At 38.1% G+C, this 144,179-nt stretch overlaps 1 protein-coding gene across 7 annotated transcripts; it reads right to left on the reverse strand.

Moving 5' to 3' along the window:
* Positions 1 to 14,116: 14,116 nt before the first annotated feature.
* LOC113943232 (transducin-like enhancer protein 1) lies at positions 14,117 to 98,557 on the reverse strand. Of its 7 annotated transcripts, XR_003526247.1 has the most exons (21): positions 98,233 to 98,557; positions 97,518 to 97,618; positions 95,868 to 95,931; positions 95,730 to 95,774; positions 76,936 to 76,998; positions 75,929 to 76,033; positions 56,520 to 56,724; positions 55,766 to 55,782; positions 48,036 to 48,152; positions 45,221 to 45,274; positions 43,480 to 43,632; positions 42,516 to 42,660; positions 41,607 to 41,797; positions 40,100 to 40,176; positions 31,144 to 31,393; positions 29,228 to 29,475; positions 27,446 to 27,593; positions 26,878 to 27,028; positions 26,363 to 26,439; positions 22,997 to 26,219; positions 14,117 to 14,750 (listed from the first exon to the last, which is right to left on the reverse strand). XR_003526247.1 is itself a non-coding variant. In XM_027634738.1 (20 exons), the coding sequence occupies exons 1-20, from the start codon at positions 98,254 to 98,256 to the stop codon at positions 26,112 to 26,114; spliced, it is 2,313 nt and encodes a 770-aa protein (XP_027490539.1). In that variant the 5' UTR covers positions 98,257 to 98,557; the 3' UTR covers positions 14,780 to 26,111. The 7 variants fall into 7 exon arrangements, 6 of the variants coding, with proteins under 6 accessions (XP_027490539.1, XP_027490537.1, XP_027490541.1 ...); XM_027634738.1 differs by lacking the exon at positions 14,117 to 14,750 and having other exon boundaries at positions 14,780 to 26,219; positions 75,959 to 76,033; XM_027634736.1 differs by lacking the exon at positions 14,117 to 14,750 and having other exon boundaries at positions 14,780 to 26,219.
* Positions 98,558 to 144,179: the final 45,622 nt, after the last annotated feature.

Consider the following 144,179-nt stretch of genomic DNA (forward strand, 5'->3'; position numbering starts at 1 on the left):
CAATTCCACTGTTCAGGAGGTTCTGCAGTACCTGCAGAAATACATGCCCAGGTGATGTAACTTACACATCCCCAGTATAACCTTCCTTCTTTTCCTGTGTGAAAGAGCTTTCTTTGCACTTTATTCCAGCTGTAATGCCCTAACTATATTTTTATCTCAAAATCCATAACAGTATAGCTCAGAGTCTGCCTTGTGGTTTGCAGGCTGCTCACACATCTCTTTATCTTTCTCTTTTCTCTCATTGTCCTGTGTTGGTTCTGCAGCTGTATGATATTACCACCATCCCAAGCATCTTCTACTGTCTGTCCTACAAGCACGTTTCACCTTCTTGGTCACCAGCACTAGCAAGTACTTGTTTGCTCAGTTATTCAGTAGTGGTTGACATCTTGCACTTTCTTCTAATTTGACATCAGGCATTTCATTATTTTCCCATCTTCCATGCAGAAATCCCATGGGTAAAAGTCAGTTGAGAGTGATGCAGTTTCTCTTTTTCTCTCTGTCTCTCTCTTTTTTAAATCAGAATTCAAAAATCCTGGCAAATGCCATTGTTTTCACTGGACAATGAGGGGGCCATCTTTCAGCACTGTTTGTACAGAACTTTCCACTCAAGCCACAAAAGGATATCACTTACTTCATTTTGATAACACATCAACTGAAGAACAGTTTTCTCTGCCTACCTCAGATTGGCCTCCTTCTCACATGGGCACCTCTCATGTCCGTGACACAGACTCATCAGGAAAATCTCATGGAACGAGACTCTCAAAACTGAAGTTGTTCTAACGCACAAGTCTTGGTGCTTGGGTATTAGCTTATTCCTTTTCCCATGGAGAGTTCAACATATTCTTACTCTATAGTTCCCTTCACTTTGTCCAGAGAATACAAAGTGTTTGTAGATCTCAAACACATGCATAGCATTTCTTCCCTAACCCTTTTTAAAACAAGTATTTGTCTTAATCGTGGATCTTTAATGTAACATTTTCATTTTTCAGGTAAAAGCATCATGAGTTGCTGTAATGATAGACCTCAGATGTCCTCAGGAAATTCAAAGTGCTTTAGCTAAGATGTTCTCGGTTTCAATAACGTGGGTGTTTTGAATTAGCACTTGTCACATTTATCTTATGTTAAGACTGGTTACAAATGCATCACTGAAACCATCACACTTTAACAAGCTGCCAGAACAGATTAGCGCTACCTAGCTTTTACATGCCATTTTAGATGTGAATCTAAAAGCACACTACAGAAAATGGTAAGTAACATGTCATTTAGCAGACAAAACAAGAGTGAGAGACAGTGTGGTTAAAAAGCCTGCAAGAGGAAAGCAAAGCAGTTCCTCGCAGGGTGAGTAACATCCAGAGCAAGGATGCTCTCTGCCTGCCTGCCTGCCAGCAAAGATTCAGAAACAACTTGGAGCCATGTGTCCAAAGAGCAAGGTTTCCATGCCATGTTGTGGGTGTTGAACTCTTATTGCTGAAAAAGATTAAAGGCAAGGCACAAGGCTCCCTACAAGAACTCATTTCCACAGATTGGCCTTTCCCTAAAACGTTTTCTCAGTTGCTTTTTCACTAGCTTTTTCCATTCTAGCACATTCCAAAGTCATACTTTGAGATCCTGTTCAAACTGAATGCTACTGCTGAAACCACTTGAAACCTTCCCAATTTATATCTGAAAACTAAAGAATGACTCTAACCAAAACATGCTTTCATATGAAAATGTCAGTAACCATCCAAAACCGCAATGTATTTCTTTAGCAGATGATTAAAAACAAACTGGCTTTTAGCCAGTCAGTCTGCTGTGATCTACTCTATCTTCTTTCACTAGAGCGTATTAAAGCCTTTTTTACTAATCATGCAGTCTCTAGCATTGATAAAATACAGGTTAAGCAGCAGACAGAAAAAAGCACATTCAAACATCCTTTTGATAGAATACAACAAAGGTAGTTTATGCCAGCTTAGAAGGTGGCAAAAAGTAGCAAAACCTCAGTTTTTGGAAGTAAAAAGCTTTTAAAAATATTTATTTTAAAACATCCTTGTGAGAAGACTGTGACTTGAAGAAACAAAATTCCAACTGCATTTTTCAAGTAAGAGAAATCTGTGAAGCAGAGCTGGATATTCAAAACTGAATTTCTTGGCTACTTACAGTAGGTAGGAGGAAATGCATAACATGCATAGAGGACCATGCTTAAGCATCTTTAAATTTCTATATGTCTCACACGTTTGACGACTACTCAAAAGGCATCTCAGAGAGGACCACAGCACTGCCTAACTTTACATCTAACATCTTGCCTCAGCACCACCTCCTCTGTCTCAGCGACACCTAAATATTTGCTAAGGTTGGAGAAGGGATTGATGGGACAAGCACAGGTTTTCTGTTGCCTATCCTGAAGTCTTTTTCAACACTTTGAAGAGTGGATTCATTCTTCTTCAGCCATATAACATGGTTTAGAAGTAACTCGAATGGGAATTAAAATTGTAATTTGCTCTTTAGGGTACAGTGCCCAAAACATAGGGTGAAAAACATTTTGAGATCTACTTTTGAATTGTTGGGCTTTCATGGCAATGGTAGAATTCAAAACAAAACATATTTGCCACTTAAAATTACTCAAAGTATTATGAAGAAAGGAGCAAGAGAGAGATAAATTTTCAAAGGACTACAAAAAGTTTTTAAAACATATCTCATAATGATATTACATGGGGCTTCTAGTTTGAAGATTCTCCTTGTAGGTAAGTCTTCCCAGTTAGCTCATGTTCCCCTGTGATGCATCCTTTGTACTCAAGATGGTTGTATTCCCTCCTGGCTTCTCCATAGTGAAACCCAGTCAGGAAATGTGAGCACTAGGAAGAAAAGGAACCTGAGGACACAGAAGATTGCAGATCTGAGAATATTCTCAATAATAGATTTTCAGTGGAAAAGATTACAAGTGTTTTTTTTAAAAAATTCAGATTTTCAAGTAGCCTTAGTTACAGACAGCAACTTCCTTTTTATTGGTAGACGGTCCCAGATATTCTAAGAAAATTTCTAAAATTAATCATTACAACAACAAATAACAAATTATCTAATTAGATAGTGATACAGAAGAAATATACACTTCTAAAGGAATTACTTTGCAAGTGAGCATATTAATATATTTCTTATACTGCAATTTTCAATTTGCCAACCTGACAAATAATACACACTGAGATAAAATTATGGATTTTGGTGTCCAATTAAGGTTCTGTCCCAATCTTGATGTTTACTATATATACACACAAGGGCATGGAATAAGTGGAATCATTCAAAAAAATCACACTTACATTCATAGCCAGAGTATTCAGCATGTTATATTAAGAAATAGCTATCAAAGCAGTAGTAAAGATAGCTATTGATATTTCTATCTGTGTATTGGTTGGTGTATTCATTTGTTGCTGGGTGAAGGGTTTTTTGTTTTGAGTTACATAATGTAATTTAGTTTTTACAACACTGAGAAACTGGAAATAATGCCGTCATTTTTGGCTAAGAAAGGAACTCTCTGTATTGTCTAGAGAAAGAGCTGAAAAAGATAAAAGCAAGAATGTGATATTCAAAAGATTTAATGGCACATAAGAGGGTACTCAAACCATCCCACTGAACTTTTTTTTTTTCTTGTTAAAGTGAATGGAAAAAACAACAAAAGTGTTCACAAGGACAGTGCAAGATTATTTATTTCAGCAGACACAAGAGTTCACAGCCATCTTATTCCCTGAGCTAATATTTGGGAAATAGTGTATTCTAGAAGCAATTCCTAAAGCCCTCTAAATCTTTGCAAGACAGAAGAGGGTAGGGAAATTTCAGTGACCCATATAAAAGAAATACAGTAAGTAAAATTACTAAAATGATACTCTAGGGATTATTATACTGAACAGATGTTAGATTTTTTTTTCTTAGAGGATGAGGGTTAAGAAAAAGTGGTTTCAGGCTCACAGGATAACATTGATGTTACTTACTGAGTTACAAGCTTCATTTTCCTTTCTCTCCCCTAAGTCTAGAAATATCCAACTTTTCATTCCTAGTTTCATTCCTCATACTCTCCAGGCTGCTCATTTTTTTTCCTTATCAGTTTCTTGAAATCCTATTTGAAATTATTAGAAAGACATTATTTTTCAGTTGAACTAGAAGTTGGAAGCATTATTCCATAGAGAAATGACAAATTTACTCTCTACCACAAAGGAAAAAAAAAAAAAAGGAAATTAAAAGATAATTATGTGCACTTTGTCAAAAATACCTTTTCCTCTGCTTTCTTTAAAAAAATGTTCAGTGCATGCTTTCCACTGAAGAGTAGCACTTCAAACAACAAAAAATTCAATCAGTTACTACCAATTCTAAAAGTCTCAATGCATAGGAGACTAAAAAAAAAGGTTAACACAAATCCCACAAAAAATATCATGAATTAAAAAAACTTGCCTTCACAGGAATGTAACCATCTAAAACAGCCAAGTAGCCGACAACAATCACTCTTCTTCAGTTTCTCCTCTCTGCTTGCATAAAGAAACCCAGCCCTTTACCAACTGCCCTCTTTTCTTCTCCGGCTCTCTTCCCATTGCCTTTCTTTTCAAGAGCCATTTAGTTCTAGTTCAAACCTGTTTAAGCATAGCTTGGGGTATGCTGCTGAGGCTCACTGCCTCCAGATACACAGCTAGGACAAGGTGAGCCTCTTTCTTGTTCAAAATTATTTTCAAAGCTGTAACTTCTAGCAGAAAATTAGGCAACAATAAGGGTGAGCCTTTATTTATATTTTCCCCTTTTTTAAGCTCTTCCACACCTTGGTGAAAGGATACATATGGGGAAGGAATCACAGAATATGTTGAGTTGGAAGGGACCCACAAGGATCATTGAAGTCTAACCCTTAGCCCTGCATGGGACCATCCCTAAGAGTCACACCATGTGTCTGAGAGTATCACCCAAACAGTTGAACTGTCAGGCTTGGTGCTGTGACCACTTCCCTGGGGAGCCTATTCCAGCACCCAGCCAGCCACCTTCTGGGTGAAGAATCCTTTTCTGGTATCCAACCTAAACCTTCTCTGACACGACTTCAGGCCATTCCTTCTGGTCCTGTCACTGGTCACCACAGAGAAGAGATCAGTGCCTGCCCCTCCTCTTCCCCTCACGAGGAAGTTGTAACTGCAATGAGGTCTCCCTGCAGTCTCCTCTTCTCCAGGCTGAACACATCAAGTGACCTCAGCCACTCCTCACACAGCTTCCTCTAAAGGCTCTTCCCCGTCTTCACTGCCCTCCTTTGGACACTCTCTAAAAGTCTTTCTTACATTTTGGTGCCCAAAACTGCACACAATATTCAAGGTGAGCCCCCCCTCAGTGCAGAGCAGAGTGGGACAATCCCCTCCCTCGACTGGCTGGTGATGCTTTGCCTGATGCCCCCCAGGACAAGGTTGGCCCTCCTGGCTGCCAGGGCACTGTTGACTCATATTCAACTTGCCTTCAACCAGGATCCCCAGGTCATGCTTTCCCCCATCTCATTCCCCAGTCTCTACATACATCCAGGATTGCCCCACCCAAGGTGCCCCATCCCAGGTGCAAAATCCAGCACTTTCTCTTGTTGAACTTCATTTGGTCGGTGATTGCCCAGTCCTCTAATTTGTTGAGGTTTCCGTAGGGCCTCCTTGAGGGAAATTTGATGCCACATGCCTATGCTCCCTGGGTAGACAGTGGCTCAAAGCCAAAGCAATCACCAAAAATGGCAGACACTGGATTTTGGCTTTCTGGCATCTGGGTTTGGCAGCACTCCGGTCATTTCCATGTCCCCTGCTCCTTAGCAATTTTAAGGCAAGTTCTTCCCATTTGTGGAAGAGCAGCTTCTAGATTCCAGAACTTCCTTATGTTCCTTCATGTCTCATGTGAGGCAACAGCAGTCACATAATGAGTATATTAAAAACAATTTTAAGATTAGGAAGAGTTAATTGAAGTATTTAAACAGTTCACACTCCTGTTGATCCTGCTTTCAGATATTAAACACAACCCATGCAGGTCATTTCCACACTGAATGTAACAATGAAATTTTAATATGTATTTCCATTATACATAAATATGTATATCACATATATATGTGATATACATATCACATATATTTCTGGCATTACTTAGTGTTGGTTTTGTCAAATGCAGCTAAATAACATCATCAATCACTATCATATCCTTGTTCCCCAGTTATTACATATTTACTGCACAATAAACGTTCTTGCCTTTTGTCTTATGTTATCTTCAATGAGAAGTACAGTTGCAATTAGCAAAAAACTTGTGAAAGCAGAGCCAAATGCATCAAGCTTTGGAAAAAAAAAGAGCTAAAGTAGTACTGATGCTATTCAGTTTCCATTCTAGGAGCTGACAGCTGTGTAAGACTGCCTTTCAACACAGGCAAATAAGTATTTCCCCTCCTCACTTGCACTGAGTAACCCACAGATGTAATTTATGATGGATTCACAAACAAACTGGTCAGTGGTTCAGTACAAACTAAACATAAGCAGACACATTTCTAAACCCATCCGTCACGCTGCTTACACAATCTGTTGATCCATTGAACAAATATATGTTGAAAGATTAGGTGGGAGTTGACTGCCAATCAGTAAAATAAATGTATACTAGACTCATTTTCTGCCTGACTTAACACTTAAGGATTTGTATTATAGGGGAGGGGGAGGGAATTCCAGCCACCTAGATCTTTGGAATGAGATTACCCTTCCAAGGACCTCACACAGAGGTCCCTACCACCCCTCTTTCATGTACCAAACCATCTGTTTTCTGAACAAAATTGCTAGGCAAGTGAACTGGTATTCAAGGAGCACTAATTCTAGTTATTCAGGTGTTTTTTTTTCCTTGTCAGAAGACAAAAAAAGAAGAAGGATGAAGTTGTATGGGGTAGAGTTGTAAGTTAAAAGAGTTAGATGTGCTGTCATGGTCTTTGTAATACTGTTGTTTCACAACAGAGTTGCAGGCTACCAAGCCAGAGAGAAAACTGAAGATCGTTAAGTGGGGAAAAGCACTTATGCTGCCTAGTGCCATCCCCTAGCATACAGTAAACCTAGTCTTTATTCAGCTGCTTTTTGGTGACAGTCCCTCTGAAAGCAGCAGCTTTCCTACAGGAAGGCTCTTTGGGTTTTGTCAGAAAAATCCTTCACCAAAAGGATTTTGGTTTCTGGAAGCTGTGTCCAACAACTGTACTTGAAGCATAATTTTTTGAGATTAGAAATAGTACCTAGAGGGAAATGATCTTTTTTTATGAATTGTGCTTCCCATAATACCTGGGAAATACTGGCATCCCCTGCAAAAAGGGTTCCTGAAAGTTTAGGTGGCTGAGCTGACAAGAGCTTCAACAGATTTAAACCATCTCAGGTAATTCAGCATCACAAAGCATTCTTTTCTAACAAATAAAAAAAAATTCCAACATAAGAAGAAAGTTTCTCATGTATTTTTACAACACTCTGAGGTGCAATTCCGATTATTTCAGGCAGATCTGCAACACACCCCTGAAGAAATTTTGAAAATAAAATAGATACAGCTATTTTGTCAGGAAGACCTGGCTTTCAGAAATATGGCATAGAAAATGTGATAAAATTCCAGATTCACTTAAGTCAGTGACAACATTTCTGCAAATTTCAATGTATCCATGTTTTCACAAGCTTACAAAAACCCCCCTGTCTTTCCATGGTGTGTCCAAAGCTTGAATCCCATATGCTTCTGGGGATGTGCCTTACTGTAATGATTACAGCAACCTATACCAGATGTCTATCTTGTGCTCCTAGGTCTACTTGCAGTATCTCAGAGCCTTCCATCCCTGAAATACCTGAAATGTTCTTGTAAAGATTTTGGGGCAAGTGACAATTTTCTAAGTGTCTTGATTCTAACCTCCAACTCTTGCTCCATTTCTCACGCAAGAGAAAAATTCTCAGGTTGGACATGAATATCATTACACAACCCCTTTTCCTGCAATATTCTCTTGGACCAACACTGGCATGTTCCTTTGAGTGTTTTGCTACCTCACAAATAAGAACAAAAACCTTGGAAGCATCAGTGCCTATTTCCCTTGTATTATAGGAAAGCTACTCTTTCAATTTATTTTTTTTCTCCAAGCAAAAAAGCATTTATAGTGCTTACCTAGACTATGTCTTCACCTTTCTGGCAGTTTGTTTAATTTACGTTTTCTAAAGAAGATCCATCCTATAGTCTTTAGCACAGGATGTCTTTTTGTGTGGATCCTATGGAGTGCTGATTCCTACTGGACACTACTGCAATACTGAAAGCAGCACCTCAGAAAAGTAAGTAAGCCCATTGCACCAGGTGCAGTAAACACTGTTCAAACACTACTATGGTTGATTGCATCTCTCTGTCTCATGTGCAAACACTAGTCTCTGAATATTTAAGTTCAAATTCATTGTAGAAATGGAAGCATCTTAGAAAACAGAAAAGGTTTTGCTTAATAATCACCTAATACATATGATAGCAAACCCAAGCATACTCATTTGGTGGCTTGGTGTTTTCTTGGGTTTTTTCTTTTATACAGATGGAACTTTCTTCCTTCACTAGTAGTAGGTATTAAATTTTCTTTAAAGATCTAATTCTATCAGAACCAACTCACATAAAAACATTTCATTTAGGTTCTCAGAATTGCTTCAGCTTTAGCCTACTTTTATTAAACAACCAAATAAGAACATCTGTCCCAAATTTTGCATACTTTTGGCAAATCCTTGAAGTAAGTTAAAAGGAAAATTCAAAACAACAAAAAGGTACAGGAAGAGAGCCTGGAGACATGGGTAGATAAAGACATCTAGCATACTTAGGATGAATAATTCTTATTGAATAAGTGACCCATCTATGACAGGAAGAAGGTAGATATTCTGGCTGAATATATTACAGTTACAGCTCCATGTTATTCAAACATCTAGATTAATCCCAGACAAAACACAATGTATTAGTTATCTCTAGATACCCTAACCCTAATTCACACTGTTGTACATTTGTGTAAATAAAAAAAAAAGAAAAGAAAAAGAGAAAGAAAAATTAGAGGAGAAAAATAGAATGGGGGAAAAAAAGAAAGAATTGTTCAGTAGTTTAAATCCTTCAAAAATTAAATAATCAGGCACTTGAGATCTGTTTGGCAGTCCCAGGCTTTTTAACCTAGCTGCTAAAATTATACTATAAAGAAAGCTACAATATGGGGTTCTAATAAATTCACTGGAGACAGTTTGCATCTTAAAGAAAACATAAACTTGACTGTCTGGATGAAGTTACGGCAGATTGCTGAGTATTTTTCTTCCTTTAGTCCCATGTATATGAGTAGCAACATCATATTTGGCACAGCAGTAACCTGTGATAAGCTCCATGGCTCTTTTGAAAGCTTGCTCCAAACTTGTGTAATTGAATGGTAATCATCATGACAAATGACAGACAAGGAAAGCCTTATTTTGTAGTTTCCTTTGCTTAAGATAGCCTCTACTATTGTTCTTTCTTTTCATGATGCCATAACATACTCAGCAAGTAGCATTCACCAACAGCTAAGTCAGTATGTCTGACTAGTTAGTGTCTAAAATGAGTATTTGACATAAAAAAAAACCAAACAACAACCCAAGGCAAAAAAAGTACCTGCCCATAAGACCAATGTTATTGATGAGCAACTAGGAATGCAAAATATGCATAGTTCCGTTCTCCTCAAGATAGATGGGTGTTTCAGTTTTTATTCCTACTCAACTGAAAGGAGGAACACACAAGCTATATTTTTTATATTAGACTTAACAAACGGCAACACAGAAACCAACAATTAAAAGTGCTGAGCAGGAAGGAAAGGTTCAACAGCTACTGAAGTAGCCCAGTTCTCCATTCAGCAAAAGGTGTTTCCTCTTCACAAAGCACATCAAATTTACATACAACTTATATGCAGGTCAGGCATATAAAATCCTTTAGATTTTCTGCCCTGCTTGCAGATGAATTTGCCAGCTGCTAAAACCAAGAATTTTACCATCTGTTCCTTACAGTGTGCAACACAAAGACTTTGAAGCTTCAAACACAATTAAATTAAACTTTTCTATGATAACAAAAAGAAATCCTGTTTGAAATACAGGAAACTGAGAATCCAAGTTTTTCCCAGAGAGTGAATGTTGTAGCATATTAAAATACCCGACTCATCAGAAGGTAAGCAATAGCAAGAAGAATGTATTATGTCTTGAGAATGCACAACAGATCACCCTTGATTTCTGTTTACACTGCAGTGAGCCTTGAAGCTCCTGGAGCAATTTGTTCAGCTGTGCCTACAAGCCACATTATGTGCCACATTTTATCTGGTAGGCCACATTTTATCTTACCATTGATATCCTCACATAGTTTTTGTTCTGTAGTCATCACACTGGAAAAATAATGTTTTTCAATTGCCTTACACTTGATAACTAGCAAACATAATCTGTGCATCTCATTGCCATGGTAGAGTACATGGTGTCTAATTGGACAAGAACACAGTGGATTTTACAATAGCTGAAGCTACAAATTGCTGCATAAGGAGCAAGAAGAGTAGCTCTATTAGGATCTCCACTGATTCATCACACTGAATTTGGACACGTGCATATCTGACAGCACCAAGAGTAGAGTTGAGTACTCCCAGGTTTTCACAGTAAGGCTGCCCAGAGGAAGACGGCCATGAAAAAATTGCTATCCTGTGATTCATGTTTTGTATTATCACTAGCCAAACTCATTCTAGTGTTCCAAGTTCATTCCAATGTTCCTGTGACTGACTGTTCAAGTTATACAAAGAGCTCTTAGGATAACTTGGACACAATAAGAGCATATGAGAGTTTTTTAGTGCTTTGCAGTTCACTTGAAAATAAGTCCTTCTCCATACAGTGCTGCATGCAAGTTCTGTGCTTAAAGTTAAGGAGAAATCATCTCAGCTACTGCATGGGAGGGTCGATCTATATACAGAAGAGCTTCAATCATTCTCAAGGATGGAAATCACAATGGCATTTTAAAGGTAAAAATTTCTTCTTCGTATAATGTAAGGGCAAATAAAATGACATGATTTTACAGGCCATTCAAGAGTGAGCCATAATCATGGAGAAGTTAAAATAACCACTTCTTTTTTCCCCACTAGGGAGAAAGAACAGTCCACAAATTGTTTTGCCCCATTAAACTATTTCTGCCAGACAGGACAATGCACAGCTCTCTAGATTGCACAGCCAAAGGAGAAGAGGCAGCAGTCCTAAAGAAGAAGAGGCAACAGACCTTAAACTGACTGCATTAAAAAAAAAAAAAAAGTCATAATGCAAAAGATTAGGCACTGAAACATGTTGACCAGTATCTCCATTCTTAGAGTTAAGCAAAACCCAATTGGGCAGGTCCTAAGCAACTCAACTTAACTTTTGAAAAGGAGATAGCAGGAGGCAAGAAGACTTTACGATAAAAATCAGCATAAGGATTATGTTTCCTCCTTGTTTTTACTAAAGTGGCCATGAATAGAGACTAGGAAGCAAGAACAAGAAAATATGAAAGTAGAGGCCTACACTAAATAAATGAGATAGTTTTATGGCATGAATAAAAGAGAACTGGCTGAAAATTGACTAGATTTTAGCAAAGACTGACATAGGTGTATGTCAGTATTGAGGAGACCTATAGTGGGTGTGCATGTGCCATGTTCCCCTTGGTGGAGCAAGTAGGTCTAAAGAGAAAGCTTTTTTCCAGCCAATTGTTTTGACTGTGGTGCTTTGTTCTGGTTTTGTGGTGTTTTGGGTTTTTTTTTGATTGGTTGGTTTTTTCCCCAATAAATCTCCTGCTGGATATGCCTGAATTGGTAGTTATGAGATGACCTCCCTCGATCCGCAGCAGGAAATCAAGCACATATTTATTGCACAAATTGACATTCATTGCAAAGCTAACAGAAATAACAAAAAAGCTCCTTCTTCCAGTACAACTAGATACTAACCACTGTAGCCTCCTAAGCTGCAAACACCCAGCAGACTGGGATTTAGGACCATTTCTAACAAGTTTCATCTGAAAAGATCAGTACTGATTTACCCAACCCACACACCACACAGGTTCCTCGGGACTGGATAAGAGAGAAATGGATATTTTGCTTGTGTGGAATTCCAAGACAAACAAAAAATGAAGGAAGAAAAAAAAAGAGTAGAAGAGTTAAAGATGTTAGGAAGGTCTTTCAAATCCTCCCCATCTCCAATTAGAGATATTTAAAAAGGAAATGCTTCCTTTAAAAAGCTCAAAACTGCAACAGAAAATAAATCAGTGAAAGTAAGATCAAATTAAAGCTGTTCCTCTGGACGGGGAAAGTTGATTGCTGTGGGATACTCAGACAATTGCTCAGAACTGAAGCTGCTCTTACTGTTTAATTTCTGTTTTCTTTCATTTTGCTTTTGTAATGTTTCTTCACATTGGCGTAGCAGCAAGCTACCTCCCAAGGAGCTAGATAAACAGTCAAATAACTGCCAAAGTTTTACTTTTGATTGAATGTCTTGCTTGAGGCATATTTTCAGGCTTTGGATGAAAGCATGGGAAATTGCTGTTGTAAGCGTTAGAATTTTAAAAGTAGTGTAGTGGTGAAGATACTTTGCTACAGCACATATTGTGGAACATTTCAAAGCAACATGGCAGAACACTATCCTGCCATTATATATGAGAAAAACAAGACTCACATAAACCCCACTTTTAAGGATTTCTATAATAGCAGACCTAGAAAAGCAACAGTGATTTTGAATGATACTTGCAGTTTTCTGTATTATTTAAAAAATTTAGAGAGCAAAGAATTTTCAGTAAGATTGACAAAGGATTTTATATTTCTTTTGGCGATTGAAATTGTAAATGCCATACAGTGCTCAGCACTTTGTGACACTGGCCCGTATTAGTTCCAAAACAGGAGCTAGTAATGTCACACTGTAGTTGCCCACGTTGAAAAAGGCAGAGGCTTCATCTGGGCAAACACCTCATCTGTTTCCTGTGTTATATGCACGTTCCAAAGTCTTCAGCTTGACTGATCAGGAGTTAATAATCAACATACTTGTACTGGGTATTTTCAGTCTTTTCTAGGTATTGTGTTCCTGAACAGGAAGATAAAATTCCCTACAAGTAAGATGATTTCTTTGGAACAGAGAAGAGGACCTCTGACGGTACTTACATACATCCTACTTTCATTGGAACACTTGCCAGCAAGCTGTCTCAAACGAGAATGATGAAGGCTTTGCCAAAGGCACATTATATCTTAACCACGGTTCTTAGCCATTTCTCAGGAACTTATCAAACATGCAGATAAATATTTACTTGGTTATTTGCTCCTCCACTGCCTTATTTCCTAAGGATACTGAGAAAAACTCAAAACAACCAACAGTGTGTCCTGGCTTAGCTATATTTGGTTGAACACAAATGCAATAATTCCACCCAGCTATCTTCAATCAAGTAAAAAGTCTTACCTCTTTGACGTTACATCTTCATTAGTGCTCAAGTGTGCTGTTTCTAATGTATCTCCATTTCTTCTGCAAATGGAAAAGTCTTCCTTGCTGGCAGAAAAACAATGTTCTTTTTCAATCCAATCCATAGCCATCTTCCTTTCCAGTAAATAAGCCTCAGATAAACCAGTCCTTCTCCCTGGATGGAGAGAGGCAGCAGAGCCAGGGTGTACAATTCCTTCCCCTCAGATGCTTCGAACCCACTGCAGGGTTTGAAGACTGCTGCAGGGAGGTGAGGGAGATGAGAAGTTCACTGTTAAATTAGTGGACACCCCACAAGTGGAAGCAACCACAACAGACCAAAGACTTTATGTCACCCCGCAAACTCCTTTGTTTGAGGTCTTTTTCTTCACTTCTCCCTGGACCATCTTGGACAACCCCAGACCGCAAACAACATTTAGTGATGAGCCTGCAAATTATTTATTCAGAATTTTTTCGGCTCCTCCTCATCCACAAGAGATTTATTTATGCTGCATCTTTTGATCCTGATTTCCCACTTCTCACACTCTCCTCCCTTGAATTTCTCCTGGTGACCATTGTCCCAGCAGGCCACACACATCAGACCCCCTCCCTCACCTCCCCATCCCTCAGCTCCTTGCCCAGTGCCCCAATCCAAGCCCTTTCCCAAGCACCACTGGGGATGCCTGGGTAAGCCAGAGGACAAACTACAGCTACCACCTTGTATGCACACTGTTGCTCACAATCCACTGCCACAAATTTAATGGAGGTCCACCAGGATGTGGCACCTGTGCCCCTCCAAACCCTTGCTGGCCCTTTCTTGAAGGCCAGTGGCCTCTCTCAGCTCACAGTCCAGCATGAAATAAAAACTGGTCAAAAGGGAGGCTTTGCTCTTCATCTTCCTCCCCTCCTCTCTATTTCAAGCTGTACCCACACTGTCCCAGTACTAAAAGCCTCTAGAAGGGCTGTGGTCATGTTATATGCCTTCTTAGTGCCTTTTTATAAGCAGGAAGATGTCTTTATTAGAGTAAAATAAAAACTTTGGGGTATTTCTTAGAAAAAAAGGCTTCTTTGCTAAATGGGCCAAGCATTATTTGGATTTTGTTTCAGTGTTAAGTTCTTCAGCTGAGTGGGGACTTGGCTGGTTTACTCTCAGCTAGAGTATCAGAAAGGTATGACATAGGAGAAAAGATATTTTCACTGAGCCCAGTAATGCTCCAATCAACTATTTCATAAAAATGAAACACTCAGTGGAAGCCATTGATTGAGAACTTGAAAAAAAATTGTGAATTGCTCCGATGAATGACTGAATACAATCTTGTGTACAATGAATAGCTAAAAAAAAAAATCATAGTTAAAAAAATTTTGCTGAGGCTAGAAAAAATGACACCAGCAAAAAAATCACTACGTATCGCAGTAAATTAGAACCATCTTATGACAGCTGAAATACTGGAATTTTGAATAGAGATGAGCAAAAAACCCTGCATCTTCCCTAGTGTGGAAAGTGAGAAGTGTTAAACAGGAAGACACAATTGAAAACAAAATCAAGTCAGGCTGACTAAAAGAATTCAGATCTTGTTTTTCTGATGTATTATTGGTTGTATCTATGCATTATGAAAAACATGGTCTGACCAAACTCAGACTGACCAAGCTCTCTTTCAACTAACTACAGAAAAAGAAAGCAAGCACAGTTTACTGTGCTGTCATTTGCTGGAGTTCATCAATTCTTATTGGATGAAGGGTGCTACTTAACAGTTTGTACATCTTTTCCAGTCATTAAGTGTTGGCCAAAAACTGGTTTGTCAGGAGGTTTTTTTCCCAACACCCCCCCCCCCCCCCCCCAATCCTCTCTTAAACCATTCAACTATCCAGAGCAGCATTTGGAGCACTCCAAATCCCTCACAGCCCAGTCTGGATTTTGGTTCTTTCCATAACAAAGCAAGAGCTTTCAGCTTTGAATTTATGGCAAGTTTCTGCTTTTCATACAGAATGATTTGTTACCTCCTTGCTCTGTGTAGAATAATAGGATTGGCCTCATTAAAGTCAGAGTATGCCTGCAGGTAACAGTGTTCACAGTCTCATCAGCCAGAAGAAATGAAATTCTGCATACTCTATTACTCAGTTTAGTTTGTCTGCTTGTTACAAGAGAAGGCAAATCCAGTGATCAGCTGGGGCAGATTTTCTGTATCCTCTAAATGGGGCAGATTTTCTGTGTTCTCTAAATGTTCTTTGCTCATCCAATACACGTATTGCACTATACAAAAAACCCACATTAGTTACTAAATGGCAAGATTTATTTTGAGAATGCAATTAGTATGTAATACCTTGGAAAATGAACAGCTATTGTAAATACAGAATAAAGGCTGAAGCACCATAGCTCTTCTGTTCCTGCATTTGTTTTACACACAGCACTAAACTGCATAACTTCCAAAAAAGGTGCTATAACTAATTTAGAAAGACAATGCCTCACCAAATTACCATTACACGTTGACATATATGTGCATTCATCATCACAAGAATTCAAAACAGGGATCCAGATAGCCATATAACATGAAATTCTTCTAATCCCCTTCAGCTGGGCTTTGAACTACAAGCAATACCTGTTTTGCCATACTGCCCTATACTCCGCTCTTCTGCCTCAGCTGCATAAGGCAGGCCACTAATTTTCTCTAATCAGCTGTGTGAGTGTTCATAAGCCTTGTCAGCCCATTTACAACAGTGGACACCACTACAATAGGAAATGAGCATATTGATTTCACTCAGATCACTGGGCAGCTACCAGTTACCAACAGATCTCAGCTGAGTTTGAAAACAGCAATTGCAAAATGACTTTTTCCCTCTCGCTGCCCTCCTCATACTTGCTTCTGATCAATACATCATTCTGATTCACAAACACATCTTCCTCAGGAGGTTTTGAACCAACGAAGTACAAGTGCAAGATCAAAGAAAATGCTGGCATTTATTTTTATGTTGCAAATTAATTCTACATATCCCCTCTCTCAGGATTCAAGGAAAAGTCAACTTTTTTTATTAAAAGGCCCTATAAAAACTGAGGTAAAGTACAAGATTAGAAAGGTAGCTCCAGTAGAAATGACAGAGGGTGAAATTCATTGCATATCACACCATAAAAAGCACAGGGGAATTTGTTTAAACAAGACAGAGGTGAGCCTCATAGCAGCAAGAAATTTAATGCTAAAATCTATCACAACTAATGTCTGTTCCACAAATTTTTACACTCAACAGTTACAGTATAAATAAGTTCCATTTCACTGTAACTGCTCCAAAATCAAATGTATATACACATAGAATGAAATAGTCAAAAACCTGTTTCTAATCTGACCAAGGCTCAACCAAGCAGAGGCAATTACCAATTTTTTTGAGATAATCTTCATAAATTATCTTTCAGCTTTGTCACTTATCCTTTGAATTTCACATATACTAACATCATTTAAATATATAGTGGGTTTTGCCCATCTGTACAATGAAATTTCTGTATAAGGCTCTAACATCCCATCTCGCATCTTGCAATGGGAATGAGCTGGGGGGCAGCAAAACCTACCACTCATGCTTAAGCTCCCTGGAACAGGCTGACTATAAGCATAGCTAGGATAATAATTTGTTCCCTCCTTCAACCACACATAATACAGTCTTTATTCAGCAAAGTTGTTTCACACCATGCCAAACGTCAGCTTTTGCTGTGTTAATAGCTGCTCTGGGAGGATGAGTGTTGTGCTATCCTACATTTTTTCCAGGGCCTGGAGATGCAATTTCCTACAATCTGCAGGCAATTTCCCACCGATTTTCTTGGGGACCTAATAGGCTGTGACAGGAGATGGAGCTAGCAAGCAGCAGGTGGCTTCAGAAAAGACAAATTGCATCTCTGCCACCTAACTGGGCAATCTAAAAAGACAGAGTTTATAGCTTTGTAGTGTTATTGGGCCCCATGCTAACAGCAAACCGTTCAAGCTGCTATCTGAATTTCATATTCTTTTCCTTCTGAATTGCTATCACCAAACATCACTTTGTTGCACTTTTTCTGTGAACGACAGTTAGACACAGATCACGTATGATTACTAGTTTAACTGTCTTTTAACTAGACAAGCCCTGCTAAATGCTATTCACACTCAGAAACATGCAGTCTCTCTGTCAAACACAAAATATTTTGATTATTTTCATACTTGTTAAGGTACAAAGCAGATGCCTATGGAAAGGAATTTATTTAAAAACTAAATTCAAATGAGTGAGACAGTGTAAAGTATGGGAACACTAAAAAAATCAACAGTGAGCACAGTTATTGTGCTAAGAAAGTCCCACTGATTATATATAGCACAATATGAAAGCATAAAAAAAAGCCGAATATGACTGGTAAGTTCTCCCTCTACTCTGGCAGTTTTTGAAACCTAAAAAGTTAACCTGAGCAGTTAAAACAGTTCAAAACCACTCATGCTACCATTTACCTTGCAGATTGAAAATTATTTAAAGTAAGACTAGTAAAGCTGTAAGAATGTATCATCATATCCACTTTGATAGAAATGAAACTGATTTAAAGCTGCTAACCCCCACCTAAGATACAAAAAAAAAATAAATTAATGAACTAAAGAAAGTGATTCAAAGGCACATAATACTAGCAACTACTGCAAGTTATATCTGTCACTGTACTTCCCCTTACTGTTACAAATAACCCAGGGGATAAACACTGCAAACACATTCTATTACAAAACCCTGTATATCTGTAAGTTTTTCTTCAAAATATAGAAGAATAAGTTTCCAAAGGCATGGAGATTATTAAAAACAACCAACAATAGTAAGGAAATTATAATTAGCAAATTTGCAAGGTTAATATTTTTCTCCTCCCCCCCACCCCCAAGAATAAATTAGGTAAAACCAATCCCATCTAAATTATTGCTGTCTGTTGGGAGACGAAATTAGTACTGAGATGTATAAAATTTTACTATAATTCAACCCTAAGGACTTTTTTAATTACTTAAGTAATAAAAAAAACGTAAAATTACATTGAACAAAGTGTTGAAATATTCTAACATGCATTTTGAAACTCTCACATTTAAACCACTTGTCATTAATATCCCCATTTCATATTTGTGGTTTTTAATAAGTTACAGCTTGATAAAATACTGAAGAACCACTCAGAATTATAAATAAGAGTACCAGGTCAATAACTTGCACTCAACAAAACAGAGTGTCTACATAAACAAATAAAAAAGCTATGAAAACCATTCAAAATCCAGAATTATTTCCTTTTACAAACTCACTGATAAAAACACAAGAGAGTATCAGGATTTGAAAATCTTGAATCTGACAAATGAAAACTAATGATTTATCTATACAAGTTGATAAACTTCTTGAAGTACACATTCAAAAATTCAATTATATCATAGATTTGTGAATATTTACTCAACTGTTGTTAGAAATACATATGTCACATAATTAACAATTAGAAAGACAGAGAAAGGTAGAAGCATTATGTATGAATAACTTATTAAAACATCTCTAGAGGTCTAATATATATTTAGGAAGAAACACAGGGGAGCACGGTAGTAAACTGGTCCCTGCATGAAAAAGGAAACTTATTGCAGGAAGTAAATTTAATGTGGCCACAAAAGCTGAATCACTCCAAAGTTTTGTTGCATGCATGGTATGCTGAGCAAATACCAAACTGACATTTAGAACATTTACATATTTAACAGCAGTGTTTGGCTGATTCATCAACGATTAAAAATATTTCAAATTTGTAAAGCTGTCAGATTGTATATTTACTTGAAAACAAATTAAAAAAATAGTCAGGCCCAATTGCAAAAAAAACCTCAATAGCTGACTATTTTTTAAGAATAAAGGGAATCTTCACAGCTCTGCAAAATATCTTGCTACAGCAAACCACAAAATAAGAGTTATTAGCTTATCATAATTGTAGCCAATTTTTTAAATAACGGGGATTGCTGAAGGAAGTGTGACAAAGACTATGAAATGAATAGATGAATTTTATTTTAAACTAATGAGGCTCACTACCAGGAAAGTAACAAGTGATTTCTAAGTTTCCCAATGCTATAGGTTAACTTGCATTTATGACCCCTTCAGTCTGCTTATTAACTCCTTTAGACTGCCATTAAAATCAGTGCTTGAAGGAAAAACAACATTTATTGTTTGCATTTACACGCTATCATCTCCATTTTCTATGCTAATGACAGAGGATACAAAAGCGATAATGATAACCATATGTTTGATTACTTAATCTCTTAATCTCTGTTGTCTTTGCCTCTATCTCGTTTTTGGCAGAAAACAGATAGAAACAGGGTTTGAGAGATATTATATCTTTGTGCTGTGAACACAGCAAAGGCAATCCTTGCACACAACAAAATTGTTTAGCATTCCTTGAAGCATCCCTTCTATGAATCAACCTTACTGTGGGCAAAAAATCACAGGTGAAATTTTATGAAAGAAAGAAAAGATCTCAAAATTTTAAGCTTTACCTCAGAAGCCACCACAGAATTTTTCTATGGAGAGTCAACTACAATGACCTGCAATTTCACAAACAATAAAAGTATGAGTATGGAACAATGCAGCTATTTTATCTCTGGGTGCTTGCTTTAAGAGAAATTATTACAACATACACTAACTGCTATAATCTATGCAGCTATCCACCTAAATATTCAATCAGATTTTTCTGTAGTCTATGTATCACTCACAGGCTTATAAGCCACAAAATTCTTACTAAGGCATAGTAGAGACCTTAGAGCCAGAAAGGACACAGACTGTTGTTCAGCTTCCAGGAGTGAACTGGGGAACCCCCCAAAAAGAAACATGGGGAAAAAAAAACAAACGAGATTAAGATTTGAAAATGTTCAGATTTGAAAATGAAACCTGCTCAGATCTGAAAAAAATTAACATTTGTCCCCACGATACAAATTTTTTGGTATTCAGTTTTCTGAACATCAAGGAAACACAAACCCATTTCTCTCAAGAACTAATATATCATAGAAGCAATAGGTTCTTTGAGATACAGCATCTTCAAGAATATTCCACCCTTTAACATTCCACTCATTCATTTTTCTAATTTCCCTTCATGTTTTCTTGTTGTATTCATTTTACAGTTTTTAATGTAAGATGAAAAAAGAAATAAATCAACACAAAATAGTAAAAAACCAAGCCAAAACATAAAACCAACTAAGCCCATCCATTTATACTTAAAGTATGCTTGAAACAGGTTTTGCTGCTTTAAAAAACATCTAAGTGATTGTTTGAGCTCTCCTAGCTGAACAGAAATTCTGAGTAAATTCCTCAGAAATGTCAGTAAGCTAGAACCATAGGGCAGATTTTTCAAGCACCCAGGTCCTACATATCTGGTTTCCCTAGCAAAATCTACCACATTGCACTAAGCCCTTAAGCTGCAATGGGACACATTTTCAGCATGCTGAAAATGGGATTACCAATTGCTTAGAAGTGGATCTTGAGCTACGAAAATATAACGTAATTGGAAATATTGAGAACTGACTGTGATTTAATTCCCCTTCCTCTTAGGATTAAATGATTGCTTATGGATGTCAAAGAAATGTCCATTTACAGTTCCAATACACAGCCCAGATGTCCTTGAATTACTATGCAGAAACATTTGAACAACCTTACAGACAAATTAGAATCTCATTCTATGTGAATTTTGTAGATTACATGTTAGATTACTCTTAAAAATGTATGTGTGTTTAAGTTCCCATTTTCTCTTGTCCAGCAATGTGTCCAGGTGGCCAAGAAGGCCAATGGCACCTGGCTCGTGTTAGCAATGGTATGACCAGCAAGACTAGGAAAGAGATCTTCCCTGTCCTTGGCACAGGTAAGGGAGCACGTCAGATCCTCTGTTCAGTTTTCGCCCTGCACCACAAGAAAGACATTAAGAAGTGTTCAGAAAGGAGCAATGGAGCTGGTGAAGGGTCTGGAGCATAAGCCTTTTAAGGAATGGCTGAGGGAGCTAGGGTTGTTTAGGCTGGCGAAACAGTGGCTATGGGGTGACCTTACTGCTCTTTACAGATACTTGAAAGGCGGGTGCAGCCAGGCAGGTGTTGATCTCTTTTACCAGGTAACTAGTTATGAGACAAGAGGATATAGCTTCAAGCTGTGCCAGGAGAGGTTTACGTTGGATATTAGAAAGAATTTTCTCATAGGAAGGGTTGTCAAGCATTGGAATGGGCTGCCTAGGGAGGTGGTGGAGTCACCATCCATGCAGGTGTTCAAGAAATGACTGGATGCAGCACATAGCACTAGGGTTTAGTTGACATGGTCATGTTTGGTCACAGATGGGACTCGATGATTTGGAGATCTTTTCCAACCTACATGATTCTGTAATTCTGTCTCTCCACTTATTCCCTGCCATGAACACCTTCTTTCATTCTGGTGTTCATAAGGTTCTATTCTGAGTTGCTTCCCCTCTGGGAAAGATGCCATGACTGAAGTCTTTCATAGACCTACATTCTCATATTTTTCCTACATACTTGCGGTAGAGGGGAAAAAAAAATGCTTCAAGGAGACAACAGAGTTGGAGCAAGTCCAGCTTCTCCAGTGAAGTGATTAAAGGGGTAAACACTTTTTCAGTAGTATGAAATCTGAAGTCAGTACTCTTCCTTATCCTGAAAACATCAAAATCCACCTTATTATTAGAATGGTGGAATTTCCCCATCAACTCAAAATTGCAACAATATAATAGAAAATATGAAGGACAATTCTAAATATGTTACATAATCCCTCAGGTTCATAAGTGGGCCAGTCTTTCCACGAAAACAAAAAACAAACAAAAACCAAAAAACCCTACCAAAAACCCAAACCAAAAATCAATTTGTCAGTCTGAGTTTATGTTGTTTAAGTAACTTAAACACTTCAGAAAATTCTGCTTGTATCACTTGTGTCACAAAAGCGTGACAGAAAAATTATGGTCAACCGTTCATAAATACAAGCATGTTTAAGACTAGATGTCTAACATGTATAAGACATATGTAAACATGTATAAGACAGACTCTGTATTGATGTTTACATTAAAAAATAACACTACTGTTAACAGTCTAAGAAATTAATATTTTATACTTTTAAAGGAACAAAAGCTTTTGAAATGCCAAATGAGATAAAAAGAACTAATGCTGATGAAAACTCTCTCTCAGGTACCAGAGGCTTGTCAAGTAACATGGGGAACTATCTTTGTTTGGAATTATAATCAAAAAGAGATAGTCTTACACACTGATAAATGCACTGTGTGGAATAATATCATGACTTTCTGCACAATTGATTTATACAGGGTTATGCCAAGTGCACATATACAAAATATACATATTAGAGCTGACTAAGGATTTTGTTCAGTTGAATTGATATTACCACAAATCCCCTCTTCATCAGTTACTGTTTGCACTGACATCCAAAACATCTTTTGTAAGGACTTCCTACTTCTATGCAGCACTAGCATTTGCCAGAGTAGCATTCAGACATCTCTGAATACTGAGGGCCACTCAGCAAACAAAGACTGTCCCAAAAAGGGGCTAACCAAAGGAATCTATTATGACTGTAATTAAAATGACAAACAAATTAATTACCTACACCATAGTTACTGGTGTACTTCTTTTTTCCATATGGCTTTTCCAGTGCCTTTGCTGCCACTGCTTATCTTAGTTCATCTGTTTCTTCATTCAATATGCAATTATTTCCACCCACTACTTTACACAGGTCTGTAAGAACTTACAGAAGCTAAAAGCTTGACATGTTTTAAATCTTGTAGGTTGTTGTGTAGACAGATGCCAAGATTTCACTGAATCTATCTTTTCATTAAAAATTACATCTGCACGTGGAATAGGCTTTACTGCCTGACAAATGAAAAAACCCACAATGTTTCATAAACCAAAAGTGAAATCTGAAACAACAAATTGAGAGAACTACTTTATGATGCATGTGCAAGTTTTTAGACTCAAGGTTTGAAGTAGATCTGATGGGGGAAAAAGGAATTAATTTCTTAATTACAATCAAGAAACATATGGTACAAATATGATTAAATTCATTCACATGCATAAATAACGTCCAATTCCATAACTGCTCTGACACAATGTGCCTTCTAAAAGCGAAGAAGACGAGGTATTTTATGATTTTCCTAATACTATTATTTTAAACCTCCTGATTGCCAAGAATATGGTCTTACTAGCAAGCATTATGTTGCAACATATAGCACATCCATTATACTGGTGTTATTTTTCTTTAGTTTATATGGATGTGTTAGAACACTTGCATTCTCGGTTCCTCTTGTATCAAGTTCAGAAAACGGCAAGAGAAGAGCCATAAAGTAAAAGCCAAGGTGATAGCAATTTGGAAAAAATCCAAATGTTCCTAACTGCAGCAAATTTGCCAGTACTGCTAAAGTCAATGATCATTTGCAGAGTCAGATGTTCAGAGAAACTTCAATATGAAAAGTGTAAAAATCAAGTAAAATCTAGTAAACACTCTTTTTAAAAATTTTCCCTTTTAAAAATGACACAGCATTTCACAGTATTTCCATGTTGCAAATTCTCTGAAAATTAATTCTTTGAAAAGCCTGATGATTCTGCTTTTTGTGTGAAAGCAACACGGCCAGCACCTAAGCTGACCTGTCGTTTTCATACAGATACATATTGACAACACAGCAATTGACAAAGATATAGATACATATGGATAGAACACTAATTTTAAATGTCTAGGAGACCAGATTAACCTGAATGGTTAACATTTTACATTCCAAATGCAAAGTTAATACATTAAGGCCATTACAATTCTAGATGCTATAAAACGGTTTCAGTAGAATAGTCATGTAAATTGAAAAGAAAACCAGCGTCTCTTCAGACTGGAAACTAAGATAAATTTTGCCCCCAGATGAGAAATTCCTTATCTAGCCAATGCCATCTGTCAAACTAGTTTCTTCTTAGATGCCTGTCATTGAAAGAGCAGGGATATGGGTCATTGTAAAATGCTAGCAAAATGAGAAAGCAGTTCTTTACAGATAAGTCTTAACCTGTCTGCCAGTTTGTGTAATCTGAATTGTTCTGTTCATCTGTATTCTCCATTAGCAACAGAAATTCTAATTAAATTACAGAATGCAGGAAATGTATGGCCCTCACTGGTGCAATAGCTAGGTTTGTCTAGCACACAGTGCTAGAACTCATTTATCTGAAAAAACACAAAATAAAATTAACATGTTCTCCCCTGATCCACTGCTCTTGAGTACATCAAGAAAACTTGAAGATGTGTAGCTTTGGTAACTGGATGCTTAGCATGGCTCTTCACAGATGTATCTCACTCATGCCACAGTGGAAAGGACTCAAAGATTTCTCCTTATGAATACATAGAGTCTATAGGCCTGTGTAACATTGGACACTCAGGAAAATTAATTCTAATTAATTTGTAGAGTGAATTAGTTAAAAATCAAAATATTCCTTTGTCAATATTCTCACAAGAAATTAAGAAGCAAATTTAACTTAGTTTAGATTAATTCACTTCACTTGCAGCCCTGCAAGTATTTAACATCTTTAAGTGATCCCCTGTAAAACTCACACTTTTGGTAATTTAGTTAAATTTACCTGAGTATCTAAGTATAGACAAGACTTTAAAAAGGAAACAGTCATTAACTACCACTTCTCTGTAAAATACGAAGCAACTTATCTAGCTTTTCTCATCACAGACATCCTCAGTTAATGAATAAAGGCTCTGATGTACTTAGTTGAAATGCAGTCTCACACGAATTCTGTTCAACTGTGGGAAAAAGGAGAGGGAAGTCCCTATTTTTCTAGAGAAATGAATGAATGAGTTATGATCAGGCACATATTTCTGTTTCTGTCAAAAAAATTATACATAGGACATCAGAATAAACTTCAACAGCACAGCTTTATGAAATGTTCAATTTTTATATTTACACTATAATTAGTACAAAATTGCCTTTTAAGTTTTCTGTAGCACAAGACAGTATCTACCGGACTTGATACCCTAATATGTCAAAACAACTACTTTGAAGTATGATAAAAGAATCTAGGAATAGTTATAAAGAATAAGACACCATTTTCAAACTATACATAGTGTTTGCTTTTGATTCTAAAAAGGTACTTATATCCCCAAAAGGTTTTTAATTTTAAATAAGCAGGGCAGGCAGGGAGGGGGCAAGGGGGAAGACTGGTTGTTGATACTAAAGCCTTTACTGTAGTAAACTAAATATATTTACAATTTATACAAATGTTTGACCTTCAAAGAAAATATAAAAACATATCACAAGATGCAAAACCATGAAGCAAGTTCATCTGAGACACTGCTGCTCTACACAGGACAGAATGCAACTTGAACTGCAAGGAACAGAAAGGTATTTATCCCCCATATTCAGGCAATGAGAACAATTTGTGTGAGGTCATAAATGAAAAAATAAAAGGCTGCAACATTCTTCAGTAGACTTGGCTTTTAAAAACTATGTCAAACACCTAGGCTAAATCTGTCCATCTTGCCTCTGTGTTCCATCTGGTCCATGTAGCCAGAACTTAGTTGCTGGATGTTGTTCTTCTATTTTGAAAAATCGAAGCAGTTTCATGGCAAGGTCTGGAACCTCAACACTTTTGTACCTTATAAAAGTCAAAACCTTTCTACTTCTACATTTAAGAACAATTTGGGCCAGTTCAACTTCTAAAAGTTATATCCCCATCATATTTTTCAGTAGATAACTTCATAGACTGTAGCTTTTTTGTCTCCAGAGCCAGTGACTATGTACTTATCATCCACAGAGATGTCACAACTAAGCACTGATGAAGATTCTTTTGACTAGAAGAAAAATAGAAATATATTACATCATTAAAAAAAGTCTGTTATCCATTTTGGATAGATCACATAAATTAAGATATCTGAGACCACTCTTGGGACTCTAGGTATTCTAACTTTTTCTTTAAAAGCAACATCACCCTCACCTGGAAGATACTGGCTCCGTAAGGAGTTCTCCATGCATTAAGAAGGTTATCTTTCCCAGTACTCACAAACCATTTACCTAGAATATAAACCAGAAGGACTATTGAAACATGAAATAGAACATCTGACAAATTTTGTGTTTTGAATTCTTACCAATGAAATCTGTTAACTAACTACCATTATAAAAGCTCTCACCACTAATCAAAATAGTACTTTTGCTTGCAGTCAGTGTGGACACTCATGCTTTTGCAGTGCATTACATACTAGGAAATCCCTAGACTCTGTAAACAGAAATAGCTTTTTACACATGAATCAATCCTCACAGCAGCCTTTAGACAAACGGATGGTTGTTTGTAGATAAGTGCATGTGAATTCATAAAGCAGAGATATTAATTCATTACTTAAACTGAGATACTAAATAAATTTTGATGATCAAATGAGCCATGGCTATATAATAATTAATCAGCAAAACACAAATAGAGCTCCTATCTCCAGTTCTGTGTTCAGGGCAACTTACCACAGTAAGCAAACTTGAGTGACAATACACAACTCTCATGAAGGTGCAGCTGATATTTGTCCGGTTTATTTACATGTAGCACTTCTACATTGCTGCTCTCCATTCCCACAGCTAGCCATTCACCAGTAGGGCAATAACCAAGGGAAAATATCTGAAAATTACACCACATTTACACCTTTTATTAGAGAACTAAAGATAGTTATAGAAAACTATCTTTAGAGAACTAAAGATAGTATATAGAAGTAAAGATAGTTCTTTCTTCTGCAGTTAAAATTAATTTGGAGAGGGAGAGAGAGAAATAAGGGCAAAGCAAGACTGCAGTTCAAAATTCAAGTAACTAAATAACTCCTGGTCTTACCTATTAACTTAGGAAAAAAGAGTAGTGTCAGGCTATCATTTTGTTCTGGATTCTAAGCATATAAGAAAGCTTCAAAATACTCTGTTGTGAGCAGCCAAAAGGAAGAGAGGGAATAATGTGCCAGTTGCACTGGGCTCAATTTCACCTCTCATCCTAAGTGTTTCCTGCCCACAGCACACAGTCCCCCAAGCTGTAGGAAAATCCTGTTACCTGTGATGTGAAGTCATGCTGTTGTAGCTGCCTCCCCTCTCTCAAGTCCCAGGATCTGACAGTGTTATCCAAACCACCTGTCCAGAGCTTAGTACCATCATTAGAAATGTCAATACAGCTGGCTCCATCTGTGTGGCCCTGGAATTGCCTGATAAAAAAACCAGACTGAATAACTATTTCCTGCCAGAGCTCAAGGTAAACACTGTTGTAGTGTTAGTTTTGGACTCTGCACATGTGTGTTATCTCTTCTGTGTCTGCTGATGAGCAAGAATTAGCCCCTCCTTTTTACTGAGCATTAAATACCAGTATTACAAAAACATTTTCCAGGTGCTAGAGGAATGAACTGCGTCATGGCTAGCTGAATAAATCAAATCTTTCCTATCAGGTTTTGAATAGCAAAAAAACCCCACCTGTGAGAATACTAAAGCACAGTAACTATAGTTAAAACCACTAAGGACAACTCAGATTAAATCAAGTGCTCAGGGAACAAAACTTCCAATTTCAGAAAACAGCTTCTGTATTCTTCTTTGTCTGCAAGTCAAGAAGATAAATAAAAGGCAGATATTAATAGAAGAGGATCCAGACAGAGATCCAGACAGTTAAATTCTGGCATTGTTGAGTCACAAAGTTGCATTCTCTGTGGCAGATTAGAAAAATCTAAATGGTGCAGTCCTTCTCATTAGCAACGCCCAGCTTTCAGCAACCAGAAGGTCATCTCAAGTTTTTCTTAACCCTTTGGCAAAATCCTATGCCTCAGTGTGAAAGGTGGAGGGCAGGTGGGGAAAAGACAACTAGCTTAGGAACAAAGGGTATGAATCACTAAGAGCTGCCATGGAAAGGTCATGAGGCACATTTTGTTTTGTAGCTCTGATCTCAAAATTCCATGTGTCAGCAAGATCAGCCAGCCAGCAAGTGGTGGGAACACCTACAGTAAACATTTAAAAAAAAAGACAGTTATAGATGGAGAAAGTGCACCTTTACAGGGACTAAGCATGTACAGGGCAAATGGAAGATTTTATATGAATAAAATTGTATTTATTGGCTCAGAAGTTCAACAGAAAGCAAAATTTGCATGGATGTTAACATGATTATTTGCATATAATTTTAAGCTAATTACTGATATACAGGAACTTTAACTGAAACACAGCAGACTAAGCATATTCCTCAGTGTTTGTGTTCAGAACTTTTAAGGTAACATGGCCTTTCCCAAATTAGACTATCTCTTCTCAAAGTATTCTAAGCCACCACTACTTTGGTAAGCATAAATTTATAAAATTTATATTCTAGTTAACCCCTGTGCTATCCTAAAGAACTGAGGTTCCACACTTTCGTTACTTCTATAAGATTAATTTTCCTACTTAACATCATTAAATAAGAATTGAAAATTCTTTTTATGACTTAACAAGGCTTAAGACATAGGAAAAGAACAAACCTCAGAGTTCCCTAAAAGTCTGTGTTCAGTCTATACTGATCACAAACCAGCAGAAATGCTGCTTGTAGAAACCTGCAGACCAATCCCAACTATTTGAAACGCACAGGAACATTTACACTGACTGCAGTAGGTTATGGACCAAACCATTAGGCCCTGAAAGCACATCTTCCAAGACTAGGCTGAAGATACCAACACTAGTTTCTGCCTAACTTGGGTGCAAGCCATATTCTTTGAATAAAGAGATACTATTTACTTTGCTGTCAGGAACCCTATTTGGGGAGATAAATATTTATGTAGCAGTCCAAAGAATAAATTCTACAAAAATCTTCTGTAAACAAGTAATGACTCACCTGACCAATGTCTGATTGTGCAGATCCCACACTGCAATGTTCCCATCACTGCAGCATGAAAAACACACCTTGGAATCAGGGCTGATAGCCAGTGCATAGCAGGCAGGTGCTGAGGATGTCAGCTCTGCTTTTATACGAGGAGTTGGTGCTGCCAGGTCCCATATAGATAATGTGCTGGCTTCCCCGCCAACTATAAGGGTGCATCCATCAGGCAGCAATTTACAAGATCGGATGTAGTTATCTCTATTCTGTACAACACAAATCACCTCAGTTATATTAATACATGCTTGCCAGTAATGACCACTAATATGACTCTAACTACATCAAAGTTTTAAAGAGTTTGCTATTTTTTCCATTACCAAAGTACTGAAGAGGAACCAGTATATTCTAAAAGGTTTCAAACACCTTTTAGAATCACTAATTAGAGACTGCAACTGCAGAAATTAAAAGTGCAGACTCCTGTTGCCACAGACTACACTGTTGCAAACCTGATGAATAGCAAGTTTTCTATCTCATCACACAAAAACAGAGACAAAATAAGCTTGCATTTCTGCAAATGCACTCTATAAGTGAAGGTCATCAACAGTAGAAATATTAAAGCAAATGATCTTTCATTGGGCATTTAGACAACCCTACAGGAAAATATAGTTCAAGTCTCATGCCCTTCAGGTTTTGGAATTTTTCTTTCAAATCCTATTTTGCATTCACAGTATTAAAGTTAAAAGATTAGGTATTCCCATACTGGTCTTATGTTTATGTTGGTCCTTTGCTGTTCAACTTGATTCTTTTCGTACTTATCAATTTTGCGTTTGTGATACTATTGCTGATTGCGAGGTACTACAGGAGAGTTAGCGACAGAAGACACTTCTTCCTTCACTTATTACAAGTTTGCTTGACTGGCAGCAGTTCTTTAGTAAATGGATGGTTAAGATGCATAACTCAAAACCACAAAAAAAACCACTTGAAAAATGTAGTTAATAGCATTACTACTCCTATTTTTTTTTTCTTAATTCATGGCAAAGGAGCAGAAAGCAGTGCAGTGGAAATGTTGGCTTAATCATTCATTACTGCTCTGTAACTAAAATTAAGGCTCTGTATCCAGACACATACCTGAAAAGAATACCTATTCAATTGCACTTTTACTGCTAGGCAATTAACAAAAGGATAGCAATAAATAAAGGGTAAAGAGTGAAAAAGTCAAAATCAAAACAAAAAACTCAGCCCATTTACTGAATTATTTTCATTCAGAATACATATTGCTGCGCTTTACGACATTAAGTCTTTCCAATTAACATTTCACAAACACCTACACTGCTTCTGAAGAGAAGAATATTTTAGTGAGGCGTGAGTGAACCTTTTTTGAGTTAGCTTTTCAGCTACCTATACTACTGCACCCAGTCCCTTTTGTATCCTGCACATGTGAAAACAACCAACCTATATGTATAACTTGTGGATCATGAACAAAAGCATAGAAAGATTTAAAGTGACCTTGGTACCTTATCGCATTATTTCATCGTGGTTGTTACCATCTTATAAAATATGAGATTGTCACTCATCATGTGAGTGAAAGAACTAGGAAGATTCTGAGTAGTCCTGCATAAGCCGAGCTGCATTCCTTTTAAACTTACGCATAAAAATCATCAGCATAATGGGTGGAGGAGGGTGGAAGAGAGAGAAAAAAAATCATTCTACTCAGAAATCTGATCTGTATTTGACCCTTAGTGATGATATTTGTCCCTAAACAAACCAGCAATATTCTCTGTAACCTGTTATGTGCTAAATAAAAACCCACCAGGAAACAGATCTGCCTGCTATTTCCTTGTCATACGAACAAAATCCAGTCAAGGACAGCTACTTCCATACTGAGTCTCTAAGGAGACTTGTCCACCTGTGTGGACAAGTTCCTGTTCACCTACCAGGCAGTCCAGCTGAGAGACAGGGCTCTTGTTGCCAGGCTGGCTGATGTCCCAGACTTTGACGCACCCCTTCCCACCCGTGTACACGTGTCTTGTGGGGTTGCTGATGGTAACTGCACACACAACTTCCCCATGGTTCAGAGTGTTGATCTGACGGGCATGGCGAGGGATTCCTGGACCGATGAGGGCATCAGGAGGGAAAGGAACTGGCTGCATCTGACCATCTGCAGTAACGTGAAAGGAGTAGGCTCTTTTGGGGAAGAGAAGAAAAGAGAAAACAAAACAAACACAAAAATCAGCCATTACAGTACTATGATGCAAGAAAACCACAATATTTTTAATTTTAATTCTTTGCCAATCATCTTTTTCATAAAAATAAGAGCTATAGTGCCAAGTAATACAGGCACATGAAACCTCAGAGGGAGATAAGGATTCACAAAAGAAATTTTCAGCTTGCCTCAACTTAAGTGTTTGTGTAGTGGGGAAGCAGGTTAAATTCTACCCTTAAACCAACATCCCAAGGTCATGGCTGCTGTCCCTCAATCACCTGGATAATCAAAAGAACTTTCAGCCCCTGGTTTCTAGCCAGCAGTTTCAAGTCTCTACACCACAAGTCCTACAGCAGCAGTCTCTCACCTGGCACTGCTGTCTCATCCTTCTTCCAGGAGGTTTGCACCTGTTGCCTTGCAGTAGCACTAGCCAAAGATAAAGTTTTGCTTGATTTCTGCATCTTAGTTTTAACATCACCACTAGCTGTGCTCACATGCCCCTCTTTCTACCTCGCAACTAGTGCTTTAAAGAGAAAATGGAAACACGTAGGGTGGTTGTTCACACCTTTCCTCAGAAAGTTGATACCATCATATCATAATTGTTTTCCTGAATAAGTATACTGGAAAAGCTGAAAGGCTCAGTTTTTCAGATAAGTCTTGGCTCTTCTGAAACACCCTTTATTTGTATTCAGTGCATGATTTCAAGCTCATGGAACTGAGGGCTGAGGAAGTGAAATACCAGTACTGAATAAAAACACTCCTCCTTAGGGGAAGTACCATGAAGAAATTATTTCTTCATGGTCACTCAAATGCTGAGTCAGCTCTACTCAAGGACAAGGGCACAAACACCAGCTAATAAAGGTTTCAGGTACAGGGGTTTCTTCATTTGTTTTAAATAATAATGAAAATACTACTGCAAAAGGCTGGGTTTTGTTACACTAGTGAGCTCCTTTTTTGCTCCTTGTGGTTTAAGCACATCCATATCTCATGCTTTTGATGCTGCTGTTACATTAACAGCATTCTTCAAGAGGTCAAAATGGACAAAAAATGGTGAGATACGAGTATTCTTTTCTCTTTTTACTAATGATCTGCCATCTCTCTCTAGTGATACCTTTATTTTTCTAATATATTCTTGTGTTCAGAATTGTCCTTTCTTTTCCAAATCTACTTTCTTCCTCAAAAAACTTCACTGTAGCTCAACTATTAGTATTGCATCCATCTTCCAAGAACCCAACAACAGATATTTCTATTTAATCTTCCGTTCTGAGCAATAAGCTAGTATTTTTAAAGTATTTTATTACATGTTCTCAAGTACCACACAGTTTGAAATGAAGGAACAAGCAAGACGTCTGGATCTGTAACAGACATCACAAAGCAACTGAACACACCCAGAAGCAGAGCAGAAGATATTGCTTTGAAAAAGAGTGAGAAGAGGAGAGATGAAAGAACTGTTCTTTCATACAGAAGATAACAGTGGAAATAGTCACCCCATGAAATATCACAGTTTTCTTGGAGGGGAAGGGTAAAACCTGGTGAACAGTAACTGGTTTAAGACAGAGAAGAAATTAATAGTGCATATACATGCAATTCCTGTACTTCATTTATGTTTCATGGTAGGACATATGAGTGGAAAGCCTGCTCAGAGAATATAGAGAAACAGAGGATGAGCAAGTGCAAAAGATGACAAATCTTTTATGTCATAGAAATGTCAGGAACAGGAAATGTAAGGTAAGAAAGGAAGTGCAAAGTTCACTCACTTACATGTATACAAGGCACAGAGTATATCAAATGTATTTTGTCCCACGGCACCCTTGCTCTTTTTTGTATGAAAAATTACAGTAATAATAAAGACTTATCTAGAAATTTGTATCCAAGAGAAACAGAGACAAGACTGTCCCAAAGCACCTATTCACTAAACTGATCAGACACAGGATGACAGAGGAAACAGAACAGAAGTTGCAACAAGACTGCCTGAGGCTGAACAACTGCTCAGGTTCATCTATAGAATCCAACTAAAGAGTCATAGCACTTAAGACACTGAAAAGCTGCACCCCATCCTGGGGTCCAAATCTAACTCAGTTGCAGAATATTTGTTAGCAGTAAGAGTACACAGAACTACACAACTTTGAAGTCTCAGCCTACCCTTGCTTTTATCATGGACTGAAGTAAGACAATTAAGCAAGTATTAGGCAATTTCTTCCACCATGTTCAAGATGACTAATTTACTTGTTTGTGACTTTTTTTTTTAATGGAAGGTTACAGCTCAAATGTTCTGTTCAATTCAAAATAGCTAAATAATTGGTGTTTTGAAATGCTTAGATGCATACACAGAGATTCTCAGTTCTTGATGACATGGGGTGTCAGGAAGAGAAGAGAACACTTTTCAAGTACACAATTTCATGTGTACTGTAGAATTGTGATGACTGTCCTGCTCTGAAACATGAGAGACCTACCCCAGTGTATTTTTCATTATGTAAAATTTTACCAGTATGCCTGTGTTTAAAGTGTGGTTATAACCAATCATAGAAACAGTCTATCTTTATCATCATTAGCTGGCATTTGCTTCTAATACTAGTTGATCAGGACCCAGGATGACTGAGTTTGATGGCCCAACAAACAGACGAGGGATAGTTTAGCACAAGCCAAAAGAGATTTTTCTACAATGCAAGTTATCTGCAATTCACTGTAGAAAGAAATGGCTACACTTTGCCAAATCCCTCTGTCAAGACAAGTAAACAAAAAAGTAAATGCTCCTGTTTGCTTGAAGATATGCGGTATGTAATGCTAATATCACCACTGCCAGCATACTTATGGGTATAGTGGTCTAGTGACTTGTATCTGCTAAGTATTATTGTATAACTTTTTGTTACACATACCTTGTAACTTTGACAAAATTTGCATGGTTTGCCAGACTGACTCTCTCTAGACAAGGAAAGCTTCTGTCCCCAGAAGAACACAGTACTGGAGACAGCAGTGCAAGTGACTCTGCAGCTGAATCGCTGTTGTCCTTGGCTTCCTCTCCACAGGTCACCATGGTAAGAGGGTCTACTCTGCTAATTCTGGTAAGGATTGTACTTACAGTGCTACACTAACAGAAAATTTCATTTTTAATCCACTAGACATATTCACAGGCCTGAATTCTCAAAATTGACAAGCATTTTTCATTGTCCACCCTCAAAAGAGTCAATAGTTAGTTCTCTAAAGCTCAAGATATTTCTTAACAGGCACCAATTGACCACTGTAGTGGTTTGAACCTTGTTTTCCCCCAGAGGCTGAAAAGTGGTAACCCCCAGGGGTGGAAACCCCTGAAGTTTTGAAGTTCTGTCCAATGAGCGCTCCTGCAGAAATGTAAACATATCACAAGCACCGGAAGAGAAGAGTTGTAGTTTGGGTTAGTAGAAGAAGTAGCCATGTTGTAGCAAGCCACGAGGAAGGGGTTCTGAGCCCTTCGGGGGCCTCTGGGCCCCCCAGCCCCAGTTGGGGGCTACAGAGACTTGGAACAGTGTTAAGCTGGACTATGTGTCTGTAGCTGTGAGCTGGGAGATGTTTTCCATCTTGAGTGAGCAGAGACAGAGCAGAAGCGGTGGCAGCGTCCAGAGGTTATGGCTAAGAGCCAGGACAGATAAGAACTGAACCGGAGGAAGCAGCAGAAGCTAGCAGCAGAGCTATGGAGTTCTGGGGGTAAGAACTGATATTAGACCCCCCAAAACTCCTTTGAGACCTCCTGGAAGGAGGAAGATGATGGACTCTTACTTGAAAGAGCCTTGAAGTGCAACATGCACTGTAGAGAGGAGCTGAGAAGCTCAGTCGTCCTGAGAGCTGAGCCAGGACGGTGTGGGAGGTTGGCCTTGGGGGCCCTCCCTTGCTGCAAGCTACAAAGAAGCTCGCAGCCTGAGACAGGGCACAGAGGCTCTGCAAGGAGCTTGAATCTCCTGGAGACACCAGACCGTCACGAAGACCCCCTGCATCTCGTGATATGACGTGGTGAAACGACCTTTGTCTGGGGTAACGAAGCCCACGGAAGACCCCTTTGCCTGCGTCAAGGGGCCGAGGGGGATACCCCCCTCGTGAGTGCTGGCAGAGATCCAGCTATCAGCTGCTGCATGAGATGAGGAGAACCTGCTACCTTAGAAGAAGCTGCTGCCCTGAGAGACTGGAAGGGATCTGTCCTTCTTTCCCTCCTGGACTTTTATTTGGAGGGGAGAAGAGATCTGATCCATTGTAAATACTATATGTCATGGTAGAGATAGTTGTGATTTTGTGTATAATGTATTAGGATATTTATTTGTACAGTCATTGTAATATATTCCCTTTCCCCCATTCTGAGTCTGGTTGTGTTTTGTCTGGAAAAACCCATCTCACATTAGGTTGAAATGTGGGAGGGGGAATGGAGCTAGGGAATTGGATTTTGGGGCTTTCTCAAACCATGACAACCACCATCTTTTTTTAGAACTGACAGGGTAGGTCAGAAAGTGTTGTTCAGCCTCATGACTAGCACAGATTTTTATCTCACTCCAAACATTCTGCCTATATGATAGATAGCTATCCAATCATGGATTCCATGAATATCCATCTTTGGCCAAATGACAGTTAGCATTAAGAGATCCCTTCTTTGTATTGGGCTAACAACAACAGCAAACAACAAAAACTGTCTTATACAAATGCACTTACAATTTAATATAAAACAAGCGAAGTATATATCAACTAATATGTAAATATATACTTGTACTTAAATAAATATTATTAAAAGAACAACTACAAGACAAACTTGTGAGAAACAGTATACTGTCACTTATATTATTTCTGAAAAACAGAAATATTCTTCTCTCTACTGCATCCAAAGACTTTTCTTCATCTGTGTCAAAGCAGCACGGAGAACCTGCAGAGTTCTTATACACAGCAACACAGTAAGTTTTATCCATACAACCCAGTTTCTCAGTTTAAACCTCCAATTTCCAAATAAGTATATAGCAAATATCATCTGACATGCTGAGGAGAGTTCAGAATAATTAATTCACTATTCAAGAATGTAGCAAATAAACTAAACTATCTGCCAGCTACTCCAAGTATTCAAATTGATAAAATGCATACAATTCCTGCCTAATTAAAGTACGATGTCTTAAAAAAACCAAAAAAAACACCCCAAAAATACATAAAACCTTCTACTTCATTCCTCCAATTCAAATAGAGTTCTTCAGCTAGCACAAAAATACCTCCAACAGCAAAACACAAAAGCAGAAAGTTCCTTCTACTCATGAGTGCATTTTACTTTCAGTATTTCTTTGCATTTCAGCTCATTTTTAATTCTAGTTACCACAAGGAACAGTGAATATCTGAGTGTGATGTTTCATCATATACAATAAAATACCAAACTGTTAAGCATAGAGGTATTTGTACAGTATTTGTACAATGTTTAACTTCATACATGTCATCAAATAATTCTATCCAGAGATATGTGGCAGGGACACACACTGTCCTTACTCTCCTTCAATACAATAAAATTAGCCTTCCTTTACAATATCTCTCATTGTACATTCACTGAACAAGTGTAAAGATTGGTAGAACTGAAATCAAACAATTCCAAAACAGCACACTACACCACTCCAAAACCACTAGTCAGCTTATAACTAGATGCTGGAAGAGTTAACATTTACCACATGAAATTTCCCTTTCCTACTAAAATGAGAATCATGTATTTTCAGCTCTTTCCAGTGTCTGGGAAAAAAATACTGAGAAATATATTTATCCTCAATGCTACCGCTAAGTCACAATTTTAGACACCAGGGAAGCAATACTGTGGATATAAACCTTAGTACTAATCTTGAAAATCTGTGTTCAGTCCACAGTCCAACTATTAGAAGGCATAATTCACATCAACTAGTACCTTGCTAGAAATACCATGAAAAGCAAAAAAAAAAAAGTTACAGTGACACACCACAAACTTATAATGCAGTGTATAGTTAGATGCATCAAAACAACGGAGCGCAGGACTTAGACGCCACATGTCTATGTTCAAGTGGGTTTTTAACACTACTAATTTTTCTAACAAGCTAGTCATTAACATTTCTCAGAACACACAGGGGTTAAAAAAAACCTGTGTGCTACCAGGAATGTCTGTCTTTTAGAAAGAAGGGAATTTAATTTTCTCTTGGAAGGAGGACTGGGTGAAAAAAACAGTACCAGCATAACTACTGATAAAAATGTGCAGCCTTGAGCATATGGGTGGGGATTCAGTAGTTCAATTTGAAAATTCTCTTTACCATTTGCAACAAAACTCACTAGAATTCCATATCTAATAAACGAAATTCAATGTGACACCTTGACTGCACTCTAGGAAAAGAATGACTCAGAAAATAAACGAGGTGTACTCCACCAGTTTGCATGATTATATCACCCATGTACTCCATACAGAAAATACAGGAGACAAATCATAAGTGAGATACTCAAAGATGCTGCAGGTAGTAGAAGGCATCTAGCTAGCTGCAGCCAATCAAGCCTAAACATGAGATCATTCTAAAGCTGTCAATGGAAAGAGAACAAATGAGTTTATGGAATTTCAGGCTTGCCTCACTAAGATAAGCAAAGAAGTAATTTTAGAGGAAATGTACAAGTAACAAGACCACAAAAAAGCCCAAACATTCTAGAACACATTAAATCAAGTGGACAGTAGGGAGTATGTAGCAAAGTAGGCAGTATATGAAACGGTGTTAATAAAGTGCTAAAAACATTAAAAACAAAAAAACCACACCGCCCCCTCTCCCCCAAAAAAAGAAAAAAAACCTCAAACCAAAAAAACAACAAAACTCCACAGATAGTCACTTAACTATGAAATACCAGGATACAAAGTGGAGCAGCAGACATCCACTGTCCTTTTGTCTTGAACAGTGTAACAACCAGAACTCAGCTACAGAAAAATAAAATATTTCCAGGCATTAATAATGAAAAAAGTCACTGAAAGCTTATGAATATACTTACTTAAAAGTAAAAACTTACAGCCATTGGATTATGCCATCTTCAAAAGCATTTTATGTAACTATGCCAAATTCCATTAAAGCCAGCAAGAATGAGTCTGACACTTAATGAAAGAATGTTTTGAGAACAAAGCCTTCTCCTTACTGCATTGAATTTAAAACCACCACCATCTGATATATAACACCAACTCACTGAGCCCTCACCCCAGTATTCTTGTCAACATACCACCAACTTTAAGTAAAACCAAGATTTAACAGGTTTTTCACACTGCCAACAGATTGATGAGCCTGTTCTAAGAAGCATGGTGGGTAACAACAAAAACACATTCAGGATGGCTTTCCAAATAAAGTCTGCTGCTTTCCTACTGTTATAAGAAAAGATCAGAAGAAAATACAGCTTTTTGCCTGTAATCTGGTGCACTTTTAAGAATGTTTGCAAGACTGACATTAAAACATATCCCTAGTTAATAATAGGAGTTTAAAATGAAAGCAAACAAAAACATGTGAGTATAGAACTTTCACCACAGCCTGTCTTGGAACTCAGACAGTATCCTACTGTCTGAGTAGTAATAATTTTTTAATTTTTCCTGAAACAGCAAAAGGAAAAATTAAACCAAGACAGATTGGTATATAAGACATTAGAAACATGTAACATGAACATTGAGCACAGAAAGTGCAAACTATGAGTTTCAAAATTATATAAGTACCCAGCTAGAGGAAAACTACTCTAACTGCAACTTCCTGTTAAAAGAGAAGACACGAATGACCGCCAAACATGAGGAGACAAAGAAGATGTTCTAACACAGCGTTGAAAAACCTGTTATAATTCTCTCTGCCTCATTCTGTCCAGATAAACAGCTGAGTCAAATTTGCTCTGTTAGTACCTACACAGACTACTTATCCAGAAATACCTAAAAAATAATCACATATTTTAACAGGTCATACATGCTCATGAGTCTACTGCATATGGTAGGTTCAGTTTCAATGGTACATCAAAGCCACGTTACCTAAAAATTTAGTGTACGCTGGTGAATTTATTTTACTGCAACATCAATAACCCACAGCATTGCAGAAGTATTTTATTTAACAACTGCTTCATCAATAACTAAAATTTTTAAATAAAAAGAATGTGTTGTCAAAGGTATTCTACATCTATGCGCCACCTGTTCACAACTGCTTCATCATTCTTTTGCTCTCCAGCTGTACATTCATACAAAAGTTCTAAATAGCTTGCTCCATTATGTAAGGTGTGTGTAATCTGTTGCTTAAATAACTGCTTCAGATAGCCACTGTCATCAGTTCCAGACTCTCTTGCCTGATAAAACAGGTGCCAGACAAGAAAGTTTGCAAGCTTGCACTACACGTTTATCCTCAGTGTAGTGTAAAATTTAGTTTCAATATGTTTTTATCTAACACATTTTACAAGCATCTACCAGTTTGTAGTCCCCCTAACTTCCCCCAGAAAGGATGAAATAAAAAACCCTTAAAAGTATACCTTCAGCAACTCCTTCTTGGAAATAGGTATATGCATACCTGTTCTGGGATACGACAAGTACCATTTGAGAATCTTTAAGCTTCTTTTACCAGGAAAAGACTAAAATAACCTCTTGAGAACAACCAGACACTATCCCCTTTGAAATTCTTATTCTGTGACACAATATAATTTTATTCTCTCTAGATATTGTAGATGTTACCAAAATCTTAAAAGTTACTTACGGTTTTCCCCCAGGAATCCCTGCTAGATTTGGAGGAATTCCAGGTACTCTCATGTGAGGAGGAGGATCAAACCCAACCTGACAATGGAAAGCGAATTAATCTCATACTCGCAATTTCTCATTCACCAAGACATTTTTCTTTATTCCCAAGATATTATGCATTTAACCAAAAGGTGCCTTTTACCCACAGTATTAAAGAAGTGCATGACCCTTCATTGGGGGGCAAAACGAAGATACTTTTCCTGGGCATGCTTCTGAGAAGCATTCATTTGCAAAGAGAAAACCAGTAACATATATCATGCATTCACACCACTGAGCATAACACAAGCAGCTCTGTGCTAGTAGGGAATCAAAGTCCTGTGTTAACCCTGGAATTAGAGTCCATGGTATGTCAGCATGAAGCCACCTAGTGCTCTTTACCTCTGGGAGAGCTAGCATGTACCCAGGCTGGCACAGTGAAGTGCTGGAAAGCAGCTCTAGGCCCCAGCTAGGATCTGTGCATGGCTGCACACTGTTCTGCGTGGGCACATTAGCTGAGAGATCTCTCCCACTGTAGCATGTAAACAAATTTTCTACAGCTTAAATAGACTATGCTCTGTTTACATACTGCAATTCCACCACATTTTTATACCCTGAGTAAGTACACACATTAAATAATCCGAGCAGAAATTCTGGATGAAAAATACTTCAATTTTTCTTCTGAATGTTATACCTGAGTAAAAACCGTTATTGCTTTAAAAGGAGGGTGTCTGCTAATTAGAATTTCCACATTTTCACATAAAAGCCCTGTTTACTAGTTTGAAAATAATAGTCATACTTACAATAATGAGATGACAAGCTTAAATCCAATTTTGCAAATTTACAAGTAGGTAAGTTCGTCTATGCATAAAACTGCCATCAAACTCATGTTTGCAGAATCAGGTCCCTAGATTATTCTGTGTGACAGCAGGTATAACTACTATGCTCCATTTACTTAGTACATCCACAACAGCAACTATTCTTAACACACCTCAGCAAAGAGCTCCAAGATAGGTATCGATCAACTTCATAGGTTGATTTCCACAAAAAAAAGAATAAAATACTGGGACAGAGGCATAGATAAAAAAACCTTTTGCATGCTTCAAGATAAATTTGTTATGTCTGTATGGAATACAAGTGTGGTTTGTCAAAAAAAAGGCACAGCTAAGTGTAGTACACAATTACAATGAAATACTTTGTGGCTAGCAAAACTATCTTTTCATTTACAGCACAAAATAACTTTTTGGCATTACTCATCAGTTAAATCACTGATGAAGATGAATAAGAAAAGGAAATACACATTAATGCACAGAGATTCTTTGTTTTCAAGGTGCAAATTTCTTTCTGCAGTCACACAGAAAAGTGAAACACAGTGAAGCTGTAAAGCCTCTGGTGCTGTTACAACTTGGGAATTTAGCAGTGCTAAATGAAGCATTTTCTCAGTGAACTACAATTCACATGACGGAGATTGCATGCAACATATGGCTTACCATAGGAGATCTTCCATAGGCAACCACAGCAGCTGCAGCAGCAGCAGCACTCATCTGCGGTGACATATTGTGCAGACTGGCATAGGCTGCCCCTGGACTAGTTAACTCCCCATTTATGCCAGCATGAGGTACCATTCCAAATGGAGCAGGGTATGGTCCTGGTACTGCCAACGGTGTCCGCAAACCTGCAGCTAGAGAATAATGAAATTAAGTACATTTATTTATATATGGCAGCATACCGAGAAGAAAACAGTCCTTTTCTTCCCCTACAATACCTAACCTTCCCCTCTTACATACACACACTGTCAAGACACATTGCCATAGTAATAACCACCAGCTCTTTTTACTCAGTGTAAGATCTACTGAAGTTTGAACTTGCTGATTATTTCTAGCAATCTCTTCTAGCATTACCTATTTCCATTCCTGTAATATTCCCCTGTTTACATTAATCTCTTCTTTGATAAATTAAGCAGTAAAGCTGACAGACACGGTTTACAAAGCCCATGTCTGAAGCCAACTTTGTGTACCAGCCTGAATAGCAAAAGTAAACTTCGCCCAGCATTTGTCAAGCTGTGCACTGCAGTAAATACTAGTAGACGCAGACAAAGACTGTAGAAGGGATTGCACACAGAACAACTACCAGAAACTTCTGAGAAGTCTTTTTATTTTGCATTCATTCCAATAATCCAGACATTATTTGCGAAAAAGATAAAGATGAAAGTAAACAAAGAAGAATAAAAGACAGAAACATATTCAAAGTCTTGATAATCCAAACATCTGCTTCTCATTAAGCCCTCTCTTGATATCAAGAATAATGCAATACATTTGCATTATAACAGTCGCAAAGAACGATGTATGTAAAAACTGACTAATTTTGGAACCATAAAAACACATGAGGTAATGCATTACCAGCTTGGTTAACCAGAGGGTCCATTGTTGGAGGTTTGCCAAGGCCTGGACGAAGTCCTGGAGTTGCACTAGTGCCTGGGGTTGGCACATCACCCCGAGGAGTTGGCGTGTTGGATTTCAGAACAGGCGTACTGGCTTTTTCATGCTGGTATCATTAAACAAATTAAAAGAGTATTATTTTTAATCTAGGCCATATTACACAATTTATCACAACAGGGACTGGAATGCTGGGCACCGACTACCTAGTCCCTCAGCCAATTTTCATATATCCACGTAATGATGACAACATTAACTTGTGAGAGAGAAATGCTTAACCTTTTTGATTCCTGCCAAAACTAAAATAAGAAATGTAGAAAGATATCTTTCCTCTTCCACTAACATAAAAAAATAGATGTCTGAGCTAAATTTTTCAGGACAACACCATATGCATTACCAAACTATTTTAGCTTGAAATCATTAATCTCAATTATTATTGGGCACAGCAAATCTAAGTACAAAAACAAAATACCACCTCGATTGATAGTATCAAAAAAACATGACACAAAAGGTACAGATAATCTGAACAAATTATTAGTGATACTGCAGGAAAAAGTTTTCAGAGAATAACTGCTTATTTAGAAGAGTTTAAGAAAAATTTGGAGCACTTCTTAGTGACTATATACAGGCTATGTTAAACCATAAGCTACTGCTCCAGAAAAAAAATAAACGATGCTTAAGCAACCCTTGTATTTTGTAATAAATTTGCAACTCATTTGACAGAAATGTAGCAAATGCAAGAAACCAAAACAAAGCAGAAAATTATGAGAAGGGAAACTAAGTAATACTATAAAGGTCTGGAAAAACAATGGTCGATTTCAGCTTCAAATGTTTAATGCCCGGTACTTTGTGTCACAAGCAGTTGCAAGAGAACAGGGTTAGATTTTACAAGAAAGAATATTTATCTGGACAACAGACAGCTACCTACCAGACCCATTTCTTTGGATTTGAGGGAAGTGGAACTTCCAGAAGAGGCTGTAGATGCTGGACTGCTTGAGGCATCCTTCTTTAGTAAGCGGGTTTTATCTACACCATTTTCACGGGGTGAATGAGTGGGACTTGCCCTTGGGGAAGAAGGATCCTAAGACAATGGGAATGGAAGAACAGTACAGAACCCTGTCACACCTTGGTACACAAACACCACTAACGAGTCTATGACAAAAAAATCCTAAGAGAATTTAAGCAGCAAGTTCAATTAACAAAACATTTTGTTATCTTTATAGAAAAAAAGCTGAAATCTCTTCATCAATTTAGAGACATAAGTAAAATCATATAGCAAACAATCTGTTTTTATTTTACACTACATGTAATCATAAATTGTTCCCTAGCACAGAGCTTGCAATCTAAGTATACCTAAGAACAAACTAAAGCAAGTGCACAAAATGTATCGTAAGCACAAGGGAGACCAAAAGTAACTGCAGTAAGTAGATACCATTTGTCTGCATATATTCTCTACATTTTGCTAGTGACAAATATTTTGATAATCTCTTTCAGGTAATACAGACCTTGCTAAGCTTCACCTTCAGAAGAAGAGATAAAGATGCATGCTTTCGCAGATTTCACAGAATATTCCAAGTTGGAAGAGACCCACAAGGATCATCAAGTCCAACTCTTAACTGAATGGCCCATACGAGGATTTTTATATGCCACCATATCAGCCACTTTTTTCCTAAACACCAACTACAGTTGCCTTGCTACTTAAATCTACAGGAAAAACTGAAATTACCTCTCGGGTGATTATTTTTCTCTGTTCCAGAAGTACTCTCTGCATTTATTCTAACCTGAAATACCCAGCCCCACAAGCTGAAATGCTATCAGAGCCCTGCAGGTTCTCCATGCTCCTTTGGCTCACGAAATTAGTATTAGGTAGGAAGCACACCTCACAAGAGGGCACTAAGTCTACTGAGCAATTATTGAGAAGCTTCATTGTAAGCAGGGCTTCTGAAAGGATTACTAAAATCGCTAGTTTGATACCTATTTTTCCAGTTGGCTGTAATTTGGGCACTTGGAGCTGCTAAAGACACTTCTCTACCAGCTTCTCTCCCTGTGCTTTTCACAGAGCTGAAGAACCTCACTACCATATTCTGACTTCCTACATCACTTTGTTGTATAAAATAAAAGATGACGAAAAGGGAACACCCATCCCCTCAACTTGATGCCATTGCCAAATCTCTGCCCTGAAGAAAAGAAAGTGTCTAAAATCTCTGGAAGATCTTGTGAATGGACTGACTTCATTCTAAAAAAACGCTTCTGGAAAATGCTGTCTTTAACAGAGGATGTTAAAATACAAACAATTTTTAAGGCAATCTTTTTAATAACAGTCCTACTATTTAATACAACATCAGATGTCTTCCTTTTACATTTGAAGACAGTAGTTTTGAAAACCTCAGCCTTCCACACATATCTTACACAACTCTCTACATTACAGAGCAGCTGTGAAGCCTCAGAACATTAACTGCAGAGTGAACAGACCTGGACAAAGCAGCAGAAGGAAAAGCAGAGAAGGCAACCAGACAAAGCTCAGAGGAAGACACAGTAACTGCAGGAAAGCAGATATTGTGAATATTTTAACATATCCACACAGAAGATTGTTTTTCTTCTAGCATCTAAACTCACTTTTCCTTTAACTGTTGGGCAAACATCAAGACTACGAAAAAGAAAAAAGTTACCTCATTGGATACATCTACAACCAAGTTATCGTCACTCTTGTCCCCATCACTGTCCTATTAAAAATAAATAGTGTTCATTTCAATTAGTACAATAAGAGCCCAGAGAGAAAGATTATGCATCTATTCAGACATTTTTTGTTTTTCCTAAATAAAAAATAACCAGCCTTTCATTAATTTATTAGTAATAGGGAGAACCATGAAAACAGAAACACAATGCCTTATTTCTGCTTCAAAAATAAATCCCAAATAAAGTAGTACTAATTGAAAGATGACGATCTCACCATCAGTTCAAGTTGCAGATGATCCAAAACTCCTCCTCATTACCATCATAAACAGTGTTACCACTGCTCATAAAAGAGAAAGGCACTCTGTTCATACACTCATGTGTTAATCTTTGAGAAATTACTGCTTGTGCATTCCTAAAAAAGTCTCAGAAAAGGGGAGCTTTTTGGCATGTTTGATGGATCATCCTTCCCCAAGTGATAGGACCATTTTCCCCCCTTTTCCAGAAAGGTAAGTTTTGAAATGGAAAGTCCTGGGAAAGAAAAAGCTTCAGAAATGCTAAGGCATTTCAACACTTCTGCCTAAGAAAACAAAAATACCTGGACATTCCTAAATAGAAATGTTCTATTGCAGCATTTTGACTGTTTCACTTAGATCTATGTTCATCTGAGCTGCTCTAGTGCCACATGATTGCTGTTACTCAAGGACCTCCTATCTCCAATATAGGCTGGAATGCCCCAGTAGACGCATTCTGCGATACACAGTGCTCTAGTGTATCACCAGAGTGCAATAGGGTGGTTCAATCAGAAGGTGAATCTTGACTCAAAACCAAAGAAAGAAAGAAGCCAAGTGATGTCAAAACTTTAAATTTTTGTGGAGGCAAGTTTGACATTTCTAATAAAAGTACTTCTAGTAAAAAAGTTTCTAGGCAAACAAATCAGACATACAAGATTGCTCAACTGTCCCCCCATCTCTTCCTTTCAAAAGAACCCCAAACCAACAGGTAAATTCAACCCTACCCTTCTATTTTAACAGAATCTTGCTCCAAGAAATACCACAAACATATTAGGGATCCCAGAGTGCCAGTGGAGACAGAATTACTGCTCTATTTGCTACTCAGGCACCTCTCCAACTAAGAGATGCAGAAGAAGGAAATGAAAGCTTTAGCTCCAACTATCCAACACCTCTTGAGAAGTATGAAGCACCCAGAGTGCTAGAATAGGTAAGAACACATTTGAGAGTGTGGGAGAACAGTAGATGGGACAGTTGTTCACCAAAAATATCATTCTGAAGGAGGGCAAAATTAGCTACCAAGCAATGTTTAAGTGAACTCCGCTGACTTCATCATCTTGATAAACAGAAATTTACTGGGATAATCAAAGGCATATCTTAAAAATGTTATTAATATCAGAAAATTCTCCTAACTAATAAACCCATACATTGAAACTACACAGATCCTAACATGAAAATTAGTCAGAAGTCAAAAAGAGGAAAAAAAATGAATTTTACATCCTTTTCCAAAAGCAACAATTCCTACAACTCATTTATGTCCCCTTTGACATTGTCCTTACAAGGGTTTCATATAAAATGAGCTCAAAATCAGCAGCTTTTTATTTGCAAAATTAGGGAACCCTCAAAAAAAAAAAAAAATAAAAACATCTTCAAGATTAGAATCTGGAATTTTCAAATTGTTCAATTTTTATTTTGAAGCTGACTTCATTCGTAAAATCCATTTCAAACAAGCAGCAGGCAGAAACACATCTAAAATATGGGTTAAAAAAAACTACTTCTACAGTGCAGTAAATGAAAAATGCCAATAGAATATCAAACCCTCAAAGTTGAGGGAGTAAAATGGGGAAGTTTGCCAAACCCATCAAAACAGTATTATTAGAAAGTAGTGCAAACACAACTTGCAAGATTACAACAGCACTAACATACCCAATAGCTGCTCAAAGATATTCTCCAAGTGGAGAGAAATTACCAAATACTGAGGAAATAAAGTTTCTAATTTTCTCTTGGGTTTCACTGACCAAGAAGTGGTTATCTGAATCAAAAAACCCAGAAAAATTGCCACATTATTGCTATGTCAAAGTACAGTATGTTCTGTTAGATTTAAGTTCTACTTTTCAGAACTCTCTCACACCAGTCCTAGTCTCTTAAACTTGTTCAATTATCATCCTGTGATTTGGCTCAACTTTAGACTTGAAACTGAAAGCCTATGTGACCCTTCTGAGGCTCACATATCTTACACTGTTGTACCGAAGCGCCTCTTTGAAACCAAGCAACGAGCAAGTTCATCAAAAATATAGAACACAAAACTGTGAACTTTTAATTTCAATTTGCTTTCTGCTGAAACTACCATATCAGCCAAAAGCAAACATTAGTAACTTGGTAGAGCCTCATAACATATGCAATTTGCAAGGGTAATTATTACTCAATGTGGTAATAGCTAGTTACCAGAAAAATTTGCTAAAACCCCGTCAAATGCAAAATCCTCCACTTCAAACAAACCTTCAGGTTTTTGAGCAGTTTAAAAAGGAACTCAAACTCTAAGACAAGTTTCAAAACACTTGTGAATCCCAAACAACTACTCCTGGTTCAGTTTTCCCTGTTGAGGAGCATCACTTAACAATATCCCAAACTACTGAGTCTACTTTTCCCACAACACAAATAATATCTCTCTGGTCCATATATTCATGTACTACTTCTGCCATAAGAAATACATTTCCACACTTCCTTGTTCTTCACAGCTCTTTTACAAGCACAGTATATGCAAATAAATTAATCATTTCTTTGACACAGATTTGCTTACATAGTGGCTGGAATCCTTATCATCCACCTTTCTCTTTTTGATGTCATTGGCATATTCAGGCCCATTCCTGCGTTTATCTGTGCTTCGTAGACTGTCAGGGACCAACAGAGAATTACTCTGTAAAGACAAAAAACAAGATCAATTAAAAATTCCTTTTAAGATTCCTTCACATATACTTAAAAACTCAAACTGAACGTGATAGATGCTTTAGAAATGTGATACTCACAGAAGTCTTTCATTCAATTTAATTCAAATCAAAGTCCTCCAGGCAAACATACAGACCTTCACACATTTTAAGAAGCTTGGATTTTCATTGTTCACCTTATCAAAAGTTTAGTTCACTTGTCACTCATCACCTAGTTAACTAATTAATTCAACTGAATTTACTGTTTAGGAGAAGTGGGCTTGCTGTTTATTCATGAGCAAGTAACAATGATTTTATATTTTTTTAATATTCAGATTCCATTTAATAAAGGATATTACTAAATATAATCTGATTGACTCACTTCTAGACCATCATAAATTGATGAGGCTTTGGTATTTCTGCACTGCAGGTACAGACAATAAATGGCAGCTTGCCTTTAACGCTTAAAATAACAAATATTTGCTGAATAAGGTTATGCAGTAATCAATTATTAGCCGTGGTGAACTCCAATTGGATTCCTTCAACAAATGTATTCCAAACAAAGATCAAATATTTTTACTTCCAGCATAACATTCACTAGTAGTGTGAAATTAAGGCTAAAGTGTTGTTTAATCAGACTTGATTGAAAAACTGAGGCCAACACACACACAAAAGACAAAGGAAAGGACTAATCTTTTCCACAAACTACATGGATTGCTTTCTTTCATGCTAAGTTTGCTAAGTACAAACTGTTGACCCAAAGAGCATTTTAGACATTTTTCAGTCACATGACAATTTGACATGCCTTCCATTCCCATCTCCATCTCTGTTCCAGCTAAAGCATTAAAACGTGTTACAATGAGTTCTTTTAAGTGCAGGATTAGCATATGCAAGAGGGCAATTTGTTCACTGATGTGTTAATGCTGTGAACAATACTGAATGAATTGAGAAAAAAATCTCCTTTCACAAAGACCTGGCAAGCCTAGATCCTAAAAGCCAAGTACATGCTTAGATAAATAAAGATATGCTCACATAAATATATAATATTTACATACACACACGTAACTCTAACTCTCTCAAGAGAAAAGCCTAATACTGATATATACTTCGGTATAGTATATCCTGATACACTATATATCGATATATAGATAAGCCCTCAAAGGAAATATTAAGATCTACTCAAGAGCCAGAGATATTTACCCTTAATATAGCATAAACATATACTAATTGCCAGTGAACTGTGCACTGAATAGCTTCTCCTTTAAACCTGAAGACACCAGGGTAGTTTCGTGCAGACACAAACGTTTAGCCCCAAGGAGAAGGAAACTGAATCAGGGTACATAAGGCAATCTGAATCCTCTTTTTCTCCTAATTCAGACGCTGAACTTTAAAGCCAACTCTAAGCTCTTTTATTCATGACCATTCAACCTAAACAAATGCCAAAGGGCTTACATAAAGCATAGAGGAGAGTCTATTGAAATTCAGTATCAAGAAGCTCAAAATAATGTCTTTACAAATTGTTTTGCAGCTAAAAGGTGGGCTTGTTTGATCATTGCACTAATTGCCTTGACAAATACGCTCGGAATTTAACCCCTTATCTCCTCCCAGGTGCACACAAACTCAGGGATTCACTACTTTGAAAAACTTTAAAACCCATTTTCAATATTACAATATTGAATCCATCATGTTTATAGCAGTAGAAACACCTTAAGAAGCAATCTGATCATTCAACCTTGACCAGAGATGTTTTTTCTCTTAAGGAGAAAAGTCCGTTACTTAAGGATGCTTTCCCTAACAAAAATAATTGAAAATACCTACTTTGCTACTGAAGAGTTTAGAATACATGATCAAGAGAAACGTAGTAAAGTGAATAAACTCAGTTCCTTGCTTTAATTTGCCAAAATAAGGTGTGAATAGCAGAAAGGTAGTAAAGGGACAGCAGCTGGGAAAAATTTAGCTGCCTATTTGGGAGTTATGGCTTGCAAATTTTGACAACCAACATGTGTAACTACAATGGCTAATTTTTCTTTGTGTTTTATTGTAAAGTCTACCTAGACAATACTGACAATATTTTGCACTGTTCATCTTGTAGAATTTCAAAATTGTGAAATGTACCTAGGAACTCTCACCTCCCACTGTGTCCTAAATGCAAAGATTATTAGGTTTGGTTTTTCTTCAAAAGACTGATGGTGTCTCACATGAATATGTAATTATATCACAAGCCTATTTAGCAAAACATATCCCCTATGGTCATATTTACACTGTCTTTCTATAACTTACTACATTAATTTAAAGCACTGTTCTCGTAATAAGAGCATCCATGCTAGAAGCTGTTGTAGAGCAGCTTCTTTCACAATAGCTATACCTGAAATTGCAAATATGGTTGTGCTGTTGTTCTGACAAAATTTACCAGTAAAATCAAAAATTAAAAAGTTCCTGTTTTGTTTCCCATAGGAATTCAAGGAAGTTCTAACAATTGTGACTAAAATCAGGTAAAGTATAACACTGGATGAAAAAATAGCTTGCTACTGTAACCTATTACCATTATTCAAATCACCAACTACGCAACATTTCATTCAACAATGTAAAAATATGAATCTTTTTAATTAGTGCATATGGTAGATCCAGAACACTGAGGAAAGGAAGTGAATGAAAATACAAATAAGAACTGAGAAAGAGGAGATCATACAAACCTTGGGCTATTGATATCTCCTACACGTGTAATGATATGGTTCAGGGAACAGTATACTAAAAGCCACATTTCTTCATTTCAGCTCTGGTAGAGATTATATTTGCTGTATGTCCACTACAAAACATAGAGCCAGCCAGAAGACAGCAGCAACGGTCTCACAATATTAGAGCCTCCTTATCTTCTCTTTAAAAAATAATAATCTGTTAAGTTCTTCTATCAGGTCTACTAATAACTAACTTTGCTTTTTAAAAGTAGGATAAGAATTTTTATTTTGGCTATAATGAGCTTTTTTGAATACCACTACAGAAATTTTCAGTTGAGATCTATCTTCAGTAAAAATCAGTTTGTACAAAGAGGGCAAAAAAATACATACATAGTTAATTTCCTAAAGAGAAATTGCATGGCACCAGTTTTTGTCTTGTCTTAATTTCAACCGAGTAGATGCATAACTGAGAACAATCCTTGCTTTCATACTAGAAATTTGATTTATTAGGGATTATCAATGCAACATCTGCAAATTGTAAACCTCAGATCAGAACAAGTGGTCAAAATAGTTTTAAGTGTTTTCCTTTTCATGTGTATAATTCACTTTATACACATGAAGCCCTCCTTTTCAAGTAAGTCCTGAAAGAAGAAAAAAAGTCTAATGTAGCACGGCTTCCTGTCAGTTACCAGACTGCATAAGGGACACACAGCAATATAATGCACATTATTCAGAATGTACTTCTTTGACTGCCACACTGTTCCCTATTGGAACCACTTCCAAACCACAAGTCTATGTGCCAGAGGTACAGCCTGAGAGTCCATAGTAACTCATTTAGCCCCAGCTATAATACAGCACAGATAATTCACTAGTACATACAGAACTGACAATTTACTTTATGCTGATCATTACAGACAATAAATAACAGTATTTGCATTACATTTCTGCGCATAGTTCAACTGCACCTGGTCCCAATTACGATCTTCTCTTGTGCTGGCTCAACTCTCATAATCCTTTCCCCCAAAGACAATGCACAGACACAGGCTTGCTTTGTGCTTGGTCATTCCGTGACCCACTGCACATCCAAGTAAAAGGCAGCCACCTGCCATCGCAGTCAGTTACTCAGGTGACAATTTGGGCTTGCCCATATTGCTGAGAAAAGCCTCTGCATTTATTTAACCATTGCAATGGATCTCTGCTGCTGCCACCCACAGAAGTGTTATCTACAGAAATGTATATATAGACAGTAACAGGTAAAATCCTGTGCTGCGTAGGGAAAACAGGACCAAGTCTAACACCTACACTGACCTAAATGTCAGTTGCTTATTGCCAGGACTCACTGATAAGAATAGAGTAGATGGTGGAAGACGGACTTAACTGGTCCCCAGCAAGGCACAAGAAGATTATGCTCAAAGTTATTCTACTACAGAATCATGTACTTTGACTTGTTGAATATGCTTATAGCAAACACACATGTCAACAACCCAAAAGTTGACTTATAAAGTTATGAGATTTTGTTGTAAATTAGTGATGAAGGAAAGCTACTGACTTCACTTTCTTTTTGACCATCATTTTATGTCATATTTAGACTAGTATGTTCATATTAGGAACAATGAATTTTAGAAGCCTAAATGGATTTGAGTCACTCTCCACATTGATTTTACAATCGGAAGATGTTAACAGGGAGTAAGACTTCTGTTGATTTCAGTATTTTTTAGCTAATGTTTGTTAGAATTAGGGTATCCAAAAAATTTATACCAGATACCCCCCAAATCCCTTGGTCCTTTGTCATGAGACTCATGCTGCTTTCAATCAGCTACAAACTAAACTGCAACAGAGCAACCCATAGCTCTTATGTAGGATCAACCTCTGTTGAAGTTAATCTGTGGTTTGAATCTATACTTTCTTCACAAAGGCCAAGAAGCATATTTGAGCTATGCTATGAGTAACCTACATTTCCATATAGCAACTTTTATGATTTTCCCCCCCCATTTAAAAGAAATAAAACACAAAACAGCTTGCACATAATATCATCCAAAAAGTAGTATTCAATTTTTTATGTCCCTGTTCTCCAGGACTGGGAGAGGAAGAACAGGACAGAGAGTTTAGTGCACAGAATATTTTTCTACTCTAAGAAAAGAGTGTTTGCTTTACAAAACAATAGCAACAATGCTCAACAGTGAAGGAAAAGAAGGTCTTGAAAAATTTATGAATACTTCCTAAGTCTTAGAAAACAAGCTCAAAGTTTTCCATGAGAGAAAAAGATAAGCACAAACTTCATATAAATCCCAAGCACACAATGAGATAAGATTTCAATGTCTACAAATTATTACTGATACCGCTGATGGTATCAGAACATTTGCATTTCTGTGCTGTCCAAAAGGATACTAAACCAGTGGGAAGACAAGGGATAAATGAACATCTATGATGAGTTTGGAAAATATTGCCAGTATGTTTCCTAAAGAAAAAAATGTGGACATCAAAATTCTTTTGTTTTGATGTCTTTTAAAACTTCAAGCTTCAGTTGCAAAAATTGCTTACTTTGCCTGGCTTCGTTACCTGCAGCCAGACAAGAGGACTTAAAAAAATAAACCCAAATCTAATTTAAAAATTAATATGTCATAATATGCTTCAACTCAGTTATGTCACAAAAACTCAATTTAAAAACAAGTAAGTGTGTGTTAAATTGCAATTTTTCAAACTTGTGCATTTAAAGCTGTCAGCTTCTACTGATGGTACTAAAACATCACGTTAGACATATCTGATAGAAATCATACTGTAAAACTGCACAGTAATACCAAATATCATGGTAAATTTAGGTAACTTACAAACAGCATGGGTTTTGGTGTCTTGGATGATGAAAGTATGCCTTTGTCAGGATTTCTGGCAGCACCATTACTCTTACAATGTTACTCTGAAAATCAAATTGGTTTTATCTTGATGACCCAGATGTTATAAAGTGATTTGAAACATAAAAGCCTACTGCTAGTTGGAACCACACATAATAACCAAACAGACCTGCTGGTATGCCTTGTGGACTTGAGCCCAATTTCATATCATCATTAAAAATATATTTCAAAAAGAAATCCATTAAAAATACAAGAGAATTAGAGAAGTTTGAAGATCAAATAATTCCCAGCTCATCATTTTAGCCACAGACTTGAACTTAACCATCTTTTAAATTATGATTCTTTCATTGAAGATATCATTCATTGTTAAGCCAAGATTTTAATGTAATATCGTATTTAAACAATTTTAAGTTCAAGTTCACCTGTACTCAGTTATGTCACAAAAACTCAATTTAAAAACAAGTAGGCATGTGCTAAATTGCAATTTTTCAAACTTGTGCATTTAAAGCTGTCAGCTTCTACTGATGGTACTAAAACATCACGTTAGACATATCTGATAGAAATCATACTGTAAAACTGCATAGCAATACCAAATATCATGGTTAAGTCTCAGATTGTTTAAAGGTTACTTAGTGGTAAACCCAGCATAAAACCCGCCTACTTCAGATAATAACCAAGCAATCATGAGTTACACATATGGAGACAGAAGTAACTACATTGACAAATTTACATAGTTTAATTAAATAAAATTTACATCTATAGTCAATTAAGCAATTCTCCCACAAACAAAAGCCAGATTAAATTTTTGACAGTTTTCCTTCCACATGCAAGAACTATTCTCAGATATAAGAAGAATTCAGAGTCCAAACTTCACTACACTGAAACATCTGATTTTAAACTTAAAAAACAAATTACATGATGGACATGACAGGGAACAGGGCAAGCACAGGAAATGTAACAACCAAATCAAAACACAAAGCCATCACTACCACATGTGCATATATATGCACAGATTCACACTGCAACATCCTTAGCTCCTAACAATAGTTAATGAGATTCTGCAGTCAACTAACCCGATTCAAAGAAGTATGCCCCACACAGAGGAATATGTCCTTAATAAGTCTGAGACTTCATGAAAACCCAGTTAAAATTATTTCTGGGGTTATGTTGTCTTTAATAACATCAAGCAAGCTGAAATGAATGCTTCTTGCTTAGTAATCTAAAACCAAAAGACTGCCACAAAGGATATGCAGATAGTTTCCAGTAAATAACTGTCAAACAAGCCTAGTATATATATTAAAAAAGCAGCAATAAAAATAAGCCTAACACTGGCAGATAACTTTTCCTACTTCTTGTCTTTTCTAATTTAGAAAAGGGACAAAATAGAGCCCAAATTCACCTATGACATAAACAAGCAGAATTAGCTTTGTAACTTCAAATGACATGGAAGTTGCACATGCTCAGGTTCAACAGACTAGTACAGCAATATCAGTCAAAGCAAAACGGTACGAAAAGCTGTAACAAAATAGTTCTTTAGAGGGTTTTTCATATAACACTGTCTTAGACCAATTCTATTACAGGGAAAAAAGTATTGCTATAGAAGTTGTATATTTGTACCTGAAGCACAAAATAAGCAGTAAAGACATTAGTATGGCTTAAACTGATGCAGTAAAAGAAACTCCTAGGGCCAAACACCATGACACATTTAAAATCCTCACATTTAAATTTCTCACCTTTTCTGTAACTCTAATTCCTTAAAATCCTAGAGGAAATATCTTAACTCTGACTAATGCTATATTTGCAATTTTTGATTTGCATCTTTCCCCTCCCCTGCCATCTGCCCATAAGCAAACTAAAGTTCAAGCTTGCCTAAAATCATTCTGCTCAAAAATAAAACTCATCCATATGGTCCATCTAACAAATGACTTGGTGTTCTGCACAAACTGAGAGAGATCTTAACAGAAAACACATACGTCTAGTATCATGAAAATTACTAAAAGGAAAATAAAACAGACAAACAGTGCAACATCTGATTATTACATTCCTAGATGTGGAAACATTAGCACGAATGTTGGTACTTACTGTGCCTGGCTCTCTGTCTGCTCCCGCAGTAACCAAGAAATGGACAGACATGCCCGTTCAGACACAGAGGCAAGAACAGAAATAAAAAAGGGGGAAAAAAATTAGAACACAAGCCGCAAACAGTTTTAAAATGGCTTTTATTTATAAGTCATTGCACATTCCTAATACAGTGATTTCCTGAAAATTACAGTATTTTGTAAACATGAATTACAGTTTAACCATACACAAAGCCTAGTTTTATTTCATGACAGAATAAATTATTTTCTTTTCAAAAATTAGTCAAGTGCAATTTTGCCCAGTATTTAACTGAATACTAGAATTTAAGCCTATGAAACTAAAGTAACAGATGTAATTATCTAAGTATTTAGTTTGAATACATTCACTTCAAAATTTAACTTCTTGTTCCCCCTACCTTCCCACCCACACATTTGACAATATTATATTCCTTGAAAAAATTACCCATTATGCAGTTTAACACTTTTTCACAATATGGTGCAGGCCACTGCTATTACAACTAAGCATTTACCAGGATGTCAAAATGCCCTGCAAAGTATAGAGCAGGTGACCCCTAGTGATCCCCTTTTAAAATACTGAAAAATTCCAAGCTGAATTTCGCTTCAGTGGTATATATGCAGACATTTTAAAGTTTGCCAGCAGTTTTTTCTCATTCTATATAACTTGAATTCTTTAGAGATGCTCATAATTTGCAGCAATGTGCTGACAATGTCCTAATCAGGCCTGCCATGCCTCTCACCTCTGTGGTGGTCTGCATCATGATGCTTCTTGTCATCTTTTATTGCCAAGTGAGACTGCCCACCCAAAGCACTAGAAAGGGCAAGAAGGCCAGCACTGCTTCCAAGTGGAGGGATTCCTGGAGGCTGAAGTCCGGATGGATGCGGCGTTAGAGGCACCGGAGGTCCGTGGCCATGGGAGAGATGCTGAGCCTGCAACTGCTGCTGCTGTTCCCAGTGGTATCATCATCCCCAGAAGAATAACGTAAAGCACATAGTTTGGGAAGGATAAGGCAGAAGTTTGGTTAATTATTGAGAATCAATAATGGATTTTGATATTTTTTTAGCCTCTTCCCTCTGTCCCACCACATTATATATACTTCATTACATCATGCTGTCTGTGGAAAACTCTGTTCATGTCCCATTACCCAAAAAGGCTATCAGGGTACGTATTTAGCAGCCTGAGGAATAAGTTCAACTACTGTGGGTTGTTTTGGGCAGCTACTGCCTGCCACACTGTCGCTGGTGACAAAGAGCAGCAGCAGAAGGCCCAAATATTTTTCCCTTTCAATAGAAAGGCATATCACTGCTCTGGAAAATGATGAAGAAAGTTTCACTGGCAACAGTGATTCAAACTCACAACCTTCTCTTCCTGCAATTTGGAAACAGCAAGTATGTTTCTGTTTTGAATATTAAAAAGCATAAAAGATACTGCTTAATTTCATATTTAATGAAGTTAAATTTGCCTTTTATTCTAGCCAAGGTTTTTGGAGGAAAGTGGGGGAGGGAATTACTCATGACCTAACATTGTGTTTAGGAACCAGATTTGAGCTCAAAATCCAGGTATTCCAGAGAGCATCAATGAAGTCACGGAATTCTCAACAAGAAATATGGTATTCCTGAATTAAAATACCTCCATCTGTTTCAAAAGCACCTCGCAAGATCAATATCATAATGAAAGGACATACAATCCTACAACCAATCTGGTAAAATAACCTGTAAGCAATTTTAGAAACAGAGTTCCTATAATAGAATGTCTTCCACATAGTTCAAATATTAATGTATTTTCCAGTTAAAACTGTTACAGTTTTATTAATGTTTTCCAAGTTCAGCTATCATTTAATTTGTCCAAAATGCTCAGCACAATTTTTTTTAGAAAGTGAAGCTTCAAAACCATCCTTAGCTTAGTCATAGCTCCTGTTTACTCTGCTACAGGTAAACAGATTTTCTGCCTCTTTCCTGTTTCCTTGTGTGTCGGCATATGAACAGAAGACAGGACAAACCTCTACAACTTGGTCACTCTCCACTATCCCTCTGCTGAAGGTAAACACCAGGAAAAAGCTAGATCCCACACAATTAATGGGATCAAAAAGAAGACATATAAACACATGTTTCAACAGGATGAACTCAGACAGACATCAAGTTTGACCAGTTAAATGTAAGTGATCCTGTAAGAGCTGGCAAAATTGTTACAGTACTGCTGACAGCTACCGACAGCACACCTAGACTACAGTTCACAATATTTCACAAGTTACCACAAAAAACCTCAACTCAAAACAACGTAGAAATATTTTATCTGCTTCTATATGTCCAAAGACTCTTCAAGACCAACTGTCAACAACACCTGCACAACATCTACTGGCATATGAATGAACTTACTTATTACTATTTAGATTACTGCACTCCTACACTTTTATTTCTCATGACCCCATCCCAAGATGTGCCTTGGGCTGCTTGTAAAATTATGAAGACACAGGGGTTGACATTCAAGAACTATGGACTGGACCTGCTTATCTTTCACTCTTCTGCTGTCCCAACTGTCATGCAGCCATCATTTACTTATTTTGACATATAAGACAAATCTTAAAATATACTACAATCTGTTTAGTCAATTTTATAAAGCCACATGTTTAGCAAATCTCTCACACATCACATATCAGAAATTTATTTTCATGTGCTGCATAAAAATCCTTGCTAATCTTCACCGCAATACAAACATTTGACCACCACTCGACAGCTTTTTAGTATGTTTAAAAAAAAAGGTAAAAGAGAGGTAGTTCTTATTCTTCTATTTTAATGTGTTTACAACAACCCAAAAATAACATTTTGAAGGAATTTTTGAGAATTATATTTGTTTTAAGCAGTTAACGCAGTAGATCTTCAACAATATCAAGCAGCTATTGCTAATGAAGTTTCATTTAACTGAAGAGTCATCAGTAAAAAGCATGTAAAGTCTGACAGGACTGCAGGGGTTTGGGTTTTTTCATTTTGTTTTTCTGATCCAGTATCTAAAGAACAAGAAGATATCGCTCTTCTCACAAACTTATCAAGACTTTAGTAGTTTCTAGCACATTTCCTCAGTAACCTGATAACCTGGTGTTTTGGTAGGCTCTCTCAGAGATGGTATATCTTACTCATCCCCTTTCTCATTGTCCTCTTCAACCAGGTCAGTCATCTGCACTTAGCTATAAGACAACATGAATCAGCAGTGCTGTGCAGCATTGATGGCACTGGTCTCACTTGTCCCCAGCTGCACTAAGACCCTGAATTACCTAGTTGTAGCGCACCAATTGCCTGAGAATAAAAAGTGATTTATTCCTTCAAATTGGTTTTGTGGAGAAAAGCCTCTTCCCTTCTCCAACAGTGAGCTCAAATTAGCTTCTCTTGCTAGTGTGAGGACGGGAAGGTTGAAACAGAGAAGAGAAGTTAAATTGCTTCCATTCTTGTTTCTACTGTTCAAGAAATGTATGAAGATTCCTCTTAGCTGAGCATCTCTTACTTGGTTTAATTAGCAAACAAGTCACTCCACTTGATTTCACGAAGCATAGGTTTAACAGTTTAAGAAATACTTACAGGCACATTACCTATAATTTCTCTGGCTCTGCTTGGTAGCCTACACACCCCACATTTTGAAAGTCCAAAAAACGAGGAACAGATTAATCCCCTGTAAGATGTTTTTAAGCTGAAAGCACATCCTGAGGAGGGCTGTCCTGTGTTTTCACAGTACTGCACAGGGATAGTGGGGAGCACTGTCCAGTGTAAGGCATAGAACAGAGTATGAGAGCTGCAAGTGCATCGCAAAGCTGCTCTACACACCTTTGTAGCTTTGCAAATGGTTACTTAGGGACATGGTACACAAAGATCCTTAAATATGGCACTAAATTAAACCGACTTAAGACTGAAATTCTGATCATGGTCTTTTAAGCCACCAAAGATATATTAGGACTTTATTATCTGAGGTGCTGTTTAAGACTTTAGTATATTGATTTGCTGCTTATATATTATCTATTCACAACAGGTTTAAAGTTCGCCCTAACACATAAAGATGATCCTTTCCAGAAGTTCATACTCTTTTTATTTAGAAAACTTGAATTGTTAAAAGTATATTGTATTCTCTTTCTAGAAGGAGTAAAAGGAATATGTGCCACACACAAAGGAAGAAACTAAAGACCAGGGAGATGGCTAACAGCAGCATTCACCAGATATATCTAGTAACTAAACATTTGCAATCGTGGATTCTAGAAACAATTGTTATGCGTATATTCACTTTCCCATCACTTCAAAGACACTAATGCCTGCTCTGTAACCTTTTAAGAGCCAAGCAGCAGTGTGATATAAAACGGAGTAAGTTGGCAGCAGTATCATGGTCTACTAGACATGTTCATTATCAGTTAATTAAAAACTAGACATCTGCCATAAGAAATGTGCTCAAAAAAGGATGAGTAGCAGGTCTGTCTTACTACCAATTATTATCATTACTTGCAGAGCAAAGGCTGTGTCCACTTTCAGAGGGAAGTGGGAAGGTAGAGAAGAGTGCAATGATGCATACTTAAATAACTGCACTGAGATAATTAGCCACAGTAGTGATTTTAAAAACATCAGGAGTTCACCCATCATATTGCTGCAAAGCCAGAAGTTCTTCATATTTGCAAAGGGAGAAAAGGAATTACAAACTCATATTACTATACTGTCTAGATGTAGGTTTTATTGCCTCAGATTTTTTCCCAGTATCCCCATAACCAAACCATAAAGACCCAAAAATCAACATCTAAAACCCACAGCATTTGCTTCTCTGAGCAAGCACCTCTTAACAATTTCAAAGATAGTACAGCTTTTCACTTCTAACATTCTAGGCAAAGTCCAGCTATAAAGAGATATTTAATCAGGACTTAAAATTTGGAATTATGTTTTCAATCTCTGGCAAAGACTTGCAGAGATAAAGAGTTAGTATGTCTTTATGAAACACAGTTCCTATAATTAAACAATGACAGGTCTCCTTTAGGCTCCTTGCTTCTCAAGATAAAGCAGTAGTTTCTACAATCCCACTCCCCACATTAGAGTAGCTCTGTTGAGGTCACAAACACCTAATTTTACTTAAACATCTTTTTTACTTAAAAAGACGGTTTTGAATTCCTATGATTAAACAGTTAGAGCATTGTTCTGTTCTTGAAGAGATGTGTGATGTACTATTCAGTATCTGCTGAAAATCACTGAATCAAAAATTCAGATGTGATTGAAAATGAACAGTGGAAAAACTATTATGCATATTCCCAAACTACAATAGCTGTCTTCTCTTGCATCCTTTTAAATAAACACCTGAGAGAAGAAAAAGTTTCCAAAATCTTATCAGCACTAGCACCAGTAATACAATCAACAGATTTCCTCAAGCTCCATATATGTGTTCTGAAAAAATATCTTGCAAGTACAGAAGTCATTCAGAGACCTAAAATTTAAAAGACACTATTTCATGTCACCTTCTGTAAAATTGAAGAAATGTGATTTCATGAAACTCAAGCAGGCGGAAAGACATGAGAGCAAAACATGTATTACTGTGTTCAGTTTCATTGCCATATTCTCTTCCTTTCCAAAGGGAAATCTTCAGGGTTTTAATTTGCCTGCTTAAATAGCAGAAGTAAGTGAGAGCCTGCACCAAATATCTATAGCCAACAAATATAAGAAGGTCACTCTCTGAGCATACACAGGTAGTTGATCAAGGAATAACCTTTTCCCTCACTATTTAGAAATCTTCTTAAAACCAACATTGCAAACATAACCTTCCAAAAAAGGAAATAACTCAACACTATACTTCTGTTGCATCTAGTTTTCTGTCTCATCCTAGAAAAACAAAAACCCTGCACACACAACCCACACTACCAACAGTCAAATATGGTAAGAGGAAACTCATTAAACAGTCTAAGCCATTAATTAATACTTGCATTTAAATTTCTGTACATACTTTCCAAAGAGTATTTCAGCTACAGGGAAGAACATATTGCAGCAAAACAAGCAATCTCGCTTAAGAATATATTCACATTCTTCTATAATAGAGTGATTGTATGCATGAACATGGAAACAGCAACAGATACTGCCTACTCATTACTTCTGGAATGCCTTTGATATAATCCCTCACAAAATTCTTGATGCTAAATTGGAGAGATACAGTACTGAGGGATGGACATATGAATGAAGAACTGGCTGGATGACTGCATCTGAAGAGTCAATGAGACTCAATCCAAAGAGTCAATGGCTCCATGTCTCTGTGGAAACCAGTAACTAATGGTGTCCCTCAGGGAGTCCATAATGTGACCAACACTATTCATCAGTGACACAGTTAATGGGACTCAGTGCGTCCTCTGCAAATTTGCAGACGACATCAAGCTGTGTGGTACAATTGATTCACTTAAGGGAAGGAGTACCATCCAGGTGAACTTTGACAGGCCGGAGAAGTGGGCCCATGTGAATCTCAGAGGTTCGACAAGACCAAGTGCAAAGTCCTGCATCTGAGTTGGGGCAATTCCCAGCATCAGTACAGACTGGGGGATGAAGAGGTTGAGCGTAGCCCTGCTGAGAAGGACTTTGGTGGTGCTAGTAGATAAACCATTGGACACATATCAGTAGCGTGCACCTGCAGCCCAGAAAGCCAACTGTATCTTGGGCTGCATGAGAAACATTGTGGTCAGTGGGTGATTCTTCCACTCCCCTGTCATGAGATGCCTATCCAGAGCACCATGCTTAGCTCTAGGATCCACAGTGCAAGAACGACACTGACCTGCTAGAGGCTCACAAAAATAATCTGAGAGGGTTGGAACACCTTTCCTAAGAAAAAAAGACAGAGAGTTGGGGTTGTTCAGCCTGAAGGCTCCAGGGACACCTTACTGTGATCTTTCAATATACAAAGTGAGTCTATAAGAAAATGGAAAGAGACTACCAGGGTGTGTAGTGGCAGGACAAGGGGTAATGGTTTTACACTGCAACATGGTAAGTTTAGATTGGACATAAGGACAAAAATTTTTACCATGTGGGTGGTGAGACTGGATGCCCCGTCAAAGCCAGGCTGGATGGCGTTTTGAGCAACTTGGTCTAGTGGAACCTGTCCCTGCCCATGGTAGGGGGTTACACTTCATCTTTAAAGGTTTCTTCCAATCCAAACCATTCTATGATAGGTGTTACCATTCAAAGAGGGCGGAAGAATGGACTCACAGGAATCTCATGAAGTTCAACAAGGGGAAGTGCAAAACCCTGCACCAGCCAGAACAATCCCATACATAAATACTGTCCACCCAGCTAGAAAGCAGCTTTGCAGAAAAGGTTCTGGCAGACCAACTTGCTCATGAGCCAGTAATGTGCCCTTCTGGTCAAGCAGGTGAATGACATCCTGGGTTGCATTACACAAAGTACTGCCAGTGGGTCAAGGAAGGGGATCCTTCCCCTCTACTCATCACTGTTGAGGCCACATCTGGATTACGGTGTGCAGTTCTGGGCCTCCCAGTACAAGATGCGTGGACAAAATGGAGAGCATGCAACAATGAGCATAGAGATGGCTAAATAGACTCAGCTCTCTGAGCCTGTCCTCGTATGCAAGATGCTCCAGTCCCTTATCTTTATGGTCCATCACTGGATGGCCAAATGACAAGACAAGAGGCAATGGGCACAGACTGGAAACATGGGAGGTTCCTCCTAAACATCAGAATACACTTGCACAGGCTGCCCAGGGAGGTTGTGAAGTTTCCATCCTTGAAGGTACTTAAAAGCCATATGGACATGGTCCTGCACAACTGGCTCTAGGTGGTCCTGTTTAAGCAGGGGCAAGGGAATCAGATGACCTCCAGTGGTCCCTTCTAACCTCAAGCATTCTGTGATTGTGCCGTTTCAGAATCACACAGAGGGTCAGGTTGGAAGGGACCACAGTGGGACATCACGATTCAACCTCCCTGCTCAAGCAGGGCCACCCTAGAACACATTGCACAGGATTGCATCCAGAGTTCTTGAACATCTCCGGTGAGAGACAATCTGTTCCAGTGCTTGCTCACCCACACAGCAAAGAAGTTCCTCCACATGTTCAGGCAGAACTTTCTGTGCATCAGTTTCTGCCTGTTTCCTCTAGACCTATTGTTTGGCACCACCAAAAACAGCCTGGCTCAATTCTGTTGACATCTTCCCTTCAGATACTTACAGATATAGATGAGATCCTCTCAGTCATGTCTTTTCAAACAGGCCCAAGGCTGTCAGCCTTTCCTCATAGGAGAAATAGTCCAATTCCTGAACCATCTTTGTAGCCCTCCACTGGTGTCACCCCTAGTGACAGATCTTCCACTAGACCTTGTATCAAGTCTTGTTCCTTACTGTTTTCTTCCTGTTTAAACGTGTTCTAGAAAAATGAGAATCAGATACTACTATAATTTCTTTATTTTCTACCTAATTCCTTTCAAATATCTGTTTATTTTCGTTGATTTGATTTCCTTGCTTCCTCTTCTTCTAAATCCTTTATTCTAATAGATAGAAAGCTACACTGGACCACAGTAAACAAACTTTAAAGTGCCCACCACTGCATCTCTAGCTAATGAGCCAAAAATGTGGTTTTGTATAAGCTGTTTGGAAACTATCCTTATGTGAACAAGCCACAGTGCCTAATGTGGGAAGAGAATATATTCCCTTCAGAAACAAAGAACAGTATCTTCAGCATGTCTCTTCCATCTATATAAACCACAAGAAATGTCGCTGTACTACAGAAATTTAAGTCCATAAAAGGAAAATACCGGCCAAAGCTATTCAAAGCTATATATGTCACACATACAGAATTTGTGTGACGTTAGCATGATAATTTAAAGGCCTAACTGTCTCATGGGAAAAATGTTTCTTTTTTCAAGCTTTGTTAGAGAAGACACAAAGGGCAGTATCTTTGGGTCTTAACACTGATTTTTCTACTCCTACCAAAAAAAAAAAAACAACAAAAAAACCAATAACCAACCAAACAAAAACCCATAACTTTTCGGGGAAGAGAATTTATGCCAGAAAGCAAATATCCAAGTCAAAAATATGTAAGTTACCTTTATTTTGCTAGATTTCTGAACAGAAGGCTCTTCAAAGTTTTTCACATTTCCTGTTTTCATTTGTTCAGACAACACAACATTAAGAAGGCTGAGAAGTTGTATTTCACTGCTCTGCTGATACAGTGATTATTAGGACACTAACTAAGTCCTTCTGTTACTTAAACTATGAAAAAGAAATCCGATATAGGACATCCAGCAGCACACATCCTAAGTAATCCATGAAGTTATTTCAGAATAACATGAAGTTTATGGTTCCCAACTAGTCTTTTATGTTCTTTCCTTTCTTAAATCCTTTTTTACTCGGTCACTAAATTCCTTTCTCAGAATTCATTTTCAGTCCTCTGCTATGGGATCCTCCCTTAGGAATCAAGTCTTTTCTCACTGTTATTCAGAAAAAAAAGAAGGAAAAGCAATGCTGATGAAGATTAAAAAGATCCCTTCATGCTTTGGTGCTCTCACTATACTTTTACACTCATGAATTCCTCTCTCCCTGTAAAATGCATTTCTTTTACACAGTTTTGCCATAGAATACTATACCTGTCCAGTTCTAGCGTTTTTCTCCTTACTTTAGCAAGATTAAGTTACATTCTTTAAATATCACTAAAGTAAGGAAAGTTAGCACACTTACAAGCATAATTCTAATTATCTATACCCTTGCTCTACCCCTTATCCTTACCCTTTATCTAAAGAAAGAAACTAAAAGTTAGTGGGAGTCATGAAGCTGCCACACTAACTTACCTGAAAAAAAGCTATATATTTATTGATTGGTGTAGTTCAAGAGAAATGCTATTCCACAATTAAGACAGGAAGAGAATACAGATCCCAATACAAGGCCAGCAAACAACTGGTCACCCACAGAGGACCCAAAGTAGGCAACCAAGACAGTCAACAAGGGTCAAAGCAGTTAACCCTTATTGCATCTACCTAGTAAAACTCTAAATTCAATTTTCAATTACTACAACAGGAAAATTTTTTGAAAGTGCCTTTTATAAGACATACAGATACTAAATTTCTTGTAACATCCTCATAAGCAAACACATAAAGCGTGGTCTGGATGAGTGGGCAGTGGGGTGGATTAGGAAACAGCTGAACGGCAGATCCCAGAGGGCCATAATCAGTGGCACAAGATCTAGTTGGAGGCCTGGCACTGGTGGTATTCCCCAAGGTTCAATACTAAGCCCAAGCTTTCCATGAGGCAGCAGTGTGCCCTGGTGGCCAAGAAGAACAATGGTATCCTCAGGTGCATTAAAAAGAGCTTTGCCAGAAGGTTAAGGGAGGTGATCCTGCCCCTTTACGCAGCCCTGTGAGGCCACATATGGAGTGCTGTGTCCAGTTCTGGGCTTTTCAGGACAAGAGAGACATGGAGCTCCTTAGTCCAGCAGACAGTTACAAAGGTGATTAGGGGGCAGGAACACCTCATTTATGAGGAAAGGCTGAGAGAGTTGGGCCTATTCAGCCTTGAAAAGACATGACTGAGAGGAGACCCCTGAAGGGAGGGTGCCAAGAGGATGCAGCCAGGCTCTTCTCATTGGTGCCAAGCAAGAGGACAACAGGCAGAAACAAGTGCACAGAAAGTTCCACCTGAACATGAGGAAGAACTTGTTTACTGTGCAGGTGATTATGCACTGGAACAGATTGTCCAGAGAGGTCATGGAGTCTCTCTCACTGGAGATACTCAAAATGCACCTGAATGGAATCCTGTGCCATGTGCTCTAGAATGACTCTGCTTGAGTAGGGAGGTTGACCAGATCTCCCACTGTGGTCTTTTCCAACCTTATCCATTCTGTGATTCTGAATGTGTAAATATATTCCTTAGCTTGTATTCTAAAATACTTTCTGTTTTCATGAGAAATTTCAGGTTTTTTAAATGAAGGGAAAACCAGAAAATTCTTCCAACGTGAGAAAGGCTTCAGCTGCTATCATTACATGGCCAGTACCAGTACACACATAGTACTTTTGCTGAATTACAAAAATCTCATTTTCAAATTTTATGTACTGTAAATTTTATTACTTTACACTTACAGAACTAAGAAACAGGTCTTCAGTGTTTCCCAATATAACTCAAAGAGCAAATTAAAACTCATTTTCAAGGGTAGCTTATTAACCATTGATTAGTTCCCACATTACCACTATATATCACAGACATATAGAATGCAGAAGAGAAAGGACTCTCTCTTTCCCTTAGCACAAATCTGAGCAGCAACTCTGCCTTTGCTGTGCCTTTCTGTCTTGCTGCAAACAGCTAACTTGCACTGCCCTTCCTTCTGGTATTTTCAAGCCCAGGCACCACAATTAGAAAGATAAGAGATAATACATTTCAGACCACTTTTGTAAACAGTAAATGACAGATGTGGGTTGACCCCACCCAAACGATTTGTCACCGCACCCAGTGAATAAGCGCATCAGCTGTTTTTCTACTACAGTGATCAGCAATTAACTATTTAACAAATTTTTAGCTATAATTCTTTAATGTCAGGATTTCTAACATCCCATTGACATAGAGGGACTAATTATATAGTGCTGCCAGCACTACTGGTGCTTTCACCAGAGCAGATCTGCACCAGCAGCCTAGCTTCTCTTTGAAGCCTCTGCAAATCATTCCATCCCATGCAGGCAGAGCCCTGCAGCGAGGATGCAGGGCATTACCAGCAGATGGAATTCTTCCAGTTCAGTGACATCTTCTCCCCAAGGTGCATTAGCACTCCACTGGTGTAGCTGCATTCACATAAGGGCTTTTGCCAACAGAAAAGGGCTTTCTTTCCTCCTCTGTGCTTTAAGGCACTGCAAATCAGCCTAAAACTGTAGGTTGTACCACATGCAGACCCACTGAATCATGAGTAAAGCTTGTATCAGCAGCTATACTGGCAACACAACAAGCAGCCCACAAACTAAAGAAGCCCTCATGCTAGCATAAGCTTATATATCTACACCCCCCACACACATATTATATATTACATATGAATATACAGAATAGTATGTATAATACATAGCATATGTTACATATAGACTGACTGTTTATATTTTTATGTAAAAACATAAAAGATCTTTTGTGTGTTTGTACATATGGTTATTCTTCTAAAAATATGTATTTCAGGGAAACAGTTTCTGTCTCAAATATTTTATAGCAAAAGAAAAAAATAGAAATGAGTCAGAAGACCAAGTTTTTAACGGTTCTTGTATTAATCATGTAATTCAGCTTTTTTCTTGCTTTCCTTAGATTAAATTATGTTGGAGGGTTTTCTTTCCTTATGCTAAATTCGGAAGAAATACAGGATGAACAGCAAAGCTGAAGGCAACCAGAGGAAAAAGACCGCAACAATGGAGGAGCCAGAGAAGCCTTTGTACAGGACAGATGCCACAGGGCAGAAGGGGTAGTGAGTCACTGGAGAAAAAATTATCCTTGTTCAGGAAAACATGGCTTCATCAAAGGCCTTCCCAGGCTCTAAACGAAAGTAACAAATTCAAAACCACTGTCTACAAGTCACAGAAGATGACCTAAGTTCTCTTGGTCCGGACAAGACAAAGGCTGGTTATCTGAAACCACTCACATTCCTCTGATCACTGCCAGTGTAAGTCAGTTCAAGAACAAATCTTTTCTTTAATTTTAAAACAGTACATATTGCTTTCTCTGAAGACTCAGATGCAAGCCGCAAGTCTCTGGAAGGAAGCTGTCAGCATACATTGCTTCAGGTCTGCAGAAACTGCCAGCATATTTCTTTTCTGCAGCAACTATAAATTCCTCCTACTGCTTACCTTCTAACCTCAAATCTATGTATTTGCCTTTTTAGCTACTGTTAGCATACTGCCATCATCCAACAACATTCCAAAAGCATGCTCCGGCAGCACAGCAGCCAGAAACAAGTAGTTCAAGCATGCAACAATTTGGAAATGGCTTACAGATATTACTCTAGGGGGTTTTATTACTGACATATGATTATCTTAAAAAGTATCTATTTTCCTTCCAGGCTCTTTTAGTCTCCAGAAATTTTACTCTTGCTGAACTTGAAAACAGTAATGCCTTGAGTAGCAAGGCTTTTTGGTAAATTAAAATCCAGAAGTTAAATACATTGAAATTGAACTCATCACCCTTTTGTCCAAGCCACTACTAACTACAAAAACATTTCAGAGTCAAAAACTGAAAAATATGACAGTTATAAAACAAGCATTACACCAGTTTTTATTTACTGTCCCAAGCCACAGGTTAGATCCTTGTAAGTTTCCTCTAAATTCCATAACAACTTCAACATGCCAAATGATTATCACTTCTGAACATGCATTTGAGCAATACACTTTTGCTAATTCTTGCTTTTATTTCCTCAATACTACCGCTTGTCAGTATTTGATTTGAAGAGCTAGTTAGCCAGTACCCTTATAAACACCACTGAATATTCTCAGGGAATTAAGTATTATATAAAACAGCAACCTTGGTAGTTCAGCAAGTACTCTGAAAAATTAAATAACTCAGTTACTAGATAACAGGAATTCTATAACTGATACAAACTTTTAAGCATATTGAAGAATTACCACTAATTCTGTAAAAACTGTCTCTTTGCCCTGTCTTTAATGTTTTCTAAAGTTATCCTAAATGCCTACGGTAGCCTCACTCTGTGCAAGAATAAGGAAAGTAAGCTTCTTGTCTAATCCTCCCACACAGTCCCTATGTTTTGTCTTGCTCTTCCCCTGTGAAAAACATAGCCATTTTCTGTTCGTAACTTGCTGTTTTCTTGCTCATTTCCGATGTTTACTACTTTTAATACTTGTGTTCCCCTGTATGTTACTCCAGTCCCTCTGCACCTTCCTACTCCCATTGACTCCATCTTTGTCACTGTCATCCAGTTAGAAGTTATTTTGCCTGAGAAGCCCACATCACTCTTATCTGCACAGTGACAATTAGTTCACTTCAGTGTATCAGCGTTTGCTTCTCAAAATCTGTATGGTTCATCCTTTGCACCTCTCTCCTACTGCTAAGTAGGCCAACTTAGAGCCCTACATCACTCAATAAATAAACTCCCAACACCTTTCTCGGCTCCTACTCACATTGGGATGAGACAACTCCATGAACATAACCACACTTCATCCTTATTCAGCTAACTTCTTTGCATTTGATTTCTCCTTATATGCCATCCAAGTTGAATTTCTCTTCTGTGTCGGCCAACCAATTCACTCTTCCTGTCCAGCTCCTTCCTCTTCCAAATCTACTGTATTTCACACTACTTTCAAGATGAGAATGGCAGGTCACATAATACTTTTATCTTAGCCTACTGACTCTTCACCTGCTACAATTTCCCCCCTTATCTTACTTGAAATATGAACACAAAGCAGACATTTGTGTGAGAGAAGAAATTATGTTCATCTTTTCAGTGTGTCTCCTTTCACTTATTTAATAATTTAGGTTTTGTGAATATTATCTACTTTATCCGTATCTTCAAACATGGAAAGCTATTCTGCCTGCATACACTTTAATCAAGAGAGGTGGATTGAATCACTCTCTAGAGGAAGTAATCCTTTCCTCTAGGATTAAATAATTACCCTCTGGTCAATTACATATACAAATATACACATACACTCTGCTCCAACCACATTCAAAAGCAAACCCATCCCTAACATGCATTTTGTCTTTCAAGTAGCCCTTCTATATTGTCTGTATTAAAGCTCACTGAACACATCTGCTGAAAATTTTTGCCTTGAAATGTACTATTCCAGCATTTTGACCCAACTTTAATCCCTACCATTCCACCAAAACTATTCTTTCCAAACCAGTCTAACAGAATCATTTGGAGCCAAGTTCACAAAATGAATCAATCTCCCCAGCTTCTATCTACCTAACTCTTCCTGAAATCGCATGTTCCATTGACATGCCTTCTTTTTTTGTTCACTATTACTACATACACAATTTTCTAATTTTACCAGTCCCTCTGCACCTCTATCCTGCTGCAAAACAGACCTGCTCAGAGCTCTACATCATTCAGTGCCACATCCCCAACACCTGCTCAGTAGAAAGTAATTTAGGAAGTGGTACCAGCTCACAGTTGGTACATCACCTGCTACCTCTTCAGAATCTACCTGCCTTCTGCATTCACAGTTGTAGCTGCATATCTTCAGATTTAAGCTCTAGCTAACGGTATTTCTGTCCAACCATCGTCCTCTCACTCCTTTCCTGAAAGCTGTTAAGCTTCACAAATTTGTAACTATATACTCGGATTCACCTTTGACTTGAAGCTTAGATACTAGATTTAAATGAGAGAGCCACCTAAAGATCTTTTGGTTTTCTTTTTGGACAAGATCCAAGATGCAGCCTTTTCTATCCACCCGACAGGAAAGCTTGCAAGACAAGGGAGGTCTGGCATGTAATTCAATTCTGTTTAACTTTTGGATGCGATTTTGCCCTCTCCAGAATGACTGAGAATACCTTCTTCTGCAGAATCTTGTCTCATTTAGACACTACCCTCCTCTATATTGCTGCTCCAAGGTTCTCTGTTTCCCCATCAGTCTCTAGTGCACAGGGGGTGGGGGCTGGTGGTGTGGAAGGAGCATGTGTCAAATAGAAAACAAGTTTGGTTAACACTATTTGTTCATTCACATTTTACACACCCCCTCTCAGATTTTCTCTTTTGAGTAGGTCAAGCTACCAATACACATCAATAATGCTTTCTTACTTTTCCTCAAAACTTAGTGGCACTAACGATAAAAAACTGACCATTTTTCAGGGATTGATATTTTGAGAATACTAACTGTCATGCTGACAAATACATTCCTCAGTTGCTTTGGTCTGGAGCCTTTGTATTCTAAAAGCAGCTACCATGACAGAATCCTAGGATACAATTAAGATTTCTATGTGTTTTAAAATATGAAGGATAACCCAGGATGTTACCAGGCAATAGAGTTCCTATTCCCAGAGTTTAGCAATTTAGACTTGCTATTAGTTTACGTTAAAAGCAAGAAAAGTGTCTTGTGCTCACTAGATCTCATTTTATTTAATTTAAAAGAACTAGGCAATTACCCCTCCCTCAGCACATAATGCAGATCAAGGCTGAGAAGGATCTAAAGTAATGCTACAGCTGCTTAGCTCTTCCCTTGCACTAAGTTCTGCATTCATTTCTGCTCTAGTCTGTATTTCTGTTTTATAATGAAACATACAGCCTAGTTATTTATAGGCTTTCTAAGGATTAACTACACACTCATAAGAATAAACCCTCAAGAGGTTAACCTCATCCTCTTAAGCTTCACACACTACAATCCCACAGATAGCTGGCAACCACAGCCAAGAGAGAAAAAAAAGTCCCACATCTTGCTAATCCTTTAGCCAACCATCTCATGCAACAGTGGAGAGGCCTCTCAGAGGCCAACAACTCAATCTATCTCAGGAACACTGTCAATCCAAAAGATACATATTTCACTGAATCATTAGCAACCCATCTCAAAAGGCAAAATAAGGCATACCTGGCTTCTAAGTGGTATGCTGAAATCATGCATCAAAAATGCAATGCTAAAGAAAGTTTCCAGTTTGCTGCTTGCATTTCTCATTCAGATGTTAGTATATTCTACTATTATACAGTATATTCTACTAATTAAACTAGTTCATTGAGTAGAAAGTAAATGTAATAAATTTTGCATTCACACCTAGACACACCAATTTAACTTTCCCTTACAGTTGCTAACATGAACTTGGAGTACTTGTGATCTTCTAGACAGGGTCTATCTCAAGAAAACAAGTCACCCCTCAAAAAAACCCCAAACTAAACAAACAAACAAGAAAAAAAAATCCACAAAGGAACAAAAAAACCCATAAGTTAAACCATAATAATCTACCTAATGATTTCATACCACGATCTGGATTTTTCCTTAACCCCAGAAGAGGACACTGCCCAGCTGCAGCAATGCCAAGGATTTAGTGGGTGCACTTATCTTTTTAGTCAAAGGTTTCTGCTTTATTATTTATCTAGTGAAATTGCTACTTTATTCTAATATAAATGCCATTTTAAAAAACTGAAAAGGAGGTTGTTTAGCCACACTGCTACCCCATGGCTGAAAGCTAAAGCCTTATACTTATCCATGCAGGATAAGTATAAGGCCAGTGGTATGACTCTTAATAATCCAATATCATCCATGTTTTTTTCCTCAAGTAAAAATTTTTAATCAACACATAGGATTAGCACTGCTTGCAAGCTCACTGAGTTCAACTATGTCACTTTTTTTTAAAGGTGTTAATTTATTCATTCTGTTTTGTATGTGCTTAATATACACCAATTCCAAAGTCTGGCTTTGGACTTCACAGGCAAATTCTCTGAAAAATCTCAGTCTTGTGAGACTGTAAGTGTCTACCCTCACAATCTGTCCTCTAATAGGCCTCCATCTTTTTAACTGGAAAAAAAGTATAAAATAAATATTATTCAAAACCATTTTGTATTTCAAAACATTATTCCCAGTAATTAAAGTCTTTGTTCCCTTCCAAAATTCACACACAGCACAGCAGAAACAAAATTGCTCTAACTCAAGTAAGCCAATTGCAAAATTCTTGATTTATCTAGTTTCAGGAAATACTGGCCTATACGGACAGAAAGGAAAGAGGGGGAAAGAAGCAAAATCCTGACAAAAATTCAGAATTTTATTTAGTCAAGAGAAACTATATAAGTGAACACAAGCTACGAAAATTAAAAACTTTCCTTTTATTCTCAAAATTTATCATACATAAGTATCCTCAGTAGCATGACACCAGAGGCTACTCGATTGCATCCTCTACTGTTACAGATTGGTCCAGCCTATTTGCATTCTAAAAAGAAGTTTCATGATCTTTCATGCTCATAATAGGTATCTAAACTGTTAAATTACTGTATCTTTTCTCATCTTGAAAGGCCTTGGCAGCATGGCCCTTCCACAGTTCTTCACACTAATTTGGGTCCCTGAACAATACTGACAGCTGCTATCAAACTGCGCCGTGCTCAGCCTCACGGCAGCTGCTGCTTATAGGAACAGACACGCTTCTGATGTGTCCTCCCCTCTGGGGAAAGGGCTTGACACCCTTAGTACTCAGTGAGGGGGAGAAAAGGTCCACTGAATTGTCAACCTGATTTTATGCTATTCAGATTTTCCAGGACACACATTGTCCCTTTAAAAGAAAACCAAGCACATGTCAGAGTATGAAACTTATTGTGCAGCACAAGATAACTATTGATTAATAAGACTGCAAAAGATCACTGGGATGTACATCTAATTTCAGCATTATGTATACGCGCCATCTACATGGTGAAACAAACTTTGTGCCCAATGTGTTAATTTCCTCATTCACAGTTTTGGATTTGTATCACATCATGCGGAAGTCTTTCACAAGACACAGGAAAGTATCTCTTCAGGTGAAATATTAGACAATTAAAAAACAAAAAAGGTGGAGGTTTCTATTCCTGCTTCCAAAGAATGTCCTTCCATTCTCAAAAAAAAAAAAAAGAAATTAATTGTATGTGATACTTGTAGATGCTATGGCTTTTAAAAGACTACATTGTGCAGACATAAAAAGAAGTAAATTACATGCCTGAGAGAGCAAAATTTGGTTTGTCTAAGTAGCACTATCCTAAGTGGAGCAAGAATGTTTTTAAATACATTTTAATACATATTTCCTTTTACTGTATTAACTCTTCTTTAGAATTAGTTCATTAAGAAGGGTTTCCATTCCATTCTCATCCTAAATAAGTCATTTTTTTTTAAAAAATACAAGAAAGTACAGTTCAATACTACAAGTGTACATGTGCTTGTATTCCAAAGATCAAATCAGGTATTCATAAAGTAATTCATTACACAAGCAAAGCATAGAGGAAAGTCTGACAAATACAGATGTAATTGTGTTGGGTTCCTAAGATGTGATTAGCAAATCAACTAAGTAACAGTCAAAATTTGATACGAAGGAAAAACAGCACAGATTTGAAAGGGGGGATATGTTTATGCAAAGCTAATCTGTCAAGTGTAATAAAGCAGCTTGAACAAAATTTAAGCTGAAAATCCACTGAAGCTCCCCATTTCAGGGAGGAAAAGCTATTAAAAGGAAATGAAGGTCACCCTCCCAGTTTATTTCACCTAATTGACTGCCAATAGCTTACCACAGGCAAACCGACTGCAGATCTGCAATTGAGAAACTGATGAAAGGAGCGTTTTCAAGCTGAGGCTCATTCTTTTAATCCTCCCTCACTCCTATTTTTTTTTCCATCTCCAGTTGGGATGTAATTTTAAGCACAGATGGATTAACCGGTTCCATTGTCTGTAAACGTCATTGGACTATGGCAGTGTTAATCCATTCAGCAGCATGTCTAATTATCATTACAAAGTGTCTGAGGGAACTATAAAGACCAGCAGGGCATCTTTTCACAAGCAATTAACATAAATTGATAAATGAGTAATTTGAATCCACTCAAGGCAGATGAATTTTATGAATAAAATCAGAAAGGACAGGTTCTTGTTTCAGCTATTTCTTTCACTTAGTCTGGAAGGGCACAAAACATGAGAAATATTCTACACTTAATGGCAGGGGAAATGAACTCATACAGTGGAAGGAATGTATGGTTCAAAAAGTTCATTAATACAAAGCCAGTGACTTGTGATTGACAACCAGTCACAAGCAAGCAGTATTAACTTTTTCAGCATATTTAAAAGCACATTCTTGGTGAAAGGCTATTAGAACACTGTGTCAGACAATTAATACTACTTCAAAAGCAAGTGAAGTTTCTATTCAGTAGCTTGCTAATTTAAAATTCATGAAAGATTCACAAGAAAGGGAAAAAAAGAAGAATGAATAGTTGTACAGGCTCCAAGAACTCAAGTGTCACAAAAAGCAAGAGGTAAAAGTAACTAGATCAACTGACATTCAAAACCTATAAATAAACAAGCAACTCTCCTAATAATTATATTTCTTGAAGGAAAAGTTTTGTTATATGCAGCATTGCTGAACAAAATGATGTTCTGACAAAGTAAACTTTTTTTTTTTTACTCCTGCTGAAATCTGTGTGAAGCATAAACACTTCAGCAACACTGGACATCAAAACAGTGTTAGATATCAAGACATTAAGTTTATTTTAAAAATAGCAAAGCTGTAAGATATGAAAGCAAGTTATACACACTGTAGGAGGTAGACCTGGAAGGCCACGTACCCCGATGATGGCATTCAGTTCAGCCATGGTCACTTGTTTGGCACGTTCTACAGCTTGGGCCACTTGTTGCTGATGCTATTAAAAGAAGAAAGGGCATGGGGAGGAATTTTTGTTAAAGTATTGACCACACCAAATCAAACCAGGATCACAAACACTTGAATAACCGGTCTGAATGCAGAAGCCCAGATTACCTATTGCAAGACATCTTATGCAGGTAAAAAAGGTAATAGGGCCCTATTTATCACCTGCTTACAAGGAAACAAGAGCCCTGAAGGCAGATAGTTTATCTCTTACCCCATGTCATTTCATTATTAATTTCCTGGCAACTGAATAATCATTTTAACTGAGCTGACAGGACAATAATGTCAACTTCGCACTAGTGTCAATTTTAACATTTCTGTGCCCACACAACAGAATTTACCGAAATTTCAAACATGGAAAAGTGCTTTGCTGAACTCAAAAATAACAAACACTCTCTATCAACTGCAGAGTTTGAAAATAACAAGCTTCAAAACGTAACAGCAGCTGCCCACAATACACTAAAAGCATAGTCATTCAGATCATATGTAGGTTTATAACCCTAAACAGTGTTTTGCATCTTAGCTAAATACTCACCCTAACACTACAGTTTGATACAAATTGTACAGAGAAGATAAGCATGTTTATTTCAGTAGGCAAACGTTTGACAACTGAATATCTAATAAGCAATCACCATGATTAGAAATGAAAGCATTTTCTCGTATTGGTACTATTTTACAGACTCCCACTCTCCCTCAGGCAATGAATGAGGCTGAGCCATTCTCATCAGTTTGAACACAGATTTGTTAGACCAAATTAGCAGGGGGTTTGCACACTTCAGCTCTAACAGATGTTCCTTACACTTGTGTATTGTGATGAAATTAACATCTTAAAACTAGCTAATTTGCAAACAGAAAAACAACATAATTGCACTTTAACAGCTGAACAGTTTTACTTACTTCCTGAGACAAAAATGGGATGACTTGTGCACAAATTGTATTCAATCTCTTGGCGATTTCTGTCTACAGAGGAAAAGTATTTTGATTAAAAACTGTGGTTTAGGGGTTTTGACATACATTAGCTGGTATGCAGGACTATATTAAGTTCAGACAGCGAAAAAAGTAACAAAAAAATACCCATTTTTCATACTACTGCAAATGTACATACTTAATATATAAGACTAGATGAGAAAAGAGATTTAGTTAGCTACTCTAGGACATCTGCCATGTCTAAAGCACCTAATCTGTATACACGTTTGGGCACAAATCTGGTCCTTGTATAAAGTTCATTAACAAGCAGAGTATTTTTGAAATCCATTAAGTCCCAGTAAAAGGCTTTAAAAAGTAAATTTATTATTACTCAAATTATCAAACAGCATAACATGAAGGCGACAGGCATGGAAGAAAAATACTCCTTTCCTGATCAATTTTATCTGCCTATTAGAAGGTAAAATTATTTTTACTGACAGAAACACACCATCAGGCATATGAAAGAAATACCAAAACAGAACTAAGGAAGAACGGAGACAGAAAGTACAGACCTCAAAAATCCATATTAAAAGAGAATTAAAATATTGCAGACAAGAAAAAAAATTAAATCAGAAAGTGTGATAGTCAATAATAGCATTAATCCATAAAGATATTTCTTGGTTTGCCAGGGGTTAGACAAGAGGTCACTACTGCGAATCATTAGGCCTTCCATGAAATGACAAGTATTAAACCTGAGCAAAGATAAACTCATTTAAAGAAGTCAGACTAAAATGTTGCTAAATCTTCTGCCAAGCCTTCTCCTGAACTTTCCCATCATCCTGAGTTTTTTTAGAAGATACTGATGTGTTGATCCTTATAGATCAGTCACACAATATGTAGGATACAAAAGCCACCCTCTCCTTTTATGTCTCAGCATACAGGTGATTTAGGATCTAAGTCAGCAAGCTTTAACACCTCTTGCCCGACCTCTGACAGACACTGGGAAAATACAGGATAGCATCTAGCATCCAGACTCATGAGACTTGTAAAACACCACTACTTTCTGACATGAACCACTCCACCTGACCAAAGACTGGTATTTGACACAAATACTGAAGTTTTGCAGTTCTGGGATAGTTTCTTCCTAGAATAAACAGGTTTTTCTTAACTAAGGACAGTGACGCAACAGTTACTTTAGAGTAAATCTTTTCCTCCCTGCAACAAAGGGAACACACATATATTATCAACTTAAACATCTATAATTTCACAGAGTACCACAGTGGTCTGTTTCTATTCTGCTTCATGACCATAAAATATCCATAATTCCATATTTAACCTTTTGTACTAGTACTACATACCTACTAGCAAAGTCAATACTAGGAAGTTACCAGTTTAACTATTATCAGTTATCAGATTTAACTATTACTAAATCTGTTGGTGCTTCTCTATTAACAAGAAAAAAAAAAGCACACATACTAAAGGGTATTTTTCCACATACCTACTATATCTCTCCAGAAAGCAGGGTAAATCAGCTATGGAAAACAATTCTGTTACATAGCAATCTGTTTGGCTGATGTTTAGCTAAGATGTTTAGGATCCAAGGGGTTAATTGCCCTAGACCAACCGGATTACCTTTGTTTTTCAGGACAGAAGCCATGATAATCATAGCAGATGACAGACAGGAAAGAAAAAGAATAAAGAAAGAAACTAGTGAGTGGTGTCTACTGAAAAGTTCTTTGGCCTGTACGGCATACACAAAAGTCTTCCTATTCTGAGATAAGTATCCTTATTGTCGCTGTAAGGAAAAATCATCATCATCATCATGGCTAGGCTTTGAAAACAAAGATTTAGGAAGGGCTCTAGCCAGTTTGTTACAAGCACGTTGGTGGCTAAAAAGGTCCCCAGCCTTTTTAGATAGGCAGGTCCGACTGCAAAAGGCACAGCAGAAAGACTCCTTAGGTGGTATATTCTGCAAGACACGATTCGTTCTGCATTGTCTTTTCTCCTCAAGAGTGATCCTGTGTGCGTTCTCAAAAGCATCAGCAGCATTAAAGATAGTGTGTCTCCAGACCTCCCAATTGGAGACCAGAGGAAAAAACTCTAATCCTATAAAAACATGGAAGTTGTCCACATTATTGGGTTTTTCTCCCCAAATATCTGAGCTTCACTATAATAACACTGCAATAACATAGCACACACGTCACAGAGTAAGCAAAAGAATGCAGTATCATGTGATAATTACCAGTCCCAACACAGCTCAATTAGATTTTATTTATTTATTTTCTAAAACAGAGGGCATAATCAACCCTTTCCATGTCACTCTTACTTTAAAGTTATTGTCTCAGTACTATCATGCCTGACTTCATATCAGAACAGGAAAAAAAAAGTATCCTTCTTAGTTTGTCTTTACCAAAGCTGGACATCATTGATGATCATATACAAACAGCAACCTTAATTCACCCACAGTGCTACATAAATTTGTATGAACATGCCATAAAATTAGTTTATTTTGAGATTTCTTGACACTGTTACAGGTGCCAGCTAAGAGACATCCACACTGAAGAGGCTATTCTAAACATCATAACAAAAGTTTGCTTACATTAGAAGGCAGTCTGCCTGCTAGAATTATTTCACACATGTAAATAAGGTACTTGAAATTATTTATCCATTATGGAATTTCATACATCTGTTTCCTGCCATCAAATGTTTAGTAAGAACTATTCTTATTCACTAACATCTTAAAAAATTTTTTTTGTCTAGTAAGTTGTGAAAGTGAGGGTTTAATGCACAATTCACCTCATCTTGCCAATCAAGAGTTGCAAGAGATTGTTTTCAGAATTGAGAAAAAGGAATATTTGTTACTTTGAATATAAATCTAACTGTTCAAAAAGCATTCACCTTTTAAGATTAAATACCTTTGAGTACACAGGCGTAAGCATGTGTGTGTCTACACTCATTCTTGAAAGCAAAACTCCTTTCTGAAAGAGTCAAGGAGTTTTGTTAATCAAGACGACATCAGTAACTCGTGTCATTAGAGTAAGTCCCCAGATTTGGGGCTCATGAATCTGAGTCTTAAAATAAAGGTACTTATCGCCTATTCCTAGAGGCCTCCCAATATAATAAAACTATTATCTAACTACTGATCTCCAGACATGTAGAGAAGTCAGAAGAATGAATAAACAAAGGAAATTTTGCAGAAAGCTGCTCAAACATAGACAAACATGACTAATCACCCATGTTCTTTGGCTCCTCGGTAAAGCAAACTACAGAAGCCTGCATCTCTCATGAAAGTCCTCAGAGCTCTATGGCAGCTCTTAGTAAAGCATCTGAAGTGCCCTTAATTGTTTGTGTTCTTAATGCAGAACCTCTTGAATACATTCATTTTTAATAGAGAACTTGAGTGTGAAGCCCATCAAAGAATAACAAAACTATATCATTCACTGGTTCTTGCTGTTGTAATGACTATCTTTTGATTTATTTGCAAATGACAAGCTTGTCAGACCCCTGACTGAAGCACTACCCTCCTTTCTGAAGTATCATTAAAAATTAACATGAAGGAATTCAGCTGCATTTTGTAAAATTAAGTTGAGCTGATGGATTTTTTTTCTCTTCACTCATGTAATTTTTTTTGTCTCTGTTCCATTTAGTTAAGGGCTTAAATGTTTTAACCTAACCATTGCCAAACTCAAGTGTTTGTACTTAAGTTTGTCTCTTGCTAAAGTGAATTCTTAACGTAATGACAAAGAACCAAGCAGCCGGACTAGTTACTAAATGTACTTATTTAAATAAGGCATTTTACTAAGCAGTTAAGAAAGCTTTTATATATATCTGCAAATTTTTTCCTTCGGCATTGTTAGAAAAAGTATAGAAGTGTTTTCCTTTACAATAGTCTATTCCAGATAATTGTGCATTTTGATAGCCTGTACTTTCCAAAGCACCACATAAGATATACTTAAATCAACATGATTCCTTGGAACACACAGATTTTTGCACTGGAATGAAAAGAAGGAAGTATAATACAGGTATCCAAACTATTTCACACCATAATAAATACCCATGTGTATGTAAGTATTAACGCTGGAAGCCCTAGCTTATGGGAACCAGCATTCTCACTTCTGAGTGAAGAATGCAGACTTTCTCTGAGGAAAATTAGTTAATCACCTTTCAGCTTCAGAGGTTTCGACAGTAATAATTTTGGTTTTGCTCCAAATACATGTCCCAGTAGTAATACACCATAACAATACACGTCCCAGTAGTAATTTTAGCTATAGCATCCACGGTGATTTAAGGCAAAAATTAAGTCTTAGAACATATTAGTTTCAGCAATCAGTTTTGCTGCAACAGCTGCTATATTATTAGTGCTGAGACTCCTCAAAGGTGTCCAGACCTTATTTTACAAAGCAATGCTCAGCTAAAAATGTCCATTGTATGTCAAAAGCTTGTTATTCTTTCTTGCACTGAAGTTCCATTAACACAAAGTTAGATCAGATTTCAAAGCACTCTATCACCAGTTCTTAAGGATGGGTTTCTGCATTCTCATTTACTACATTTGTATTTACTTTATTATTTTGACCAATTTTTAGAATCAAATTTGTAATTAAATGAAGAAAAATATAGCTTAGGAGCAACACTATTAGCGTAAAGCAAGAAAACCCAAAGTTCTGATGATACCAAAAAAGTATAACCTAATTCATTCTTTTCATGTAAAAGAATCAAGAGAATCAGTCTCTAATACACAGAAATTAATATACTGTCAAATCATACTCACAAAAGATTTAGAAGGTAATTCCTAAGCACTCTGCTTCTGCTTACACTTTCAACACATAGAAAGCCAAGTACAACACTGAACTCCTTCTGGAGAGACAAAAAGGACTTCCTGCCATTTACAGCATGTAACAGCAATCCACTGGAGAGTAAAGGTCAATGTTGCACTTTTGGTCATTACTGAATCATTTGAGATTATCTGTGGTGGGATGGAAAGAAAAATCGAAGTCTATGAGAATGCTGCAAATGGCTTGACCTCAGACCAATTTTCATCTAATAGACATGTGGATAAAGCCCTCTTTATGGGACATGTTTGACAATTTTTTTTTAATCCCTATTCCAAGGCAGAAATCATTCAAATACCCAAAGACTTTTGAAATGCAGTAAGAAACTGCATCTGTGTTTTTTAATCTTGTGCTAAAGTTTACTACCTATCTAGTATTTTCATTTTTCTGGCAAAATCACTGAAACAAGCAGTACACTTAAACGATGAAGCCTTTATTCTTTCTGTGATCGATGTCTTTGAACACAACAAAAAGCACACATATCCACAGAGCAATTGGAGAAAAAGAAACATTTCATGTAGTTAGCTCTCTGCATCCTTTGTTAGAACTTGCTACAAAGACTGTAGCACTTCCAAAAATTCATCACTAAGAACTGGGATGAAGTGATGTTGGAGTTATAATTAAATCTCAAAATTTAAACACTCAAAAGCTTCAAATGATTAAAGCTAGTATTCTGTGAACTTTGCTGTTCATGAGTTATTGAATCCAAGGTGAGCACTGAGATATGCATATATTATGAATGCCCTTTATTTAAAATTAATACACTACATTCCATTTTGGCAATGGTTGCAAAAGAAAAAAAAAAGGCAACATGCCATTTAAAAGTTTAAGCCCCCACAGTACATCAATGTCAAACAACAGTTGTGTCAACCTAAGACACAATTCAGGTTAGTGCCATTGCCAAATTTTCTTGTTCCCAGACGTGCTTTAAGATTATTTTATTGCTTGAAATTTAATTTGTTCCAACTTGCGTCTCCATGACAACGTTGGCTAACCCTGCAAATCATTTGGGTAATCGGATATCTTATCTTTCTATTGCTCTCAAATCCAATGATTCTAGAAGAACTGCAGCAGCCAATGAAATTTACAGGCCTCCTGAGTAACAGACTACTCACACAAGTAGACACATTCATCTCCCCTGTACCACCATATTAACCATCCTGCAACACACTGTGGAAGTTGGCCTTCAAACTATATTTTAAATTATAAACTGTTATCACTAATATTCTCACCCATAGGAAGGAATGGGAAGGTTTATTCTCAACAGATACTTAATATTCAATCTGACAAGCAGCAATGGGTAGCATTCATTTCAGTGACAGGAACAATCTCTCTATTTCAGGCATAAACTCCCAGTTTAGCATGACGTATCATTAACAAACACAGCTTTTTCTCTGCTCCACATTTGTTCTATTCATTTTAATTGTGAGATCTGTCACCCACAACATGATGATATTACAATCCCAGAAGACTGACATGAAAAATCTTTAGCAATGAAAAAAAAAAAAAAACCACAAACAAAACCACCACCATACTGCAAGTGGAAATGGCGAGAGGAAGAAGTAGCAGAAATATTAACAGAATAAAACCTCAAAACAATAAAGCCAAAGAATGCTAGATAGTTTCCAAAGTGAAATTAGTGGGTTTTAATTCAGTTCCTAAACTGCAGAATCTTCTTAGATATTAGTTTAAATTACAAAAAGGTCACATTCATTTAAACATAAGCTACATATGATGCACAAGAAAGACAACAGCTACACTTGCCAAATAACTACTACAGGTTTTGACCTCATTCATCCGTAAAGGGACTGGGTATATTTCAGATGTCTAATTTCAATGCTCTACAATAATAGAGAGAGGCTGTGTGTAACTCTTAATGAACCACTGTACACAACTGCCCATCCCATTTGCAGCTGTCAATCCTGTTGAAACCAAGCCAACAGGCAACAAAGAAGCTGTTGTCAGGATGTCAAAGTGCTCCTTTCACGTATCTTGACTATATCAAGTGTCTTCTCAAACTTTGCTAAACAGGACAGTTACCACATTTCTCCTTTAACCCAACTTTACCCCATCTTGCTCAAACACTCACAACTACAAATGTGTCTTTATCCAAATTTTAGTTCCACTGTTTAGTTTCCATGCTAATCTAGCTTTCAATACACACAGAACTATTTAAATCTCTGAAATGAGCACACAGCTTTGTGTTACCTTCAAGCTGTTTTCCAGCACATGCAGTTCCCACTTTTATTTAGATTCCATGAGATACTGAGCAAGTCGGAGACTGACTCCAATCCAGAAGAGGTCTTTCCCACCCTTGCTTCCAGAGGCACACCTTCTCTGAACCACACTGGAGACATTTGGAGACTTATCCAACAACTTAACAACTAGTCAGGCAGAAAACTAATTACTATAAAAAGGTGGGAAAGGGCCAGTTTAATAGACCACTATATCAGTGAGTTAAAGAGACTTGCAGAAGGCATCTATCCAGCAGGAGAGGAGCCTAAAGTACAGGAGAACCAAGATGAGAGAAGAGGTTTTTGGGAGAAATAATAAGCTCTCACGTGAGTTCTCCTCACAGGATTACATTCCCATGTGCTGTTATGATGCTCTAGAGTATAGTCTCCAAAATTATCTCTTTAGAGCATAGTCTCCAAAATTATCCAGCACGCTTTGCACTACTATCCTTGAGGACATTAAGGACTTCATTTACTCTGGACAACTGAGCAACAGCCCACTACACAATAACAGTGAGGAGACAAAGAGAACGGAAAGTGAAAGGAGACATAAAAAGCAATATATCTGTAACTGCTACACTCCTATCAGAAAAGAGTCCTGTTGACTCTTCATTCAGTTTAGGACATTATTTTAAAACTACTTCCTATTTTGCTCTCCCTCCCACAAGCCACATTCCAAATTCTGCCTATATCCTTTTAGCACTTGCCATACTGAGTCATTTTACTGGGATGGCACTAGAAAGTCAGAGCTTTTAGATAGCTGGAGAAGCACCTGGATTCACAGACTTTCTAAAAATTAGAGCATAAAGTTCCTCAAATCAAGTACATATATTTACAGTATTCAAGTCAATAACAAAACTCCCAGTCTTTATCAACATTCAACTAAGACTATAGTAGTGGTAGAATTGGGACTTTACTAGAGCAGTAAGCACGTCAGCCAACAAAAGAGACACTTAAGAACAAAGGCCTGGAATGTGGGGAAAAAAATCAATACGCTATAACCAGTACTTTATGTATAACTACCAAACTACACTTAGTACACTCATATGTACTATTATATCTTAATGTAATTTCACCATTTTACAATGCTTAGCATATTCACTGCTCAGTTTCAAAAATCTATCAATTCAGAAAAAACTATTAAAGGTTTTAAAATAGTATTCACATAAATGCTTCAGATACCATCAGGTGAATAACAAGGATTAACAAGGTAAGAGGATTGAAAACTCCTTTGATAGCAACTAGCAGAACTATCCATCACACAGGATTTGGAAGGAAGGTGAAAATATTGGATATTTTCACCATGTAGGAAAAAGATTCACAAATCTTCCAGCAAAACTTTAGGAACATGACAGTTAAGTTTCTCCCCATTTCATTATTTTTTATATATAGTCTGTTGCTTACAGAATAGAAAAAATAGTAAAGACATCCTCTAAATTGCATTCTAATACATAAGAGCTAATTGAAACTGTCCAAATATAAAAAAAAATTATGCAGACTGCAATCAATGCTGAGTTTATAATGATCATAAAAGGAAGAAAGAATGAGAAAGCTAGTAGAACTTGAGAAAAGCAAATGCCAACTGGTAAGATCGGCTTTATAGGATCTGGAGAAAAGACATCTTTTTGAAACAATATTAAGGACATGAATGACAGTTAATAGATCTGAAAACAGAAAAGGGACAGAGGAAAAATGGGAGGCATGGAATTGTACCAAGAGACTAAATCCCAAATTCTTCACTGACTTCAGACAAACAGGAAAGCATACATGAAATGGAAACTAGGTCCAGCAAGGTATATACAGGTTTGTAGATATACAGCACAAGCACATATATGCCCCTAGTAAAGAAACAGCTTAAGTAATGCTCCTGCCCTACACATTGAAATAGTCAGATGTTTGATACCCTCAATCAGAAAATGAAAGATATGGTCAAGGAACACCAAGAAGGCCAGAAGTCAGTACTTTTCTGCATGGATATTAACTATGTAAGATTCATTACAAACCGCTTAATATATATTATTAGTTATGGAAGTTCAACATTGCAGCTTAAACAGCAAAGTAACAGGTGAGAGTGTTCCAAGTAAAACATCTTCATATGGGCTAGGTCTGATGAAATACAAAAAGCACATTAGTGAAGACTGAGCACCTAGTGGACACCTTCTGGAACCTCAGAAGTCAAGAGGACAGGAATCTATGGCAAAGCCTAGCTGTGACTAGCAGGCAGAAAATGGCAAATGGAAGAGCAAAGACACTCGAGTTTAATTACTATTCATCAAATCAGAGGTTAAAAAGCCTCTTATTCATAAAGATTTAAGCAAAAGAGAGATAAACCACAGCTCAGAAGTAATTTTCAACAGTAAACATCAGAATTATGCAAAGTCAAAAAAGGTAAAGTAATTATGGCTAAGAGGCAGATGATGTCAACATCTTCAATACGAATTTGACATTCATAGCACTATTAGGAGCAACACTAATAACACAGTCCATCTAAAACTTCATAGGAACAGGGACAAAACTGCTTAACTATTAAACCGTGTACGGAGAAATTCTTTTCTTCAAATTAAGAAGTTCTGCATGCATGATAGGTCCAGTATTCTTCAGTATTTCCCACTAACAGGCATAAAGATCTCTTCATTTACCCTAATCCTTAATTTGCAGAGAGTTTCAAGCTGAGAAAGACAGAATACGCTGGAGAATAGCTTCAGAACGCACTTTACAGTGAATGGAAAAATGGACTGCAAAGTAAAAAGAAGGACAGGGATAAAGGCCCATAGCATGTCTAGACAGGAACATAAAGGAAAACGAAATAATGGGCCTTAGGAAGGAATCTCTCTGTCACAGCGCATCAGAAGTTGAACATAAGTCAATAGTATGCTGTTGCAAAAAAGGCTGCCACCACAGTAAGCCATACACTAAGTAAACCTTCTGCACTATTCAGCACTGCACATCCTTCCCCTGGAATATTGCGCTGTGCTTCAGCTGGGCAACAACATTCAGCGAATGAACCCCCAACTTTCAAGGTATGGAACACAGTTCCGGAAGGTAGGGGAATGATTTGTGCTCCTTATTCAGGGTGAAGAAAACACATAGTAAAGAGCTGAAGCTGCAATAGAAAAGACTGAAGTTGTAACTGAAGAAGCACTTCAAAGCAAGGACATAAAAGCAATCTGTTACCTAAAGAGCTTGCAAGTTGCCACTACTGTTAAGACTTTGCTAACAGATAAGACAAGCACCCTATCAGCAATGACAGTGGTACAGCTGATCCTGCTAGGAGGACACAGAGGTACTAGTGATGTGATTCTACAGTACATATTTCAGTTTAAAGAAACAACCTAAAAGCTTCCCATAGGTCTTGTTAAAGATATTGGATTTGCTTAACTGGAAATTTATGTTCATCATTTCAGGCCACAGCTAGCTGTCTGCAAAGTAATGGGTGGACACCTTATAACCAGTAACAAAAATAGAAATTCTGCATGACTTTACACTCAAACTCACACTTGAACAGCAATAAATGTTTTAGCTTTTTTAAAAAAAAATTAAACTAAATTTTGTTGTAAATGGAAACTATTGTGACAACAGTACAAAAGAATGATCTTTCTCTAAGTTATTTTTCCTAAGAAATTTTGAGGTTTTCATCCCTTTCCTGCAGGGACTTAATTCAAACTTCTATACTTAAAAAAGCTGAGATGATCATACCATGAAGCAGAGAGCACAGCAATTAAGGGGTTTAGAACACTTGAAAAACAAATTCATAAATAGGCAGATTTCCACAGATCATAAAACCTACCCAGTTTCAGATGTCCTTTCTTTTTCTTGAGCTAACAAAAGCAGGTTCTCTCATAGACTTAATAACTAATCAAGATGCAGCTGAACAAGCATATCCATTCTTGCTCCCCTTCTCCAAAACCAAAAGCTATCTTTTGTTTTTGCTTGCTAATCCATTGAAGGCTTTAAAATGGCACAAATAGAGATGACAGCATTTTGTTCTCTAAATCAATTTTATCCTCAGCCATAAACTAGATGTTCCAGCACACAGAAAGAACAGTCCTTCCCTTTTAATTCAAAAATCCATACTACCATTGCCCTTGCAAACTGCTAAACAAGCAGTATTGGCAATTCACTTGTGTTCTCTAATATATTTACTGCAAATCCCAATGGCTTACCTCCTAATGTAGTTTTCTATTGTGTCTGTTCTTGTCAATACACTGACTGGTCGCCTTACAAGTAAGTTGCTTTGACTGACTGTTTACACAAACATCAAAAAGATTGAACAAAAATTTCAAGATAAAAAAGACTGAACTGAAAAAAAAGAACATCCATGCTGCTAGGAGAGAGGAACAAAAAAAAAAAAAAATCTAAAACCCCAAACCAACTAAGTCTTACACCAAAACACAAACTAACCTCAGTTTGTCAGTTTGTTATCACATAGTTAAAAAGGATAGTTAGCTCTTTGAATCATGTAAAAAGCACAGAATATTTTCAGTTAAGCAGCCCTGACACAAAGCTTATCCAACACTTAAAAGAATTTTAATCTTTAATCATCACTGCCAATTTGTTCATGCATCTAAAGAACATAAAGAAAAGGTGGGAGCAACTTAGCCAATTCCCAATTAGTGATTAGACTCTTCTTAAAAATTCTGCAGTTTCTCATTAGCCACAGAATACTATCACTATAAAAAGTTCAGTGAAACTTACCAAGTGGATTAATTTTCTGAACTGACTTCCTCATACTAGAAAGTGCATTTTATAACTAGGCTTTCTAACAACTGAAATAATATTTAACACTTAAAAATCAAAAAAATCCAAACAGCCTACTCTGATGCTGTGTCAAGACTCATACAAGCCTATGGAAACAATACTGAATTCTCTAGGTTGGAAATACAATCACAATACTTTGAATTGAAACTGGAATGGAAAAAGGTTTATAGCAGTATTTCATAAGGTAGTAGTATTTTAAATCTTTCTTTTGTTGGGATTTTTTGTTTGGTTGTTTTTCTAATACCCAAACCAGTGCAGCACTAGGCCTTCTTTTTTAAAGAGACAACCTCAGGAGATAACTGGTTTTTAAGCCTAACATGATTTAAACCAGAGTTTGGTTAAGATTAAACTCAATTTCAGCAAGCTCTAATCTACTTTTCAATCACCTCCGGCACTATACCAGAAACAGTTTACTGGTGGAGTTTCATGGGGGCCTTTGCTGCAAACTTTTTTATGAATATGACCAGCAGCGCAGCCTGGAAAAGACAGTAAGCAGTGAGTAAGAAAACTTGCTCCATAAAAGAATTAGAAAGAAAATAAATATGAAGGCTGTAAGGAAATGGAAATACAGCACTCTATTCTATAAGAAAGTAAAAGCAATAACTGAAGAACTGCAAAGAGACCTTTTATATCTAAGCGGGCAATGAAAAGAATTGTATCTAAATTTACACCCACTGGGAGGAGACATCCCTAGCCATGTAAAATGATGGCTCCTGAGCTTACAATTATCATTCATGAGCAAGAACTCAAATGTGAAAGGCAACTCCAGCAGTTCAGCGTTTCATGGCACCAAAAGCAAAAACTTGGAAACCTAACTGAAAAAGACATAAAAATAAAAATTAAGAAAACAAAAAACATCCAGAAAACAGAAGTTTGTGATAATATAAATCTCTGGTTCACCTGCACCCAGAGAACTGCATGTAGTTCTAGTCCCCTCATTTCAAAAGACTAACTTAAAAATTAAAAAGGTTGAGGTAAAAAACAAGGAAGATGATCAAAGAAAGCCATAGAACTGTTAGGTTGGGACTGCCCAATCTGAAAAGGAGTCAACTTAGATGGGTTGCAACAGGTATAACACTTCGACTCCATTGCAAATGCAGCTAGGCATCAACAGCTTCTGTTCTGGGAACCAGGGCCATCAAATAAAGATAGCAAAAACCAGGTTTAAAGCAAACAAAGGTTGGAGTTTGTACTACATCTTGGACAAACTCTTCCCCACACCAGCACAGCAAGGGTAGAAACACATTAGAAAGCAGTCTTGCAGAAGAGGGCACAGGAGTACTGAAGAACAAGTTGAATACACATCAGCCCCACACCCTGGTGCTGCTGAAGGCTACACCTCACATTAGGAAGCAGTAGTATGACTGTAACCAACTGGCTAATTGAAATAATTCCCTTTCTGTTCCTGTTTTTTTGGCAAGAAGACAGATGTTGCTAAACTGGAATAAGTCACTAAGTGACACCAGGAAGATCATCAGGCAACCAGAGCACATATCACACTAGGAAGAAGTTAGATTTTATTAGCTTCAAGAGGAGGATTAAGGGGAGAGATCTCATTGCTGACAAAAGTGATTATGGAGAAGACTAAGTCAGCTAGCTTCTTCTTAGAAGTGCACAGTAGAAGAATAAAAGGCAGGCAATGGTCACCAGTGCAGAAAGGCAAACTCCTAGTTGGTGAAGGATAAAATTCTTCATGGTAAGGGCACTAGAAAGTGTTGCCCTGAGATGTCACACAACATTACCTCTACAAAAACTTTAAAGGTAGAAATTCACCAGAACATGGGTTGCAAGTTCAGGTTAAACATAGGACGAACTTGCAAAAACTTTAAAAGCCATGGCCTACAAGCAATCACAAGGACTAATCTGTTTAACTAGCTGTTCTGACAAACAAAAGCTGAAATAATCTTGAATTCTCCCTGTCCACCTTTCTTTTTCCCCTTTTGGCAAGGAACTATGTGAGCAACTACTACTGTTCAAATACCAACGGAGTCCAAATAACAAGTGTGATGCAGAAGATGAAAATAGTAGCGTTTGACATAATTGCTATTAGATATCCCTAAATTTTACCCTAAATGGAAATATAATTTCATTAGTTCTATTCAAAATCATTATCTTTTTTAAAGTAACAGGTACTATGCAGTCTTCTTATAAATGCCAGTAAACCTAAAATTATTTTTAAAGGCTTTTACTGTGTGTCAATGGTGATCTATCATATCTAAAATATCGTATCTTCTATTTCGCATTAGAGATGCTACAATTTTACCACTTTGTTATAAACATTTAAGTAGAGAGGAAGAAAAGCAATTCAAATGCTCAGCTTGATCTGGTGTAACAACTAGCACAAGAAGGAAAACTGTTAAGCTTTCCCCATAGATTCTGTTGTGACGGAAGGCTACTGCACATTCACACAGCATCTTCCCTCTTACTCTTCTTCTTACCCCAAAAATTACCAGGGCTTTTTTTTTTTTCTTCCCTCCACTTAAATAGATGCACAAAGTACATCAACAAGACATGCAGCAATGCAAGTTCCAGCAATGCAATAGAAGTTTAACAATGTAGCTGGTAGGAATACATTTCCTCTCTCCCTCTAGGGCTCTCTGAGGAACCTGAAATCTGGCAGACCAAGTCTAAAATGAGAGATGATCAGGTAGTATTTAATATATGTACAGTGTTTATACTGTGATACACTTTTGAATTAAGTTGTATATGGAGTTGACATACTAGATGGTGTCTGACAACATGGTTATCTAAAAGCTGCATGGAGACGTATTTCACAGTGCCCTGAAACTGTCAGATAATTCCTTCAAAATAATGCTAGCCTTGAGCTTGAAACATGGTTCAAAAGTCATGAAAGTTGAGGTCACCACTCTAGTCTTTTCTCCCCTTTCAAACTGGAAACTCTAGTTGTAGTTGAAATGGTTACACTTCCGACACAACTGTACTCATTTAGAAAACAAATATTTGTAGAATAAGTACAATTTTTTGAGCGAAAAATACTGTGTAACAATCAACCCTACTATTATCTCTTTTAAATAAAACCAGCTTTTGCATGTCTTATGGTGCCAACTGCAAAGTGCTCTTGAAACATTCTCTGCACACCACCAAAACCTTAAGGAATTTTTCATTCCAATTAAACCATAGCAGAAAAAAAAAACTTATCTTTAAATCCCTTTCAACAGCATAGCCATCCTACTCAGAAGCTGTATAGAGATAACTAAGCTCCTTAATTCCCTCCTTTTAACCCACTCCTGAAGACTGATGTTCTAATGAGATATCATTAGAAGATTCCGTCCTTTGATGTAAAGTGTTAGAAATGATTACGCAAAACAGTCCAGGCTAAAACAGACATTTAACTCTTGTACAACTGGTTAACACAATGCAGCTTTGGAGTTTGTGTACTTTTCTACAACGGACAAGGTACTGAATGACAGGTCTGCCTCCAGGTAGGTCAGAGAGATCAAAATAACCCACCCAAAGAGCAGGAAACCTTTCTGCAACTGTTGGGATAGCAGAAACCCAGACACCATAAAGTTTCTAAGTCTGTCAGTTGGTTCAGCACTGATGAATTATTTTTTCTTTGGTTGCCTGGCAGTAAACAAAAGATAATCTTGCACCTAAACAATCCAGGCACTAAATGAACAGGAAAATTTATCTCCTGACTTAGGACATAAGATGACAGGCAGAGCTGGTGAAAATAAAGATGTACTGCCTTAAGAGCCAAGGGTAGCAACTCTAAGTGCAGCAGGATTTTTAACACCCAAGCAACTCTACCTCTTGGCGCTAGCAGTTGATTTACCTGCTTTGCCAGACACAGATGTCATAGCGGGGAAAAAATCTCCCTTGGACAGTATAACACTGAAAAGAAACTTAAGACCACACCAAACACTCTTATTCATTTTGTCTTCTTGACATATATGAAAACAATATCTAAATCAACTTACATCTAATTAAACAAATCCTCAGGTGCCTGTTTCTGTAACTGTTCACCTTAAAATAATTTCTAAGAAAACAGTGGAAGTGTCCGCACACAACATCCTCTAAGAACTAATCTTTGAAATTCTTTAATAAGTTTAAAAACCCACACAGAAACAAGATGAAAACAAGACAAGCAAACAAACAAATCCAAATACAAACCAGCCACGAATATGTCAAAAGACTATTTCCTGGTCACCATTCAGCCAGCGGGTTGAAATGCAGCAGCACCTTCATTTAAGCACTGAGTTTTGCAATTAAACACCACAAAGTGCCAAAGCTAAAAGTTGGGAGGGAAGCCTTACCATGGTCATTTCTGAACCTAAATGAAACATATTCAAGTGGAAAGCTCTGCCACTACAGCTGCTTGTGGAAAGTTCACCTCAGTTAGGTCTGTTTATAACAACATTCAAGTCCTGACTAACTCCGTTTTAGTCAAATGATAATAGATAACTACATTAAATGAAGAGGGAACTGCTGACACAACTGTATCAATACAAGAACTTAACCTTTTCATTTATATATGCAGGCTAATTGCAACTACTTCATTATATCTAAATGACTTTACTTTTAACAGTGATGTACACACCACACTCCATAAATAAACAGTGCTGCAGTGTAATTTTTTGTTTTTCAAACAGCACCCCAAGCAGTCTGAAGGGCTTCACACAGAGCAAGTGCAGCATCCAAATGGGAGGCAAGCCTTAAAGATGTTAAAGCTTGTTCAGTGGAAAGTTTCCCCATCACTGCATTTTCCAGTAACAAAGATGTTGTCAGAAATGACAATTTTTCATGTCCCCTGATGATGCCTTGCTAGCATTTGGTTATAAGCCATAAAGCAGGAATAATTTCAGCCTGTCAGGAGTCTAGCTAATGCCCAGTTTTCCCCTAGAGAGAATTCCTGTCAAATGTAATGAGAGCTCCAAAGGCCCTCTCTACAACATAATGAGCACTTAGGCCACGCTGGTGATCAGCCAGCAAAAAGCATCAATTTGAGCCTGGCTACACCCTTGGGGGTAGACATCACCAGTTAATAAGAATTATGATTACGACCTGTCAAAAGCCTCCTCAGAACTCATAGTTAGCTGTGGAAATTCAGAAGAATGTCATTGTTAGGCTTTTTTTCATTTCCTGTAATCTGAGACCACCTACATACTGAACTGCAACACCATTGGGCATCCTCACTGCAGGTATCTAAATCAAGAGTCTTTAATATAAAGGTGGTACCTTTACCAAAAATTAGAATTACTTAACACGTAAAAGAACAGTATGTGAGACTCATATGCAGAGAAATGCACTTATGCATTCAAAAGCTTATTCTTAACAGCATACACAGAGCAAGCATGCACTACTCTCCCCAAGTAGAGCCAACACTGATATAATGCTCTGTCATAAATCTTATAAGCTTTCGAAGTATCACTGCATAACGGGTACATAATTATAGTTGCCATACACAGAGACCATTAAACCCTTACAATACACATATGTTCAGGTCAAAGTGGAAACCTCAGTTCTCACACACTTTGATCTTGTGGGTTTAATTGATTTTATCTAAAGTTAATTCCTAATGCATTGACTGAAGCAACACATTCTCTTCAAATATCTTCTGAAAACACCATCCACTTTGCAGCAAATGGGCTTCCTATACAGATGCTGGCTTTCTCACAGGTTAATGTGTGCCAAGAAGTAGTTAAGGAGAATAAACCCAAGAAAAGAATCTTAAATAACAAAGCCAGGAAAAGTCACCACACAGAAAAACTGACACTGTTCTAAAACACAAAACAAAAAATTAGTTAAGCTACAGCAGACAACCAAGCCAAACACTACAATAGCTGTTTCATCTACCTATTTGGCTCACTACTTTAAAAAAAATGAGGTTGTCATAATACTTCTTTTAATGGCATTTTGCATTGAAAAAAGTGTACCTCCAAAAACCAAAAGAATACCTACCCTGCTTTGCAGACAGAAAGTTATCGTGGAATTACAATGTCACCTTTCCAAATATAATATTTTTAGAGGAAAACAAAACAAAACAAAATCAAAGAGTTCACAGTTACAAAAGCAAAATTCAATTCTGCAATTCACTTGCTTAATGAATGTCTTTGAATATACTGAAGATCTGAAGCCTGAACTAATCAATTTCTTCGCTGTGCCCTAGCCGGTCAGCCATGCTCTTTAATTTAATGAAACAAAGAGTTTTAGATGAAATAGCACATACACATCAAGAAAGAATTGTATTGTTGCACTTTGAAATGTGTCCAACTCTGCAACTTCATCTAATGATAATTTTTTTAAGAGGCCATCGATTTCTGAAAGACTTATTGTACTAGCATCTTGATGAAAAAGTGAATGTCAGCATATCTACAGAATACTTACACCCTGCCATTAATGCTTTATTTGGCAGACAATGACTACTCAATTGAGGGTCCTCTGGGCTGAGCAATCATTTAGCTTTTCTTCTCTTATGAGGTCCTTAGTGTCTTGTTCCAGTTCAATACTCTTTTTATTCACCATTATAGTGGGCATAAGTGTGAATTTTATGGGAACTTGCAAACTCATAGTCATAACTAGAGCTTTCCAAGTCGCTAATCTCTTCATACCTTTATATGGCAAGGATTTAAGCAACTATCACAATATATGCTGCACATGCATAAGATCAGTTCTATATATCAGAGTCTCTACCACTAACAAAAGAAAAACAATCCTCCCCCAAAAAAACCCTAAATTTGTAAAGCACTGAATTATATTTTTAAAACCACAGACACAAGACCCTTCCTACTTATGCCAGTGTCTTTCAGGACTACTACCATAAAGGCCTTGTTGCTTATCCTAATCTACACCACATTTGACAGGAGGTAGGCAAAGTTTTACTAATCACAGCTACAAATTAGGCTATTGATTCAGACACATGACACCGTCATCTGAACATAAACAGCACAGCTACATTTAAATGCACTGCTGATTTTGCGGTTTAGAAAACAAAATGCCTTACCTGCTTGTGCATTTCAATGTTTAATCCATACGACATTTCATAATACTGCAAATAAATGAGCATACATTATTTTCTTATGCTGATTTACATTGTATTAGGAGATATTTACTGAAATAAAGATAAAACAAATACACTTACCATCACATAATGCCTCTGCATTTCTGTCTTTTCGCTTGCCAGTTTCTCACATTCCAATTTAAGGCTACAAAACAGATCACACTTTAATGTAACTTATGCCATTTGTTTTGATATGTACCCACTCTATTTGTATTTTGGCAAAAGCTTCTAATTAAAAAAGCCTCATAACTAACTGACAGATAGAAAGACTTAATTCATACTTTAAATACAAAGGCTGAAGAGGGAATTTATAAGTCATTTCATGGGTGCTGTATGAGGCCCAAACTGTCTCCAGAACCTAAGCATATCCATTCTTCATGCTTTGACAAAGAGCTGCTATTAAGTACTACAACTTTCAAGGAACTGAATTTCTCCAAAATACTTCTCAGGAATAAAATGGATAAGACAGAGGCATTTCTATGTACACATGTTTAGTAATTACTGCCTAGCAATACCATTTACTTTTACAATTACAACTTGAGGATAATTCTTACCTTAAGTACATTCTAGCAAATGTTACCTTGCCCACAGCTTGAAAAATCGGTAACTCTGACTACCATTTCCAACCAAGTTTCTTTTCGATTTTTGTTTCCATAAACAAAAGTAAGTCGCATTCAGCACTTGCATATCTCATCACAAACAACGGTATAATTCTACTTTCACTGAGGGCCTCAATATTCCCTTTGTTTTCTGTCAAACTGTTTGTTTTGGTTTTTTTACGATACTAGTTACTAGTTAGCATCCTACGGAACACTTCCTGTGCAAGCCAGCATTTCTGACTTACAACTATGGTAATTACTGCTTATAGTTTACATTGTATTTCTTAAGTAACAAATGGTTTAGACAAGTTAATGACTTTTGATAAGACTACAGTATTATAGGTAAAGGAAGATTTCTAACTGGGAAACCTGCAAAGTTTTTACTTCTCTCCAAATATTGCAGGTGCACGTTAGGTACAAAATTAAGGTAGATTAGTGTTCCTTAACGCCAGTTGCTCAGGCTATGAAAGAACTCATACTCTAAATCTTTGCAGGGACCTCAGCAGCAAATATACACCCACCAAGAACTTCTGAAGGCCAGCACAGCAACGAGGAGCGTAATCCCACTGCTTCCACGGATTCACGTCAACTTTATGTTACTGCTCAAAGTACTCGCGTGCTTTAACAGTTCTCCCTGGCTCTTTGAGCACGCGACGTTGGCGTTTTATCAATCTTTCCATTAACACCACACACAAATAAGCAAACATGAAAAGTAGCCTCCTTAACGCGCTGTGCCACAAAATCTGCGCAGGCCCTCACTCGATATACTGAAATGACCCCTTCTCATAAGAATCCCTAACAAACACTGTTTTATTTTTTATGCCCACAGATGCTGAACTTCTCCAGCTCCGACACCACATCCCTTTGGAAGCTACCCGCCCAGCACACCAGCGGGTAGGCACGTGCAGGGCAGGGCGAGCCCCCTTGTGCGCCCCGTCCCCCCGGCATCTCCCGGTACCGCTGCGGCCGGGGCTGCCCGCGCCGCCTCTCCCCGCCCTGCCCGGGTCCCTCGGCGGGGCTCAGCCGCGACGCCACACGCCACCGCCTGGACGCGCCCGTTCTGTGCAGCCCCCGCGCCTGGCCTGGCACGGAGCGGTAACCCCTGGTCCCGGGGCGGCCCGCGGGCGCTCACCTGTGGTACTGCGCCTGGAGGAACTGGAACTCTTCCTTGATGCGGTCCAGCGACTCCGGGATAGTGAATTTGAAAGGCTGTCCCGCAGCCTGGTGCGAGGTCTGGCGCGGTGGCGGCCGGCACGGGAGAGAGATGCACGTTCAGTCAGAGTGCGGCTGCCCCGCGGGGAGCAGGGGGCGGCACTTTCCACCGCGGCCGGGCCGGAGGGATGGAGGGAGCACCCAGCCTGCCCCCGCCCCGGGGCGCTGCGCACTGGTTACCCACCTTCCCATCCCTCTTATGTGAAGCAGGGGTCGAGCTTTAACCGCGCTCCTGGAGCCGCTTCGGCTCCGACCCACCCGCTCCTGCCGCCGCCGTCTACACCAAAGCGGGGCGTGCCCGCTCCGCACCGCCGCCCCTACTGCGGAGGCACAGCCTGCCCCATCCCGGGGGCCGCGTTCGGCGGATGCTGCCCGGCGCGGCGGCGATTCCCTGCCGCCATTACCAGGACAAGTAAGTTGCCCACGAAACAAGAAGGGGAGTGGGCACGTCCCGTTCCCGGCCGCTCCTGCAGGCAGGATGCGCCGCTCCTCTCAGGAGGGGACGAACTTGTGAGGGCGCCTTCTACACAAATCCCTACCTCCAGCCGGACTAGGGAGCCGAAGTTACGCCCCGGACCGTCCGGCTCTCGCCCCGCGCCCTCGCCCCGCGGAGCGGCGGCCCGGGCCGTACTTACGGGGTGCCGGCTCTGGGGGAACATGGCTCCGGCCGCGGCGGGGCTCCCTCGTAGCGCAGTTCTCGTGGCGAGATTCCCCGCCTGCCCCGGCTTCACACCTGGTGCGCCGAGGGGACAGAGGCGGCGACACCCGCCGGCCCCCTTCCCTCTGCCGCCGCGGGCAGGAGTGGGGTGAGGCGCCGCTCAGTACCCCCGCCGCGGGAACATCCTCAGGCCGTGGCGTCTTTTGTTGTTGTCGTTCTCGGGAAGGCTAGGGGTTGCCGGGAGAGGCGGACGGGCCGCGCTCGGGACAGTCACCACCGCTCCGCGCTCCTTCGGCGGCGCTTCGACCGGCGGGCGGCGCCCGCAGCGCCCGGGTACGGCGGGACGGGACCTTACGGGGCTGGAGGGGGGCCGCAGCCGCCCCGCTGCGGGAGTGAATAATCCGCCTCACGGACTCACAAGTGGCCGATGAGACTGTAAGCCCGGAAACCCCAGAGCGGAGGCGACCCCTCTCCCCACTTCTGCCCCTTGTCAAAAGGGGAAAATCCAGCCAGAGGAAGCGGGACGCAGTGTCAGCGGCGGCACCGTCGCAAGCCAAGAGGGACAGAAAAAGTCTCCAGGGAGGGACGCGCTGCTCCCGGGCGTCGACGCAGAGGCCAGGTCATCGGCACTACAGAGAGCGATGAACAAGGGAGAAAGGCAGGAGGTGGAGGAAGGGGGCGGGCGGGGGCTCCGCACAGCCGTTCCCGATCGGAGCAGCTCCAGTAGGACATGCACGAAACGCTGGAGGGCAAAGGAAGGGATACCACACACGCAGCACAGGCTCTTCCGTTGATTACAGACAAGTCCCTAGGACAAAAGGAAAACAAACCCCTCAAGATGCCCGCTGGTCCGACCGTCCAAGGAAACAACCCCGTCCGGGGAAGGAAAAAAAAAAAAAGGAAGGAAAAAAAAAAGATGGAAGCGTCCGTATTAGGGCTAAATCAGACGGGAAGCTCGTTCGTGTAACGGCACCACTGCAGCCTTCTTCGGGCGGCAGCGCATCTGGGAGCTGCGCGCCTCATCAGAGCCCGACGAGCGCGGTACATCGCGGCGGCATCATCAGTAGCATCATCCTCATCTTCCCCCTCCTCTGCGCTGCCCTGCAGCTCCTCGCCGACCCGGAATAAAGTTCTTGCCGTCTGAAAAATCCCAACCCGAGCGGACGGGAACGCCGCCGGCTTCTTTCCCCCCGTCCCCTCCGCGCCAGCGGAGGGCAGTGCGCGGGCGAGGCAGGAGAGCAGCGCGGCTCTGCGCGCACCGCTTACATTAGCACGCGGTTTCACACTCCGCCGGCTGCCCAGCCCACGGCCCCGCCCACGCCGCCGCGCGGGGGGCCATCCACCCAATCGTCGGCCCCGTCGCCAACGTGGGCCCGTGACGCGACGCGGCGCCGCGGGCCAATGGCGAGAGCCAGAGTCCCGCCGCCTCTCGGCTTTGGCTGGAAGCCGTTTTCCGGCGGAGCGGCGGGAGCGCTCCGCACTGGCCAATGGGAGGGCGCGGGGCGGGCGGCGCTGCGGGGGGCGGGGAAGGTCTGCGGGAAGGAGAGTGGAGAGGCCGAGCTGTCCATCAAAGTAACGTGGGGGACCCGCGCGGGCGGGGCTGCCGGCGGGCCGTGGGCGCGGCGCCTGCGCGCTCCTGTCCTGTGCTGTGTGTGGGGTCGGTGCCGTGAGAGCGGAGCCGCCCCGCGCGTTCTCAGCCCGGGCCGCGTCCAGCGGCCTTCTGTGCGTTCAGGGGAGGCGCTGAGCCGCCCCGTCCCAGGAACCCGCGCGGTCCTCGGGACGGGCACCCGGCCCCGCCTCGTTCCCCGGCGACAAGGGCGGTGCTGTGGCACCTGCCGAGTGCGGCACGGAAAACGCCGGGAGGAAGGATGAAGCCTTGCGCGTGCTTGCGTGGCTCGGGGCATGGCTGCTGCTGCGTGGGTGGAAATGACCCTCTGGTGGGACTGAAGTTGTCCTTCTGGCTGCTTCCTTAGAAGGCCCGACAGAGGAAAGCTGTCAAGATCTTGCCTGTTGTAAATGGTATATAGGCCCACTTGAGACAGATGAGGATCGAACAAATTCTGCAGACTGTGTGTGACTGTTGAGGAGATGACAAATGGTGACACAGCTTGCAGTGGAAAGTAAACTCCAAAGCATATCCTCTGTTAGCGAGCACCTTGTTCATAGCAGATTTCCACAATGAAGTGTGGAATACTGGTAACCTTGGACTTAAAACAGTGCCTTAAGATGTACTTGTGCTGTTAGTGTATTGTGTGCTGCCTAAAAAGAGGTCTTAAAATGTTGAATCGCATCATTTAAATGCAGTAAGGGTAATGTTATGATCTGCATTTTCTTACAATTGCCCACTAATGTTTACTACATACAGGTTACTTACTTAGAATTGTATCCTAGTGAAAGAGCAGTCTGTGTGTAAAATTTGATAGGAAATTTGATGTTTTGCAATATCAAGGTACAGCTTTCCCCATTCAGAGTGATAATTTCCATACTAGAGTATTCCCAGTTTTACATAGAAACAACAAAAAAGAAAAATAAAATGAAACTGCCTCAGTCTTCTGCAGTGAAAAGTTTGAACTTCATTCCAGAATTGTGGAGTTTTGACAGTGAGCACTGATGTCTCAGTGCACGTGTCTGCGTGCATGTATATGTCTACATATAACGATGTCTGTACCTATGGGTGTACATATGTGTGTGTGTTTGTGTTTGTATATATGATGAATATGTGCGTACCTCTTTAGGAACAATAAATAAATATGTGGGCTTTTAATGTTTTTTAAGAGATGAGGCTAAATACCCTTGATAGTGACCTTTGATAGTTTGTGGTTCCCAGGACAGGAATGTAAACTTATCTGGTGTTCCGCCTCCATTAGCAAAGCTAAAAATCTTGCATTCTGTTCCCAGCTCTTCCTTTGTTGTCTTGGACAAGCTAGCTCGGTGCTCTGTTTATGGCAATGGAAAACTTAATTACTTAATTAAGTACTTAGATCTTCAGATGAAAGATGCCATAAAAATGCAAACTATGATTATATACTTTGTATGTGTACCTAGTAGCTATGGAATAATGTGACACTTACCTAACTTTCCCTGTACTTTGCTTAACCTGCTGGCACAAGTTGTTAATGAGATATTGACAGATATGACATTAAAACAACAGTGTGTTTTGAAACACAAGCTTTTTCTTTTTTTTTTTTAAATTGTTCACCTACATGAAAATTGAAATGTCTTGTAACCTGTATGTGTCAACATTAAAATGTTCAAGGCATGTTTTAAAAGAAATAAAAAACTCTGCTTTCCTGATTTTTATTGGCAAGTGCTTTTAACCTACTTAGATTGTGGAATCAGACACTTTAAAGCATTTTGAATCTTACCCATTGTAATTGCGATAGAAGAGCTGTACAAGCAGGAGCAAAATCAAATGTGATTTTTTTTTTCAAATAAGAGCCACTGACATTATTTAGTATAAATAATAACCAACATGATCTAATATTTAACTTATTTATGATGCATCATCATTGGCTGATTAGAGCCTAAGAAATTCCTTTTTGTTAGATGGGTACAAATCTGGATTAATTCCAGAAAACTAAACGTCCTCATTCCATGGCAGTACTCACTATTTACACCACAGAAGGGCAGGGCAAAGCATGTTGTAAAGAGATGTGTTCAACTGAAGGTAGCGTTTTATACCAGATCGTTATGCCACAGTACTGTACATACTCTACACAATTCTCAAACTGGGATAAAAATAATTCTTTTTAAACCTCTGTCTGATGTTTTAAAAGTACAATAAAAAGATTGCCTTCAGTATTGACCCCCCAATCATTCTGTTGAATCATCCATTTAACTCTGTTGTTTAAAATCAGTTGGTATTTACTGTAAACATTTTAGTGTGGTGTTCCCACCTCATATAGGAAATGGCCTAATCCTACATTGGCTATGTACTGAAAACTCACACTGGAAGCAGTTGGAGCTTTGAGTGAAAAAAAAACAGCAACACATTGGTTCCAAAATGTAGGTTAAATATACGAAAGGGTTTCAGATGTAGTGTCTGTTCTTTAGGTAAATGATGTTCTGTTTAATGTAGTATATTTTTTTCCTTTCACTGTTCAAGTACTATTTACAAGCAATATTTTTTAACTTCTTGCAAACTGGCACATATAACAAAAATGTTGATGATGTTAAGCACTAGGAGCTGCAGGTGGGCGGTAAATGATTTAGCAAATGTGTGATTTGTCCCACTGTTGTACTCCCTGTGTTGTGAGAGCAAGTCAATGGAGAAAACAATTCTAGAATTCAATAGATGTTATGCTTTCAGAGTTTTAGACTGAGAGATCATTGGACTTTCAACTGAAAAAGTAACATGCATAAATGCATGGGGAGTGGAGGTTGTTTTATTTGGTTTTGGTTTGATTTTGTGTTGGTTTTGATTTTTGGTTTTTTTTTTTAATGGCAGTATGGCACAGGGAAATAGAGAAAAAATGGTACCTGAATCATACAGTACATGTGGTATAGTAGGTACTATCTATACAGCTGAAAGAATAATAATTATTATGAGAGCATGCAAAACAATATCACTTTTAAAATCTTTCTTTATTCATGAAGTGCAAATGATGTGAGCAGGGTAAAGCAATTACATTTCTAATTATTTGCTGTCTTTTGGCTAATAGCATCAGCATACCGTCTTTGTAATTTGATTTCTTTTTAATTAGTAGCTTTCCTTGTAGGCAAGAATGTTCAAAAAGTTGCACTAGGTCATTTTACCGTCCTGACTGTATTCCCTTCCCCCATTCTCTCACCCTTAAAAATTCCCTGAGTTGAATTAAAAAAACGGAGTCAGTAGCAGATTGTGTGGCAGTAAAACCTCAAAATAAAATCAGATCCAAAGAATCCCTTTCAGTTTCTCACAATATGGTAAAATTAGAGATTGCAGGAAACCAACAAAATTAAACTAGAAACACTTGAAGAATGGCGTTATGAAAATGACACATTGACTGGCTAGTGTGTTTTTTTATCGACAATTTCTTTGTTGAGGCATAGATCAAAGAAACCTGCATATGTTTTCATTTTGTTCTAAGTCTAACTAGAAAATTACATCCAGATGTTTAGTAGGTATTCTGTTGGTTTTTCTGCATTGATTAGATATGTTGGTACTGTTTGCTTACAAGTGTAGACGGATCATTAGCTAATGCAAAGAAATGTTTGTAGCGAGTTGCTAATTAGGTCTTTTGGAAACTCTCCATACTAAGGAACAATTTGTACAGTGGCCAGAAAAACTTGCAGTACTTGAGAAGTCGCTTTCCTTCTGTGTCTGGGAAAAAACAGTCAGTTGCTTTCCCTAATCTTCTTTTGCCTACAGGGATTGCAGCTTGATCCCAGTGGGTTGAAGGGCAAATAAATTAGGAAGAGACCACACACGTGCACGTGCGCACACGCACACTCCCCACACACACTCCCCCCCATCTTTTCCTTCAGTTAAAATGCAGTTGTATAATCTTACAAAAGGCTAGCCAAAATGGAGCGCTTAAAACTAAAACATGTTAAATTCTCAACACTCGTGTTATCAAATACAGAGCATTTTTGAGCATACTTTAGAGACAGATGGGGAAGCCCTTTATGATAAATGAGTGTACTTGAATTCATTACTGTGGTACTTGTAATTAAAGGAGCTCTTTCTCAACTTCACTACTTCTACAGGCTACTTCAAGACAAAGCTTGGGGAAAGTGTACACATGGATGACAGAGGGATGAAAGAGGCGCAGAACTCTAATCATCTGTGTTCTGTTAAGTCCCAAAAGAGGTCAGATATATTACCTGTTTACAATATTGTCAGAGACAGTTGTAGACTTCGTGGCTCTGGCCTGATAACATTCTAGGTGCAACCTCACCTTTCAAAGGATGCTTGACAATGTCAGTGACCTTTCTAATAAAGATCATTTGCCCATGTATCACTCTTCTTTCTGTAGCAGAATGAGGCCTCCACCACAGGAGGGGACAGCAGAAGGAGCAATGTGTGTATATATTTTGTACAGTAAATGGGGGTGCATGCTCATACTAGCTCCCTGATCCTGTCATCACATACATCACATACATAACTCCTAGAAATAGTCCCTTTGAAGTCTGTGACAATACTTGCTTGAAAAAGGATATCTTTGTGTCAGACTTCAGCAGATCAGGGCCAGGCATACATAATAGTAGGCTGTGTGTGACATACATATGCAAAACACATGTGTTTTCGCCAGAGAGACCATGCAAGTGGCCTTTTTGGGTGCTACCTAAAAAGGAAGGGTGCCACAGAAGTACAGTTAACTATTTCACTTCAGTGAACTAGTTGTGGTACATTATTTTTCCTTGCCTTGCTAAATACTAAAACTTTTCCATCCTCTTTCAGTTCCCTATATATTGTCTTTTGACAGAATAAGTAGATTTTTTTAATTTTTTTTCCCCTAAACTCTCAATAACATTAGAAAGAGTCTACAGATCACCAAAGATCCTCAGACTTAAAAAACACAGGGGAAACAGCATTGAGGCAAATGGTCTTGCGGAAAAGATGCTTCCAAAAATTATTGAAATGGCTGAAGGAAGTTTCATTGTAGAAAGAAAGGGATTGAGAAGGTGAGTTAGATCCAAGTGTACTGACATTTGAGGCTTAGGAACAGCAACTTGCTTGCTGCTAAGGTACATGAAGTCCTATCATTTTCCCTTAATATCTATTCTCTGTGTATGAAAGCAACAGCCTTCAGGAATCTTTGAAGTATAGAAATGATACAGAAGTATTGTGTGCAGAACCATGACTCTCCATCAGCCAGTAGGAAGCAGGTTCAACTGAAATTTGGCTTGACTTTGGCAGCTGTTTTTCTCTCTAATACATCTGCCTCTCAGTCTTTCAGAAGATGTTCTTGCCTACACTGAGGTTATAAACACCATATGAGCTGTTCTTATACCAACCTTCTACTCCAGAACTCAGATTTCAGTCTGGTGGGGTCTTAGATGAGAGCAGATTGTGCCGTGCTGCTGTCTCTTCATAATGCAGATACTGTAATGCGCTGGCATGCTACAGCTGCAACATCTGCAGAGATGCTATTTCAGCACTGGTGGCACAAAGGCACTAGATCTGTTTCCAGCTTTCCCCATGCCATAAAAGCTCTGGGCTCCCATATTCTTGGAGAAATGGATTTACAATATATCTTCCAATGGGAAGTGGAGAGATTATGTGAAAGACGTTGCTGGACATGGATAGTGATGGGGAGAAGAACTGGGGAGAGGGAAAGGAATTAAACAGGTTGGGAACATTTCAGTAGTAGTGTGATGCAATTCTTAACAAATGTGGAAATTTCTTTAGAAAAACATCAGTGAATTTCAGGCAAGATTGTAAACAGTTATGGGTGCTCACAGTATAAAAAGAAAATAATTAACTACCTGAGTCATCCAGCACTGTCCACTTCTCCGTTTTTCTACTTACATTGCCCTTCCACTACTTTCAGTGCAGGTTTGTCAGTTTATATCCCAAAGGGCTAACATGTAATGATGACTGTGATTTTCAACAGAGCATATCCAATTTCGAAAATATGGAATAATAAATTCCACAATTTTTCAAACGTAGAATTGTCATAAATATAGATCATCTATGCAGTCCTCAAGTTAATTTCCACATGAAGCTTTCCATCAAAAAGGAATTCTGATCTATTCTGATATGCTTGTAATCAGTGGCATTACCCAGTAGAAAACTGGTGTGAAGAAGATGAAAAAAAGATCCACCCTGTTCAATTCCATTTATATATCACTGCTTATAAAATACCAATAAACCTTCTACTGCAGAAAACCACACCATGATAACACAGACAATAGAGTAACCATGACTAGTAGTCCAAATATGGTAATATTTAGATATTAGAAAGCATGATGAAGAGTTAAGAATAATAGTGGCTGTTGAGGAGAGAGCAGCCAAAGTCGACAAAACTATATTTTTGTGAAAACAAGAGGCCTAATGTGTACAGTATAGGTGAGATTTTGAACATTGTAATGTTTTGGCACAGAGGAGATGGTAGGAGTGTGGTGGGGCAGGGAAGGGATATTGTGTTTTGTTGTCTTGTGGTTTTGGAGGTTTTTTTGTTTGGTTGGGTTTGTATGTGTGTTTTGCTTGAGAATGATTTGCCATCTATCCACCTGAGCTCAAAAACAATCAAAAATGTACACATGTCCATAATTTACCATTATAAATTCAACAGTTGGTAATAAGAAGTTTTCTATCCAGCCTCTCACATTTTCTGCTGTTAATGTGCTTATGCATGCTCAGGTGCTCAGCTGTCTGAGTTAAGTAGCACCCACGCAGAAGAAAATCTTGATGTTACATGATCCTAGAGTATAGTTCAGGAGAATGTCTATGCCTTAAAACCAGCACTAGATTGTATCTTGGGAACAGACTGGATTACATAAGTGAAATCATTATATATTCATAAATTTTACAATAAAATAGTTTACAAATCTCAACCATGCACACCTCTGAAAGCAGAGAGTAAGCAACACAAGGCATACAGATGTGCATATATACCATTTAGCGTTATTGTATATTGGATTAAATATTCTCATACTGCCTGTATGGACAGATAATAGTTAAGTGTCAGTATTTTGCTTTTGAATTAAGGTGTTTCACTTCAGTGAAAGAGATAGTGTTTCACTTAAATGAAAGATGCTTAGCGTTCTGAAGATGGGCCAATACAAGAGCACTTTTACCAGTGCTCTTCAAATCTATGAGTGAGATGTCCCCTCCCCTCTCCTCTCCCTCTCTATGGAAAGAGAAAAAAGTCTGTTCTAAACAAGTTTACTGTAAGTGGTTCATATACGGCTACTGCTGAAGTGCTCAGATGGTGCAGACAAGGTCCCACATGTTTTTAAACAATTTTGAATATTGATTGTTTTTCTCCAAACCAGCTAGCCAAACCACAAGACAACTTCTGAATCCTCAGCTGAGCGAAATTCCCCACAAGCGAATTGCTCAACATATTTTGCCCCTGTGTTTGAAAACAATAGGAGAGAGAAAAGCATGTTTCCTGACTTACTTCTATTGCAAGCTGTGAGACACCTCACAGAAGGCCCTAGGAGGGGAACAGGTCATTTTTGGAGTATCGCATAGGGATGATTGTCTTCTAGTGGTTTCCCTTGAGTGTGGCTGCCAGTTTCAGCAGAGCAGTAAACCTAGTCTCCTTTTCTCTGCCTCACACATTATCCTACCTTGTGTCACAGCATGTCTCACTGTACTGGGTGATAAAGCATGAGAGACTCTCAATGCATGATGTACAGGGCTAACTATAGAGATATCAACTGTGTAGATTGTTCTGTGCATTCAGGAGGTCCCATTCACTTCAGATGAGGGAGGATTTCATCCTAGGTACCTGACATCTTTAGTAGAATACACTGAGAACCCTAAGATATACTGAGTTTTCCTTTTCCTTGGAGACAAAAGCAACCATCCAGAATCACCTATATTAACTTAATTGTCAAGCACAGCTTTCTTCTCAAGAAACCTAGGCAACTGCAGAAATGTTGGTGGGTTTAGAATTTTACTGTAGGGAATATTTGTTCCTTTTGTCCAGTCTTTCTTATTTTAAGGTCTTTCATAATTTTGCTGCTCTACAAGAATGCATTCTTCTTTCGCCAGTGAAGAACATCTGGGACTTGTTTACTTACTTGCACAGAGAAGTGCTACAATATAAGTGCTGGATTACAGTACTCGAAAATATTTAATCAGCAGTATTGACTTCAGAAAAAAATACTTCTTTCTCAGGATAGTCTTCTATCACTTACTTTTGGGTCTGAAGTTTTTTCGTTGTTTTACTTTCTTGTTTGGGGTTTTTTTTGTGTTGTTGATTGGGGGGTTTTTTGTTTAGTTTTTTTGAGAGTTTTTGGTTTTGGTTTTTTGTTGGTTTTGTTTGTTTGTTTGTTGGATTTTTTTTATTTCACAGAGTTTTTAATGAAGTGGAAGTTTAAAAATTGAAATCTTCAGGTCAATTGGCACATTATATTGGTAGTCCCCTGGAACTTTGTTATATCATTGCAAGACATCCACAGTAAATCTTCAGTAAAAATGAAGAACATGTTTATCAGCATGGTAAGTATTTAAAAGCATGAAAGAGTGGAAAATAGAGTTTATTTTCAAGTACTGCTTCAGATATTTGTTTTGTTGGATTATTATTTTTCCATTGAAAACATTTGAGAAACTGTTACATGATGCCTTGGGCCTAATTAGATATTTTTTAATGAGTGTGAGATTATTACCAAAAAATGGGCTGGTAGTATCTGACCCAAGCCAGGAAGATTTTTCTTTTGTAGAAGCCAGACTGTACTGCTTTAAGCCTCTGATTGAACTTCATTTTCTATCTAGTATGTGACTATTAGTTACCCACTTGTGAATAAGATGTATCACTGTCCTAGTTAGAACAGCTGGGACCAGTTCATCACTGGATGGGTGTAACCCTAAACTGTGTATTCTATAGCCTTCCATGCCATTTCCCAGAAACTGTTATCAATAGACCATTTACACCCTCTGGCCAGAGCAGCCTGACTCCTCAGGCTGTAAACTGGGTGTTAAGAGGCCTGTGAGATAAGAGGATGCTCCTCACACTCATTGTGGAACTCCCCACCCTCAGGGAGGTACTGGGCATTCCTGCCTGAACTGGAAGATATATAATCTTGGGGTCTTGGGACTTTTTTAACCACTCATGGGATCCAGAGGAAGACTGCAGACCACCGCTCTCAACTGGACTGCAACCACCACTTTTCAACCAGACTGCAACCACTCTTGACCAGACTGCAACAGCACTCTGACCACCCTCTCTTACTTTGGACTCAGAGGGCCCAATGAACACCACTCTGTTCATGCCCCAGGGTACTGGGTTATACATTTGGGTTTTGTGGGTTAAAACCAATTGTTTGTCTGTATAATCGTACTTATTGTATTATTTTATTAAATTGTTATTCTGACTTATAATCTCTCTTTTGAGTTGGGTTCATTTCCCCTGCCGGTTTACCTTTAAACCAGCACAATCACTTTTAAAGTGTTGCTTGAATGAAAAAGGGAATGTTAATGCTTGCCCGAATTTTCTGGAAAAGTACAGTTTTATAAGGATCCTGTACATATGAAATAATAGCAAAATATATGAATGCTATTCCCAGCTTTCTCTAATATCAGCTGAGAAGACAGGGAGATTCACAGATGCTAAATATACAAAATTATGGATATGATCCAAAATATTGTATGATACAGGGTATAATTTTCTTTCTTGATGGCTTTAGAAAACAATTTATTGTTCATCAGTAAATCAGAAAGTTATTTATGCATGTATATGTATATGTGTATATATATATGAGTCAAAAAAACCTTAGTTTTTTATTATGTGATAAGAAAATTTTGAAACATTCTTCTTGTAGTGTAAGAGATCCTATTTCTTTTTTTTCCAAAGTTTTACAGAAAAATCAGACAAAGTATATTTCTTTCTTTTCATTAAAGAATCTGATTTTATTAAATGCAAACTCAGCTGTAAAAGTGCCACCTTTCAAGTCTGGGCTATATGGTTCATTCAGACTCTTAAATTCACACTCTTAAATATGAGATTGTGTTGTTCCACTTTTTCTCTTCATCCATATACACAAGTGTGCACTCTCACATGCATTCACGCAAGCAAACATACCATGATTCAAAAGATGCTTCGCAATTGTGGAGATGGAAAGCCACTGGGATTTTGATCAGTGTATGCAGAATAGAAGAAATTATGAAAAGTATTTGATTGTGTTTTGGTGAAAAGGATATTCTAGTTTATATAAACACTTGGTCCTTTAGCTTATTAGATGGGAGGCTGACATGACATTTTACATTTATAGATAGAAAGCAGTCTGTGAACTCACCTTCATCCTGGAGTCTGGTTAAAGGAGAGGATGTGAATAGGTGTACCTTTTGTCTGTGTACAAAGGGTAAACTATGAGACTTTGTAGCTGTCTTATGTATGGCACACATTGGGTCTGGTAGCTAAGAGCAAAGTGACTGTGATGAAAGACTGAGATTTTTGTATAGCGAGGAATGGCATGTTAGAGTTCATATGGGATGGTGATATTTTCTCTGTTAATTTAAAACTCTCTAATACTGTTTTTAGAATGCATGATACTTTTTCTTTTCCACCCTCCATTCCATCCTTTCCCCTTTGCATTACTCCTGCTGTGTACTGGTGAGAAGGCAAAATATTTGTCTTGAAAGGCTGCAGAAAATCACAGCAGGACATAGAAGTCACGGCTTGCTCTCCAGATGCTGTACAACAAAGTGAAGGAGTCAGTGCTTCATCAGGGGAGTCCAAAAACTTCTGCTGTGGTGTAGTCCTCTGGTTTTATGAGAGAAAACTGGAGCCAGTCAGTTCAGAGATTCCTATGCTACCTCATGTGTACAGTGGTGTTGGTTTGGTGCACCAAAATAATCACTATTTTGGTTTTTTATTTGTTTGTTGGGGGGGGTTGTTTGTTTGTTTGTTTGTTTTAACATACCAAGTAGTATCCACAGGTTTTTGGGTAAAAACGGACACAAATATGAAACCCTGTTTCATCCAGTAATTCCATATTGGAAAAAAAAACGTTCAGCTTGATGTCTATTGCATTTAAAGGGAAGTCAAAATATTACTGTGAAAAGAGGAAAAATTAGTCAAATAACTTCTTTCATTATATTAAAAATATTCTAATTCAAAATTTTGTTTTCATCCGTCTAAATCAAAGGGTCTTAAAACTAATCTTTTACATAAATCTGATGAATATTCATGTGTGAGAGGTATTTAAGAAAAAAGATGTAGTCAAGTGGAGTTATTAATTATTTTATTGAAAGTAGACTGGGCCCAGTCATTTCCCTGCTATTTGTAAACTCAACCGTGGGTATCTGAAGGACTGAGGATTTTCTGTCGCTGAGGAGAGGTCTGGTTATGTATCTAGTAATTGTTTCCAGTTCAGTAAGAACTTACAGGTCCAGCTCCAGCTGACTGCTAAAAGAACTCTCCTTTTAGTTCAGAAGGAAGTTCAAAAGTCTGCAGTTTGGAAATGAAGTATCAGGGTTCCAGCTAGAACATCTGTAAGTGTTGAAGGTTATTAAAGGGAACAAATCACAATGACAGGATTGGGTTTTATCCTTTTTGATTTTTCTTTTTACAAAAATGAACCACATAGAATTTAAATTTAGGGCTGTATCTGTTTCAACTAGAATACAATAAAAATGTTGGCTAAAACCCCCAAGTACTTGTTTTAAAGTTTTGGGGTTTTTTTTAATAGCTGCTTTGGAGTATTTGCAAAGTGCCTAGGTTTTAGCTTTACCTACCTGATTATTGTGTCATCTTTGCAGAAACAGCGAACAGGGTTAGAAACACTAAAAAATAAATGATACATATTTATATTTTTCTTTTGTGTCATCAAAGTTGTGCTTTTAAGGGACAGAAACAATGATTCATGTGACTGAATTGTTTTTCACAAACCGTATTTAAAATTCTACTTCAAAATATATGGGTCTATGCTCATATCCATTGCAGAAAAGAAGATTTAAAATGAAGGAAGCATGCTAAAATACAGTGAAGAGACACAAACTTGGTTTGCAATTAGTGGTTGTAGCTAAGTTACTTCCAGTGTCCATACTACCTCTTTTAGTGTCCATGCTACCTTGGTAGTTTGGTGGAAACAAGTCTTTGAAGCATTTCTACAAGGGAAAATATTCTGTAGTTGGATGTACTTTTCCAGTACACTGACTTCCCTTGTTGAGTAAGGGTGAGATAGTTCAACCCATTGGAATGTGGAAATTGCTGTTATAACTGCAAAACAACCTTGAAGAACTGCAGAAATATGACTGGGTGCTAATGTTATATTAAAATAATTTTCAAAGAGTACACTCAGATCTTCACTAGAAAAAACAACCGTCAAAATATTGAATTTTTCATTTGGTTGAATTTTTCATTTGGCATTTTCAGCTGCTGAAATACAGGAACAGCAACCCTACTTTATTGACCAAGGCAACCTGCTGAAATGGCACTAGCACAAGAGGATAATGTGCCAACATGAGAGAAGACCAGCAGCAGCCATTGTGAACCTTGTCTTATCTCTCTACAAAATTTATGGATAGCCAATAGGTACAACAGCAAGACGAGGAGGTTACTTTTTCAAAAGTATAGTGTAGACTTTCCTTTTCCAGGGACACTGACAGTGGTTCCCTTCTCCATGTGTCAAAGGGGATGCTATTGTCAGATACTTTTCATCTGATAACTGCATGACAGTGCTTTTGATGTGGAATGGTTCTGTTCAGGTTCTTCTGTACTGCCACAATTTCCTGCTACTTCATGAAAACTTTGGGGTACATAGATGTAATCAGGAAGACACCTGTTGTCTTTTCATTTTGGTTAGTTGTTTTTGTCAAATATTTGCTTTGGGATTTTAGACAGAAATTTGTGGTAGAACAGAAATGCAACTGAAGAAATAGTAAAAGACATCTGGTATACCCAGCGATTTAGCAACTAGGCCAATATGAGAAGAAAGAACTCTAGGTAACATGGATTACAGCTCTGTGCTCTTAAACATCTAGATCTAATAGAGCTGCAGTTATCTCCAAAGGAAAGGAGCCACATCAGCAAAGAAACAGATTTCATGCTAGCAACCCCATGCTACATTGATAATATGTGGTCTTAAGCCATGACTTCTTTCTGGTGGACTTTCTTCTAATCTTTAGACAAAAACAATTTTAAAATAATCTTTTGTTGGAAGTCATAGCAGTTGGGGGAATGTAAGCAGGCATTTCTATACACAGTGCATGGCTTCATTTATGTATACTAAAAAGTTCTCTTTTACCTATACTTAAGTGATAAAAAACTATGAAAAGCACGAAAAAAATCAATCAATCTACATTTTAAATAAATATATGTTGAGCTTTCTCATAAACAGCAAGTCACGGGTGTTCCTATATGTTTATATGTATGTTTGGAATAATAAAGTTCATTTAATGTGATTATGATTCTCTTTATGCTGTTGTTCAAGTCCTACAGTATTTAACAAAAGGAACTTCTGGAATTTATGGTTTTTTCTGATATTATCCATTTCACAAGTCTCAACTCAGGTTTCTCAGACCTGTGATGTATCTTAGTGAGAAATAATAAGCCTTGTTTAAATAAGAATGAAACCTGATGTCTGTGAGTTGCTGTGATGTGGTAAAGTCAGACTCAATTATCTTTCACTTCTACAATATCTACAAAGATACTCTTTAGAACCTCTACCAGGTGTCCTTCTCAATTTAGATTCTAACATCTGAAATGCAGTGTAGTGAGTAAAAGCAAAGACCAAATCTGTCCCGAAGGAAGTCTGACTCTTTCTAATGGGGAAAAAAAACCCCTTCTGTCAATTACAGATGATATTTCCTCAGGACAGAGATTTTTTGTAGTAGTCTGAATTGGAATTAGTAGATTGATCAACAAATGGTCATATCTTTCAGTATTCAACAATCTGACTGTACTTCTTGGTGTATTATTGCTGTTACCTTAAATTTACTTCCTTGTCTTTCAGAAATCAATACTTTTGACTCTTTTTATTAAAAAAAAAAAAACAAAAACACACACAAACCAAAACTACAGGGGAAAAAAAAGCCCACGAAAACAAAACAAAACCAAAAAAACCACATTGGCTTGTTAAAGAAATGCAGGCTCATCCAAATTGCTTGGAGAGACTTTGAATTTCTGCGTCTTATAATGTCACTGCTTTTTTATAACATGTTCCCATGTATCAGCAGATATGCATATTATGGAATTGAAAGCACTTACAAGCGAAAAATTATGTTTAGAAATATCTCTTTTCCTAAAGGAAAATACTTTTTATTAAAATGGTCTAGTAAACTTTTCAGAAATTTTTATATTCCCTTCAATCATCTGCTGTTCATTGTATGCAAGCACTATCAATACATATCAATGTGTAGGAATACCCAGAAATTACTTAGTAACATAGAAAAGTTGCAATTTCTTCTGTACAGTAGCTGAAGAAGAACATTAACTGTTGAAAGATCTACAGCAATTCATGGGCTAAATTTTCTAGAAATAAATATTTTTATTGGAAACATAGGTTACTTCTATATCTTCTATATCTCCCTGTAGGATTTTTTTCTTTTGTTCAAGGCTTCCAGTAAAGTGTCTTTCAAAAGTTGTTTTAAAGGGGATTAAAATTAGGAAACTACTTTCCTTCTACACAATGACACAAATCAAAACTATACAAGAGAAAAATCTCTTTAACATTCTTACATTAGTTCTTTTGGGCCAAACAATGCAAAAGCCTATGTGTGCTGATAAAAAAGAATTATAGAAAGAATAATTTGTGATATTATTCATCAGACAGTATTCTATTTATCAGATTTTTGGCTGAATAGGCCTTTAACTTCCAACACAGCATCTGCTGTATTAAAACCTAGTGTTAAAAAGCAATGACCTTGAGATGGGCGGAGCTTTAGTCTCCATGCAGGAGCTGACCAACTTCGTAAAATCAGCAAAAGGTAAAGTCAGAATAGACATAATGTAGTGGGTTGACCCTGGCCAGATACCAGATACCCACTAAAGCCGCTCTCTCACTCTCCCTCTGCAACTGGACAGAGGAGAGAGAAAAAAAACAGCTAAGGATTTATGAGTAGAGATAAGAGCTGGGAGAGGTCACTTACTGTTTACCCTCATGGGCAAAACAGACTCAAAGTGAGGATAGTACTTATATTTATTACTAACAGGATAAGAACCAAAGAGTGAGAAATAAAACAGTCTTAAAAACATCTTCCCCCCACTCCTCCTTCCTTCCGTGTTCTCCCTCCTTCCCCCCAAGCCGTGCAAGGGGATGGAATGGGGGTTACAGTCAGTTGTTGTTTCTGCTGCTGCTCAGGGAGAGGAGTCCTTCCCCTGCTCCTGTGGGGTCCTTTCCACGGGAAACAGTCCTTGATGGACCTCTCCAGTGTGAGTCCATCCCTCGGGCAGCAGGTTTTTTGCTGTCCTGTGGGTCACTCTTCCATGGGGTGCAGTCCTTCGTGAATGAGCTCCACTGTGGGTTCCCCACAGGGGCCACAAGTCCTACCCAAGAAAAAAGCTGCTCCAGTATGAGCTGCCCTCCCCGTGGGCCGCAGGTCTCCAGCAGAACTCTGCTCCATCCTGGGCCTCCCACGGGGTCACAGCCTCCTTCATGCATCCACTTGCTCCAGCATGGGTTCTTCCATGGGCTGCAGGTGGGTCTCTCCACCCCAATGGTCCTCCATGGGCTGCAGGGGGACAGCTGCTCTACCATGGTCTGCACCACGGGCTGCAGGGGCCTCAGCTTTGGTGCCTGGAGCACCTCCTGCCCCTCTTTCTGGACTGACCTAGGTGTCTGCATTGTTATTCCTGCGTTCTCACTCCACTCTTCCCTGGCTGGAATTTTCTTCTGCGCAACAGTCTTCTGTTCTTAAATATGTTATCACAGAGGCATTACTATTGCTCCTAATTGGCTCGGCCTTGGCCAGCAGCAGGAAGTCCGTCCTGGAGCTGGCTGGCATTGGCTCCATAGGACAGGGAAGCTTCTAGCAGCTTCTGACAGAAGCCACCCCTGTAGCCCCACCCACTACCAAAACCCAGCCACAGAAACTCACTACACGTAAGAATAACTCAGAAGTTCTTTTCCTCTCCTACTTCTTTTCCATTTAGAAATTATTACACTCATCCATAAAGTTTATTAAAGATAATCTACCAATTAGATGATGATTACACACTTGCATGTTTTGCTACTGGATTTCATAATAATGGTTTATGTGGATGTCAACTGTGTTGTCAACTCATGTAAAGAACTTACCCAGCATTTACTCATTATGTGCATTGCTGAATTGTCCATGACAGCAGGATACAGAACTTTGGTGTGTATTTTGTTTGTGGAATTCATGGAAAGACATTTAAGGTGAGTCCTCATTTTCTTTTCCTGCATTACACCTTTCACAGTGACTCAGTCTGCAAGGAAGATAGATCAGATTGTTTGTCAGTTAGAAGAGAAAACATCTTCCAGGAGGGATGAATGTAAACTTTAATTTCAGATTCTAATGCAGGAAGTGCCTTGTGTTTTCTGTGTGTTGTGTGTATCACAAAGTGATGCAAAGCCTCAGCTGGGGTCAGTCAGTATAATAGGGAGATGTTAATGAATTTGTGTGAAAGGCACATAGAAGCACAATCACATTAGCACAGATTTTGCAGCATAAAATGTCTATCATCTACGTAAGAATGTGGGGGTTTTTTACAGCATTAAACAATTTTTATTTTTAGAAAACAAGAGAAACCAATGGTGCAAGAACATAGTAATATCTACAAATTTTCACAACCTCTGTAAATTAAAATGTGAATAATTCCAGTATAATTTAATTTAGGCGATATAAACCCCATGACTGAAGCTTCTCCTCTTGTCTACTCTCATCTCATCTCATCTCCGTTCATCTCATCTCGCCTCATCTCATCTTGTCTCATCTTGTCTTGTCTCCTCTCCCTGTCCCTCTCCCTCTTGTCCCTTGGGCTGAGTACAGCACCAAGCCTGACAGAGTCCAAGAAGTGAATGATACTCTCAGGCACATGGCGTGACTCTTGGGGACGGTCCTGTGCAGGTCTAAGGGTTGGACTCGATCTTTATGGGTCGCTTGCAAATCAGCATGTTCTGTGATTCTCTGACTCTTATGACAAATATAAGCAGCGAGATATTATTACTAATAAAAAACTTTGAGCAACAAGGAAGTTAATTCATTTTCTAAAGGCAGTTTTTTTAAAAAACAGTATTTACTCATAGAAGTGGATTACCAGAAATGAGAGACAGGTAATTGTTTCTTTCAGCGGTAAACATGAATCACTACTTTATTTCCGAGGGAGTTTCACACACACACACTACAAGCTGACTGCATGTAAGGTGAAATCCAAGACAGAAAAGATATAGAAGCTGGTTGTTGATTTTAAGCTTAGTGGAGAAGGAAAAGAGATAATGGAACCATGGGCTGACATTAGGCATGAATGATGTGGGAACATTATTCATGTAAACAAGGGAACCTGAAAGGATTAGTAAGATAAATTATACTCTAGTTTTCACCATCTGAAAATCTGAAAGAAAATATTCTATTTAAACAGCACATCACAATTCCACAAACAAAGGATAAAAGTTGACAATCTAGCTAATAAAACAGATTCTTTCAGCTAAGTTACTGATTCAAAATGTAGTCCATGCTTCTGGTTTTGCAGTAGCAAACATCTCCCTGCTTGTCTACTTGCAGACATATCTCTTTTAATTGAGATATAATGATTTTCCTTGCACTAATCAAGAATATGGGCCAGAAATTTTAGGCACAAAACTTCTAAATAAACTATTTTGTGTAGTCATAAAACACGTGCTTGAGACCCTTCACCAGCTCCATTGCCCTTTTCTGGACACGTTCCAGCACCTCAATATCTTTCTTGTTATCAGGGGCCCAAACTGAAGCAGGACTCAAGGTGTGGCCTTACCAGTGCCAAATGAATGGGGACGATCCCTTCCCTAAACCTGCTGGCCACACTATGTCTAATACAAACCAAGAACCTCATACCATTGGCCTCAGCCCACTGATCCATTCTGTCTTAGAGCCTTCCTTCCTTCTTCCTCAACACTCCTGCCCACCTTGATGTCATCTGTGAAGTGAATGAGACGGCACTCAATCACCTTGATCAGTAGTTCCAGCCTTACAGATCTACCCCAAGAAACCAAAGCTGTTTTTCTGCCAGCCATGTGCCAGAGCACAGGCTCTGTGACTTTACACTGCTCATAGATATTCCTCAGAAGTATGAGACATTTCTCCATTACTTTTTAATTTCCTGATGGATATGAAATTTTCCTGTTGTATTTCTACTTTTTGCAGCCTGCCTACACACTTCACCTTTGGGATCTGCCTGCCCCCTCTGCACAAACACTTCTAAGTCTCCTTAAGGAGGCGCTGGCATATATGTGGTCTGAGTCAGACCAAGTCACAGAATGATGGAATCATTAAGGTTGGAAAAGACACCCAAGATCAGCAGGTCAACCTTTGACCAAACACCATGTCAACTAAACCACAGCACTAAGTGCCACATCCAGTTGTTTCTTGAACACTTCCAAAGATGGTGACTCCTTTTCTGCTGGGCAGCTATTCAGCCACTCTACCCCAAGCTTGTAGTGCTGCATGGGGTTGTTGTGACCAAAGTGAAGGACCAAGCACTTTGTCTTGTTGAACTTCATACAGCTGGCCTTGGCCCATCAATCCAGCTTATCCAGATCTGTCTGCAGAGCCTTCTGACCCTCCAGTAGATCCTCACTCTGCTTGGTGTTGTCTGCAAACTGACTGAGGGTGCCCTTGACCCCCTTGTTCAGGTCATCAATAAAAATATTAAACAGGACTGCCCCAACACTGAGCCCTGAGAAACCCTACTGGTGACCAACTGCCAGCTGAATGTAAGTCCATTCACCACGACTATCTGGGCCTGGCCATCTAGATGTTTTCACTCAGCAAAGGGTGCACCCGTCCAAGATAAGGTTAGAGAAAATGTGAGGGTAGTCTCATGGAAGACACACGGAGCAAACTCCTACTTTCAGTGGTAAACATTCAGTCTGAATAGTATCATTATAAGGGAATTCTGGCAATAAGTGGGAGACTGAACACCATAATTTTCATTTCTGTTTGTATGTCAGCCTATCAGGGTCATATAAGCAACAGTGCTTTTCTTGTTGCATGACATGTTCAGAAGAGGAGTGGCAAGTGGAAATACTGCTCTAATTCAGAAAGCTGATACCTGGGAATAAATTTTTGGCAGATACTAGATATTTTTTATAATTTTCTGCAGGCATGGAGATTTTTGAACAGACGGACAAAATTTAAATGTCATTGTACGCATGCCTCAAATTTTGTCATCACCCACTTTCTTATAGAAAAATGTTATTGATTCTCCAGGGAAAGCGACAACAATTAAAGTTACTTTTAAACACAGTAACGGTATTACATATGAGACTAATTGTCCATAATTAAAAAGCACTGTTTCTTTTCTAAGTAATACTCTGTTACACTGTACTAGGACTGCCAGATGGTTATTTTTCACTGTGACAAGGCTAATCTTTGCTCTGTGCAATGTAGTGCTTGATGTTAAGATGAAGGCCACAATTACAGGGATGTTGAAGAATGTAGGAAGTAGGATGATTTAAAGAGCCTTTTGAGTTTAAAAATTGTTCCAACATTTTTTAGTTACACTTTCTTTCATTTCAAGTGAAACTGATACCTTACCGATAGTACAGTCTGATCTTTTTTTGAATTGGGTAGGGATATTGTCAGGCTCTTAGCCGAGTCCATGGTTTATGTGGGGACTTAGGACTTTTGACAACCCTTGTTTGTAAACATTTGTCCCTCATACTCCATGGTGAATGTGCAGTTTTGTGTTACGCATTCAAACTCAGTATAACATATGTGGAGGGTGAGGTCCATGGAGACCCCTAGAGACAAAATAGAGCTGTGTGAACTAAATATAGAGAAATTCCAGGACAGTTGATATCTTAATTTCTGTCTCAGTCCACTGCTTAGGCATGGGATGGTGGGGTGTATTTCTTACAAGGAGCACCTAAACCCAGGACATTAACCTTTTCCTTAGACATCTGGGAAAACCAGAGTGTCTTAAGTGCATTAAAAAAATAGAGGGGAGAGAGAACGAGTGGAATTTCATTCCCTTTTCTTTCCAGCATATCACCATTTCAATTGTGCACCAGTAATCAGAGTACTCTGTAGGGAAATGGTTCATCCTGAAAAATTCAAACCTATTCTCATGTGAGGATACTTTACTTTTTTCTTTCTTTGCTCTGGCATACCTAAAAGGCCAACCATTAAGTTATAAGACTTCACTCAGTGCGTATATTAGGCAATTATAACTAATTAAAACAGTCACAAACTTCAGAAGTGATGAGGGACACCATCATGCTTACAGTGAAAAGCCTGACTTGGAGCTTCGTTACTTTTTTGGACCAAGAGGATTTCCACTTTAATGTTACTATGTTGCTGCTTTCAATACATATTTCATTCTACCTTGCTTTCCTTGGAGTGGATTAAAAAAAAACTTAGCTACATTTCAACCTCTACTAGTATTTCCACATCTTTTGATGAAATACTATTTCATAGCCACAGCAGTATTTCTCAAAAGATGTATCTTACCCTTCCACAAATAAGAATGTATTTCACAGGACTTTTCTAGTTAGCATAAGATCTGACCAACAAATGAACTTCTGTATCAGAGGTGGTGAGCTGTTCCTGTATACCACATTATTAGTAACTTTTATTTTGAAAACGTGTGTTGTTATAAACCTCTTCATAGAACTTTGATGAGAAACTCTGTCTGAGATCCACACTTTCTGGGTACAAATTAGTGCCTCAGATCTTCCAGTATTTCACTAACAATAACTGTGGAGACCCAATTACAAAGATAATAATGGAAATACTTTCCTTCAAAAAATATCATTCAACTTTCTTGATCTACTTGTTTATATTTTTCATGACTATAGTATGAATCAAGCAGCAGGTCTGCTTGTTAAAACAAGGAAGTACATACTGAAATCAAATCTGGGATAAGAGGTGTAACATCACTGACTTCTTTGGGGTTGTATTAGGACTGCATTTGCCCTGAATATGTAAACTTCAAGCGAACCATTAAGGCACTGACAGACTATGACAGTTTTTAAATCAACTCTGTCCTACATACTGCACTGAAGTAATATCATTTTAGTTAGTTGAAAATAGTTCCTCCTTTTTCCTCTTGAAAGCGTATTATTGCCAGCATTATAAAAATTAGTTTTGTGAACTTTTACCCGCTCCAAGAATTTCATATTATGTTCTCAGATCAGGAAGCTGAAATGCCATCTGTTTTCATCCAATCTTGGCTAAATATCAATGATTTAGAGGATTTGTGACATTTCTTTATAAATGATATACTGATAAAATACTTTCACAGAAGTAATCATATAGGACTTTTGATCCCATGACATTCTACACTTGAATCAGCAATCTTTAAACTGGTGGTATATTTGTCTATTGCCACAGGCGTGAACCATGTAGTACCTTAAAACTGATATATTTTATTTGTGGCTGTTGTTGTTTAGGAGTGGTATTCTCCACTTTAGCGTTCCCACTGAAACCACTCATGGATCGTTCACTCCCCCCCATCCCTCCCTCCTTTCTCCTCTCCCTCTTGTGAGTGGCTGGATAGAAGAATGGAAGGCACAAAAGGTGAAGATCATAGGTTGAGATAGGAACAATTTAATGGAAAGAGGAATGAGATAAGAAAAAAACTCAGTATCAGCTACACTGTCAATAACAAAGTGTACAAGATAGGCAAGCGATTCACATGTAATTGCTTGGAACTGGGGCCACTCCTGCTCGCCATCCACTAGGCTTACTGGCTTACTGGAAGGGACCCCTTTTCCTCTTGCCCCTGGCAATGACATGAGGTATAGAATAACCTCCACGTCCTGGCCAACTCCTGGCTACTGTAAAAATTAACCCTGTCTTGGCCAGAACAAGGACAGTCACTTATAAGTACATTTCAGTATTTGATTATGTTTAGCTCTTGGCATAAGTGGCATAACAGTATGGTAGACTATATGCTGAGTCAGTTTTGTTACTCTGCCTTGTGTTGAATGAAAATATTAATTATAAATAGCTGCTCTAATTTTAGTGGGATTATTTGTAAATAAGGGAAAGAATATAAAGAGGGGGCAGAAAAAAAATAAAAACTGTTCACTTTAAAGTAGACCCTAGTACTAGTTTTGTCTACTCTAGAACTTTTATGTGTTATGTTCTGCAAAATTAAGGAGTTTACAATTTAAGAATATAGTTCTGTTTTCACCCACAGAATTTGTATTTATTAATTGCCTACTGGGGATACTTGCTGGTTATCTTAAGTACTTAATTAGGTTTGTTATTATTTTGTACTCCAGAATCTTTATTAAACTCCACAGCTACAAGCTGCTCTTTGTGTGTGGAAGCTACCTGATGCAGCTAAGTAGAAAACATATGGGAACACCAATATTGATTGGAGATTAAAAATTTATAGGCAACTGTATGGGTACAACTGGGAAGTGAATCTGACTGCTAACCTGAAAATGAGTCAACGAAGAGAAAAGATTTTTCTATTTTAAAACCTCTGGAAGAGCTTTTCGTTATTTCTAGGAAAGATAAACTGCAACATTATGTATTTGTGAAGCAAAGTCAAAAGAGCAACTCTGAAAAAACTATTCAAGGGGACAAATAAAAAATGTCCCCTTTTAAGAGACTGAACCAATAGTAAAATATAATCTGAAGATACAATTTCAATGTAATATCATCACATTAAATCGTATTCAAATTAGAGGTGAGAATAGCCTTGGTGATTGAGTTTCAAGCTGAAATATCATGAAACAGGCTAGAAGCGTTTTTCATTGTAAGAAGTGTGAACTTCAGTTTTTTAAACCTGGATGTGCATGTGAGGCTGTCGTCAGATTCTCTATAAATCTCTTCAGAGTAAACTCAAAAGTGTGATACCTTCTGCTGTGGTAGAGAACTGTCAATATGTCCTTAGAGAAACAGGATATATAGCAGTTTTAATGCTTAAGAGGGAAATTTGCTGGCCCCTTAGGTATGGCTAGTCTGAAAGTTACAGAAGTTTGTCAAAAGGGAGGCAAGTAAATTTAACTGTGTAGTTATGGACTGCATGCAAAAATCTGCCTGTGCTTGAGAGCCACTGAGACAGACCATATACTTTGCCAGCCTAGGGAAAGGAGATGCAAAAGCTGCCTATGGACAAGAGAGTTTTCATTCTTTCTGTGAGGGATGAGGAAGGGCACAGTGTTGAGTCCCCTCAGTAACATTAGAGTTAGGGTTGATGGTGAGAAGACTCAGTCAGAATTAAAATTTGCTTTTGGTTATTTCCATTTATAAGACATCTTCAGAAACCTGTAAATTCAGTTTGCATGCCACTTAATGCCACAGGGGTGCCAGAACTGGTATGACTCTTTTTTCCATTACTGGTTTGCAAGTGTAGGCTTAAGACCAAGAATTCAGTGAAGACTGCCCACCACCATTGTTTCTAGCAAAATTCAAGATAATTCCATGAAAGAATAAAGATTTTTATTCAGAGGCAGTTAAAATGCCAGTGAGCTCTTAGCTAAAATCCAGACAAAAATGCAGTCAGCATTGATCTTAGATCAGATCAACTTTAATGGCAAACTGTTGTCCTGAATTTACTGCTTTTAGTGGCCAATCCAATTAAAAAGCATTATATTACAAAATCTGTATTTGCTTGGACCACTGTCTTTTATGACGTGGGATATGCATTTTTTTTTTTTTAAATTAGATAAATTTTAGAGGCAAATCTTTTTAACTAGTGTTAGTATCTGTGGTTGTATAGAGTCCACGAGCAGTATATGTTTCCAATTGTGTCCTACTTTACAAATTACTCAAGGTTTATGCTAAATTCCTGTGCCATTTGAAATGGAGATTCATTCTTTCTTTGGTTATCACCGTCAAGTCTGGGCTATACATAATTTTGTTAGGATACAAAGAAGGAATTCTAGTAATTTGTTAAAATAATACTATTACTAATGCTTTCAGGCACCTCTGTTTTATATGCAAGTTGTTGCTTAAATTGTTTAATACTATGACAGTTACTTCCCACCTCCCATCTCCTTATAATAATGTGCTGAAAGAAGCAAAAGGTCTATTTTCAAAGAAACAAGAACTGTGCAGACATCTGAAAAACATTTTTAGTATTCCAAAAGTCTGAACTGAAAAGTTCTTTAAAATGCTTCTTTATAGCTACTCTGACAATTATTTACCAGAATACCATATGTTGCCAATAAAACAGACTTCTCTAGATAGCCATTGTCCCCTACAACAGACATAAACACTTGTTAATTAAACCTAAATAAGCCAATAGCATACGTAATAGAAACACATACTGACTAATTTGCTAAGCAAAGTTTCTTTCAGCTCTTCAGCTGAAGTCTTCAGCTCTTGGCAGATTGCTAATATCTCAAAGACATGTGCATTAAGAAAAAAAGTCAGGCTATTTGGGAAGAAGGACATGAAAACAGTCTGTGTACACAGACACAACCCTCATGTCAGTACACGAGTCTAATTTTTTTTATGTGGTTTTATGACAGCCAGAAACACTTCCAATTCAGAGAATTCAGTCATAGAAAGGGTCTCAGAGAAAAGAGAAATCATATACAAGTTCTTCACCACTTTATTGATGGCTATGGGGAAGAAACGTCAGTGGGTGTATGACCAGAAGCGTTGTGCCATTGCAAACTCACAGCCAGCCATGTTTCACCTCCCGGTGCAGACATCAAAGATGATTCACTAAAAGTACCTACCCATCAAATACTGCATAAAACCATGTGCTCTTGATTCACAGATGTCTGTGCTTTCAAGATGAGTGGCAAGTATTTTTATTTTTTTTCATAATTACATTAATACTGTAGGATCTCTATCACCCTTCAATACCTTAGGAGGCTACTTTGACGTGAGAAACAGTAGAGGGACAATGCATGAAGCTATGTCACAGCTGTCATTCAGCTTTAGAACTAGCACTCAGTATGGCTCCACTTTATACTTTTGTTTGTTTATTTTTATTCCCCGACCATTCACAATTTCAGCAGGCTCTTCACTATTTCAGCAGGCTCGTTAACGTCTTATTAGTCCAGGTATTTCAGCTGGTACTTTTGCGGAAATTCTAACTGAGCTCTGTCACTTGGGGCTGTCAGTGCAAAGAAGGACACCAGGAGTTACCCACGACACAGCACGCAGGCAGCGGTGGAAAAGCTGACTGAAGTGTTAGTGCACATTTACTGTTTAGAGTGTTAGCAGCTTTTTTTGGGTTATTGACAAAGCTACCTGATAGTTGCCATGGAACAATGTTATTTACTAAACATACAGTGTACAAAACGGTGCAGCGGGCTTACATTTTCATGAGGTTATGTTCTTATTTTTAAATAATTCTTACTTTGACTAGCAAATTTACTGGTCCCATTCACACCTGCTGCCTTTTAGAAGCTGTGAGCAGCAATATACCATGAGCAAGCTGAGGACGTAATTTTCAACGCACCAGATAGTCACTGAAACAGAGACGTGCTTAGGAACATTGACATAAAAATATGATTTTGTTTTGCCACTAGCTACTAATCACTGAAGTTTCTTGTACTTTTATACAGAGATAATTTTTTATAGTATAAATTGTTAATAAGATTGAAGAAGAGCAATATAATTATGCATCTTCTGATATTCATAGTTAGCTTAATCTTGCTGTGTGAATTCATTCACTTTTCCAATGTCTAGTATGACATTTTGAGCCTAATTCAGTAAAATGAGTGCTTTTATTTTTTTATTTAATTCAAAGAAAAACTTAATTCAGGTGTCTCATATGTGACCAAATATTTCTATGAAATATCCTGGGTTTATGAATATTATATTACATTCATTAGTTGGCAATTTCAATTAACCTATATTTACATATGCAGTATTAAGCCATAAAATTGCATAAGTTTCCAATTACTGTAAAAGAACCAAAATTATTTACAATGTTTAAAGTAACAGCAGGGAACTTATTGCATTGGAATAATGAGACAAGAACTGGATTTTAAAAACCTGCGGTATCTATGGATTCCTTAGAGGACTGATTTACACATAATTCCCTTCACTCAGGAATCAAAAGAAATATTGCAGTCATTTAAAGTTTAGAATATGGTGCCAAGAGATAGTAAAGTTATGACCAGATGACAAATTAGATCACAATACCATCTCATACAATGTGATGGAAATTTGCAGAAAAATGTACAAGTAATTGTTCCTACTGGAAGTAATTTGAATTGTTTGCCCTCCACATACAAAAGTGGGATAACAACAGGTCCAAGAGTTTCTGCTGCATTTCTAGTTGTCTGGGACTGTATGAGCCACTAAATGTACGAATATACTTCAGGAAAAATTAATTAGCAGTATTTCTTTACCTCTCCTGATTTTTGAGAAGTCATGGCACATGAAGATTACTTGACTCCTTTCTCAAATGTGAGGCTATATGGCTTCTCCCTAGATGTTACACACACAAGCATGTATATGTATATTCATATAAACTGTTTAGTCATACTTCTCATAACTGCCTCCAAGTTTCATCAGAAATGAAGGAGATTCTGGGCCCACAATGATAAGCCTTAATCACAAATTTGACTTATGCAAATTTACTTGTTAAAAATATACTAATGTGGATAAAGGATTACCTTTTTTTCTATCTTGAATTGTGACTTTGTTTTTTTCAGTTAATAAATTGATACCAGAAGACTTCCCCATATCTAAGAAAAAAAAAAGTATTTTCCCTGACCTCAGGAAGTGTTCTTGTCCTAGTTAGAACAGCTGGGACTGATTCATCATTGGATGGGTGTAGCCCAAAACTGTGTATTCTATAGCCCTCCATGCCATTTCACAGAAACTGTTGTCAGTAGAGGCCTGCGAGGTGCCCCCCCCCCCCATGCTCCTGTCCTCATACCCTTTTGTGGAAATTCCCTGACTGAGCACCCTCACACCCTTTTATGGAATTCCCCACTCTGAGGGAAGAACTGAACATCCTTTTATGGAATTCCCCACTCTGGGGGAGGGGCTAAGCATTGCTGCCTGAGCTGGAGAATATATAAACCTGGAGTTTCAGAACCTTACCACTCTCTCCACTCGTGGGATCCAGAGGAGGACTGCAGCTCACCACCACTCTCGGCTGGACTACAATCACCACTTTTAGCTGGACTGCAGCAGCTCTCCCACCAGCAGGTTTTTCCCCTCTCTCTTTGCTTTGGACTCAGGGGGGGCCCAGGGAGCACTGTTTTGTTTGTGCCCTGGGGTGCCAGGTTGTACATTTGGGTTTTGTGGGTTGATACCAATTGCTTGTCTGTGTAGTTGTGTTTATTGTATTATTTTATTAAATTGTTATTCTGACTTACAATCTCTCTTTTGAGTTGAGTTCATTTCCCCTGCTGGTTAACTTTTAAACCAGCACAGTTCCAAACATGAAGAACATTCATTTCATTTAGAGATTTTATTGACCATAACTAGTCCTGATATGTTTTGTTTGGCATGTCAGTCTTGGTGTACCGGCTTAGTGGTTAAATTCTGCAGACTTTGTGTAACAAGATCCACACTTAATGGATCTTGTCTGACCATGTTTCAAAAACAGACAAAATGTGATGAAATTTTATTTTAAAGACTTCTTTTCCAATTTGTGGTTTTCATTCAGGAAATATATTTCTTAATAACACAGTATGCCCTTTTGCATAAACCTTTTTATTACATTACAGCCTTCTAGGAAAGAAGGCTTTTTGCAGTATTTGATGTCAAGAATGTGTTTACATGTTGCTGTAATACTTTTTAAACCTTGAATATCACTGATTCTGATAGTAATCTACTTGGGGACACTAAAGGGTAGCAACAATTTTTACCAGGTCCATGAAGACTCAAAATTTGAAAGTGTGTAAGCACAGTGGGATGATTTGTAGATTTTTTTTTTGTATCAAGAGATGCAAACAAGCACTAAGAGTGAAACACATTTCACCTAGATGGCTTTCAGCAGGAGCATCTGTGTCTTAGCTAGGAATCTCTGAGGGTCAATGGAGTGAACCTGGCACTTCTGGAACATGATTCATATAAATTATTGCAAAAAAAATGCCATAAGGAAGAATGACAACCTACTGTTACCTCTCTGTGCTCACTATAAGGAAAACACAGGAAACCAGCCTATTTGTAGACATGTTGGACAGACCACTCTCACAAGGATCCTTCTAGGATATGATTATTTCTACCATATTTTTAGGCATCTAGACACCTTCAGAAAGATCTGGCCTAGGTTCCCAAGGAATTTGCTTAGATAATTGAACAGACTAGCACGCAAGCACCATGTTCCCACCCATTGAGAACATTGGCGCTCATTGACTTCAGCAGCTCTTATAGTTAGTAAAATATAGCAGAAGTATGGTTAATAAAAATGAAAATATAACCTAACATAAAAATGTATTTTTATAATGTGTATATATATACATATATATGTGTGTATATATTTCCAAACATGAAATATTGTTGGATTTTATACCATACTACTTTCATATGGAGGCTTATAGGAAAGAGGAGGAATCAGATACCCTGCCTTGTAATTTTTATGTTGAAGTTGTGATAAGTTCAGACATAGTGGCGAGTTCATAAGAAATCTCTAAATTTCGGTGATTGAAGTGTGAATAAGTAAGATATAGAGAAAAAAAACCAGAAAAAATAAGTACTATTTTTTAACTTTTCAGGCAAAAAGTCTCTGGAATCTTGCAATCCTTAAATAACAAGGCGAGTAAGGAGAACTTGTGCCATTGAAGATCCATTGTGCCAACATAGCACAATGTGATATATTGGAAGATAACTTGCATGGCCACAGACTGTGCTACAAGGAAGTGACGACACTGCATCAATACAATTCCAGCTATAATATTACTCGCTGTATGCCACTGCTTCATACTTTGCAGTTCGTGATTTGCCCTACCCATTGTAATACTCTGGTGTGCAGCCATAGGTGAAGGACAGAAAGCTTCTGGATGAAGTCAGTATAGCTGGATAAAGGACCTAACACTTCTGCACTTATTTTTTATAGCTTTTTAATCCTTAGTTATCTTAGTGATCTTCAGCTGATATCTGCCATTTGTGGTTTTCTCTTATCCTTCATCTTATATACAAAATACAGTCTTTTGTTTTGGTAGGGTTATATTTATTTTTACTGTACCCATATAAATGTTTGTTTTGTTAATGCAATCAAAACACTTGGTGGTAATAGGAATAAAAAATGGTAAAAATGGTGAAGGCCTTTAGTTTTCTTTCCTATTCTTGTAGTACTTCATACAATGACCATTTCATAAGTCATTTCATAAGTCATTTCATAATGACTAATAGGCTTTAAACTTACTTTGTTTCAGACATACTGGCTGACAGTCATGGTCTTTATCCTGGTATATTTCTCTTAGATACAGTGAGACTGTGTGATGAACATAAATATAAAGGTCTAAACATTTCTCCTGTCTCCATATTCTCTGATAAACCAACTTTACGAGTAGAGTGTGTTTGTTATCTTTATGTCAACTTGTGCAGCTAAGTATGCTTTATAGGGCAGATTTCCCCGTAGACTGATGTCTTTAACCCTAGTATAATTTCAAAGTGTAATGTTTCAAATAACATTTGGCTCTCACACTAAGGCAAAATTCTGATCTTCCTTCATCCCATTTGTAGTAAACCAAGAGGGAAATCAGTTACAGGCAAGCATCCATTCCCATTACTGGCCTTCCTGGGAATACCAAAGAAGATCTGATTTCCATGTTTCCGAAAGACATCAAAATGGTTTAACAACACAGTCACACTGAATCAAACAACTACAAACATAGTGTTAAAAATCAACATTTCTGTCTCTAGAATTTTTGGAAAAATAAAAGCTAAATCCCAAAACAACTACATGGAGTTCAATTTCTAGAACATAAAATAGATGTTAAAAAAAAAAAAAAAAGAAACAAAACATGGGTGAGTAAATAACCCATAAAAATTATGCTGCTGAATTAATCAAAATATTTGGTGTAGGAAACATGAAAGCAGTAGAGATTTAGTATTCAGTTCTACAAGGAAGGATGGAAATCATGTGAACAACAGTTCAAGCCATTATTATTGAGTTCTCCAAGATTTCTTCTGAGTTGCTAGGTTTTCTAAGGCTTCCAGACTCTGGTTTCACAATACTGTGAGATTCACAAATCAAGCTGTCTACAGAACTATAGTCCAGTGCCTTAGGGGCAAATGGTGCAACAGGTATGCTGCACAAACTCATTTAGCATTAAGTTTTAAAGAACCTCCACAGGTGTGATGGCAGGAGAAGAAATAGCTTTCCAAAGGCATGCACAAATGAACTTTTGTGCCTCCCATGACACAATAAAACCTTAATCAAATAAATCTTCTGAAAAAACTGTTTTGTTGGAAAATGCTAAGCCAGTGTCATGACAGCCTCAAACTGTCAGTCATAAACAATATTTTCCAGAATTACTTTTCAAGTTTGATGGCTTTTTTGTGGTTATTTGGATGTGAGAGGCGGTGAAAAGAGTTTTTATATGTCCATATATGCAAGTCAGCCCTGCTAATTTACTGGCTTTTGAAAAATGCAGTTGCCAAATGAAACAGCATTTCTGGAAATTTTTTGGGTGTAAATGGTATAAATCAACATTAAACCCCAGTGAACTCCAAGCACAACAGCAGCAGAATTCATGCCCTTTTTGAAGCATCTGCATAGTATATCAATTCTATAAATATTGCTTCATTGCTAGGAAAATATCTCTGTCTAAATTAATTTAAGAAGGTATGCTGTGTTTTGTTTCTTCTTTGGGCTGGTTTCCAGAAATTATCCATGATGAGCTCACAATATTTTTTAATTACTGTGATTGGTTTTCAAATGATCAACACATCATAACTCTCAGCAAAGTTGTCCATGACTTTGCCATCATCACTGCTTAATATAAAAGTGAAGTAAATACAGAGTAAAGATGTCTCTGGTGGCTGGTGATTGCTACTGAGCAAGAAAGAGCAGTTAAATGCCCCTTACATGGTAGCCCCTTGACATGAACCAGATAAAAAGCATTGTTTGTAATCAGAAAGCAATTCCATATGTATGGAAGAAGACTACATTTATAGGAAATTTGGTCATATTGCCATAATTTTAAAGATTCAGATGAATTCAATAATATATACATAGCCTTCAACTTTCTTAATGCTTCTGAATTGAACTCTAGATAGAAGATTTGCTATTGACCTTAAATCCCTTATGGAGATACTTTCAGTAGTCTTTATAAGGGAGTGGTATGAGAATCATTGGATTGTATTTGAAGTTCATAACTGTATTTGAATTTAAAAATCAGATTTCAAATATATTATATGAAAATGAACTGCAGCTTCAATAATTTTAGAATTTCTCATTGATCTAAGATTTGAGCAAAATGAGATACCTTGCTTAGACATCCTTTCTCAGTTACAAGCCTTACCACAGGGTAACCTCAAGTGTTAAAAAATCCAGCAAGGAACTTTCTGTCAGTAAACTGCTTTCCAAAGAAACCATTAAATTAATACCTAGATTTACAATTGGTTTTGCAAAGCCAGGCTTCTTAACTAGATAAATATGTTGGCAGCAAAATCAGTAATCAAACATCTTTCATGTCTCCTTAAAACTCTAACAGAGCTTTGTTAAAATCAGGTTCACAAATATTTCAGGTGAACTTAATTTGATATGTATGTTTGCATTGTTAATACTTTTTGTTTACTGCCTAGGAGTCTTCACAACTATGTAAAAAGACTTAACAAACTTAATTTTAAGATGTTGAATAAATGTTATACTTGTTCAGTGGAATCTCAAAGGCATTGGCCACATGAACTGGCTATAAGCAAGATTTTTAAGGCCTTCGTCATGGGCCTAAAATGCTTGGTTCCTGTCTCTAACACTGTTAACTTTTTCTCAAGGGTGATGTTCTCTGTTGAAGCACCCCATTTCTTTCCTTACCTCCTCCACGGCCTCAGGTATCTGTTTGATTGTTTGTAGCTGATAGAGCCTAAATGTCAATTAAGGCTGTGATTCTCCTTCTGAGGTTTGGAAAGTAGAAATAAAACTCAGTTTCTCTGGATGACTGTGACATGGAAAGGTCTAAGGATTAAACAAATCTCACACTTTTTCAATTCTGGATATGCTACTGTTCTTGAATTCAAAAAGAGTAGCCTGTCAGCATCAAGGTATCCCATCTGCTCGTCCAATCACTGTTAGTAGGTACCTACAATAGGATGTTAAATACATTACCTTGTTAAACACCTAAATTATATTGTTACCTGCATAAGTTCATGCCACCAGAAAATTCAAGGATTGTTACAGGGACAAAATAACACAACTGCTGTAGCAATCACATGTTTTCTATCATACAGGGGAAAAAAATAAGGTCATTGTGGTCTTGAAGGGTTGTAAAGCTTTAGTCTGCCTGAATTATTTTATGTTTGTGAAAGTTAAGCAGATAAGAAACACTTTAAATAAGATGACAGAATTTAGATTATACCTCCTCCCCTCCTCATGCCCATTCCCAGTCCTTAGCTCAGTGGATGAATTCCTCCCCCCATTCCTTTTTTCTTTTCTTTTTTTTTTTTTAATTTGTTAAGATGCTGAAATCTGCTTTGTGTGATTTATGAAGGAACTTGAAGCGATTAGTTTCACAGTGCATGAAAATTCCTCAGGTTCAGAGGGATGTCCAATCTGTTACACCGTGAGCCGTTGACTGGATGAGAACATGAGCAGCTCGGAGCCATAAGGAGATTGTGTTGAGTTATTAAACACTAGTGGTAAAGCTGCTTATTGTTAATTCCCCAATGTCCTGCTGAAGTGATCAGATAAGATCAGATCGGATTAGATCAAAGAGCCTGGGAACCAGCCTTTCGAGCAGATTCATTTAATCAATAAAGAGGCCCTCCAAAGAGAGAGAGAGGCAGTACCAGGATCATGAGAGATTACAGTAGGAAAAATAAGAAACAATAGATTATTTTCCTCTTATTTTTAAAATGTAATTCTGTAAGCCAAAGCATGATTTTGTGTGTGTATTTGTACGTGTGTGAGAAAAAAACAGCCAAAAAGGATATAAACTTCCTTACTAAGCAGGCAGTTTTAAATGAAGTATTTTACAATACAGTAATACTTAATAAGTCAAGAGACTGTAAAAGTATTATCAAAGCAATCATGTATTATCAAAGTACCATGAAATACCTCCTGTGAAAAAAAAGAACTCCTATTAACAGTATTTCAGCAGAAGCAGTTTTTGCTTTAATGATTCCTTAAGAGTGTGGGATTCTACATGGGTTAATCTATACAGTTTCTGATCTTTTTTTTCATCTAAAAGAAAGAAATGAGAGCAAAACCCAATAACAACAGCAACAACCTCCACCCACCAACACCGCAAGATCAGAATGTATTAAATTAATAACACTGGCAGATGTTATGGAATGTGCATTGTTATAATACATGTAATTACAGTGCAACTGCTGTTGTTAATGCTTGTACAATGAATAGACTCATGTGTAAGTACTTGCAAAACCTTACTAAATCTGTACCAAAAGCTAGAAGCGATGGTAAATGTTTAGAAAGTTAACCCACAAAAGAAGAAAAAAAGGAAAATACAAAGGACAAAGAATCAATTGTTCATTCTTATGGAGCAATGGTACAACTCCTTTCCATTTCTAGAGTAGCAGAATTTGGCCCAAAGTAATTTGGAGAGAAGGGCACACCTTCTTCTGGGATTATTAGCCCTAATACCATAATAATACCATACATCTTTTGCAGGTTATAACTTATATTCAGAGTTAGATAAGGATAGATATCTATAAATCCCTTCCATAAAGTGCAATTTTCCATCTAGATAGGTTGATGACTTCAGGCCCTGCACACTTTTAGCAATTGTTAATTACTATGGGATGGTCTAACACTATTTTCCAAATCAACATGTATGCATAAAATGACTGCCATCAAATTTGACATATTATTGGTGATGATTATTGTCATAGATAAATTAGATTGAACAGAAAATAACCTTCATCCTTAGCATGTTTTAGCTCTCAGAATTAATGTGATTTGGTGAACACATATAAATAAAAGTCTGATGAGTCCCTGCTGACTGTAGGGCCTGCTGGTGCTGAAGTGTATCAATTTCATGCAGGTGATGAATTCCTTAAGCATTCAATGATGATCATGCTTGATTTGACAAGACTTTCTCATGCTATTTTAGGGCCTTAATTTTCTGTGAAGTTCTGTCAAGTGTTCATCAAGCACCCACTTATCTCCCTATTTTAACCTCGCAGCCAATCCAAAGGTTGCCTACCACTGCTACTATGGGTCTCAGCCCATTAGTATTCTCCCCACGTGACTGTCCACAGAGAGCAGCCAATCAATGGCTGGTTAATATTCAGGTCACATGATGCCCAGGGAGAGTAAATGAGTTACACAGTAAGACATCAAACAAATTTTCATCTTGAAAGAGTGATTGCTTTTTCTGCTGCTGTGATGTTTGTCAAATTCACTCTAGCCTTGTCCAATTAAGCTCCATGAGGTGAATGACTAATGAAGAGATGGGAGTGCTGTGCCAGTGTGACAGCTATGAGAAGTACCACTGAATAAGAACTGCCGAAGAAATGTTTTAAAATTACAAAAAAAACAAACAACCCACAGTGATTGAAAAATCATGTCTGGATAACCGGTGTAATTGCTTTCAAATTTTGTATGCTGTTTAGAAGTCTCTAGTGAAAAATATAAATTGCATCTTCCTGTACGGACATTTGTTTTCTGTCTAACTTTACACTGGAAAATGATCTTGCATTTTCTCAAAATAAAATAATTTTTGAGATTTTGAACAAATATGCATTAACTGGATTATTGCCAGCAAATGTGCTAATGAACTTCCACAGGCTGCTGGAGACACACTGGTAACAGAAGATCCAATCTTTAAGCATCAGCCATAAAGCAACTCTTACTTTATGAAACTGAAGAGGTAAAACGGAGAAAGGATCATATTTAGCAGATGAAGTGAAGGAGGGAAGCAAGTTTATACACTGGACTTAAGAAGGACATTTACAGGATATTGACAGAAATATTGGGTGAGATTCTTAAATAACATAGTGTGACACAACTCTATGTGCATCATTTGAGAAGCTGATCCAGTATAGATTATTTTATTTTATTTTATTTTTATGTCACTGATATATATTTATTGCTAAATTAGAATTGCTCAAGGAAACAAAAATAAAAGCTTGAATAGAATTATAATTCCGTTTAGCAGAATGCTTTTGAAATAGATATCCAAACCTACATTCTGGGACATCACTGAAAGTCTACTTAGTCAGAAAGTCAGTTGCATTTTAGTGCTGATATGGTACTAAATTCTGGTGATGTCTTTAGAGTAGAGACCCCATGACTAATAAAGCTTTCATCCAGTCACTGGAAGGAGTTACAGTCCCCTAATGGATTACTGAAGATATGACAGAGTGTCAGATCCTACTTATTAAGTTCTAGCATGAAATTAGTTAAATTCCCAAGGCATTCTAAAGCAATATTTTCAACTTGGCTTAATAAGGGTGTTAGAGCATGCCAATTAACTGGCAGCCTGAAATAAACAGCAGTTGGAGGCATAAGACAGTGTTTATATCTGCAAAGTTAATAACATTTTAAATGGGACTTCTTGGTACAATGGTTCAAGGTGCTGGAAGAAAGCAAGATGTGGAACATACTGTATTCAAAAGACTGTAAGTCAATTCTAAGCACTGCTAGTCAAGGATGGAGACTGCAAATAGAGAAGCAATGAATTTCTGAGAGTCAGTGAGAAGGGAGACAAGGAGGCAGGGGGCTAGAAGTTCACTGAAAATAAAAGGGGGATGCTGCTGAAGCAGTGTGGTGAGTGATTTGACGAAGTGCCTGCCTTTAAGGCATCACCAAAAAGGCACATGGTGGAAGGGGGCAGGGTAGAAGAGGGAAGAATACATTGAAATAGCTATATGGCGTATTGCTTGCGTGAGGCATTGTTCGTAATAAAGTAGCGCTGTAAATTTTAGAGCTCAGCACTGCCTTGACATGAAATATTAGCTGTTAGATTACTGTTTTACTTCTTCCTGCTGCAGCCATACCACAGAGAATTCACAGGCTCTAAACTATTAGCTGCTCAAATGTTAACAAAGCAAAAAATTGTGAATATTGTTATAAGAAACACCACTTGCTGAAACCTTTAAATTAACAGTAGAGAAGGTGTCTAACTTTCTGTCAGTCACATTAGGTGGTTATGAATAAAAGAGTATTCTACTTTCAGCATAACTTTGCATAATTAATAGTTTTTCATGCAAACTGTTGTTTGCCTTAATTGTTGTTTCAACAGCTGTTTTCATTAAATTGTAAAGCTCTTTGTGTCTAATCCTTTGAGCTGCACTATTGATAACAAGAACACGCTGGAGCTAGCTTTAGAGGAAGAGAGTTCCTGCCAAGCTGGAAAGCAGTCATGAAGTTACTTGAGAAATAAGGCCCTACAGTGGGACTGGTTGTGTAGCTAATCCATTAGTCTTTTCAAAAGGACCTTGCTCTGTGCCCTTATGGCTAAATTGACCCAACAACCTATCAATGCCTTTATTTGCTGAGTGGTTGTCCATGAAAGGTCTCCATGCTGGATCCAAGCTGTAATCAAAGCCTCCATCAGTACTAGGGCCCTGATGACACAAATGGCCAAACTTTCAACAAGGCTGGCTGGCTTCCAGCCACGCCATTTTAAACATACAAAGAGGCTGTGTTGTGCGGTGGAATTCATTTTCTTGTTTACTTCCTAGAGAAACAAGAGCATAATCAGCACTCAGTGCATTGGATCAGACCGCTGAGTTGTTGACAGAAGCTTGGAGAGGCTTGCCAGCTTTCCACATGAAACACTGGCTTTCTTCTAATACACCCCCCACCGTCTGCAGCCCTGCCAATTGTAGCACATCAGAGCGACCATTGAGCTAATGACCGTGAAGTCTCATGATACACTTTGATGAAGTGTAACATTTTTTAAAGGATTTTTGTCTGTGCCAAAACGATAGAGACAGCTGACTAAAAATCATCCCATCAAAATCAAGGCTGATGAACAGCAGGCAAAGACGTGCTTCCACACAGAAAAGGGAGGAGAATTTACAGCCAAAGACTCTCAATGACTATATGCACCACAGATTCCTTTATTTTGCTTTTAAGTGATCCTTTGTTTCAAATGAATATATGTAACTTTGCCAAGAGAGCAATTTCCCCAAATATTTTTTTCTATTTTACGTCAAAAAAATAATTCAATATTTAGTATTTATAATGTTAAATAAATACCTTTGGTATACAAACTAACTTTGTTTCTTAACTTTATTTTTTTTGCAGCCTTGCAAAGTAACATTTTGAAATAGATGGGACTTAAAACCTCCTCAACCATTTAAAAAGTGTCTAGTGGCAACAGATAAAACCATCTTAGTTTATGGTAAGACAACTGGAGTTGTGTTTCCCAAGCAAAGAGCAGGGAAAAGATAAAGCAAGACAGTCACTTACACTTTTACCCTGCTTGCTTCAGCAACCCAATATGTTTCATAACAGGAAATTCATTACTAGCAATGGATTCATTGATACACACCAGTGCTAAGGAGCCTGGTTTTAGAGATTAGAGAAAGCCTGCAGAATTTCTTGAAGTGGCCATTTACTGTGGATATAGACCACCCCACCCTGCTGATGGAAGTGTGGTTAGATCTTTGTGCTGAATCAGTCTGAGTTGGAATTTTCCGGGTGTATCAGTTTCATAAACACCTGTGCAAAATATTTTTGAGCTGAATTAATGGCATAGGGGTAGAGGTTGGGAAGGAAAGAGAGAAATGGAGCAGGAAAGAGATTGCTGTTTTCAGTCAGTTTCAACATTTCTTGTTTGCAAAAAGTTGGTCTGAAGGACTGTGTTTTAGACAGTCTTTACTGTAACCAATACAAGAGCTCCGCTATTTCTTGTTTTTGTGTCCTCAGTACTGTAAGCCTAGAACAATTCTCTTTAAAGCCTCTTTTTCTTTTTCTTCTAGTAATAAATTATATTTTTTTCCAAGCTAAATTTATACAGCCTGCTGGAAATATACAGTGGCAAAGAAGGATGTAGTAGTCTTCTGGAATAGATCAAAAATACTGGCAAGAGAACAAAAGTACAAACTTCACTTTGAACCCAGGTACACAGCATGCTGCAACCAACAGCATGCAGGGTGCAGAATGCTGTGCTTTCCACAAGATATATATAGAATACACATAGCCTTTTTTGTTTTGATTTACATCCCATGTTTGTCTTTGAAGAAAAAGAAAGACTAGTGGGAAAATAAAAGAAAAAAAATGGAGAAGAGAACTATTTTGCAGTGGGGATTTGCAGATATTTCAGCAGTCCTGTCTACTTTCCCAGAAATGCTTTGTTAAAGAGGGAGGCAGTACTTCAGTGCCAAAAGATCCTTCTTTCTGTTACAACTCAGCCTCTGTAGTAGAGTAAAACAAATACTGGCACTTCATTTTCTCTGGAGACAACTCTTCATTCTGTTGTCTGGATATAAAAAAAGATAGACGTGGTCGCTTTCCATATCTGGGAACAAAATGGATCAAACTTGAGCATAGCAAAAGCAGGTAAAATGGTTGTGTCTCACAGAAGGGATGTGCAATGCCCTATCATGAACACACAGAATCATAGAATCACAGAACAGTTTGGGTTGGAATAGACCTTTAAATATCATCTAGTCAAACCCCCCTGCAATAAGCAGGGACATCTCCAACTAGGTCAGGTTGCTCAGAGCCCCTTCCAAACCAAGCTTGAATGTTTCCAGTGATGGGGCAGCCACCTCTCTTGGCAACCTGTGCCAGTGTTTCACCACCCTCACTGTAAAAAACTTATTCCTGGTATCTAGTCTGAATTTACCCTCTCTTAATTTAAACCGATTGTCATATTGCTACAGGCTCTGTTAAAAATTCTGTCCCCATCTTTCTTAGAAGTTCCTTTAAGTACTGAAAGGCTGCAATAGGGTCTATCTGGAGGCTTCTCTTCTCCAGGTTGAACAATCCCATCTCTATCATCCTGTCTTCATAGGAGAGATGCTCGAGACCTCTAATCCTCTTCATGATCCTTCTCTAGACTTGCTCTGAGATCCATGCCTTTTGTATTCTGAGGAACTCAGAGCTGGATGCAGTATTCCTGGTGGGGCCTCACCAGAGTGGATTAGAGGGGCATAATCACCCCCCTTGGCCTTCTGGCCATCCTCTTTTGATGCAACCCAGGATACAGTTGTCTATCTGGGCTGCAAGTGCACACTGCTGGGTTGTGTCCAGCTTTTCATCCACCGTTTTGGCAGGGCTGCTCTCAATACTTTCCTCCCTCAGTCTGTATTGATACCAGGGGGTTGCCCCAACCCAGATGCAGCACCTTGCACTAGGTCTTGTTGAAGGGCCCTCTTCTCAAGCTTCTTGAGTCCCTCTGGATGGCATCCTGTCCTGAGTGACTGACCTGACATGACTCAGCTTGATGTCATCTTCAAACTTGCCGGGAATGCACTCAGTCCCACTGTTTATGTTACTGATGATTAAGCCGTTATGTCCGAATACAGACCCCTGAGGGAGATCACTTGTCGCTGATCTCCATCTGGAGACCAGTGACATGTTAGGCCTTGACCTCTACCCTCTGGATGTCATAATTGAACCAATTCCTCATCCAGCAAACAGTCCATCCATCAGTTCCATCTTTCTTTCATTTAGAGAGAAGGATGTTTTAGGGCACTGTGTTCAACGTCTTACATCAGTGAATGCTGGGAAGATGGTGCCTGAAACCTCTTCCAATTATTGGGTGATTTAGCATGAATAGCTGTTTAAGAAGTCCATCTAGTCATGTTTGCTGCTATCTTGGTGAATATTCTGTACACCCAATGCAGACATCTAGCACAAGCTGCAGTCATAAAGGAGCAGAGAGTACAAAGGTACTCTCCACTCTCTTGACTTCTCAGAGATAGAAATCACGTGCAAGCTTTCACCAGCACATGTCCCACATGCCTTGCCATCTGTTAATGGCAACAGGTCTTTTGACATTACTGTTGCACTTGAAACACCATGTCTGTGGTGTGATGGCCAAATTTTTAATAATGTACTTTAGTGATGTTTAAAGTAGAACTTTCCTATCTTTCAGAAAAAGCTAGAGGAGGCAAAGAACTGAATTCATCACTAGAGAAATGATATGGTTTGAAGCTGGCTCCCTGCCAAGTCTCCAAACCACAAGAAGTCCCCTCCCCCCCCCAAACCTCAGGGAGAAGAGGGAGAAAAACAACCAAGAAAAACTGAAACAAGAGAGACAGCTAAAGCAATATATATATATATATATGTTTACACATGTTACAGTTATATACAATTGAAATATATATACAATTTCACAAGGGAAAGGGAAGGGGGAAGAGAAAAGGAACAAAACCAAAATTATATATATATATATATATATATATATATATATATACACATATCCTGATTAGTAGCCCAATATCTAGCAACTAAAAGAGTTAGCAAAGAAATATCTCACTACTCTCCTTGGGACAACCAAGGGTTGCTCTGGGACGATCACTGGCAACCTCCGCCTCCCAAGGTCGACAAGGCCTTACTGGGCCTCGTTCCCCAACATGGCAGACTCAACAGTAGGGAACCTGCACCTCCAAGCCACCAGAAGGAAAGAGAGCGAAGGCCTCTCCTCCTTTCTTCTTATAGTCTTGCTTACGTAAAAATCGTAGGGAATACTGGGTAAATCTGGGCCCTTCCTTGGCTACAAACTGGTCACCAAGGAAGGCCTAGCCCAAACCACCACAAAGTGCTGGCATTGCACGAGGTGGGGGGGTGTACATGTGTGATTTTGTGTGAACATGAGCGAACCAAGAACTATTCATACAAGTTGAGAGTGTTATTTCCTATCTCCTTCCTGGTTTTAGAAAGAATGTCCTGAGAGTATTAATTTTGGAAAGCAGTTCAAACAATTAGGTTATTCAAGCTGGCCTTATTTTCATTGGCAGGTGAATGCCAGCACACATGAAATAGGTAAACTTCCAGCAGCCTACATGGGAATCAAAATAATTAGAACACTTAAGAGATTTGTACCTTTGAGGGAAAGGTTGTCATCCTCCCACCTCCATTTTCATTCACATGTTTCAAAACTGGATAGGAAAAGGAGGACTGAGTTAGACAGTTTTGCATCTCTGAGTGGGTATCTGTCAGTGATAAGCAATTTTGATGGAATATTCTGCAGGGAATATTCAATAGTAATATATTCCTAACTGTACCAGTGAATTTATTGATTATGAATGCCAGCATGAGAAAGCTGAATGAAGTCAAGGAAAATAAAGAAAAGATTGTAGGGAGAAGATAATGAAAGGAAGAGGCGGGGGGGCCGAAACAGTTAGGCACATATGTTTCAAAGCTCCTCAGATTTCCTGAAACTGAGCCTAACTGAAATGAGTAACAGTTAGAATGGAAATGCAGTATCATAGTCATTTTGGAAACCACTTCACCACAGAGATTTTAAAGACTACTTAATGTTGTGGGTTATGGTTGGAGGAACTAATATCTGCTGTGTTCACCCAAAGCCATGTACATGATTCTGCTATTTCTCTTGTCTTTTAATGATGAAGATTTTACCTTTTTTTTTGTTTGTTTGTTTTATTTTCTTTTGTTTTGACTTGTGGAATCAGAGTATGCCAAGTAAAACAAAATAAAATAAAAAATTGAATGCATTTGTTTGTTTCTAGGGGTTTTTTGCAAAAATAAACTCACAAATTAGAAGAAATTAAAATTCTTGAAAGAAAAATAATTAAACAAGTCATGTTAAGTGCTGGTACTTCCAGCAAAAAAGACTCACATCTCAACATATGGTAAAAAGTTAGCTGGGAAACTTATTGTGTTATGTGCCTATGAGTATACATCCAAACCATGAAGATGTTAACATAAAATGAAACAGAAATATTCTTGTGAAAATAGGTGAGTTTTTGATGTGTACTGTTATTTATATTTTTTATTAATGGATCAATTTTTTTTGATGGTAGTAATGAGTAATTGGGAAGAATTAAAACTTAACACCAATTCAAGCAACAAATTCATATTTATTGCATGAAAATAAAAATTATTTTAAAAAAATCAGAAAAATCTGTGCCACAATATTCAAAGGGAGCAACAAAATGCGTATTCTTCTACCTTTCCCATTCCATTGCATGAAACTATTTGCCAAACAAAATACTGGGCTATTAAAAGATATGGTATTGTAGGAAAGGTACAGTTTAATGATAAGTTCATTGTATTCACCTTGCAACGGACTCAAAACCTATAACGTAAAATACAGCTAATATACAGTAATGAAAAAACTTTAATGCTTTTTTTCTGCCTTAGAGGCAGAACCTGGTAGATTAAAGTTGTAGTAACCTGATCTTAGTTCATCCTCTAACTTTTTATAAAGTATATGAGACATTTTAAAGCTAAGTAATAGATGACACTATATCATTAATATAAAAAAAATTGCAAGATCAAGTTGTTTTAACATAGATTAAAAAGTAGGAGAGGGATGTGACTACTTTGCCCTTCATACAGCACACAGCATTTCTCCATACAAATGTGTACATTTAAGCAATGCTACCAATTTGTAAAACCCTCTATCTGTTCAAATTCTCTCTCACTCCAGGTATACAGTTAGACACTTTTTATGTACCTACATAAAAGTTACATTTTTATGATGGTTCTGTAACAACAACTTTTTGATTAGATGGAAATGAACGTATATATATTTATATATGTATATACACATATAAATATATATGTGTATATCCATATATACATGTCAACAGTGGTTTTTGGCTTTACGAGTGATATAATGTATCTGATTCCAGTACTTTTGATCCTCGTCAAAGAGTTTTGATTCTTTACAAGAATGAGGTCCCTTTCCCATGTTTTTTTTTCAGATGTTATAGTGATAGTTGAAGATGAAGTTGAAGATGAAGTAGCAGGAAGTATTTAGTCATCTTTTGCATGAACTGTATTTGCATACCAAAAATATATAGCAAAGAATGACACTAGAGTCCCAACTAGCCAATCCTTTATGCACCGTTTGAAAGTAAAAATTTTGCTGGGATGTAGGTTCATACACTTTTCTCCAGACTATCAACACCTGTAATCACTTGCTAGAGATGATCAGTGCCTGGGGTCTTGTGATTACTGAGAGTGGGAGAGATGTATTTTTTAATTTGTTCACTTAGTCTTACATCATTATTAGTAATTTTAATATTTTTGTGGTTAAATTGGAGATATTAACAAAGGCAAATGCACTTTCATTAAAAGCAAAACAAACCCTTCTCCTTAATTAGGGGAAGCTTTGCTGGTGAGAAGTGGAGCTATCAGCAGCATTAGACTCCAAGACAGCACTTATAATAGATCATCCACTTCCATAAGTAGGAACAGTGGCTCTTGGCTGAATGCAACAAACAGCTTGTTGTGATCCACTGAGAGATATTCGTATACACTAACAACCCCCTTAAGATACAGTGAGAAAGATTATTTGCTCTTGTACTCATTGCAATGAAAGATTTTTAGCTTCTAGGAAAGAAATGGATTTTTTTCTCTTGTTCTTTTTATTTTAAGAATTTTTTTTTCTTGGAAGGACTGCAGGTTTCTGGCAAATTCTGAGTTTTAAAATACAGAGTAATACAGTAAGTTAAATCCTGAGCCCACTGAAGTCAGTTGAGTTCTGCCATTGAAATCTGCAGAGGCAAGATTTTGCCTACTGTTTGAAAAACATTGCTTGTACCAATCAGATAGCAACCATTGCTGACATCTAGCAGAGGAAACACTAATAACTCAGCTGTCAGTAACATTCAACTGTTGCTCCTTCTCCTTGTGCAGACACTAGGGTTATGTGACCAAAAATAAGTAAGTGCTTAGAAATAATCAGTACTCAAGTTAGTAGAAATTATAGTGACTCTGCCTTTTCTCCACGTAAGTTCTTGTAGAGTAAGGACCACTTGCTTATGTTTTCTCTTTCAATCAGGTGATGCAAGCTGGACAATGACAGAATCTGTTTACTGCAGGAGAGTAGGGCTTAGAAGTTTCAGGAGACACTTCAGATATCTACTGGTATGTTGACAGGCATGAGCATTCCTGTGCAAAGTTATGTAGACATGGTCCTGGCTTTGGGACACTCAATTAGATTAGTTTTGATGAGATAGCTTGTGCACCTACAAGAAACCTATCGTAGTGAGATAATTACCATTAAAGGAAA

Source organism: Corapipo altera, unplaced genomic scaffold (assembly GCF_003945725.1).
Source record: "Corapipo altera isolate COAL_440 unplaced genomic scaffold, ASM394572v1 61411, whole genome shotgun sequence".
Lineage (NCBI taxonomy): Eukaryota > Metazoa > Chordata > Aves > Passeriformes > Pipridae > Corapipo > Corapipo altera.

What these genes read in the sequence shown, in the direction of transcription:
- LOC113943232 (XM_027634736.1), bottom strand. Translation starts at nt 98,256, where the DNA reads ATGTTCCCCCAGAGCCGGCACCCC. An exon ending in GGGATTCCTGGGGGAAAACC is followed by an intron (nt 31,394 to 40,099) that starts GTAAGTAACTTT and finishes CTTCCCCAAAAG; the next exon opens with AGCCTACTCCTTTCACGTTA. An exon ending in TCTCTCAGCTGGACTGCCTG is followed by an intron (nt 29,476 to 31,143) that starts GTAGGTGAACAG and finishes TGTGTTGTACAG; the next exon opens with AATAGAGATAACTACATCCG.